The following is a 144,179-nucleotide window of genomic DNA, read 5'->3' on the forward strand; positions in this document are numbered from 1 at the left end:
AAAAGGCATGAGACGATGCTTTTCGGTCTTAGAATTTCGTTCTCCAGAGAAACAAAGGTTTCCCTATTCGTTTTGTTCCATTTTCCTCCACGAAACAAAGAGTTTATATTTTTCTTTTTAAGTAAGGCACTTTATCTCTCCTTTATTTCTTTTGTCTTTCTGTCCCTTCTTTTCCGATCACGTCTTTGTCAAAGAATATGCAATGAGGACTTTCGAGAGGCTAATATCATCCGCTAAGAAGCGTCGATAATACTATGCGTATGTCTCATGAATTATGGTAACAAAATAATGGCGAGTGAGTATATATGCTGAGCCTCTAAATCCTTCTTTCTCGAATAGCGGACAATATAATATGAATTTTTTTTCTTGTCATACAGCATCATGTGGTACGTACCAACAAATTGGAAAATTATGACACAAAAAGACGTATATTACCCATTAAATGTATGGTATAGTGACGTATTGGTGACATAATAACAACAGTCAAACAATATTTTACTCTCTTGCTACGATTTTTTCGAGGTATACAGTTTTTTTTGCAATAATATTTCTAATATATTTCTCTTCACCGTTAGGAAAGCGCTAATCAAGACCGAATATTTCAGTCCACTTCTTAGATGAACCTATTCTAGGTATTATACTAGATCAGAGGAAGCCACGTACAATTCAAAACAGATATCACTATGGACAATAGAACATCAAGTAATTTTAAATTAACATAAATAAAAATTATGAAAAATTCGATATTTTTTCTGGTGCTGTTTGCTAATAGGAAAACAGCTTGTCTTATTTTTGTCTGGCACAAAACGGTCAAACGGCTTTAAAATGATCTTATCAGCTGTCGTTCTTAAACCCAGTAAGGTCTAGATCAATTTTTTTTTGCCTTCCAATGTGGCCTAAAACAATTTTCTTTCCCCTACTGAAGCGTAGAAAACGCAACAGGTTGGCTAATCCTGTATTAGATGAATGGTTTAGTTAAGTCTCGGTTAATCAATCTCAGTTTAAGAGCTGTGTAGACACATGCTTAAATTCGTGTAAAATTTTTACTGCTAAAGCTTTTCCCATTTTTATGTAAATTCAACAACAGATGGAATGCAGCTTTTTGTTCCACACAGCAATGTCCTCGCAGAATAATAATAATACGTTTTTTGAAAAGTATAATAAATGCTGATGCCACATATTTATCAATGAAGTAATTAATATATTCTTCACGTGCTTTTATATGCCATTTATCATACCAGCCTCGAGATTTTAACGTTATTTTCGTGAATTTATTGTGAATAAATTAATCATGCTAGATTTGCAGAACAAGCAGTGGAAAACCGTTTCCATCTATCATGCTCTTACGCTAAAAAAATTTGAATGATTAATGGGATATGAAAGTAAGGCAACATAAAAAATGTTCAACGTTTCTTAAAAACGGTGTTCACCGTTTAGATTCCATAAGATAAGAACTAACGTGTTTTATCTTAGAAAATATACATGACATAAGTGAATAATTTTCATGCGTGGAAAAAAAAGGTCTTTCTATTAAGTAGAAAAAGAAGAAAAATATAAACAATAACGCGAAAAAAATATTTTCATTTTCGTTATGAAAACATTTCTTACGTATGAAGTTTCCGAATTCAAAGTGTAAACTGAGTTGCTGAAGAAAAGCATCAAGACATAAATATTTTACACGCATGAGTACTTATACGTGATGGTATATAAGAAAAAATAAAATAAAATGAGACTGGTGTTTTTTTTTTTTTTCCCTTACTATCATAAGACGTCAAATGGCGAAAATTATATATATATGAGAAACAAAAATATATAGTAAATAGGAAAAGTGGATGTTAATGTAATATTTCAAAAAAGAAACATTCGCTTACTACTCACGTAATCCCATAAACCGGAAATGCATCTCCAGGGGAGTATAAGAAAGAGAATTTCTAGCTTTTAGCAAAAAATATATATGAGTATACGTTTGTGTATTTACTTATAAATATTATATTTTCTTAGTTACCAATGAGAGGAAAGTTATCTGTTCCTCAGTGTGACCAGACATTGAACACTTCATTTCAATTATTTTTAATCTATGGCATATAAAATTTTGTGATTACCATGTATATTGTTTTTACACATTTCCCTTGCTCAAATTACAACGAACGCGAATACACATCGTTATTCATCATATTCACCGAAATTGTTTTTACAGAAATTAATACATGGGTGGGGGAAGTATGGGGATTATGGAACACCATTTTTATTATTTTTTTAATATTTCAATTTAAAAGATGAGAGAAACTTGAGACCTGCATCTGTATTAAAAAAATATTGAATTTTTTCCGTTGCACTGACAAATGTTTAAAAACAAAAACTAAAAAATGTAAAAAGAAGAAATATATTTATAAAAAATTATATTTTTGGAGATGGTGTGGAATAGTTGGTTATTGTGTGTGCGGCCTCTCTCTCTCTCTCTCTCTCTCTCTCTCTCTCTCTCTATATATATATATATATATATATATATATATATATATATATACACATACACACATATAAAGTGTGGGTACAAAATGAAGGGAGCTAAGTTGAAAAACACGATTTAATGATCATATGGCAATAAAAATATATAAGAAATTTCACAGGTTGTTTTTATAGTTGATATGATTGTGGCGCGTCATGTTTACAAAAGTCACAGATGCAACATTCCTTTCTTAGCACTGGAACGGTCAAGACGAACACACAAAGAACGGACAGACATTATTCCTAGTTTCATTGACAAATGCGTGATGTTTAAAAATAAATATTAGGCACAATTTGTCTCAATTTCTTTCTGGATTTGATATAAACCTATTTTTATAACTAATTACAATGCTTTCATCGTAATCGTTTCGTAATCAATAATGTTACGAAGGGTAGAATTTGAAGAGGCTTGGTTAACGCATGCAAGGTTCGCGTGGCATGCGATTGTGATAATAGAAGAACGAGATTCTAAATGGACTCGGAAAGTAGAACGCGAAGGGAGAAGACGTTCGGAAGGCTGCTCTAGTTTAGCAGTAGTTTTAGCAGCTCATGTAAATAAAAGCGAGTATTTGTTCTCGAATCCTCGTTCGTGAGATTGTCTACCCATGTTCAAGTCCTCGGCGAAGAACCCTGGAGAGATCCGCGCGACGGGACGGGTCTGGTGAGAAGAGGTTCGACGAGTGACCCGGCGGCGCGACGTAACAAAACTGGTGTCAGAAGTGGGACGCTGCAAGGACTTGAATGGTCAAGACAAGAAGTATGGAGAAGAACGAGACGGGAGAACAGTTCAAGCAGCTGATGGATATGATGGCCCAGATGAAAGTTAGCATGGAGTCCAATATCGCCGCCGTCAACACATCCATCGCTGCTGTCAAGGAGGATATCGTCAATGGTGTGAGGCAAGCCATCGCCGCTGCTTGTGAAGGAAGCGCCTTAAGTCGTGTGTATCATGGCTCACAGCGGCATGGTGGGGAGCGTAGACTGTGCAAGGAAATTGAGTTTCCATGCCAGATGGACATCGACCCTGGAGTCAACGTCAGAATCGTTTGGAGAGACCTGGATCGAAGATTCCAGCAGCGAATTCTGTACGTGGCACCGTCGTTGACCCTACAGACAGTCACGGGAGAGAAGGTGACTGTGCGTGGAAAGTTGGAAGTCTCAGCGAGGTTGGTCTCGGTCACCTATCGTCATGCCGTCTTCGCAGCCGACATCCAGGACACGGGCATCCTCGGACTGGACTTCCTGAAGAAGCATGGACTCTCTTTGGACATTCGGAGTGACCAGTTGTCTACAATGAAAGAGCAAAACGTCGTCCTACTTGGAGGTTGTGACGACGAAGTCCTTCAGCGGAAAGTGATGGCTGTTCCAGAAGCAGGAATCCCCGACGGGAGCATGGACGATGGTGGAATCGGAGCCGTTCTCTTGAGAAGGCCGGGTAGCCGGAAGAGAAGGATCCAGCATCGTGAGGGAGCATCGCGGAGAGATGCTGTTGCCATATCGAGGAAACCATGCCCACGGAACTGCCGTCATTGTCTCAAGGTAGAAAGGAAATACAGGTCTGCAGAACCTATTGTGAGGCAGCTACAGTCTCAGGACTTAAGTGACGCTCCTTGGAGTGACGAGCACACTCGAAAGGCACAACTGGAAGATCCGGACGTACGAGTGGTCATACACTGGAAGGAATCCACTGGGAACAGACCAGGGTGGCAAGACGTCGTTTCTTCCAGTCCGACCACAAAGAGATATTGGGCCCTCTGGGACTCCTTGGAGATAAGGAACGGCATGCTGTACCGCCGTTGGGAGTCAGAGGCTGGAAAGACTTTCAGATGGCAACTCATCATACCCGAAGGCCGTGTGAAAGAAGTTTTGAAAGGGTCGCACGGAAGCGTGACTGATGGACATTTCGACATCACCAGAATGGTACGGAGGATTCGTGTGCGATACTATTGGAACAAGTTCAGGACCGATGTGGAGAAGTGGTGTGAGAACTGTGACACATGTGCCGCCCGAAAAAGACATCCGAAGTGGACTTGTGGCCGACTTCAACGCTACAACGTTGGTGTGCCATTCAAGAGAGTTGCCTTAGACATCTTAGGACCGTTACCTGAAACCCACGATGGTAACAAGTCTATACTTGTGGTGATGGACTGTTTCACCAATTGGACGGAAGCATTTCCTGTTCCCGATGAGAAGGCCGAGACTCTAGCACAAGTGTTGGTGCGGAATTGGGTGTCTCGATTCGGAGTACCTATGATGATCTATTCCGATCAGGGACGAAACTTTACGTCAGCGGTGTTCCTTGAGATGTGCAAACTTCTGGGAATGGAAAAGACGCGTTCTACTCCGCTTCATCCGGAATCCGATGAGATGGTGGAGAGATTCAACAGGACCCTTCTGAATCACCTCTCGTTGTTCGTGTCGAAATACGAAAAAGATTGGGACTCGAAGTTACTGCTGCATTTGCTGACCTATAGGAGTGCCGTCAACGAGGGCAGTGGATTCTCACCGTCACAGATGCTCATGGGAAGGGATCTTCGGCTGCCGAGGGACCTGCTGTTTGGGCGACCGCCTGATGCTCCTCTTCATATAGAAGATTACTTTGGAAAACTCCAAGAGCACCTTGAACATGTGCATCGAATCGCCAGAGACAGGATTAACATCGGCTCCGAGAAGATGAAGGAGCGCTACGATGCGAAGGCCACTTCTCGTGACTTTAAGGAAGGAGACTTTGTCTGGCTTTGGAATCCGAAACGCAGGAAAGAAGGACGTCCGAAACGACGGATAGAAAGGCGTCCGAAACGACAGGAAGGGTGGTGCCCGAAGCTCCGGAAAGGAGGGTGTCCAAAACGATGGAAAGGAGGATGTCCAAAACGATGGAAAGGAGGATGTCCAAAACGATGGAAAGGAGGATGTCCAAAACGATGGAAAGGAGGATGTCCAAAACGATGGAAAGGAGGGTGTCCAAAACGATGGAAAGGAGGATGTCTGAGACGTCGGAAAAGAGGATGTCAGAAACTCCACACTTCATGGAAAAGACGTCACCGTGTCAGGAAGAAACGGTGTCCGAAACTTCAGACCTCATGGGAAGGACGCCGTCGTCTTAGGAAGAGACTAGACATCATCGTGATGTGGATTCAAAGGACTCTGAAGTTCAAGGTTGTCTATGTCATCAGACTTACTTATTACCATAAGGACTATGGAGGACTCACCAATTTGAGGACTGAATTGCCCGGGACGTGCAACTTTCGAGGAGGGGGGCAATGTTACGAAGGGTAGAATTTGAAGAGGCTTGGTTAACGCATGCAAGGTTCGCGTGGCATGCGATTGTGATAATAGAAGAACGAGATTCTAAATGGACTCGGAAAGTAGAACGCGAAGGGAGAAGACGTTCGGAAGGCTGCTCTAGTTTAGCAGTAGTTTTAGCAGCTCATGTAAATAAAAGCGAGTATTTGTTCTCGAATCCTCGTTCGTGAGATTGTCTACCCATGTTCAAGTCCTCGGCGAAGAACCCTGGAGAGATCCGCGCGACGGGACGGGTCTGGTGAGAAGAGGTTCGACGAGTGACCCGGCGGCGCGACGTAACAATATTTTTAACGAAGTCAGAAACTATATAATTGATGTATTTGCTGCCCTGTCTCGCCTGATGCCAAAAAAAAAATCCGTTTCTAAGTGCAATATTCATTGCGACGAATTCGAAAAACAGAGGAAATTCGGAAAAAAAACAGTATTAAATGCGAGTAAAATGGTTTTTCCACATTTAAAGCAATTTTTCCCAACTTTCCTCCGTTTTTCGAATCCGAATGAATATTGAACTTAGAAACATGGAATTTAGAAACATGGAATTTTTTTTCTTGGCACTAGGCAAGACAGGGTGGCAACTTTTTTACTAGGTTTTTTCGGAGTACACGGGGGCTGTATAGAAAGTTGTACTTTGGTATTCATGAAATAATCTCACGCAATGTTGGTTTTCCCCCATTTAAATGATTGAAGAATTCCAAGCATTCTTACTTCATTGTAATAACATACCTTTGTGATGAAAAGACAGTACATTAGGTGGTACTTTGAAAAGAAGACGAAGATATGTTATCGAAGGATCTTCAAAGACTGTCTGGGAAACGCAATTTAGATAATTGTTTTAGCGTTGGGTACAGCGCAAACTCAGTTTGATGGATATTCGTGCGTTTCACCATTGAAAGATCTTCAGAAATTTACCGGATCACCGAACTTTGTGAACGAAATGAAAAATTTTAAATTGCAAATTTTCTCGTTCATGCATCATTCATTACTAAGATGATTACTTGTTTTCGGAGATAATCAGCCTAACAGTTACGTTGAACTTGTTAGTCCTCCCATTAAATTACTGGATTTTCGAACAAACACAAGTATTTCGTGAGCTTATTTCAAGGTGATCTTATCTCGAAACACGTACGAAGTATTGAATCAGCAACCACGTTTCAAGTGGCCTCAATTTCGTTAAGGTGAAATGACTCTAAATTACGATATGCATAATGAAAAAAATCAAGTCATTACTTCATAATCACGTGGTACTATACAGTAAAACGAACGTGTCTATTACCGATTTATCCAACCCGAATTTAGAAATATACAAAGTGTTTCTAAAAGAATCACCCGATTTGAAATGCGTATATTATACGAAAAATATTGAACACATAGACACTTACGATGGATTTTATATTACATGGCAAATCATGAAGTTTTTACGAACCAAATTAAAAATGCCCAATATGGCCACCTTGGGATACACAGCATATGTCTGTACCATAGTTTTCCAAATTTTTTTGTTCCATTGCCCCCTTCTTCAGAAATTTTTCTCTCTCATCGCCCCCCAACTCAAACAAGCCCATAGAATCCAATGGTATAACCGTAGCTTCCATCGCCCAGCAGGGAGCGATATTGCCCACTTTGGGAAACACTGGTCTATACGGTAGCCAAATTTGCCCCAAACTTTTGTGAGCATGTTTGCAGCCACAGCGAGTGGATTTATTTGGACTACGTGCGAAACTCTGTCGGATGCGCTCCACATTTTCGTCTGACATGAGGGGACGGCCAGGGGGACTTCCCTTTACACAGACAACCAGTGTCTCGGAATTGTTTATACCATCGTCTGATACTCTGACCGGTAGGAATTTCAACATCAGGGGTATTGTCGACGAAAAGCACGATGGACAGTTGTTAGGGACTCACACTTCGCGAAGATTAGAACACGAAACGATTTCTGTTGTACAGTCGTCATCTTGGCCAACACTGAAGTGGCGGCCGAAGAAACAGCGTTAGTGGTACCTGTCGGCAACTGCGCGAAACTCGAGATTTCCCTCTTTCTACCTATAGATTATTCGATCAAAACGGATTGAGAGCTTAACACAAGATATTCAAGATATTCATTGAAAGCTTAACAGTTATGATTTTTTAAATCGGACGATTCTCTTCTTGAAACTCTCTGAACATTTTAGTGCGTTTGGAGATCATCGATACACGTAATTTAGATTTTTCTCTATGTGGATTGTTTCAAGGAGAATGTCTCAAATGGAATTTCTACAATTAATTCTAAAATTAAAATGAAATAAGATAATTTGATGAGATCAGAAAAAAGGCAGGATTTAGCAGCGGTAGCGGAATATTCAGGAAAATATAATTGGATTTGGTTGAAATCAAATTATAAAGTTAAAATCTTCACACCGCATCTGATGAAACAAGAAATATCCATAACATAAACTTGTGCCTCATCGGACTGAAAGAAGTCGTAACATCAGTTAAAATAATATTCACAGAGGTATCGATATGATTATCAATTTTAATTTTTCGACCTTTACATTTCGTGTATTTTCGGGGTCTCGAAAACTCGAGACTTCATTTTGAAAAGTGAGAAAAATCGAAAATTTTAGTCAACGGTATCTCTACAAATTGCTATCGAAAATGTAATTGATTTTTTAACGCAATTTAATTATTCTTAATACAATTGAGTAGCAAATTTTAATTACTGACTTTTTTATGTTATCTGTAGGTACTACTGGTAGCAACTCAAGTAAGCTGACAAAAACTTTAAAAAAATTCACAAATTTTCCACATGACCTCCTTCACACACGATGACACTTTGCATGCGGCACATGGTGGATAGCACTGCAGCACGTACCATGGTAATAGGAATCTCTTGAATCGCAGTTCTGATGGCATCTTTCAAATCAGATGCAGTTTGCGGACGAAACTGATACACTTTGGATTTCAGATATCCCCACAGCCAGAAATCCATTGGTGTGAGATCAGGAGACCTTGGTGGCCACGGAAACGCGAAATGACGGGAGATAACTCTGTCACCAAACTGTTGACTTAAGACACGTTTGACTGAAGACCCTACATGTGGAGGAGCGCCATCTTGCATCCACACAACTTCAGATAGAGCATTTTGCCGTTGCAATGCGGGAATCGCGTAACGAGTTAACATGTCCAGATAGCGAGCACTCGTTACTGTGCATGTTTGCAGATCACCGGCAGTAACCTCTTCAAAAAAGTAAGGGCCGAGGATGAACGTACTCGTTATACCACACCACACAGTCACTTTTTCCTCGTGTAATGGACGTGCAAGCACATCATGTGGATTATTGCCCAGTGCACACAATTTTTCGAATTCACGTTACCAGTTAACGAGAAACGCGCCTCACCTGTCCACAGAATGCGTAAAGGCCAACTGCTATCTTCATCGTACCGGATAAGGAATTGATTCGCAAAATCCAGCCGTAATCTCCCGCTTCCAACATCTGGACACGCTGGAATCGATACGGAAACATGTTTAGAACAGAGCGCAGAATTTTGCGGACAGTTGAATTCGGCAGATTCAGAACACGTGAAACACCGCGTGCACTTGCGGGACGAACTGTGCTTATCGTCTGATGAACTTCTGCAACAGCTTCCACGGGAACGAAAGGTCGTCCAGACCGAGGTCGATCGTATGTGCAACCAGTTTCTTCAAATTTATGAATCAAGTCCCGTACAGCTTTGACAGTGCACGGGCCTCGCCCGTAATCCATGATTTCTTCACGCATTTTGTCCATTCAGGTAATAAATCTTTACGATTTCCCCACGCTCTTTCCCTGAAAGCGGCATCTTGTTCGGAATGGCAGAAAGCAACATACGTGGCTCGCATTTCGCAGTGCCTTTTCTTTCACCTAGCGTGACGACGTCAGTCATGACTGTGTCTTACGTGGAACCCGAAATTTGAATTTTTTGGTTTCTTCTTCTCGTTTTGTGGAGGACTAATCAGGCTGGGATCTCAGCCGAAGAAACGGTGTGACGAATGAAACGAACATTAATGCTCTGGTGCATTTTGCTAAGTCCTTTTTAATTTTTCCTTGCCTAGCTCCGGAGATTTTCGTGCTACAGGTGCCATTCCAACGCTATTTAGTGTTTTTCAGTATGGAGATCGCATTCCAATACAAAAAACTTAGTGTTGCCATTTGATATTTTCGAAATTTTCTCACTGTAACCGTAACTGTTAGAGTGACACTGTTGTTTTCCATATCATTCTTGAGCGCATACCTCAAAATACCTTATGCCAAAATTTCATTCAGTTTCTGTGAATGGTATGATAGTTAGGGGCCCATATGTCGGGATAGTTTTTTTATAATCACCCCGTATATATATATATGTAAAAAATGATCCGTTTATTTCCTTAACCCTTTCAGTTCAACCATTCACTTTTCAGAATTTCCGAAATATTTTAGCATTTTTGTTATTCAAAAAATGCATTAAAAACATAAATAGCAGCAGATCTTTATTTTTGCAAATTTTCTTCTCACACTTTCGGGTTTTCTTTGTTTTTTTTGGTGTGTGTGAAGAAATTATTGATATTGTTTCTGCCAATATGATGCAAAATAAATTCATCTTCGCATACAATTTTTTCCGCAATTTTCTTTTGCTAAATTTTAAGTAATAAATCACACTTTCTCGGGGGAAAACCCCTTAAAAACTCCCTGAAAAACCACCAACTTTGAGTGCTGCCCTCTCACGAAAGCCCCAAATTTATTTACGATATTTCCAACTCCAAATTCACTCCTTCAAAAGTCAGGGCTTAATTTTCTGAGGTCGAAAGAAAAAATTCTACTGTGAGAAAAATACCCAAGCATTTGTGGCGCCAATGTCTGAAAACGTTAAGAGACATTCCATTCTATAAAATAAATTTGAATAAATGTTTCATAAAACTGACTGAATGACTGAAATAGATACGTTTTCTCTGTGCGCACCGTGTCTATTGACTCCCATGAGCACCGTACGAGTTGGATGAAGAAGTTTAAAAATTGTTAGTTTGTGATATATAGTTGGGTGTGTGTGAGTGTACGTGTAGAAAAAGGTATATCAATAAAAGGTAATAAAATATACAGCCCCAGAGAGCTGTGCTCAGAGTCAGTATAAATTGAATCAATTGGAATCAGTTAAGAAAATATGAATTCGATAAGTTGTGACTAACTTATGACAGAAAATTTGGATGTTGAAGAGCTAAGCTAACCCCATGAAAAAGGTCGAGAAATCTTGATGTTATTGCCCGCGTAAAAGCGTGAAAACCCAAGTTTTGGGGTATTTTCGGGATTAAAACCCCATAGACTGATGGTATAGGAAAAAACTCGGCACTTTTTTCCCGGTATATTATTTATATAAAACAATTTTGTCAGAGAACTTTTATAGTGTAATACCGGCATAATAAAAATTCAACAGTTGACCATGGGGGAAAAATGTATGCTAGTGGGAAAACTTTTTTTTGGAAAAGGAAACACCTACGCAGAGTCTGAATAAATGTAGGAAGGTTCTAAAGATCACCTTCACGCGATATCTCGCCAGCGTAGGTAAACTGACTGTGAACCACCGGAAATTTACGAAAAGGGTGGCTATTACTAAAACAATTAACGAGGAATGATTACCACCTTATGATAGTGTCAGCTATTTCCCTCGTATTCTCGGTCGACGACAACGACCTCGTCGCGCTCGCATCGTATGTATCTGAGCAAGACTTTTACAATCTCTTCTCTCTCTCTCTCACTCTACCAACGCCAATTTTCAGCTACCGTTTATTATTCTCACACAAAACAGCGCGTTTTCACAAAACAAAAAACTTTTTGCCCCGACCCCTCTTACCCGCCTGTGATGATAACGGGTGTTCCTTCGATCAATATGAACTCACACACACACACACACTGTTGGAGTTTTACCCCCAGCCGTGAATGGGAACGAAGCGCATGCGTGTTAGTTAGATGATTTTCCTGAAAAGAGAGATAGGAAACAGGATCAGGAGAGGAGGGATCCAATCCCGAAACTCCCTCACGCAAAAGTCCTGTTTCGTTTCTGTCTGTCTAGACATTCCTGAAAGAGTGTAGCTGACGTGTGATTCCGCGTGTCCAGCAGCGCGTTAACATACTCAAGAAATACACGAAGAAATTTCGGTAAAAGTTTATGGTAAGTCCACGTACTTATAACAAAAATAAGTATAAAACTTTGATCTTTCGTAAAAATATTTTTAGCGAAAATGATTGACTTTAATCAGAAAATTCTTAAGACATAAATTCACCCTCTATAGTTCCATGTATATTTGAATGTACATGGCAAATACATGGTCAAAAAATCCATTATACCAATTTCTCCTCTCAATTTTTTTGTTATTTTAGAAAATACATTTTTTCGTGTAATTTCAATACAAAATATGGCTACATAAATACTATAGTTTTTTAATTTAGAAAGAGTTGAATCCTTTTGTCTGTGTCATTTCTTAAGAGCTGATGAAATTTCACGTGCTCAGAAATTAGTAAAACTGCACCAAATTGAGAGGATTGGAAATATAATTCAAATTACAAATTTTTAAAAACTTTACCAGCAAGATTTTATCTGTTTATTGGTAAAAATAAAACCCAAGCAAAGTGCGTCTTTTACCCTTAATTAACCAATTTAGTTAATTAAAAACCCTCCGTAATTAATTAAATTTCTTTGTTAACGTAATATTTTAAAAATACGCTAACAGCGCCAATTTCCACCCATTTCGTATAGAAAAAATTTAAATTCGTTTTGATGGTGTGGGGGGGGGTGAATCATAGAGGTTACGAAACATTCCAAACAACAAAAAAATATCCAAATAATTCATACCTTTCATAATCATTCGAATGTTTATATGTTCAGCAGTAGAAAATTTTATTACTTGTTTTTATTTTAAAATATTTTAATGAAATTATGTAAAAATTATCCACTGAAAAATTTGGCATAGGATTTAATTGTTGTTTTGCTTATAAAATAGATTCCAGTTGAAAAGAAAAATATAATTTTTAATGGACTTGATCGTCGTTCGCCATCGTGAAGAAAAAATATCAACCTGTAGATTGGTTTATTTTTTGTATAAAAATATTAATTTTTCATTATTGTGTTCTCGAAAACTAAAAAAAGTCAATAATTACATTTTATATCATACATTTTAGACAGTTTTTTTTTTGTAACAATTTTTTTCATTACTGAAAAAAAAATTCAACAAGATAATAATAATGATTGTTATAATTTATTGGGACAAAAATATATACAATACGGGAGGGGAAAGACAAACACGAATGAAAAAAAAAAAACAATTGGAATGAGGGGGAGTAAATAAATGCAGATATCTATGAGAGTGACTCAAAAGATCTAAATGATCTGTCCAGGGCGAGTCTGATGTAAATGTAATTGTTTTTGTCAATTTCCCGATCACGATTTTTATGTTTTAATTTTTACCCAGGGGACAGAGATTCATAATTCATTGTTAAATAAGTAAAAACTACTTCATACACATAATGCATTTAATAATACTTTTTCTTTGAAATCGTCTGTCACAATAATTAATCCGTTTATGAAATTATAAAGTATTGAATTTTTGAAATGTGTGAGTAACTACATAAGAATAAGCAGGAAAAAGGAAATGCACTCTGCTTCTTTTACCGAAAAGTCACAGATAATAAGGAATTAATTTGGTATATAATTCTATAAATTTAAATACATATATATAGTTAAAGACTAGACTGCAGAAACTGACTAAGCTTTATCTATAATTTGATGAATTGGCTTTTACATATGTTGATTATTCTTTTATAGTTCGAAAAAACTAATTGTGAGAAGCGTATCAATGAAAACGCTGATCTAACATTGTTTTTCAATTATCATGGGTACATGAATAATCTTTCCTGACTTGGGAAACTTTTTTTGTTTGAGAATTCTGGACCCCTTTCAATAAGTGGTACGGCGCAAAACAACAACACATACACTAAAAAGAAAAGCTTGAAGTATAAATTGAATTTTCAAATAAATCCACACAGACGAAAAAAAAATTCTGTTAAGTATCGAAAATTTCGTTGAAATCTTTACTAATATTTTTCGTGCGATTGTAACCAACTTCAAGTCATAAAAAAATGCAATTCACAGCCACGCTCTTTTTAGTTTCACATTCAAAGTTTTGACTCAATTATGATCGGTTTCAATCAGTTTCTACTCAATATGCCTGGTTCATATTTTTTATATGGTTTTATGTATAAAATAAAAATAAAAACCATTTCCCCTGTATATCTTTCGCACTTTCAAACGAATTACGTGTCATAGTTTTCTCTGTAGCTTTTCTTTGGGTAACGTCGGTAAGAAAAGAATGGTTCCTTGTTTTCGGAGAACCAACTTTGACCTTTGAGAGAAAGGATAGCGGTAATTTTCAAAGACCGGTGGGATTAAGTCGTGGTGGTAAGTCAATAAGAAGAATTCAGTACGAAGCTGCCTTCTGTTTTGCACGACGTCATACCCTTTGGTCGTAAAAAGCGCGTTTGTTTGTCGCACCCTTTTTGGTTCACGAGAAAAAAGCGTAATCTTTATCGGGAAAGAGAAGGATATTTACAGAGTATAAAAGCGGAACGGGGTGAAGTGGCATCATTTAATAAAAAAAGGGCCATTCAAGAAGGTGATTAGAGAAAGTGTAAAAAGGAAGCTGAATCAAGGTTGGCACACAACATTGGAGCTGACCCAAAATTATTTTTTCAAGTATCTAAACAATAGTTGAAAGGGGAAGGTTCCCCGCCCCCCTCAATAGAAGGCCCTAGGGTAGAGAGCAAGGTAGACAATCGTGGTGCTCTCATTGACTTCTTCCGCATCGGTTTTTAATAGGGAAGATGGTATCCAAAGCACGGGTGTGTCGTGGGAGTGATAGAGTCCTCAACGATATTCCAGTGGAAAATTCATAAATGTCTTGTGACCCGTCCCTAGAGGCATACACGTAATTCAAGTGGAAAATGTGGAAGTCCTGAAACTTCTAAAAAATGTATGTGCAAGCAAAGCACCAGGACCAGATGATATTTTTCCTAGGGTCCTTAAGGAATGGGCTGATGATTTTTTTTGGGCCGGTTGCACAGATTTATAGAACTAATGTTGTTGATGAGGATATTGTCCGGGAGTATTGGAAGCTTGCTAATGTGGTTCCGATACTTAAAAAACGATAGTAGAGAAACGATGTCGAATTATCGTCGAAGAAATTTTAGAAACCGAAGGGCATTATCGAAAGGTAACTGGTGAAATGGATAGACGAGAATGAAAAATATTGTCGGAAACCCTCAAGTATGTTCAGAAAGGGGAAGTCATGTGTAGCCAACCTCCTTTGCTTCTATGATTCTATGATCACGTTGTTAAGGTTTTGGGAAACGACAAAAACATCGATTATGTTTGTTTTCATTTCCAGAAGGCATTTGATGGTCCACCGTGGTAAATTCTTGAAGCGTTCGCATGAGATTGGGATTGGGGGCAACTTGCTGAATTAGATAGAATCCTGGTTGGGGAATAGGTCACTAGGGGTTGTGATGAACGTAAATTTTCCGATTTGACAGGTGTGAAGAGTGGAGTCCCTGAAGGAAGTATCTTTGAGCGTAACTTTTTTCACATTTTTTATCGATAAATTCGATCAAAGTATCGATGAAATTGCTAACGAATTCGCGGATGACGTTAAGCTAATGAGGATGGTCTGTAACCAAAGATAGGCCGATAAGGATTTGCTCCAGACCAACGTAAACAGGATTGCAGCGTAGACAAATGAGCATGACCTTTAGTGCTGATAAGTGCATTATCTCTTTTTTTGGTTCGAACAACTTGCGTTTCACTTACAAGTTAAATAATATTACTATACAGGATGCACTGGATTCTCGTCCTGAGGATCCAGGTTTGAACCTCGTTGACGGCATAGTGGTGGTCGGCAGAGAGCAGGTAGACCTACAACACGAAACTGACAGAACATGGAAATTCAAGACTTTCCAATTTTTACTTCAGAAAATGGAAGACAGATGGCAGCATGAACACGAAACACGCGCAATTCAATAACATAAGTACGTAAGGGCTATACATACACTCCACAAGCACATATTCCGCGGCATATCCCGATTCGATAGATATTTCGTAGAGGAATGTGTACGAGGTGCATGTACGGTTTAGTAGTAGTAGTAGTATACTGGATGCAGCTAGGGTCACATATTTGGAAATTCTCACTGGCGAGTGGCTTAGGGGGTTCTGAACAATGTTCAGCGGTGGTGAAAAAATCGAATATAATTCTGTGTTTCATCCTTCAAAAGGCCTCTTCGTGTTCCTCCTAGTCATCCTTCTGCTTTTCCAAGGCTCTGTTCGTCCTGCACTGCCGTAAGTTTTGGAGACCATACCTATAGAGAGGTATATAATTGATCTGGGGGGGGGGAGATAAGCCAACTGTGCGGGCTCTTGTGGGCACACAAGTCTTGAGGTATAAAGAAATACTTATAAACTATCCGCTATAGTAGTAGTTGATCTGCTTTACCAATCATAGGCATTTATGTCTGGTAGACGATGCACCTCGTTCATATTCCTTTGTGGAACTTCGAATTGGTACATGTTCGAATGTGCGTGTACATGTTGTGATCCTAACGTGAAGCAATCATGGTAGTGAAGTGTGATGGTTGAATAACTGTATCGTTGTAGAGAGGCCTGTTGCTCTCTGTGGCGAGACTTTTAACGGGGAGATAGTCCCGAATCTCTCACCCACAAACAAATAAAAGCAGAAAATTAGAGGGGGAATACAATTATTAAAGCTACAAAAATTATTAAAAATGGCAACATTTGACTACTCATAATCCGTAGCGCTTCTTTTGGCTATAGCTATACAAAACTACTTTCCCTCTCTTCTCCAACTTTTTTTGCCCCTAGAGAGAGAGAGAGAGAGAGAGAGAAACTGTAGATGTGTTTCTTCCCCCCCCCCTTCTCTGGTTGTCCTATATAACCATGTTGTCTGAATGACGTCGCTCTAAGACTTCAGTGTGGAATTTTTAATTTCAAAATTGTCCTTCAAAATATTAATATTTGAATTTTTTTGAGTGACCCATGATAATTCCGCCGGATATCTTTATATTTTTGTGCATATTTAAATGAGTAGAATAAGTGGTAATTTTTTCGAAGCTTTAATGAACATGACATCGTTGGACTCTTTCTTTATAAGTCTCCAGCAGCTTTCTATTCCCACAATGACATTAAATCGGTGTTTACTGGTTCAAACTTTGTGTTGTCACCGCATGAAATCCTAGCCCATGTTTGATCAATACACAGTTGAACGCGGAAATTCATTCTCTTTATTTGCCTTAAAATTTATTAGTCTAATGTGCATAGTAACAATAGAATAGTGGGCCTTTCATACCGAGCATAATTATACGCACAGCTTGAAAAGACAGTTTTTTTTAACTTTTGTTAAACGAAATCGTTGGCATTAAACCCTTTTATTGATGGGCCGATTCTGTTCGTTTACGGAACATATAAGTCTTCTCGAACCTTAACAGAACTGAACAATCCTTGCAGTGATCGTCTAACTGAATCAGCAGTAGTGTCTGGTTTTATTAATCCTAATCAATGAGTGACTATACTTCAGAGCCCATGTATCAGTTGCTGGCTCGATTCGATTGCACCATCAGCCGAACAGAAATGAGTGAACAGCATCACCTAGTCGTTTGCTATTCACATTCCCACTGCAATCCAGTATTTAAAATAATAGTTTAAATTGTAAGATAGTCGCGAATATTATGAATCGTCTATTTTCCATTCATAGCCCTGTGCACTCGGGCAACATACAAATAAATCAGAGTGATAGTGAAGACAGCTAATACTCGACAAACACACCGAGACACGTATATAAACACGTATAGACATTCAGTTACGATGTTGACAGCAGAGATTCTATAGATCACCTCATCATATCAAATGTATTATTAGCTCAGTACGTTATATATTATCATTAAGCTTATTTATTAAACTAAGCGTGATTCAGCATTTCTGCGGAGAGCTGAACCAAATTTGACATTCATCCTTCTCCCAGTGTGCTCTTCGAATTACTCAAGTCTAACGAGATGAAAGCCATACCTAAAATTCGAACGAGAGACGGATTTCGTTTCATGCTGCGCTTTTAAGGATTCGCATGTGGGTTCGTTAGGAGGTGTGCCTTTACCGTATAATTAATTTATGGATCTACGATCTATCATCTCAACACTTTTGCGTCCAGAAAATAAACGCCGAAACCTCATGACCAGATCGGTGAGTTGAAGATTAATCTCACAGGATGTTCTGTAATATCCGTTTTCTCAAAGCGAGGGGAATTAGCAGTTGGAATGCGCTTATTTAATGGCAGTGTAGTTTCGTGCCATTTATATCAATAAAGCTTATTCAAAGAGCGAAGCTATATCTCTCATCAGTTTTCTGATCTACTAAATCGGAAGAAATATCTGTGGCAATACTTTCCGTGTTATCAATTCCCAGTTTGAATGTATGTTTACGTGTATTAACGTGGGAAAAAATCCGAATTGAAAATTTGATATTTCATGGTAAATTGGCTTTGAAGAGGATAAGGGAACGGGGAAAGTGAGAGACGTACACAGCAGAGTTGAAATGATAAATGGGTGCGATAAATTTGCCAGAGCAACGAGTCAGGGGTGTGATGGCCACCAGAACCACATACGTTAGTGCATTTTCAGAGATTTATACGTCGAAAAGAAGAATATGATGAGTTGATTCTGAATAATTTATAGATTTCTTTTTTGATAAATGCATATCATCAAATATTTTATCTGCCATGAAAAATATGATCTTTCAGGCAGAGCCATAAATTTATGCGGAGTTTTCTATTTTAGTAGTACTATATTGTAAGAGATTTATCACTTCTGAACCACACGCATTTTTGAGCAATTGCGGTCATCTTTTCTTCTTCAAAAATTTTCTACCCGAATATATGTACGTATGGAATGAGTATATTACATTTTTCATGCGCGTGTTTGCCATCTCTCCTATTTATTATCAATTGGTAGCTATTGATAATAAATAGGAAGCATCTCGTGCTCGAGTGAATTCTCAGCTATTGAGAAGTTTATTTCCATCCAATGTGCATTGTGACGGATGAATTTGCTGCAGTCGCCTCTTTTCCACAGCAGCTTAATATACAGGGAGTCCATAATTAAAAGACCCTATCTTAAGGTAGCCTAGAGGCGAAACCAGTCATCAGAAAATTGTGAAATTTTGTGGAGGACTTCATGAAGTGATGGGAATTTGTTTCAGGGTAAAAAAAAGAAATAGTTGCGCATGTCACCATCACAGGGCGTTTTATTAAGAAATGACACATTTAAGTAAACGTTTAAAAATTTAACAATTGTTAAACACTTTTACAATTGTTACTGCAACAAAACATGTTCCATATGATGACCATCATTTTCAGATACCATGAGAAATCGCAAGATGGCATGTTACACAACTGACCGAAGGGTATGCAGAGAAATGTTCAGCACGTGGAGTGAAACGCTGCCTTTAAGGTTAGGTAAAGTTCTTGGATTGTCACGATTTGCCAGACGTTTCAAATTCCCCCCGAAGTCACAAATCGCATGAATTAAGGTCAGGGGATCGCGGAGGCTATAGATTAGTGAAGTGCTGGCTGATGACACGTTCTTCTGTAAAATGGGTTTTAAGAACATTCTCTACACACACTGCAATGTGTGGATGAGCTCCGTCTTGCAAAATCGTTCAAATGTTTTCAGCCACGATGAAGCAGAGAATATTTATGTTTTTTCCGGAATTTTATTGCTAAATTTTATGTAATAAATTACAATTCCTCCCCCTGGGGGACATCTTTGACCCCCCCCCCCCCTTCCTGAAAGTCCAACTCTTTAACTGCTGTCCTCTGATGAAAACCCCCAAAATTCATAATCGCCATGCCATATTTCTAACTCAAAACGTACTCAATCCTTTAAGCCAAAGCTTAACTCCCAGAGGTCGAAAGAAAAAATAATGCAGTGAGATAAAGGCCATAAACTGGCCGCTGTGGTGGTCGAGTGGTCATAGTGACGGACTCGCATCGCGAGGATCCGGTTGCATACCTCACCGTCGCCGCAGTGGTGATCGGCTGAAGTTGGTTTTCTGCGGTCTCCAACTTCAAGGGACGAATGCGAGCCGATCTCCCCGTTAAATAGTCTCGCCGCAGAGGGTAACAGGCCTACAACGTTACGAGTATTCACTCTCATTACACTTCACTCACTATAAGTTGAGGAAAAACTGATATTAAAAAAGTGATTGCAGATACAGCACTCCACACATAACAAACATTACACAGAAACAAACTTCACGGGAGGTTCACTATACCTACACACACATTCCAATACGTACCAATTCGTTAGAAGTTTCGCAGAGGAATATGGACAAGGTGCATGTCTGGTTTACTAGTGAGTTAAAACTACCCACACATTGTGGCATCAGGGTCTGAAAGGGTAAACCTACAACAATAATTGTGGTTCACTATTTGCAAGTTGACACGAGCATTCGAATATGTGATACTTTGCTCATATATATGATGTATATAGTTGTACGCATTTCAAAGTTGTTCCTGTTTTGTAACTGACTTTCTCTCGAAAATAATCTTTTCACGTATTCACTTACGCGCTACTGTACAGAGATAAGGCCACGCGTGTATTCACATATTAGATATTTACAAAGTGAATTTTGTGATTCGTAAGTTACTTGGATTGGGTCGGTTCGTACACAGTCTCGAATATACATTCTCCATCACTCGGAAATATTTTAAATCCGTGAAATTTATGCGAAACACGTTTCATTCGAGAGCGTGTGATAAATTTCATTCTATTTTGAAATTTCGTTTCTAGCCGCATACAAATGGCAGCACGCACAGAGGTTTTTCGGTGCATAGGTTATTTGCTCCTAAACATTTATTAAGTCAAATATAAGGAGCGTATCAAATTCTTGAATATGAGCACTCGGTACGTGTTCGTATACCTTTCACGTTGAAAGGTACGTCTCTGCGAGAGTGGCTATTTTCAATATTCAGTGCACGGATTTCAGCCAAAATCAATATATTCGAAAATTATCCAATTCTTTATCGTGAACTCAATATTTTTTGGGCTAAGAACTTGGAAAAAAAAGCTTCAGTGGAATTTATACTCGTATATACTTGTGCATTATTTAAAATAGGCATTTGTGAAAATTGCGAATCAGGACATGAAATATTATAATAGAAATATGAAAGACACATATCAAGAACATCAGATATTCATGTAAAATATTCAGTTATGCAAACAACTTATCGAGCTCAAACAGCTATGTTTTTCAATATTCGTACTATTTTCCAATACCGATATTCAAAGTCTGATCTGCTTCTTGGAAAATAATTAGTACTGTATGAGAATAACGCAAATGCTATAAAAAAGGGGTGAATGTGTAGGTTCAATTCGGATATCCGTATAACTTAATACAGTACAACCACCCTTTTAACGTCACCACTCATTTACGGTCAAATAATAATTTCCCTTCAATAATAAAAGTATGCATCTCCAAACCCCTGATTAACGCCCCCCCCCACCCTCATTTTAAGGAGGAACTTTTTATCCCTCCAATGTCCGCAAAAGAAGGGGATTCACTTTAATATATTCTTCCTGAGATCTCAAGGTTATACATATTTTATATCAGGCATCAAGTTTTAGGTTACAAACGGCCTTAATGTCTGTAGTAAAGTTGTCAATGTCCGAAGATGTTTTTTTTTGTTTTCCACAATCTTAGGAAATGATTCTAGTTCTTAGCTTTGCTCTTTTTTTAAGCACTTTCTAATAGATTAAGATCGAAGACAACGAAGAAAGATAGGTTCTAGTGTTTCACCTTTGTTCGACTGGTATCATAAATTGTAATGGTGAAGATAATGATTATTAATATGTACAGTTCTTGTCCAGGCAGGAAAAGTAGTCCCGTGATCCGGGTCATTCATAAAGGGGCGTTTGATACTTTTAGTTTCAGTTTTTCCTATATTCAACCCTTCCAATTTCCTTTAAAAGCTAAGCTTTCAATATGTTTTTCCAGTTTGCTGATAAAGTAATGGGGGGATTTACGGAACCCATGAAGGCAACTTTTCATTGAATTCCATTAGCACGTTGAAACGTAGAAGTCAACGCAACAAGACAGGGTTCCATTAGCATTATGTGTGTATTCAAGAAATGAAGCTGTCGTAGTAGAAGAATCAGTTTGGCGAAATCGAAATGGTCTTTTTCTAAGTACTTTCTGCGTTTGTATAGAACGAGTTAGAATTTAGATGAAATCTCTCACCCGCATTGATAACTATGTTCGCTCTGTATACCTTACAACACAAGCCTTGTAGTATAAATTTACATGTTCAGTGCTCCTTTCTGTAAGAACATGAGAATATCAATTCTCTACGTCAGTGTCTCCCAATTGGATCCCGAAGGGACGGCCTTTTTATTGGGGGTCTACGGCCTGATTGTAGAATTATGAAAAAAACAATTCGCACTAAGTTGGAAAAAAATATTTGTAAAGAAAACTAATAAACTACATTTACGCGCAAAAGCACCGCTGGAGTGTTGGTAGACTGCAGTAGTAATATTGTTATGAATTGACAAAAGTAATTGTCAGTTACTTATGGTAACGTCTTTCTATAGGAGTCTGAAACATTGTTTAAGTTCTTTTGCAATTCAGTAGATGACATTGCTATCACTTCACGTTTGCTAGTACTGAATAGAATACCTTCCATTGTTCAAGGATATTCGTATAGATCGCTTTGGATTCTGCTGCTATAAATGGAAGTTCATGGCAGACACTAAGATTTCTGAGGTACACGGAAAACATAAATATTTCCAAGGGGTCCGTGACTTAAAGTATTTAGGAACCACTGCGCGCGCACTCTGTGGAATTAATGAGTTTATCCACACTTTTTGAAAAGAATCTAGAATGACTGAGCTGCTAAGCGATTAAAGTGTTCGATTTTTCTAAAATAAAATTGTTCAGCAGTGACTTTTTTGTATGCACAGAGGCTATGAGTGTATTTCAGAAGTTCCACCGTAAAGTACAAAAACCGAAATTTTCCCTAGCTTTGGAATATTTTTGATATTCCTCGTCGAAAATTATTTCTAAAAGGGAATGATTAAAAGTGTAACAATATATGTTCAGTAGAGTCTAATGATACTCCGTGAAATCTGGATTTATTCCAAACCTTTTGCTTCCATTGAAACTGTCATGACTACTCACCAGAAAAGTAGCGCTAAAAATTTTTACTGATATGCAAATCCGAATGAAAATTCTGAAAATGTATTTGTGTGAGAGGAATAGATATATATATTTAATATTTCCTACCATAAAAATTCTCTAGATGTATTTTGATACTGATGGTGAAATATAAATATATGGAGTGCAGCATATATATGTATATATATATTTATTTATATATTTTGGAAGATTATCTAAAGTAAAGAATATTTAGAAATATTTTATCAGTAAAAGGATGTTTCCATATGTTAATTAGATTAAGTTTTCTCTGCAGCAAAAACATTTTTTTTCATTTAACCGAGTCTGCTTCTGAATGAAAGTAAGGGGAAAAGATATACATGTATATTTCTGCCTTATATTTTGACAAGATCATTTATCACACAGGCCTATATTCCAGATTTGCATCAAAACAAATTGCAAAATTTGCATTTCTTTATTTTTAGAGATTCTGCTTCAAATATTCAGGTTCCGATTCAGATATTCTGTGGTGAAGTAGAAATCTTTTCTCCGGTATATAAAACCATTCTCTATGTTAGAAAAGCACATTAATTTAAATTGATGATGACGAATGCGGTTAAACTAATATTGAACTTAGATGCATCATTTGTACTAAATATGTGTTCAGATATTTCAATATATATATATATATATATATATTGAAGTCCGGGTATGTGTTCCGCAGTATTAAAATTTTGATATAAACTTCAATAAAAATAAGTTCTTGATTTTTATAGAGCGTTTTATATGAACGGGAAATAAACTTTTAAAACTCATCAAAAACTTAACCGAAGATTTTTCCATCTTCAAGTAAAATGTTCCATCAACTAGTTTTGGCGGCTGCAAAGTTCAGATCTTCTTACAGGATAACGAGCTCCTAACTCCGTTAAATGACATCGCATGACAGAATGATAGATAACTTTTCCTGATGTCTATATCCCGGTGAACGATTTCTTTTTTTTCTTTTTTAAATTTATCGCTGACAGTTAAATTTGAGGCAAAATAAAATATGCGAAAGAAAAGTTCAGCTCAAAATTACCATTTTTTCTGTTTTTTCTTAAACAGAAAAGAAAAACATTCTTCAAAATTTAATCAGTTTCTTTAAAAAAATATAAGCCACGAATTATTTTCTGCTGCCTGGAAGGACGAAGCTCAGAATTTCACTTGACAATTCACTAATTATGATTACTAATAGATTGAGAAAATAACAATAAAAAAAACATTTTTTTCGAGGCCTCCGCCGCCTCGTTGGCCATTTTTCCTGTTGTGTCCTTGTATTTGTATTTTGATAGCTGCAACTTAGATATCTCATTTGTCACTTTTGACAACAATGCAAAGTCAGCCCACCAGAAAAGTCTCACTCGTTCATCCCTCTGGCGTATAAACCTCAATAAATTTAATAAGTAATTCAAATTCGATCAAGAACCTGCGTTCACCGTTAAAATTGCACCAAAAAACTCGCAGCTGTGTACTTAGCTCGATGGAATGTAACAAAATTACACATTGCCCTGTGAACCATTCCATCAATTCATCCATGATTTGGATTTCACAGGCAATGAATTTTATGCATTTCTCCGCAATTATTTTTTTTACTCCTGAGTTGATGACCCGTGTGACTGCTCGGGTCGCACCGCTCTTATATGAGACTGCTCGTATACCTTAGCTCATACATACAGATCCTAAACAAGCCAGTCGTCCACTAGAACAGTCCGAATGGTGCAGTGGTAAGAGATACTTGCCTTCAACCATGAAGGTTGCCTTCAGTTTCGACAGGGTTAGATCCAAAGAAGAAGAACATCAAAAATAAGTTATTTATCTACCGAGTCGGGGGGATACCGATACATCGTGTGCATTCATTTCCCATCCAACTCCATTGATTGGAAATTGCGTTACGTACCGGTATGAACGGAGTAAGTGTGCGGTAAAGTAGTAGCACACCCATTGGAAGATGCAACGGGCGAAAACAAGTCTCGCGTATGCGCAAGACTTGTTACGTGAGTTATTTTCATTCGTAGTAGTTCAGAGTAGACGATTGGTCTTAAAGCTGATTCTGAACGACTTTTCATGGATATTTCATTTTCTCATAGATAGATTATCACACAACACTAACAGTTAGATGTGGAGTCCGAGTAGCTATATGCTTCTAGACCATCTCCGCTCCATCTCTGCTTTATCAGTGGCAGTAGCATCTCCAGTCAAGAAAGTTTCTTAAAGGTTTGAGTCCGTTTCAACGTCACAAAACCTCAGACCGTCTGTTTATTGTTTAGTTAGATGTCTTTTTGACTTCACCTCATCTTTTGAAGATTCACCTCGTAAACATTTCTCTGGGAAATTTCTAACAAATTAATTCCATGCAAGAACGTGTTGTGTGTGTGTGTGTGTGTGTACAGTTTTTATGCGTGTCACTTACGTATTTATTCTTGTTTCGTATTGCACTACTGTCTTCCCTATTCTGATGGGACAAATACGTAAATTGTCATTTGTATTGTTGACATTGGGATGTAAGTATCGTATTGGATGTCGGCCTGCTCTCGGCGGAGGAGACCGACAAACCGTTCTCAAACAGGATACGGACTCGCGTTCGCTCCACGAATTTGGGAAAACTACATACAAGCAGGTGGGGACAACCAGTATTAAACCGCATATGCACCTCGTATTCATATATAATGCCCTGGTTATAAACCACAGGAAATAACCGTCATTTTTAGCGTCTAAAGCGTATAATCCGCGGATGGAAATGATGCTACTTTTGAGGGCGGGGAAGGGTGCTATTGTTTAAGTCCTCATCGGCATGTGATGCGCAAATGTACATTTCATCAATAAATCATGGAATCTAGGAGAATAGAAGGGTTTGTTTGACACTTTTTTGAAAAAAAAAAAAGTTTTTTTTATAACTCACATCTATCTTCACGGTAATCTTTGGAAAAATTATTATTATTTTTGACTTAGTTTTTCGACCATTTATTTCTATTGCAAATTCTCAGAAAAGTAAAATTCTGAAGATGATACGCAGTAGTATACAATCAACAGATTACAAGCAAAAAATATGGTTTAATGGCTCATTGTTTCAATTCGTAGTTCCCTCTAGACATTCGAAATGTCTATTGACTATTACAAGAGAAGATAAAATCTAAAAATGCTGGAATGAAGAGCTGGTTTTTTCGCGTATCCTGTACTCTCAGATTAACCAAAGCAAAATGTTAGCAGAAAAAAATTAAGTCAGTTAAAGTATTCAAACCTCTATTTTAGTTCTTTGTGTTTATAAGTAAAGCTGTAGGATTTCCAAAAAGTTATTCTGTGTCAATATAATTACTTATGTATAAGAGCGATTGTTTGAAAGGGAAATGTTAACTATATATAATTTTCAACTTAAAGTTAGTTTGATTTAAAACCACTATAAGAAAACATCGCGTCTCACACGTACCGATTTACATGAAATATTGATCTGTTTAAACTACGAATTTTTTTTTAAAAACATTGAAGTTTGCAAAAACGGATAGAATTTCTTGAAACCCGCGTAACAATTTCCTGACTAGTAAATTGAACTTCTTTGTAGGTAGGAGTAAAACTCACTGGGTAAAACAAAAATAATTTTCTTTTAACTCTTTTCACTTTCCATCAAAATGTCTCACAAAATTTTTACGGTGTATTGCACCGTAAAATGCGTTGTTCCCTGAAGTATTTCTAGACTCATTCCGCGTAAGACTACATACACCGTAAAATTGTAAGTTACATTTTATATTTGATTTTTCGGGAATGAAATAGCATCTCTTTTATTGTTTCCAGTTTGATAAAGTTGTAGTCGAGTTTCAAGTATGTACTATGTTCTTTATTTGAAATTTTTGAATTCACTATAATGTATTTCTTTTTGATTGCATGTTTTATGAAAACTTTTTTCACGATCTTTATGGCAATTATTTTGAATAGCATTTTTTTTCTGAAGTTTATTACGGGGAAGCAGAATGCAATTCCTTTTTCCTTTTGAGGGATAATAAGCCGTGTATATGATGAGATTAGATAAAATTATAGGGAAATGAGATGAGAAGAACTTTATTTTCTTTCTTCTTTTTTTAAACTTGAGATTGGTTTGAGAATGAAGGCTTACACACACACAACTCACCCAAAAAAGTTCATTACTTAATGTAAATATTCCGTTCGCATGCAAAATATTCAAAGTTTATGGTTTTTTTCTACGATTTTTTGTCGGTAATAAAAAGGAAATTAATTTTAAAAATAGAATATATCTATCTATCTATTAAATCATAAGTACTTCTGTTCTGAATTGAGAAATCCAAATAGTCACTAAAGAACATTCTTCGAAGATATAGCTGTAAAATTTGAAGAATCCCTTATCGTATGGCTTTTTTTAGAGCTGAGTTTTTGATTACTGAATTTTGGATTTAAGGAGTCGACTTAGATAAATGGGGGTACCCTCAGCTCACACACATTGTGTTGTATAACTCTGAACAAAATACCATAATTAAAATATTCATCCCATATTGTTAATGAGCTTGAAGTATAATATAAAAAATGAAAGGTCCTTTTGTAACCTCTATGCTTAACCACTAACAAATTCTTTCTCCTAGCGTAATTAACCTCTTTACAGTGTAATTTATTTCAGAAAAAGTGCACAAGAAATGGAAATATTTTTTCCTTTGTTCGTTGTTGTGCATTATATGAATAAGAAAATATAAACGAACTCAATTCAGATTTTATTGAAAAAACGTTTTTTATCATAAATACAAAGTTTTTCTGTTGCCGAATTGGACTCGGGCGTCACAGTCAAGAGATTAAAGACTAAAACACACTTCGACGTACAGAATGGAATTTACAATAAAATTCACAAGAAGAAATGTATTAAACATCATAAATACACTTCACCATTCTCTCTACCGTATTTTTGATAAGTATGAACTTATCAATTAAATCGATCTCTAGGGAAAAATGTAATAAGGGGTAGTTATTACATTTGTGCTATTATCATTCGCATTGGTCAGTACTTTCACACGTTGAGAATTTCAGATTTTTGTACGTGTGTATAAATGCTTTTTCACATTGAAAAACATTATTGATATAATTACGGAGATAGATTATACGAGATATTTTCAATATCATATGCAGAATCGAATCTTTTAATTGAATATCTGAAATTGGTTTTGGTGTTATTCATTTCAATTTGAAAAAAAAAAAAAATGTCGTTTCGGAAAAATGTACATATTTTTTTCTCAGTGCATTTATTTGATGGCCTGAGAAAACAATGAGATAGAACATAAAATGGATGCTTCTACCACATCGATCGGGATATTTTAGCTGACTCGACGACAAACGACCAAGATCGTTAATTAACGACAGGTGCCAATGTGTCTAGCAGGATATCTACCATTATCTTACCAGATCAAGTCTATTATCATATTGATCCCTGAAACTATCTTCATTTCTTCATGTTTTCCTTTGTGTGTTATGGATTTTTTGCACTCGGTATCAATTTTTCTTTTGTGACTAATATCTATTGTTTGTTATCTATTATATAGGTTGGTCATAAAATAACTGCTGATCTCCGATATACGAGGCCATTGTGGCCGCAAATATTTACGAATTTGGATGAAATTCGAGATATACTTGTTTCAGAGTATCTGCTCGAGGATGTTGAAAATACTAAACCCTAGCTCTAGCGGTTACGGCCACAACGGAACAAATTCGAAAAATTCGAACAGCAACACCCCGTTTTATGCATTGCAAAATGATCAACATGTCAATAAAACGTAAATGGTGTTGGAACGCTACCTGTAGCACCATAAATGCGGGCGCAGAACGCAGATGAAGAAAGCAGACCTCAGCAAGGAGATTGGTGCGCTAGAGGCTCGGTCAGGGCCTAAAGGTGCCACGTGTACCGTTCCAACGCCATTTATGGTTTTCCACTACACCAATCACTCTGCAATGCATAAAAGTGAGTATTGTCATTTGAATATTTTTCGAAATTTTGTTACTGTAACCGTACACGCGGATACAACTCATTCTTGAGCGCATACTTTTAAACACATATCTCGATATTCATCAGTATTCGTTGATTTTTGAAACTGCTAGGGACTCGTACATTGGCAAAGTAATTTTATCACCACCCTGTATATTTGCCACGTTTGAAATCGTTCTAGGAGAAAAAATACAGGTAATATTCAAATAATTTAAGAAAAGCCCCTTTTCTCGTCAATTCTGAACAAAGCATCACCATTTTATTTCCGTAAAAAGACAAAAAATACAAACAAATTCCAAAATTATTAGCGAAATAAATAAAAAAAAAGTACGAATATCTTTCATAAACACACATAGAAATTTTTGAACGCCAAAAAGATTCAGAATATGTTTACATTTATGAACTCTAAAAAAATTAAAGTTCCAGAGTCATATTGCCATGTAAATAACAATGATTTCAGTTTTTTTTTTTCATTTACATTTTTGTCCGGAAAATTGCGCAAACTTGAAGGCTTCTTTGAAACATATTAGATTCAATTTTTTTGTTGAAGATAGCACAACAAAAACATTTATCAAATCCAAAAAAAATTTGTTATTGGTATTCCTTATCAAAATTTATTCAGTAATTCATAAATAAGTAATAAAGTATTTATATCTGGAAAAACCCCAACTTCTTTGTTATTGAAACGGTTAAGAGGGCAAAAGCTTTGAGTTGAATACGTTTCATGCACTTATATCAAAGAGAAATGTTTTTCTTTGTAGTTTTATCGCAGCATGCCAGCTGAGAATGGGTCATTGTTCCGGTCATCTAGTATCCTTTCGGGCAAAAAATATAGTAAACGTAGAAGTCTAGCTATTGTAACTCTACCATACTCGTGTATTTACTGTAAAGAAACCGATTTTTTAAACATGAGTTGGAATTTCGACATGAGATAATTCAAAACGTTCAAAGCAGTTTTCGGTCTTCTCATGAGATTTCCTATCATAATATTATTCGGCAATTCTCGTTATTGCTTTTTGAAGGTATACCTATAAACCTTTCAACATGAAACTGCTCCCAATAATAAATGTGTGAAGTAAGAACATTAACGTAAACTACTGGAACTGATATGTTTGAAAGCTATTTGGCTTTACGGGTCTTCAAGAACTCGAATGCACTCTTTCGTTTAATCATGGAATGCTGATGTGTTTTAAGGAATTCCGTGATTTTCACATTTTTCTTGAAAACTCACCCTCAGTCTGGTACCTTCGAAATAATAATGAATGCCGTAGTGTTTGGGGTAAGGGCTCCGGAAAAAAATTATCTCACATGCATGCGAATGAGCATGATAAATATAATTTAATCATGGGATGGGTTTCTCTCTCTCTCTCTCTCTCTTTTTAATATCTGGGTTATTTAACAAAACTATATATTTCTAAGTGTTTTCCAGGAAAACTCTCCATTAATTCCAGAAGATGGCAAATGGGACGCTATAAGGAAGCACCAATAAAGTTACCTAACTTGAATAAACGCTCGCGTTGGGTACCATAATCTCACATTATGCTATAATTGCGTTAAATGCTGCAGAAATGTGATGATGAAAATGCCATTGTTAAAATAGAGACAGTGAGTTTTAAATATAATTTTAAAAAATTCTTAATTTATGTAGTTATAGAGAGAGCAATTCTCCGTCCTCGGAAAATTGAAGCGAATGGCTAATCGTTGTGTGAGAAACTTGTGAAGTTATGGTACCAGAGCTTTTTTTTGTCCTCATTCTACTAGTTTTTAATGTTTTATTTATAGACTGGGGTTGGTAGGTATTGGGTTGTTGTTGAGTTTGTTATCCTACTTTTGCATACACTTCTGAAGCTTTTTTCTTAGATTCTTGATGTTTACATTGATAGGTAGTTGCTCGTGCCCCCATACCATTTATTTTGCTGCACTGCCCACAATAGAAGAATTTACACACTTCCAAGTGAAAGGTATGCATAGAGATACTTGTTTGATAAGTTTGCATGTTCATGATAAATATGCGTAGTTTCGAAAACTGAGTGAAACGCTTATAAAAATTGGTAAATTCTTACAACAAATTTGGTCAACATCTCATAATAAATTAGGTAAGCTTTCACTATTATTAGGTTACAGCCAACAAAAACTAAATCAAAACTCGCAAATACTAGGCAAAAATTCACAAAAACTAGTTAAAACCCACTAAAAAACTATTCTAAAAAAATGCATTAAAACATTTTTCATTACTATAAACATGATGTTCAATCCAAGTCTTGAGAAACTATGACAAGTTTTATGATTCTAGACATGATTAGACATTCATTATGGATATTTATTTGTCATTAATATCTAAATAAAGACATACATACTACCTTATGCTTTTAATGATATCTGTTTCAGTTTTACAGTTACCAGTTTCTGAATATTTGATCCAAGATATTATAACGAGATCTTTTATAATAACGATGCACACGAGTAAGAAGAAAGTTTATCACTTGGATTCGAAGCCCAATCTCAGTATATAAATTCATGTACTGTAAAACTCAAAGCATTGAAAAAAATTATATTTGAAATAAATTCGATAAAATTATACCAATACTTTAATAAAAATAGAAAAGGAGAAACACATAAATATCTATAAAATGATAAATAATATGATTTTACGTACAGAATTTTTACATAAAATGGTGGTTCTTTTTTAACGCATTTATGGTCTATGCAATTGGTTATTATGATATTCATAAAAGATGAAATACGACTAATTATTTGACGACGAATATCACTTATAAAGACTTTCGGCTAAAGTTATGATATGCATTGAATATTTTTAGACCGAACACACGCATAATAGACTCGCAATAAACGGGATCCCTCTAATCTGAAAATACTAAAACTTCACTCTGATATTATCTCAGTCCTCACTTTGAAGTGTATATATTCATCTAATATTCACTACTATCTCATAAATATTCATTTGACTTCTTCCAAAGGAAGTGTCTCGTCATAAACGTGTCTCGAAGAGATTTTGTACCGTCATCGGTATAAAACAACACACCACGCAACCGAGAAAATCTTCATTACAGAAAATCTCTCTTCATTAGCATATATATACGATTCAGATAGACGAATAACAAGGATAGATTTGGAATTACAATTGATGACAACATTTAGAAAAGATTTGAAATGAAAACTCTGAATTGTTCAAAAACTGTAATCAGTTTTCAGCGTGTAATGATGAAAAGTACATTAAAATATAAAATGTACAATTTATTATAAATTACTGGGTATTCATTAAGTCTATTGGAAAAGTTTTAACGGTATGTACTAGTATAAAATCTTCGGTTGCCGATATTTCCATCAATCAGATTTATTGTAGATGAAATTAAACTTTATATTACTGTTCTTTCGATTCTTTCTATGAGACCACCCCCACTGTAGATTTTCTTGCATTTGGTATGGACGAATATTGCAAGAAACTTCTGGATATACTTTATGTGCTACGGTAAATATGATAAATCGATGCTTATCCATAACCGCCAGTTGTTATGCGTAATCACCAATCGTCTCGGCAAATTTATTGCATAATTCCCGAATGAAGTTGATAATTATGATAAATATGGGAGCATTTAGGCGTAAATATCACTCAAATTCACCATTTATCCGATGCTCCCTTACGCGATGGGGTGCTTTACACATATTTTGCCACAAAAATTAAATTAAAATAAGTGTTATAAAGATAAGAACTTAAAAATTATTATGTCTCGTAATGTTAGCTTTATTCCCAATTTTATTAACATTTTTAAACATGATCAACATCACCGATCAAATTCATCATCCTAGACTGAAGTTAGAGCAAAATAACCGGTAAATTTAAGTTATGCATCGATGATATATTATAATTACTAACAAGAGCTGGTTATATATGATTACGTTAACACCAAACCTGGCCCCCTAAATGGCGCGTATTATTACCGGTAAATGCTATTATTACGCAAAAATGATCAAACACACCAAAATGGCGGTGTTTATACATAGTAACCGATGATTATGAATAATGACCGGATCTATTACATTTACCGTAACATATATAATCTATAGTAGTTAGAACGAACAACAGGCCTACATCAGTAAAACCTTCAATCATTACACTTCACACATAGTTCGAAAAATAGGAGGCAGATAGCAGCACTATAGCAAGCATTACACAGAAACAAGCTTCACATTAGTTTCACTACACGGACACGCACATTCCAACATGAACGAATAGTCGCCAATAGTGGAAAACGTTTATCTCTGCACCTGTTATTTTTTTCCAACATGGTTTACGACTCAATATTCTAGTGGGGAAAGTGGTCCAATCTGTGCCCATCACTAACAAGGAAAGGGGTCCGAAGGTGTCGTCCTCAAAACATTATGAAAAAAAAATATTTATTATATTTATCTCACCCAGAAACACTTAAAAACGGTGGAACACAATATTAATAAATCCAAAAAAATTATAAAAAAAGATAACACTGGGCAGATACATCGCCTGACATCATTCTAACACTCTAGAGGGTTGAGAGATTTCTAAATTCATTATTGGCCTCTCTATTGGCATTGAAAATGTTAATAAATTTAATTTTTTTTTGTGTGGCGCATTCATTGAATAATTTATTGAATTTTTTCAGATTTTTCTACATATTTCAATGAGTAGAATCAGTTGTAACTTTTTGAAAACTTTCTGAAGATGTCAGCTTGGGACCCTTTTAGACAGTTTCAACACAGTTACTATCTTTGTCACATATTCTCTTTGTTTTAGCGCTTACACTACACTGGGTGGTAGGGTTAACAGATATGAAAGAACAAATACCTTTTTTTTCTCCAAATTTTAAGAAGAAAAACTTTATTAGGCGACACACGAGATCACAAGTTTGCTGGAAGAAATAAAGTTAAATAAGAGTTATTCATTCTCATTTGAAATTACGTAACACCCCTTAAGCGACTTATACAATGACGACATAATGTATTAGAAATTCCATTAGCCGAGGTTGTCTGGAGTCATGTCGGATGGCGAGAATCTAGGTCAGTACGGTTCCTGCAAACGTAAAAAATAAAAAATTGTTGATCGCAGGTAAATTTATATTGAGACTAATGGTTCCTTTTCTCAGTATATATCCATCTCTATAATCCCATATTACTTTATGATATGTCGAGATAACCTTAGCGTTTCAAGAACTAAAACTAATCGTTTATTGAAGACCATTGTTTTCTTCCGCAAAATGACATTTGAGATAAAAATATTAAGGTACGCTGCTGTCCAAATCAAGCAAACTTCTTCAAGTGAGTAAAATCTCGCCTTCTTCAACGTACAGCTTTGGTTTCCGAAGTCTTTTTGATTGTATATTATCACAGAACTCTTGAATTTCTACTTGGTATTGTTTGCCGACTCCAATCGCTGTACCAAAGCACCATACTTCCACAACTGGTTTTATTTATTACTTTTTCCTAAGGCGACTCATTTGTATCGGTCTTTTTACTGTAACTTGCCAGGGTGCAACAGTTGAAGAGAACAAGAACGACCAAATTTTGTCTTTGTCTTAGTTGATAGATACGAGGTTAGCACTTTCTTCAACTTCATTGATACCTACACTGAGTGATCACTTTATTATGACCTTCTGCCATTAATGCAGCGTTGATTCTTATTGGCGTGGACTCTACTACATGTTGATAGGTCGTTTGTGCTGAAATTTACTGCACTGTTTTATCGTTACCGTTATTTAGTCTCTTACGTCTTGCGAATCCTAACGTCGAGGAGCAAATGCGGGCCGATCTCCCCCCAGTTTAAAAAGTCTCTCCTCAGAGAGCAACAGGCCAATAACGGTACAATTATTAAATCATTGCATTTATCTAGTACATAGTGCTTTGGTACAGCGATTGGAGTCGGCAAACAATACCAAGTAGAAATTCGAAAGTTTTGTGATAATATCTAATCAAGAAGACTTCGGAAACCAAAGCTGTAAGTTGAAGAAAACCAGATTTTACTCATTTGAAGAAATTTGCTTGATATGGACAGCAAAGTACCTTAACATTTTTACCTCAAATGTCATTTTGTGGAAGAAAACGATGAACTTCAATAAACGATTAGTTTTGGTTCTTGAAACGCTAAGGTTATATCTTGACGTATCATAAAGTAATATGGGATCATAGAGATGGATATATTCTGAGAAAAGGAACCAATCGTCAATATAAATTTACCTGCGATCAACATAACAATCATTTCACGGAAACAAACTTCATAGTAGGTTCACTACATGTACGTGCACATTCCGACTTATACCAATTCGTTAGAAGTTCCGTAGAGGAATATGGACGAGCTGCATGAGGGGTTTAATAATAGTCTTTCACGCATAGAGACTAAGTCCTCCACAGCGTTCCCTAAGTGTAACGAACACAAGTTGCATTGAGTTTCGGTTCTTTCCATGAGTTCAGTATTTGAACATTTCAACTGCAGCATCTCTTGACCATTTCACAAATGCGAGGGTTTCACTGATACTAGCTCTATGGGTCCCCACTAAGTTTTTACTTTTTATACTTGTCTGGCACTGTAGCGGTAACAGTGTGACACTATAGCTCATGATAAAGTTACCACTCAGCGTACAGTACGAGAAATATTTAGTATAAACCTTTCCTTGTGGATTAATATAATATAACGTGTTGAATAAGTTTCTTACACGTGAATAAAAACGAATAACAAGGAACATTATTTTATTTCATTTCGGTACATATAAAAAGATCCCGAAAAAAAAAGTATTAATGATACATAAGCCAGCTTATCCTTTGGACTTGTCTGTACTTTTTTTTGAAGGTTTTCTCGGTTACTGGCCATAAAGAAAGGAATAAGCAAGAACATGAACTGGAAGAGAAGAAACATACAGGAAAACAGAATACAGTGAATCACACCAGATGGCCTTAGAAAGGACTTTTCCTTGTGATGCTTTTCTTCCTACATTTTTTTCGCTTGACCTCTCAGTGACCGGAACATCTAAGTGAGGATGAAGATTATTTATAAGAAGGAAAATTCATAGACGTTGCATTGTACGCCCTCTGATCGTTTCTTAGTTGGCTGTCATCCTCAAGTACAATTTCTCTGTTTTCTTTTCATGAGGGTAGTGCACACTGGATTTTATGGTGACCGTTAATGTTATTTCACGTATTTTCCCATTGTCTTTATTTCTTTTAACTGAAGAAGGATGAAGAAAACAGTAAGAGGAATCTTGTAGTCCTATATATGTTACGGTAAATGTGATAAATTGATTATTATGCATACTTACCAATCGTCTCGGTAAGTTTGATAAATTTATCACTTTTTACCTCCTTGGCGCGGTAGCCCAGGTCGATAAGATACTCGCCTAAAGTATCAAAGGAGGTTTATTAGAGGTGTCGCGTGTTCGATACCCGGTTTGCCCTTGTCAGAAAACTTTCCTGACACAGGGGTATTTGTATAGAGAAAACACACGCACACACAGAAAATCAATTTTATATATATATATAGATCATAGCCCTTAGATCCTGGTTCATAATCACAATAAATAACAAATTATCACATTAAAGTTATTAAAGATGCAATGAATAGATTTTTAGAAATCGCGTTTCAAACTCAAGTTCAAAATGTCAAAAATATCACTGTTAATTCTAAGCATCATATAAACAAAACAAGGCTTGTTTTGAGATCACGATAAACAGTGCTTTGATAAATTGATCAATATTCTCTTCCAAATTAACGTGTTCATTACAGTCGGGTACCTTAAACAATGACCAAAGAATAGAGAAGTACTTAGATGTCTAATAGTTTTTCTATGTAGCCCATCTAATTTGCGAGAGAATGAGTGTTCTTAGTATTCTACATTTACAATAAACCAAGATTTATAATAGCTAAAGCAAACATGTCGTACTTACTCTCTCCAGCGTAGTTCACAAAACACAACGGAAGATAGAATTTAAAAGACAAATCAGTTCAAATCATGCAATTCAATAGATTTTTCGGAAGAATTTTCCGGAAACCATGTGACTCGAATTTCTTGGCATGCCCTAGACTATCGTATTCCGGGCATGCTGGTCTTCCTCGCTGTTTCCTCCGTCATGCCGGCTAATGATAGGGAATGGGGTATTTTATTTAAATTTGCCAATTTTCATGGTATTTAAAAAAACAAAGCCACTGAGGAATCGATAAAAAATATCGATACATTAGTAGCTTTGTCTTTCAAATACCATAAAAAATTTTCAAAGAAAAAATACTATTGCCGTAATCTTTTGCATTAGGTAATGTGATGAAAAATTCGAATCACAGATGTAGGAGCATTTTTGAGTACCTGGATTCTAAGAATCAATGGAATTGGCTGATTTCAATCGTCTTTGTTGACTGGTTCTAAGGGTCCTTTCTGTTTAACTGAATACATACATTTAAATAGTTCGAGTTTTAAGGCTTTCTTTTGTTACCGCAAATCTTGTTACATCAAAAGTATCAGGTAATAAGCATGTTTGTTCACATAGAGTAGTTGAGTGTGTAGTGACGCGGGTGCTGGTGTATGTCTCGTGATTTTGGAAACATAATAAGCCATGACTCCTTTTCTTTCAAGTTATTTAATAGAAGAAATAGAAGAGAGAGAGATTTTTAGAACATGTTCGGTCGATAGTTGGAGCCAGACTTAACTCCAATACAAGAAGACACTAGATAATGCCTAGCTAGTGTGTGGCATAAAGAACATGATAAAAATATAAAAATTGCACAAGACAAGCAGCGCCACAAGGGAAAACATAAATAGAGTGCGAATTATTTTTGCAATCCTTGACAACATTTCTTATTAAGTTGGACCTAATCAAATTAATTAAAGCAATAAAGAAATACTCAATTTTCATTATCGTTATGAAATTCATGGACAAAACAAGTTTGCTACAGGGAAAACTATCAACTTATTTATTTCATTGATAATATTTTATTCTTCGTTTATACATTCAGTTCCTTATACAAATTTTTATCAGTCATTTGAATGGATATTTGATGCTTGTTGAACATCTCTTTTCCCATCATGCAGGAATAGACCAGACTCCATGCAAAACCCTATGTTCCCCGATTTTTACGAAATGCCGGTGAATGCGAGAGAATATGGTACTTACTAGTTTAAATATGGTATAAAAATATTTTTGACAGCTCCACGTATAAGCGTTTAGCAAGAAATTTGGATTATCTCTATCTAACAAATCAGGGATAAATCTGGTAACCTCGTCTTAACATAATCAGCATGTTAGGAAAAGGAAGGGGAAAAGACAAAAAATATAAATGTAAAAAGTGTAACATAAATAACAGGTAGAGAATATATATTTTTTTAGTGTCCTCTTTTCACCCTCGCCCTACCTGCTCTCTTTCGCTCTTACATGTATATAATACACAGATACATTATGTGTGTTGAAAAAAACCATTAATAGGAGTATATGGAAAGAAAGGAGAAAAAGAAAAATATTCCGTGGATAATAGGGTTACGGTAGTGAAGAGAGAAGAGAGAAAACACAAATAACTTGTTTGAATTTATTCCACTGCATTTTGGACGTTTTGTTACATCCAGGATGGTGAAGAAGTTAATTTTGATACAAAAAAATTCACGTAATTCGGATTCGAAGAATGAAACTAACACACCGATTTCTCTTCAGTCCAATTGATGCTAAACCAAGATCATGTTGTTTTTTATGCCTAATGATTGAGACTGAGTGAAATCGTATAATTTTTTGACTTGCACAATGTAAGTACTATTACCAAATGTCCTTGGTTTCCCATTTTTAACCCAAAAAATGCATGTACAAGATGTAAGCATGATAAGAATAGTGTGAGGAGTATTGATAGAGGTGAAGTCGAAGGCTTGACACGAAATTCCCTCAAGGGATGAAACGAAATCGAGTTAATCCGTAGCTATTAAGTTGGGTACTTTTATCACTAAACTGTTGCTAGGTTGATCAAAAGTGTAAACATCGATTCTGACCTTCTTGGAAACTCGTTATCTGAATTGGAGGAATTTCGCCGTCAGTTGCCTTTTCAGCGATAACTACTTAACACTTTTCTGACTTCCATGAAACTAGCTTCGATTAATTAAATGGTGTTTCTCTCTCTCTCTTTCTTTCTTTTGGAACTACACGTGTATGTACTGATTATTTTCCTAGATTATTCCTGGGAATAAATGAATAGTTAGTAAGAATAGCTAACGACTAATATATCTTTAAACTATTTTTGACTGACACTGCGTTTGCGCAACGCTTTGTTTAATTTTTTTTTTCAAGTAATTTTCATGGAAATTTTTGTATCTAATGAACATTTATAGGAATTTATAGACCATGAACAGAGATAATTTCTTTTAAATAAAGAAAAAAGTACTTTTCCCAATTATATTTTTTGGACACAAGTTACATAATATTTCCTAAAATCATAATTACTAACTATTTTTAAAAATTAAGTTGATCAATTTATATTAATTGCAAAGTAAATAAACTAGAAAGTTGCAATAATTACAAATAAAAACATGCCGAATTAATGCTCACTTTTTTTAAACTTCTCAAATATGTCATTTCAGTAACCGGCGTTATCATATATATATATGAAACTTGGTCAAGAATTTGAAAAGTGGTGAAAAAAAGGGTTGAATCTCTATTTATTTCGTTAAAAACTGATTGGCTACTGATAATTAAAGAAATTATTAGAATTTCTGTGAGAGAAATTCCCATATAAACATTTTATGGATAAGGTAATGATTAAAATCATAATTATATATAAAATATTTGTGGATGAAAAGGAGGGAGTTATACTGTGATTAGTATTAAATATTTATTGCTTTTCTCAGCCCAATGTACGAAGGAAGGACTTTTTTTGTGGATATTATGCCGAGGTGTTATCTCAGAAAGAAAAGTCCACTGGTCTCCGCCGGGAATCGAACCCAGTCCTCTTGCAAATTGGGCAAGCGTGCTATCAGTATACACCACTGGAGACACGCCACAAGAGAAGAAAGTCTTTCCTTCATAAGTTATTTATGCGGGATTTAAAGATTTTAAATGAAATCTTAATGGATTAAATTGACCGGTACTGTATTTAATAATTAAATTATTTATGTGAGTCGAACGCATAATCAAGGGTACATAAGTTACCAAATTGATGCACAAATACTGATAGTAGACAGGAAAAATTTGGTTACAACGAAATCGGTTGTAACAACATCCCTGCGAAGAATCAACGATTTGTGGTCCAGGCTGATGCTCTTGGAGAATAATGTTAATGACCTTGCTTATAACGTTGATGAAAACGCAACGACTTCGGATATAACGACATATTTTTCGTCGTTTCATGCTTCCATTTTTATGGCGTTTTTTCCGAAAAATACTTAAAACTAGAGCTGATCAGATTGAGGGAATGTTTGTCTGTTTATTCTATCGATACATAATTTTCATTTTAACGACTCTTTTTTTTTCAGTAGAAAAATCCGCTTTCCATTGTTTTTCAATAAAGCTTACTCTGATAATGGGCAAAAAGTCTGTAAAAACTTGAAAAATAAATAAAAACTGGAAAAAATAACCGAAATAAGAACGGTTTGCAGGGTTAGCATCGCTAAGTCACGGGAATATTTTTAAGAAGGGGAAAAAAACTCAAAGAACAGCTGATACGTGGCGCTGGTACGAGCGACTCTGGTGGAAATATTCAAATGAGACGGTTATAAGAACTTGAGCTCCTAATCCACAAAGAGTTGACCGTTGTAAACCGTGTATGTGGCCTTGCTGCACTCTGCTATTGTTGGATTTGTGACTCGGCTGCAATGTGTTATCTCCTGTGGTGGTGATCATGTGGAACAAACGCATGCTGCCGTAATAAACGATTTGGAGGCATTCTGTACGTTATTTGCATATCTTTTCTTTGAATTGTGTACGTCAGCGCCACCTATCGGCAGTTTTTTAGTTATTTTCCTGTGAAAAAATACCTGTGACCTAGCGATGCTAACCCTGAAAACCGTTTTTTTTTTTTCGGTTATTATTCATTGTTGAAATTTTTACGGACTTAGAATCTTGGATGAAGGTAATTAGTATATTTTATAAATTGTGTTGTAATGAGTATAACTATAAATATTCAGCTTATATCTTTGACATGCTAATTTTTTTCCCCTGCTAATACCATTTCAAATCGCTGCCAATATGCTGAAGTGCAGCATTTCTTGCCAAGGGCTATTTTTCAGCAATATTCAGCGATTTCACTGACAATGGGAATTTTTTTTTTTGGTGAGAATCAGCGATATCCCGTATTATCCTATGATTCTAGTGTCTCAGTTTCCTCATAAAAAACGACTTCCTGCACATTACATGATTGTAAAAAAAAATGTGTTGAAATTGTAAACCTCGGTTGTAACGGCACCTCGGTCATAACGACAAAATTTCGCAGAATCTTCGATAGATATAACCTACCGTTAACCATAACCTAGATATAACCTACATAGTTTGACTGTATTGAAAATCAAGAAAGGATTGATTCAAAACTCCAAAACTTTAAATTTGTAAAGTTTTTAATCGCTTTCTTGATTTTCATTACATTTAACCAATTTTTTTTAACATGGAATCATAGACCGAATGTGACTATCAAGTTTTTTGTTAAACTTTGCTAGAATTGACAGTACAGGTCTTTGTCCGTATGGCGTGGTGGTAAAATATTCGTACACCACGAACATTTTAAGGTTGGTCACGGTCCCAGGTTCAAACCCGATATAGATATTTCCCTTAACGAGCTTGAAGTGACCACCGATAGACAGTGCCTTCATCTCCAACCCATCTTATTAATGACAGTAAATTGCAATATTGCGGAAAGGTCAGAGTTGGTGAAGTCGTATGGCTCGAACCCAAGTCGTGGTCGGCTGAAGTTGGTTTTCTGTTGTTCCCAACTTCGTGGCGTCAATGCGAGCCGATCTTCCCAGCTGAAAATTCTAGCCACAGAGTGAAAAAGACCCCACAACGCTGAAAATATTTAATCATAAAATTTTACTCACGATTTGAAATATAGATGGCAGCACAAAGTACTCTCACACAACACTATATACGCACTAGGACTGTTAGGTGCACACGCGCCACATCTCAATCGGTAGTAAAAGCGATGATAGACTAAAGTTTGCTTCGTTTGAATGAAAGATGAAAGCACGTGACACAGTTTCAGATCATTTGAGCAGTCTGTGATACAGTTCCCCACCACTGAAATGACTCGCGGCATATTTACACATCATTGAGTGACTCACGAAGCAGTTCCAGAGTACGTAAGTGGCCTGCGACTCAGTTCCGCTAAGCAGTTGCGGAGTGCTTAATTGACCCGGGCGAAATTTCGTGGAATCTTCGATGTCGTTATAACCTACACAGTTTGATTGTATTGATAATCAAGAAAATTCGATTGAAAAGTCCCAAACTTTGAATTTTAAAGTTTGAGAGTTTTCAATCGATCTTTCTCGATTTTCAATACACTCAACCCATTTTTTTTAACGTGAAATCGTAACCCGAATGTGACAATCAAATTTTCTTCTGAAATATTGGGAAAATTGACATCATAGCTGAATTCATCATTATAAGTGCAGTGAAATTCATCGACATATTTCACTTGAATAAGAATTTAGTTCTCGATAGAGATGTGTCTGAAGTAGCGTCAAGATATCTGAGTTGTATTATGTCAGAAATTTGTAACTTAGCATTCTATCGGGGCAACCTTTATAATCCCTTGCTGATTTTCTATTCCTTTTAAAGTATAGAGTTTCCTCTTTCGTGTATTTCCAGACAAAGCATTATGTAATGCGGGCACAACAAGATAGAAATACGATGCACAAAAAATCGATAAATAAGGTAAGTAATGAGAAAAAGAAAAAGTTTCGATGGAGGAAAAACAAAGCAATGCACTTGCTTTCTCCCGATTTAGTATCTAAACTTTTTCCCTTGGAGAACATCGGTTCCGTTTTATTGGAAAATGTAGTAAACAGGAAATCGAGTGGAAGAGAAAAAAAAAGTATAAAAAAAAGGAACGGTGATGCCATCTGACATATTTCAAAATAATCGATCGCACTGCATCAATATTCCACTATATGCATCGAAGAAAATTTTCCTACGTAAAATTTTATATTGGTAAAAGAGACTGAATAGTAAGTATTCGCAAGAGAGAATTTTCAAAACAATTAGAATGTAATTCCAACAATCGGACTGTTTTTTAATTGAAAACTTAAACAACAACAATACACAAAATTTTCACAATTTTGGGTTATCGTTTCGAATAATCCAAATCAATGAACAATGTGTCCTGTGAATTATTTCTATTTCAGAAAGCATGAATGTTTAAAATTGCATGACATCTCAAACTCATTAGTTTATATTAGGCAGCTTATTTAAGTATATTATAGACAAGTTGTTTATATTTTATAGGTAGGTCATTTATGTTATATATAGGAAGGCTTTTACTTTTCATATTATAAGCAGGTTATTTATGTTACAGGGTAGTTGTTTACATTATGCGGAGGTTAGTTTATTATACAGTAAAACCCCCTCTTAACGAACAGCCCTCTCAGATGCGGTCAGCCCTCTTTTAAGGCCGAATAATAATTTCTCCTTATATAATGTCGCATTTCACATCTCTGATAAACAGTCACCCCTCTTTTACGGACAAAGTTTTTTGTAGCACCGGTGTCCGCAAAAGAGAGATTTTACTGTACTCAGTTTACCTCGGCAATCATACGTGGGTAATGCCGTCTATAAACGATCGTTTATGCCGATGGAAATAGCTTGTCGAATGTAGCAAAATACTTTTCTACTTTGGCTTTCGTTTTTATGTTATTTTTCTGAAACATTCTCAGTATATTTGACCTCAACAAATTAATTATACAAGGTGCGTAGGAAAGTCTCTTGATCCTGAACTAACTCGCGAATCGTTGATCTTAGAGGCATACTTCTATTTTGAAAAAGTGTCAAAATAAAACTTGTAGACCTCAGATATGCCATTCACAGCGGAAGGAGTGATATAGTTACTAAAAATGAAAGCAAACTTTTTTTATATGGCCACTCTGTTATAAAAAAACCCAATTAGAAAGTTTTTCTCTCGGTTTCTCTTAAGCCCACGTAAAATAGTTCTATATTTTTAAGTGAAATATTCACTTAGATATTTGAATTCGAAAATCGCTGAAAATGAAGGAAAGAACCATATAAACTAATGAACAAGCTCATTCTACACTCCATCTCACCTCACTCATTTTCAGCAGTTCATGAATTCAAATGTCTAAGCAAATACTGCGCATAAAAACTTGTTTTTTGGGCTTAGAATAGACAGGGCAAGAACTTTCTTATTGGGTTGTTTTGGACAAATTGACCAGATAAAATTTTTTATTTTTTTATTTTAATAACTATGCAATCCCTTGCAGTATAAATGACGTATTTGAGGTCAACACGTTGTCTGCATGTTTTTTCAAATTTAAAGTATCCTTCTAGAATCAACGATTATTAGTTATTCCAGCGTAAAGGGACTTTCCTATGCACCCTATATATTATCATGTTTTTGCCTATTCATAACTATGAAAATAAAAAATCTTGATTTCTTTCATGATTTTCGATTATTGTTCAAATGATATTATTCTATATTCGAAAGTTTTTCTTTTGTTTTAGGAATTCACAAATGATACAATTATCGTTACGGAGATGAGATCGGGATACTTAATTTTTTAGGCCGTAAATTCTTTGCCACCATTTTCGATTTGTCTTTTATTCGAAGAAAATTCGTAAATTTTATCTAGAGGCCTCATTCACTTTAAAAACGCACTTCGACACATTTGAAATATATATTTCTGAATACTCTTGATTGTAGTATTCATCACCAATTCTGATTTCAAAGATGTACTTTGCATCTGTGTATACAAAGACTATCTCAAAGAAGAAGTGTAAAAGCTTTTATGATTTCGGAATTATTTTATTTAAGCTTAACCTTGTACCGTTTTTAAAAATTCCCGATTCAGCGTCATGGCTGGAACAGTTGAACTCGCTGGCACCCTAGTGGCGCAGTATTAAAATGCTCGTCTTCCACTATGAAGAGTACCGTCAAGGTCCACTGGTTCGAATCCGGCGAAAGAACATCAGAATCACATTCTTTGCCTACCGAGCCAGGGGCGGCTGCCGGTAGATGGTGCCTTCATTCCCACCCAACTCCATTGGTTGGAAATCGCCGTATGACGTAGGGAAAATATTTTTTATATGATTCTATATAGGTGTGTGTGTGTGTGTGATGGTGCTATCCACTCCTCTTTCTGAGAAAAAAAAAACTGAAAAATAAAAATGGAAGCACTCCATCTTTTCTATTATTTATACTGTACGCATAATACTATACTTTCCCAAAGAGAAAGGGAAAAAATATATTTCAAACAACGTCTCTCTCTCGATCTGTTATTATTATTCTTTTACAAAAGTTGACTCCACACACCGGCAGTTGAACTGATAGGTAGGGGAAAACGATGGAAACATGTTCTTAGGAGAAACAGAATACATAAAGCTCTTTGGGGGCTCGTCGTTGACGAAATTATATGGTTTTAAGGAGGCTATTTGTGCTTCATAATTGCCGAAACACAAATCATAAAGTTAGATGAGATATTTCGCAAATGGTAATAAGAATGGTGAATAAACACATGATAGCGTCTGATCATATATTTATACGAAAAATATCTTTCAAATTAGGTTCAAAGACACAATTCCGTAGTACCTTTTTATACATTGTTATAACCGAGTTCATCCCTGAATTCAAGTTTAACGTGGAAAGCATAACATTTTATTTCCTATCCATAGTGGTCTTTCTTCTCCCTTAATTCCGTGATGTATCAACTTTAAAGTTTCCTCTCGCATGTCTCTTTCGAGAACGAGCTAATTTCCGCTTTCTCTGTAAGAGTAGACAGGAATAACTAACATCAGGTATTTTTTTTTTATACCGTAAATCAAAAATCTAATTTACCCTCTGGAAGTTCAGCTAATTCAGTTCAGTTTGAAATAATCAATTGCAGCAATACATGAAGCGAATAAATATCCGAAATTAAAATTCACTTTAGCATGTACCTAAAACTCGTAGTTTTCTTTCATGTTGTCGTCCTTTGTTTGAATTATCACAGCTTTGTCTCTCGAATTATTTCCCTCATGTAAACTTTGGGGGAAACTTTTTTTTCTGTTTCATTTAAGCATTTGAATAGATGGATTCTTTTTTCCTTCTGCATTCAAAGTATTAAGGGAAATATTCGGTCACGGCATTTCCGTAATAAAACACTTCCACGAACAAACTAATCCGAAAATATTTCCAAGAATATTTTCCTTTTTTATTTAGAAACATTGAAAAGACGTTCTTTCAAATGAAACTCGGCATCGAAAACATTTTCATTTTGTGAATTGCTATTGTTTATGATTCTGTGTGAAATTTCATCTAAATATCCCAGTCGGAACATATCGAAAGATATATGTTTTTCCACATTTCTCATGTAAATCTTTGTGACATTTTTATTTACAAAAGAACTCTCGAGAAAATATTTTATTCAGGATTCAAACACGAATTCTATTCAGGGTGAATGTCGAACAGTTTTCAGCAGCCCAGACATAAACATACGGATGTTTCTTTAGTTTTGAATTCTTATCTATGGCACCTGAAAAAAAAATTAAAATCATGAATATTTACCAATACGTACAAAAATCGAGGAATATGAAGTAATGGAGTGTTTCAGACTCAACTTTTTTATTTATTTTTCTTTCTTGAGAAAGAAAACCTTATCTTTTCAACGTAAACCTGTGTGTCGTATCAATTGAAGCCTATATATAATTCATACGTGTGTGCAAAAGTATCTTTCATTTGGTCGCACTTACCGTAGAAAACGTGGTTTCAAATCTTAAGACAAACAGTTTGCTTTTACTATCAGTATAGCTCTCAGGCTGAACTTTTTATCCCGAGACCTCTTATCTGCTCGTACAACGCAGAGATGTTTGCTCATTCAGCCGCAGTCACCAAAAAAATCTGAAAGATAAGGATATTCTCGTCCGTTAGCTTTCATACTGTGCCGTAAAGCAGTTTCGTCGTTGTATTATTATACTTTAATTTTATATATCTCTCTCCGATAAGACCTGTTTCGCTTCAAACACCGAGTCCCAGATTCGATTTCTTATTACGTGCTCGTAACTTTCGGATTTTCAACAGAATTAAGATTCATGCATCATGGATTGTTCTCATAAAAACGTAGATTTGAAATACCGTAAATGTTTGGAATACTGTAACACGTAAGTTTGTATAGTATAAAGTTGAGTTAGTATAAAGTATTGAGTAGTTGTAAGTTTGTATAGATAGTATGTCTTTCTTGAGTAATTATTAGTTAACATAGATGAATGCTCAAACGTTGAGGACGTAGAAGATATCGTGAGATGGGTGATCGCGAGAAATACGTACTTCTATTTAGAAGAACACAGGCAAGAAAATTTTGTTTTCATACATGATCTGGTTTTCACGGTCGACATTTGACAAATCGCCAATAGAAAAAGGGTAAATAGTCGTCGTTGGTACAAATTCGTTCTATTTTCAATGCCTTCATCAATCCAGGATTGTGAACGGTTTTATTTGTCTATCTCAAAGCTTCCTCAGTAGTTGCCTCTTTCAAGATGTGTCTAATTTTGTGTTACTGAATGTTAGAATGTTTTACTAGCTACAAAATTATCAACAGCTCACATCATGTATTAACTTTTTGCCTTGTCAGGCCTTCAACCTGGTTAGTGGCGTATTGCCCAGATGTTTCCTGGATTTGGCTGCATATAACAACTTTCCTTGAATTTGACAATTTTTTGGCTGTATTTTGACACTTACATCTCGAAAATATTTTTGGCTGTGACTGTCAACTTAAACTGCCTTTAACAAGTTGGCAGCATGGATCCCGATTTCTCGCATATCAATATGCTCTGCCTTCCCACCTTACAGGCATACGGCAAGTTCGCCGCAGCGATCGTAATTTCACAGCGATACAAGCAAAAACACTCTCGGTAATATACGGAGCTAAAAAGATATATATATATATATATATATATATGTATATGTTAACAACTAAAACATACAAAACTTCAAAGTAAACATATGAAAATAAAGTAATATGACAAATATAAACACAACACATTAAGACTAGGATTAAAAGTAAAAGCGCTTAAATTATAAGATTGAAAAGCAAAATGAAGGACATAAAATATACAAATTAAAAACCAAAACGTCAAAACCTTCTGAATAGAATGGGACAGAAATATAAATTGACAGATTAAAACACAAAAACATATACGACGACTTAGAATAGAATTTAAAAGATTTAATATTCATTACCTATAGATTTTTACGATTTCCCATAATTTTATGAAGGAAATATGGACAGCCTAGGTAGGCATTTACAATGCTGTATGCATTGATAATTGTTTACCGGAAGACATCTTGCGGGCGGCATTTGTCTCGCGGGCCTGAAGTTGCGCCCCCCCCCCCCTACTAAGCAGTCAAACAAGGCAAAATATTGATGTGCTTGGTTTTTTTTTCATTTTTCAAAAAAAAAAAAAACGCATCCGTATTGGAAATATCAAACAGTTTATTAAACATAGATTTGGTATCAACAATATCTAGATTATATTAACTAATCTGTACGTCAATTATAAGTTCAATACGAATTGCTAAGCGCGGAAGAAAACTGAAATTTCTTTTATGTATGTTTATTTGGCTGAGATTCTTAATGATTAAAATATTCAATATTATTTAATTGATATTCTTTATTAAAGATTCTCAAATGATTATTCAGTCTCGAAACAATCACAATTCAATTGTCAATACAATTCACACACACACACACACACACACACACACACACACACACACACACACAACGTTATAGATGTAAAAATGCAAAATACCGATTTCACCAGACGAATCATTTTCGAAGCAAAATTTGTATACATTTGATCCTTTTCAATAATTTCACGTAATATTGTGATTCAAAAGGATACTCATTTATTTGTTATTGTAACTTACAAATGCCAGACAACCTATTTAAATAGTATGTATCATAGCTGAATATATAACTATGATAAATTCTATTTAAATACGTTGACTTATTTATATATATATATTTTTTTTCTTCGATAGAGATATTAGACTTCTTTAAATTCGTAAGGGAATATATAAACATATAATACTTAATACGATAACTATGTATAATTCTTTGAGAAATTTATACATCGTTTCTTCTATCATTTACGACAGTTTGCTGCTTAAAAACTTTTAAAAAAAGAATACTTTTTTTTCTGCATTCTGTGAAGTTTCGAGTGAAGCAACAAGATTAAAGTATGATTCTAAAATAGAAAACAAAAATATCATTCTAATGTAGGAATAGAAAAATATAAAATAATTCAATGTCGTGAAAGAAATTTATCTCATCGAACATTGTAATAAATTTTATTGTTATTCCCAGAATTTATGCTGTTTTGGAAAGAACAAAAAATTTTTTTGCGTGAAACCTCTTTGCATAATTGGATTTCGTGACACTTCGTTTGAAGCATTTTCCTGTTCAAATTTTTTTCAGGTTTTTTTTATCACATATAATATGACGGAAACTAAAAATATTTCTTTTGCTATGTGATATGCTTATAACCTTCTATCAGAATTTTTTAATAATAATGTCATATTTTCTATTTGAGTGAAATTGGATCGAACAAGACATTATCTTCATCATTTTTCAGATATAATGCAGATAGATAATATAAATTCTTTTTACCTTTTTTCACCTAAATCTTGTTATTCTGAAAGCAACTCTATCTCTTGCATCGCATGTTCAATAATATACGTTCTATCAATAATATCTGTTATAATCGATAATTTTGTAACATGCACAACGCATGTTACAGAACGTCTATTTCAGTTGGCTTTAAATTAGTCAATATACAGGAAAATCTTGTTATAACGACAATTCACAATCACGATTAAAATTGTCGTTATAACGAGTTCCTTTTTATAAGCACGAATAACGATTTTTTTCTTTGTAAGGTTATGAAGTTGTGGGAAATTGCTATTTTTTATATGCATTTTACGACGTTCTTCAAATGGTTATATTCTGATGTAAATGAATGTGTGTGTGAACAAAACTCCCTTTAGTCATCCAATTAATGTTTGGTCTTACAACAGTTTTCAAAGATATTTTTGCATAGAATTTCGCATAATCTAAGTGATTTAATGTCGAACACACAGTAGACTAAATAAAAAAGAAAAAATCTCAATTATTATATCACAGCTAACTTCCAAAGTTGTATGGGCTCGCTACATTTCCCTGTCATTCGGAAATTTTTTTCAGTCATTCGTAAATGGTGTTGCATTGCAAGTTCTGGTCCCTTGGTCTCTGTGCATTTTCTGTGCCCATTCTTTCTTACACTTAACTCTGAGTAATTTTTACGAGGTCCGTGTGACGTGATAAGTGTCATTAGGTTCAGTCCTTGATGATCTTTGAAGAGCGAGAAGGAAAATCTAATGTGTTTGAGAATTATCCTGGCGTTACAGCGAATGCTTCCTAAATTTCAACCCTCCCATAACCGAATATTTTTACATAGTGTGAAGCACCTCTTAATGGCCACCCCCTCAGATGCGGTCACCCCCTCTTACGGACAAATAATAATTTCCTCTATGCATAATAAAAGCACATCAAACCCCCTCATTAACGGTTTACAGGCTTTACGGACGAGTTTTTTCGACCCACAGGTGACCGCAAAAGACATTTTCTACTGTATTTAACATTAGCTATTTTACAGTCACTTGCAAATCACTCGTTCAGCGAGATTCTCGTTATAAGCCGTACTCTTTATAACGGACTTTCGCTGCATTCATTTTGTGAATTTTTGTGTTCACAATTTAGTATTTAAAACCAAACTTTAACTCAGATAAATGTGGAAAATAGTATATTCGGTTTGGAGTAATATTTCCTCAGATGATGTTAGACTAGAAGAATGAATCCGAGGATGTGATGTCACTCTCCGCTATCCATAAAAAGGTTTTTTAACAGCTGACTGATGCGAAGATATATTTTGGAAAGAGAAAAAAAAATTCAACGGCCCCTGCGGGGAATCAAACCCACGTCCTTTCACTTTCCGGGTGAACGGTCTAGACAGTAGACTAGACAGGAAACGAATATCGGAATCTTTCCTTGGAGCTCGCGTGCACTGAACTCAATCCTCGGAAAAGTCGCCATCTGGTGACATTGGCAGCAATTGTGAGCTTTGGCCTGAGTTAGATCCGACCGTCCATATACGTTCCCGTTCAGTGCACGCGAGCTCCAAGGAAATGTTGAGATATTCGTTACCTCTGTAGTCTAGTGGTCTAGGGCGTGGGTTCGATTCCCCGCAAGGGCAGTTGAATTTTCTCTCTTTCCAAAATATATCTTCGCATAAGCTAGCTGTTAAAAAAACCTTTGTATAGAAGTATGAACTGACGATAACTCAACATTTATATTTCCCGTGAACCTTAGAAAATGTCAGAGCAGACATTTTTCTCTGTATTGAAATACATGCGGTACATAGCCATCACTATTTTATTCAAATTTGCATAACAGTCTGGGCCATGGAAAATTCAGGAGTACGTCGCAAATGTTGTTTTATACACAAGAAGTTTCAAAGTTGAAAATATTTTCTTCTTCCTTTCGAGAAATAGTAAAGAGATCCAAAGTTTGCGTTTTTTCGAGATTGGTTTGATGTAATCTCTGTGTGTGTGTATATATGAACTTCAGTCCTGTATTCATATTGTCAGAAGAAAAAATAAATGCCACATAGAAAGATTGTGTTGCGGCGTTTCATCTCTTTTTCGCACAAAAATATTTTGGACTGAGAAAAATAGAGATTCTAGTAAGAAAATATACTTTTGTGTGAAAGTTTTGTGAATTTTTCAAAAACAACTGAAATATGTCACAAGTTGCTTTATTTTTTTTTCTTTATGATTTTTACGAAACTTCTTACTCAATGTACGACCGAATTTTTAATGAATTGTTTTCATGTACTTTTCTTTAAAATTTTCATAATAAATGAAATATTGAAAAAAACTCTAACAAAGTTGTTTTCCCGAAATGCATTCGCACAGAAGATATTTCTGCAACCGTTGACTTTAGAAATACACTTTCAATCACAAAAAAGTTTTTTAATATGACGTGCAGCTAATTGAAATCTCAAAATTTGCTTGAGGGGTTGTACATATACGGGGTGATTATAAAAAAAACTATCCCGACATATGGGCCCCTAACTATCATACCATTCATAGAAACTGAATGAAATTTTGGCATAAGGTATTTTGAGGTATGCGCTCAAGAATGATATGGAAAACAACAGTGTCACTCTAACAGTTACGGTTACAGTGAGAAAATTTCGAAAATATCAAATGGCAACACCAAGTTTTTTGTATTGGAATGCGATCTCCATACTGAAAAACACTGAATAGCGTTGAAATGGCACCTGTAGCACGAAAATCCCCGGAGCTAGGCAAGGAAAAAGTAAAAAGGACTTTGCCGTGCACCAGAGCATTAATGTTCGTTTCATTCGTCACAGCGTTTCTTCGGCTGAGATCCCAGCCTGATTAGTCCTCCACAAGGTCACGTGGAAAATTTGTGAAACACAATAAAATGCTTTATTTTATGCTGCTTCTCTGTCCTTATTGGTTGTCCTCACTTTTAGCCTATCTACCGCCGGTGATTTTCATGCTACAGTTGCCGTTCGAACGCTATTTAGGGTTTTTCACAATGGAGATCACATTCCAATACAAAAAACTTGGTGTTGCCATTTGATATTTTCGAAATTTTCTCACTGTAACCGTAACTGTTGGAGTGACACTGTTGTTTTCCATATCATTCTTGAGCGCATACATCAAAATACCTTATACCAAAATTTCATTCAGTTTCTGTGAATGGTATGATAGTTAGGGGCCCATATGTCGGGATAGTTTTTTTATAATCACCCTGAATATAAAAATAGATAAATTATCTTTTTATACAGTCCCTGTGTGCTAGAACTTCCTGTTGTTGATCCAATGTTGATCCTTCTTTGAAAAGTCAATTGCAAATTTTTTTTTATATTTTAAATGCAATATTGGTCGAGAGAGAGATAATCTTATCACTGCGTTGGCAAGTTTTCATTAGCATGGAAGATATCATTTTTAAGGATAGAACGAACTCATTTATTGTATTTTATACCCAATAAATAACACAAAGCTCCCTACATTTTTTCACTATTATTTCGAGAATTATAAATTATCTTCAGTTTTGGATTTTAAGTTTCATAGTTGAACCATACCATCAATAATTTTCAATGAATGCTGAAAAGTTCAACGTCAAATATATCCGTTAATATTGCATTTAAAAATCTGAATTTTTTTTTCGAATGACTTTTCACAGCCGCATTTGTAGTTGGAAGTTTTAGCACGCAGGGTTCTACATAAAAAGAAATATTTCGTTTTTTTTTATGTACATATACGACTTCTCTGAAAATTTCAGATATTTTGAGTAATCCCACACCGTTTTAAAACTTCTTTCTAATTGAAAGTTTGTTTCTTAATTCAATGGTGGAAGGGATAACCACTTTGTTCACAATTTGGGACAGCGCTGTATACGTATATCATTATGTAATTTCCATTGCTATTTGTATTTTGGAAGGGAAAAGATAGTAATTTATGATGTGAACCTTTTCAAATCGGATTTCAATGTGGAACATTTTTTTTTCAGCCAAAGACAGGAACAAGATGGGTGACTGTCCACCTTTCGATCAACAGCTTGTGAACGTTTCTTTCAACTACAGTATGAATCCGAATTCCAGCCTATACGATTCTTCATCGCCATCAGTTTCTGAAGACTCCACTGACCCGTCAGTTGTCAAAGTCGAGAATCTGAAGTTTGTGGCTTACGGTATCGTCAGTTCCATCATCATCGCTTTAGGAATACTCGGAAATCTGACGAATTTGGTGGTATTGACCAGACCCAACCTCAAAGGTGTAACTTTTGTATACCTTACGTGGTTGGCAATTTCGGACCTGTCAACACTTCTAGTGAGCTTCACTTCCATGCTACGTCTGCATGGAATGCAACCACGGTCATACGCCGCTGCAGTTTACTACGCACATATGGAAATGCCTCTTGTCAATGGCCTAATGGCAAGTAGTGTATTCCTCGTAGTCGCTCTTACGATAGACAGATATTTTTCCGTCTGTTTACCGACCCGATTCAAAGAGGTCCACAACGAACAACGAGCCAAAAGATCCATCACTGCCGCGTATGTGTTTGCGTTGCTACTTTACATCCCGGTGTGTTTCCAAAAGAAGCCAGTGCAAGTGGACATTCAGCGCAGCGATAGAACTGGTTACATCGCATGCCATAACTTAGAAGTGGTTCAACATCCAATTTTTAAAATTTACCTGATGGTCAAAGAGATTATAGTGAGAATCGGACCTGTGATCATACTGGCCATATTGAACACCGCTATAATCGTCACATTCCGCAAGACCCTAAAAAAACGGCGGGACTTGTTAAGTGCCCCCAGTATCTCGGGCTCATCACAAACTGCGCAACCAAGAGAATGCAGCAAGAAGTTCAGAGAAGAGCAGAGGTTGATTATACTCCTGGCGGGTATAGTAGTGCTGTTCTTCATTAGTATGACCCCCGCGGCAGTGCTTACGATTCTGAATAGCGACGACAAGGAACTGAACTTCGGTTTTCAAGTGTTTCGTGCTGCAGCGAATATTTTAGAGCTATCAAATTATGCAATGAACTTCTACGTATACTGCATGTGCAGTTCCGAGATAAGAAGGACATTCATTTCTCTAGTTACTTGCAGGCAAGACTCCCCACAAGGGAGTTCGGCTTGCAGTAGGCCATCGGTTGAAAGCAATAATAAATATTAGCAGAATGATGTTTGCTATTCATCATCGATCCGAATTCACATATGGTGACAGGGCCATGGTAAATGAACATTATAGGCTGGATCATGTGTTGATCAAAATACGTAACTCAGGTTTCATTTTGGAGTTTGAATACAAAGCCTTGCGTGCAAATATTTCACTAAGAATCATATTCATCATGCTTATGTATTTTCGTCATCTGAGAACTTTTCAGACGATTCTGTAAAATAATCGTATCGATATAAGTTTTTCTTCTGAACATTAGAAACGTTGAACATTTGTAAGATATTCTCAATTAAATTGCAATATATGAAAATATTTTTTTATCCATTTCTTTTTAGAATATATATCAACCAAAATTCATTGCCGTAAATCATATGGATATTTTGTTCTTTAACATGGGTGAAAGATAAATTCACAAAATAGAACTATATAGATTAGTAGATTATTTTCAAAAGAGGACATTTCCACAATTACTAAATTTACAGCAAAAAGAAAAAACAACAAGTTTTTCGAAGAAAATAAATTTACTCCAGCTGCGTTATAAAAATGGGGAAAATAGCCCAACAGATAACATGCGAGGATGGTTTAAGAATATTTAAAACACTAAAAGAAAGTTGGCGGAAATGTTACCTTTTGATCAAAATTACTCAGTTGGCTGAGTCTGAAAATTTCGAAATTTCTACGCCATCTGTTCACTTGTGAAGTTTCACCTAGCTAAGGAAGGTACCCTTGCAATTTCGTGAGTAACATAAGAAAGCCAATCATTCTGCAGTGGAAACTCCCATAACGGACAATCCCGTTGCGGGTACTTCCTTTAACTAACACTTTTTGCACGAATTACATCGACGAGATTCAATATTTTTTACTATACATTAACGTACACGTCTAGTGTGTGAACAAAATTGTATATGCTATAGGTGTCTGTTATCGAAAGAGACCTATTCTATCGGCCTATAGAACAATCCCTTCGTTATGTTTCCTTTTGAATGCAAAATACCGAAGTAAATGAGCAAGGTGGATATGTTCTCTTTTAGTAGGAACGATTAACTTATTATTCTATCTCTATATGTAATTCCTACCAAAAATATCCTCATTTGCATAAACCCTATTGGATAATCCAACAGATATCACCCCAAAGATTCAGAAACCGTTGAAAAGGGCATTTCGAAAAAAAAGTGGAAATGTTCCCTTATCAAAATAAGCTCCTCAAACGATTCAGTAACGTCAAGAATTAGAAGAAAATGTGACACAAACTAATTTGGTATACTCTTGAAATATAGAAATATACGTGCCCACTTTACTCTTTTTGAGGACAGTTAATGGATTAATTAGAAGATTCTGATGTAGTAAATTGCTTTTCATTGAACGTTATGTGACAAATTCGTACGTGGAATGAAATCACGTATGTTCATAAATATTCATTTACTCTGGGGAATTACGTTAATTTAATTTTATTCTCTTGGGTATAAAGAGGTGTCAGAATTTCCTTCAACGTCAAATAAATTGAATGAAACATCTAGAAAATACAAGTGGGAAAATCCAGAACTTTCATTCCAAAACTTCGTATTTGAGCTTAAATGAGCAATAAATTGGATAATATGAGAATATACAGTTCACGAGAAAAAAACAAAACACACACGCACACACAAACACACACAAGAGACAGATTAGCCAAGGAGGTGGTTGTACAGATTAACCAAATACGGATGACAAAGCGAAAATACAGCAACACAGAAAAGTGTAATTATTACGAAAAAAAACTATGATAATGAATTAATCATAATAATAAAGTAATAAATTATCATAATGGAATAAAACTAAAAAAAAAACACCTAATGATTATAATAAAATAAAAACACTGCCCGTGAAAAATTCTGGTCGTCTTATCTAAGTATGGATATCTTCCCGATGCATCCCATTCTAAATATTATATTTATTTTTAGACGTTCCAATATTGTGGTAGAATTTACGACAACCGGTAGTAAGCTATTCCATTTATTCAACACTGTTAGATAAAATTTCCCCGCGGCATATCAACTTGCGCCTCACAAATCGATACTAGTGCCTTCTTGTCGAAATATCGAGTGACAGTGTACTAAAGACTCATGGTCAATCTTGGTCATATCTGTTGGAAATTTTAAATAATTCAATCACCCCCTCTCGGACACCTACATCGGACAGAAAATCGAGTGTATCTAGCTCAAGCCTAGTGCACCAACAACAACACGCGTAGTAGATCTTCTCTGCACCCCCTCTCAACCAAGTCTACATCCCCCAAAACTTTACGACATCCAGTCCAAGACGGATGAAGCCCATGAAAGTGGAAGGATCATTTTAGGAGACAGCAAAGAGACCTTTTTAGGAATCAAACTCAGCACTCTGTTTTTTTTTACCACCATGGAACAGCGTTCAGAAAACCCTAATCGCTCGTCAATGAGAATTCCCAAATCTGTGATCCCATTAGCATCCGGAATACTTTTACCATATTTAACTCGTAAGTTGAACGTGGATTGTTCAATCTAAAATGATGGACCGTGCATTTGTCAACTCTAGACCTCATCCTTAATTCATTAACCCATGCAGCAAATATATTCAAGTTCATCTTGAGCATCTCCCTACCGCTTGGATTCCCGACATCCCCCATTACCTTCACATCATCTTCGAATTTGCTAACAATACCATTTATACTCTAATCGAGCTCTCGATAAAAAGTGAAAAACGTATGGGACCGAAGACACTTTCTTGAGGAAATCCACTTGTGTCATGTTCATTCAGAAAACTCCCGTTGATCATAGCCCTGTATCACCTATTTCGCAACCACGATTATATCTAGCTCAACAAGTTGCTCCCCAATGCCAATCTTATGTAAACCCTTCAAAAATTAGCCATGTTGGACCCGATCGAATGCCTTCTGGGAATCAAGATACACAGCGTGGGCGTTTCTGTCTTTGCCCCAAGACTTAGTCACATGATCAGAGAATGAACGAATATTAAGAAGAATAATTGCTTCCGGGTTTCTATTGAATTACTCATTCATCGTGCTGGACTCTCGTCCTGGGTATCCAGGTTTAAACCCTTCTCGACGGAATAGTGGTGGTCAGCTAAAGTTGGTGTTTTGCGGTTTTGCACCATCGAGGCATGAATGCAAGCCGGTCTTGCATTTGAAAAAAGTCTCTCCGCTGATCGCAGGCAGACCTACAACACAATACTGACATAGCAGAAACAAAATCAAGCATTTCCGACTTTACTTAAGGAAATGAAAGACCAATTTCAACACGAACACGAAACAAGCGCAACTCAACAACATAAATACGTCAGCGTGTCACACATACACGCAGAACACACATTTCGCATTTGCCGATTGGTTAGAAATTCTGTGGAGGAATGTATAGGAGGTGCATCTACGGTTAAGCAGTAGAAGTAGTTGTATATATATAGTCATGTAATCTAAAACACAAATTAAATACTTTCTTCATTTTATGTAAGAATGGAAGATCAAATGTCCCCCTTAAGGTACTGCATTTTTTATTACCAAAATAATATAACAAAACTCACGGATAACGATGGCATAACCAATTTTCTTTACCCGCATAATCACTATCCAAAGTGAATATATGAGTAATATATTGAAGTTTTTCTTCCCTTGCAGCTATTCTAATAATATATTTTCCAAAAAAAATATATCTAGACAAAATATTTGGCAAAAAATAGGTAAAAATCGGCGAATTCCATGGGAATAATGCTCCAGCATAAATATTATCTCGTAGCAGAAAATGACGGGAAGAGAGGTAACGGCATTGGGAAATGAGATGAAAAAGAACATCGCATCTACAATGTGATCGTCAATAACATGTGGTGACATTTGCTGTTCAAAAGAATAAACATGGGATATAATACGAATCTAAATATTTTATCGAAGAAATAGACATGAATACTCTTAAACGTCTTCGAGATAAATATATTAGTTCATAAGAAAAGAAAACTTGGCAAACCAAATAAAAATAACGTAATAATGGTATGTGATTGTAAATATTTTTTTTTTCATTGAATAAATGAGCACCGGATAACAACACCTCGAACTTCCTAAGTGAAACATTTATATAAAATTACTCATTTATAAACGTATATCTTTTTAGGTCGGGCAAATTTAAAATCTACGAAACTTTTACGTATTTCTTGAATTTTTGAAATGAATCAATCTGTAATCACACATTTAATCGTTCAGATCCATTTCGAATAACCAGATAATGCTGCTGTTCGGATTAGAACAAAGAACTGCACTGTTGAAATATTTTGAATATTTTGAAATATATTAAACCGCTCGAAAGCCATCTGGTTAACCCATGCATGAAAAAACGCGATACTGAAGTCAAATTTTATCGTTCGTTCATAACCGAAAACATCCAACTAGGATTCGTAATAATGGATGTAAAAAAAAGGGAAAATAAAAAAAAATGTGTAGAATTACAGGAACCAGATCTGAACAAAATATTTTTTTGTGAGAAGAAAGTGCGAAAAACTCAGGCTGAGAGAATTTTGTCAAACTTGCGAAGAACACAGAAAAACATTGTTTAGCTCAGAGATGCACAAACTTCTCAGGCCGCGAACCTGACATGCAGTGTTTCTCTCACTCGCGGGCAGAAACTTTTATGTATAGTGTGACCATAAGACCTGGATTTTAAGGGGCATTTCCGTAATTTTGGACATGCCATTTATTTTATAAAATTTTTCGTTTTTTCTCTGTTATTTTCAATAAAGCTTACTTGAACTTTTGATATCAAGAGAACTGAGATTTTTATTTTATGACATAGTCATAATTTTATGTCATATACACATATTCATTTCACATAGTTGCCAAATATATACGTTTTTTCTGGTGAACTATAAATTTTGACTCGTTGGGTGCTGTAGAAGCTCAATTCTTTTAGCAATTTTAGCGATAGTTGGAAACTTTCCTCGCCTTCGACAATTTGTATGGCTGTAATTGACACCTTTAATTGCCACTGACAATTTTGTAGCCATAATTAGCAACTTGACTTGCATTTGATAATTTTTTCAGCGATAATTTGTGATATCCACATGAATTATGATTTTTCGGTTCCTCTATTTTTAGGAAGGAAATATGGTCAGCTTAGATATTTATTGTGTTGTGTCTATTGGTACGTTTCCACTCAAACACGTTTGGCGGACCGGGTGGAACCCCTTGCCGGTCCGTAGTTTGTCCAGGGTATTTGATCAGCATACATGTAAATTACTGAAGAAATTAAAGAAAAAATTCACTATATAATAATTTTTAACACATTTAGTATTTTTGTATCACTAAAATAATATTTTTAAAAAATGTGGTTCCCATGGGATAGAAATAAAAAAGATGATGAAAAATAAATTATCGGTTTAAAAATTGTAAATACCAACAGCGTAACTCATTTCCCAGCAATAACATCACAAATGCATTCATGCTGAAATTCTGGTTACATAAAAAACAAAAAAACAATAAAAGTAAAACATCAATGCCATTCAAGACCCAATTCTTCAATACTGATTTTCATTCAAAAATGCTCAGATGATCACAATTAATCAACGTGTTGCGGTTTTCTCGTGTAAGTTATGAATGTTTCATTGTCTTTAAATTAAAAATGCAACATAAAACTCACATGAGAATAGGCGTTCCTTTGTATTACGTATCATTCCGGGATAAAAGAGCTAGTGTTTGTATAACATGAAAAGAAGACAATGTCGTACGCATTTTTTCACTTCTAAACCATTAATGCTTGTAAAAAAACGATGTATAGAGTTTTCTCTAATAGTCAACGGAAGTATCTCGATCATATATTATGTCTCATCAATAATATGCAATTATTATTGTATGTGTATCTCAGATAGCTCAAATATTTGTACCGCGAGTACAGGGGATAAAAAAGTTTGGCGAACAATCGTTTATATTAAAACTATAAATTACTCGTAATCTCCTCTCGCAGCCATTTGTATCATATATTTTCAGACATTTTTGATCATCTATCTAGTTTCAAGCAGTTATTTTTAGAGGAGAGAATATTTGGTTTATTAAAAAAAAATCAAATTATGCAGAAAACCATTAAGTTAAAAATATTTTTTTTTTACACTGGAGCCTTCAAATTATATAGACATGAAAAGAACATACACTAATAGTGTGTATGTCTAAAGTATGTTAAGACGAAATAAAGAAGCTGGAGTATTCTGGTGATTTGTTGGATTGACTCCAGCATGGTCTAAGTAATTTTGTCCTGCCATGGGAGAAATCTCAATATTCATTTTCACTTAAATTGATTTTGTACCAGAAGATTTGGTTGCTGAAAGATGAATCGAGTTACTTCTAGGATTGCTTTTTCTGAAATGCTCCATAGGCTCTCGATCAAATATGGGTATGAATCGAGCTTTTTCTCAACAATGTTTTTAAAGGTTTTCATCAAAAAAAAAAACAAAAAAACTCGAGCTACATCTAAATGGATGAAAGGATGTTCATGTTGAAATACGGTAGTTTTCTGGAACGCAAAAATTTGTCATAAACAATTATTATATATACTGTTGGTGTTATGTGTTAGTTTTTATTTTTACTTTAAAGGGGTCACCCCCACCCCAATCAGTTAATTGGTCTTTTTTTAATTTAACAGAAAAGAAACCCGCTTGGCTATGATAAGTACAAGGTGTTTCAAAAAGAATCACCCGATTTGAAATGCGTATATTACAAAAAAATATTGAATATAGACATTTAAGATTGATTTTATATTGCATGGCTAATCATGAAGTTTTCTTACAAGCCAATTAAAAGTGCTCAACATGTCCATCTTATATAGTAGCCAAATTCGTCCTAAACTTTTGCGAGCATGTTTGCATCCACTGCGAGGAGATTTCTGTGGACGTTCGAATCTCTGTCGGATCCGCTCCACATTTTCGTCTGACTTGCGGGGACGGCCAGGGGATTTCCTTTTACACAGACAACCCATGCCTCGGAATTGTTTGTACCATCGCCTAATGCTCTCAGCGGTAGGAAATTCAACATCAGGGTATTATCGGCGAAAAGCACAATGGACGGTTGTTACAGACTCACATTTCGCGAAGCTTACAACACAAAACGATTTCTGTTGTGCAGTCGCCATCTTGAAGAACGTTAGCGCTACCTGTCGGCAACTGCGTGAAACTCGAGATTTTCCTCTTTCTATCTATACATTATTCGATAGAAACGGATTAAAATCTGAATAGTTACGATTTTTTTTAAATCAGATGATTCTTTTTGAAACACCCTGTATTTTAGTGCAAATCGCACTGCAACACTTTCTAATTGGTTTTTGTATAACAGGATGACGATATAAAAAGTTTTCTTTTTTTTTCTAACAACAAACTACAAGAACAAATCTACAACCTCTTGCAATACGAATGACGTATATGAGATCTACACGTTATCTGTATAATTTTCGAACTGAAAGTGTGCCTCTAGGAACAACAGTTCGCCATAAATTTGTGGCAAAGGGACTTACGTAAACACCCTGTATATAATAAGTCTATTTTTAACAGTAAAATTAAAAATAATGATCATCACATAAAATAAGAACATGGGTGTCCAAGTGTTGAAATGATAGATGACGGACAAATACAAATATACAAATACAAATACACAAATACAAATACACAAATACAAATACACAAATACAAATACACAAATACAAATACAAATACACAAATACAAATACAAATGCAACGCCACAACAGGCAAATTGCCCAACGAGGTGGCCGACCTAAGAACATCATGGATTCCCGAGCCATTTTTTGGAGGCCCTACCTACTACTACTACACCACACATGCACCCCGCCCACATCCCCCCCCCCCCGCGGAACCCCCCAAAGAATCAGTACACGCGAGAATGTGCGTGTACGTGTAGTGAAACCTGACGTGAAATTTTGTTGTTTCTCTGTAATGCTGCCATCTGCCACCAGATTTTCTAACTATGAGTGAAGTGTTATGATTGAATGATTTATCGTTGTAGGACTGTTGCTCTCTGTGGCGAGACTTTTTAACGGGGAGATCGGCTCGCATTTGCGTCTTGAAGTTGGGAACCACAGAAAACCAACTTCCGCCGAACCCGGATCCTCGCATCTCGAGTCCGTCACTATAAAAGATGCATTAATGAAAGATACATAATAGAAAGATTCCATTAATGACATTGGGATGAAAAAACGATGAATTTTAGTGTTATTAATTTTAGTGTATTATACGTACTAAATACAAAACAACAAATAACGTTTGTTTTACATTTTCCAAAGCATTGGAGAAATTATTTTGTTTGAACATCACGTATAAAAGTGTCCGCTCAACATTAAGAAAGATATACTATCCACACGGATAGGATATGACAAGAAATATTCCATTTCTCTTAGCTGTCTACGGTTTCTTCCTTGAACAAGGCACATTCCGCGCTTGGAGATTACTGGTGAGAGAAGAGAAAAAGAAAAGAAATTGGCCTAAAACGTGATCGAAATAACAAATCGAACATCATTCCCGAATCTAGCGAAGTCAATTACCCTCAGAGCAAACGGAGGCACAAGCCCGTCCCTGAAGTATTATGTGTGAAATGAGGTGAAGGTGTTTCTTTCCTTTGATTCCCATTTCAGATTTTAGTATTCTGATCTTCGTTAGGTTATTTTTTCTTCTCCTTTCATTTTTCATCTTGAAAATTCAATTTTACATTTCGTGATCGTGTAAAATTACTTTTTCCGTCCGACAGAAAGCGGGCAAACACAAAAAAGAAATAGAAATTCCCAGTGAATTTTGTAAACACTTAAGCATCCCACTCAGTATCAGTTATGTTATGAAGTTGGAAAGTAAATATATTCAATTTTAAAGTCGGTGAAAGATGAACATTTGAATAAAAGCATTTAATCGTAAACAGATACAATTACGTGTGACAAGTACAGCATTCATCAATTCCATTCTTCACCTAATCAGAATGCGAGTTTGCATGAGTAGTGCACCTATCTCTCGTGAAAACTTTTACCCGGGAAAAATGTTAAATTATTTTAAATGAATTAATAGAAAAAATCAACCGCTTCTTTTCTTTCTCTTTTTTTCGGTCTTTATTTTTGGCAAAATTTTTTTGAAATATCACCAACAACACTGATTTTGTTTTGGGGACTGTCGTCAAATCATAAATGGAATAATAATTTTACGTCCCGTTCTCAAGCTTCTGATGACGTCTCTGATGAAAAAAGTTACTTTTTAAATTAAAAGTACACAATATAAAAGCAGCATCTTATAGAGATCGAAATCTAAGTGTGTCGCCTCATATCGTCATTGGATATCAGTCCAATTAGCCGGAACGAAATGAAATATTTTGTGAGAAATTTAGTTTATGGAAATGAAATTTAGAAAAAATAAGTTTGATTTTCACAAGGTGTTCCACAGGGTCAGGAGCTTGTGCTATTCGGCTACGTGTTTGGTTTTTTTTTCTGTGGTTTTAGATGCGTTCTTTTTTGTCGGCTTACATAAATTGATTATGAGTTTATATTTTTATTAATGGGAAGATGTGTTTTCCATTTTTAGGTTTTATACTCTCTTTATTACACCTCGCACATTTATCCACCTCGTACGGAGTCGCATCTATAAGGGAAGCATGGTTAGATAATGAGCTCGGCAAGCTCTGAGGTAATGCATGTCGTATGTCAGTCTTGATTACGCCCTAATTTATGGCCTATTATTATTCAGTTTTGACTTTGATTAATGGTTTTGAATGATACCTAACTGAAGTTAAATTCGGAACACAGTGAATGTCTGAGGCGTGTTTTCAATGAGTATGTGTAGTGCATAGGCGTACGCAGGGTTTTCTGAATGGGAGGGGTTTTCAATTTGTTTTCTTCTGAAGGGGGTTACATTTTTTCCTGAAAAATAACACTAATCTCGACTCGGGGGGGGGGGGTTATAACACCAGACACCCCCTTTGCGTACGCCGATGGTGTATGTGTATTGTTTATTGGTCCATGTCTGGATGACATGACATACCTATGACTTTTGCATTCGTCCACGTCACATCAATTTACGAATTAGTACACTGTGGACCATCAACTGTAAGCAGGTACAGCTGTCTGCTTGAGAATCGTATTGTAGAGGGTGGTACTTATTGCAGGTGTGAATTTCTAATCACAAAGGCAATGGACAGTTATTAAGTTCATATACCTATAAAATAAGATTCCACGCACATGCCAGTAGTAAAAAATAATGTCGAACGCTGTCTTTCGGATCCAGCTAAAAACTGTAGGTCACATTCTTATTAATCCCTGTGTGCAGAAAATAACTGTTATGCGACAAAATCATCATTTAAAGTAATAAATGATACAAACATTAACTCATATTAGAAATAAAGTCTACAATATCACATATACTTTGCCTCATTATAGAACTTACATATAAAATCGAAAATATTCAAGCATTTTGGTTCTGCGATGGCCAAATTATACAAAGAACACAATTGATAAATTTTCATCTCAACGAATGCAACTACACCCTCCATATGTTCATTAGGAAAGAACTGTCAACACAAATAGGAAGACGCAATATGCAGCAATTATGATTATAAAAAAAGAAAGTTGAAAACCGAACAAGTGCGTAGATAGCAGTTGTGTTTATGACTTCTATTTAAAATTACACAATACAATGCTTAAGATTTATAGTCACCTTATTCATAGAGTGTTCATTTAAGTATTAAAAAGAGTATATTAAGTAATTAGGTAGAGTATTTAATAAAATTATTTCCAGCTTGCCAATGGTGGATGCTTATTTAGGTGGAGCCACATTTCAACGTTTTGTTTGAACATTTATACGAGTTTATCAAAGTATTAAAAACTTTTTCCTATATCAACTGAGATGTGCAACCAGAGTTTCCCGTTGATGAAGAAAACAGATATCTCGCGAAGTACTTTTATCTTAACTATCAGGTGCAACATTGAATTAGACGTAATTCCCAAGGACAGCAAAAATCATCGACTGTATATTCTCATACAGAATCGATAACATTGGATACGGCATAAATCTATTTTCTTAGACATTGCTTTCATTTCCTGGCTGATACCGCATTCGAAAGAATCGATACGATACAATCAAGTGGTCGGCTACGCTATTCGGTATCGATTTATCGCTGCGTGTAATTGCCATGTTAGTGTAGACGTTAGAACGAATCCAATATCGCAACGATAAATAGCGAGAATTCCTTTTCCTTCGGTTCGTATCCCGGGGATTTTGAACATGTCTATGCTCTACTATTTTATTTTTTCCCAGACGTAACCTCCAATTCATTTGGTATAGGTTTTTATCTTTCGTTTATCTGACTCTGATATCTTCTCCGTGGCATGATACGACACGAGACCAGAGAATCTTGTACTCTGACAACATGAATCCATTCTTCAATAAATGTCGAATCTGGCTTCCAGACTAGACAAGGAGAAGACATCTTAAGACACCACACTACAAGTTGAAAACTTATCTCATCGATCTGACGTAAGACATTAAATCGCAAAAGCTGTAGGAGTTCTAAACGCCATGTTCAACATAGGTTAACAGCGGATATATCTTATATTAATTCGTAATTATCATTTATGGCATAAAAAAGACAAAAACAAGTGAAAGTTTGAGAAATTATGGAAATATACATATATATAGGTTGATTCTTTTTAGTTATGCAACTATTTATTTTCCACATATATAGTATGCATACAAGGTTCAAAGTTTTACAGGTCTTCGATTTAACCACTAGTGTTGCGTAAAACATGTTCCCCGTGATGCAGAAGCCTTGGAGATGGTTAAAATTCCCTAGAGATTCTAGATGGTGTGAAGAGATATATTGGCTCCCATATTTTTGTTTCTCTCTGAAAGCTCTTACTAAACTCGCAGGGTAAGGTCATCTGCATTACCTTACCAGTACGGTAAGGTATGCAAAAATCTACTCATGTACATAGTTTGCTTGCTTGTTATGTGAAGGTGGAGTCAGATGCTGTTCTTTGAATCCTTGGGTTTATTTTTCTTACTTAGCCCTCATGCCATGTGCAAGGGTACTCAAATATCCTTTCTTTTTTTCACGATTGTATCTATTATTACTGAGAAAAAAATATAGGTACTTTTAATCTCTGCCACCTAATATCTGTAAGCTTGCTACTTACGAGTTATCACTAAACTTCTTATGTTCGGATCTCGCACCCTTCAGTTTCCTGATTTCCATTCCCTATGTAATTAAGTAATGTACAGAGAGTCGGATAAAAAATAACGTACGCAGGATTGTCCTTTCGTTTGGGAAGTGGGGGCACAAAAGGTTTGTGAGAGCACAAGTATGTCTTTTACATAGATTTCGAGTTTACAAACTTCAAAAGTATCAATAGAAATCGATTAAGATAAAACCATACAAAGCAAGGGATGGATAAATCTATTGCTTGATATGCTCGGGCATGTACATGTACTCGACACATGCCCTACGCGAGCAGATAAAAAATAGAAAAATAATAAACAATAAAACTTTCATTGTTTCAATTTGGAAAATTGACGAAAATGCACGTGTCGCCTCTTACATGCGTGAAATTCCACAGAAATGGTTTCTTTGGCAATTGTGCTGTCAACATATTTCACAATCTGCAGTATTTTTACAGTCGTAATGTTTAGCAGTCCGGTGCAGTCATCAGTATTCCTACACTGGAACTAGGCTCATCGGATCTTTGAACATCTTTAGTCCTTTGGCGTGCTTTTCTTTCTAGACAACTTCAGCGCAGCGTTGTGCGAACGAAAGGCGTTTGTTAAAGATTACAACCATGTACATATGCGCGTGTGTCAGAAAGAGCGATTATATTTGTCTTGAACATTGATGAATGAGTTCGATATCTATTAGCTTTCCCTTAAAGATAATTTTTGTAAAATGCGCATAAATATAGCTTTGAAAGCAGAACTACCTGTTTCCAAATGATTGTTGATTTTAAACCGATTGTAAATGAACAACATGTATTATGAAAATATGAATTTTCTATTGTTACCGCAGCATACCGGTATAAATTTCCTGCACCAAAATACCGGTTACAATGTTTAAATGTTTTCCAGAAAGACACTTTTCAGAACCCCGTACAACGACTCAGGTTTTTTTTTTATATTTTTAATTTTTGATTGGCTTACAGGCGTCTGTACCTCTTCCTGCTTACGCCTCTGATCTCGCACAATATACAGTACAAAGTTTGAATAAACAAATTATGTACTGTATATGTTACGGTAATTGTGATAAATGTTATAATAAAAATTATTATATATTATAGAAAAAATATATATAAATGATGATATTTAATTTATAACATGGTAATATGATAAATCGGTTGTTATATATAATTACTGGTTAGTATGTTTATTCACCAATTGTCTAGGTAAGCGAATATGCATAATATACAACCATCGTTGGTGTGGTAAATACTAGAAAAATTTCACTCTTACCGCAGATAATGCATAATAAACAAATGTCGTTGGCAAATTTGATAAATACTTGAAATTCCTCGCGTTTATCTGCGATTATGCATAATACCCAAGTTTAATTTATGAATTTGATAAATATGAAAAAGATCCTAAATAAATCTAGAATCTGTGATGAATATAGTTTGACACCGATATAATGATATAAAATTTATGACAATGCCCGATATAATTATACAATACATGTATGAAATATCGTGCACAGTATATCATATGCAGTCGAATCACGTTTTAACAAATACCGTTATAGCGAAAATCTCGTTTTAACTGACACTTTTTTGATCCCAGAGATAAGTTTACATAAGAATAATACAACCAACTGGGATCTTTATAACGAAATTTTGTTATAACAAAGTGATTTCTTCGGTCTTTTGAATTTCGTTATAACGGTATTCGACAGTGGTATGATTATGATTTATCATGTTTAAAAACGACGCGCCTCTTGGGAATGATGCATAATCGTCGTTAAAAGGAGGTACTTTTTTAGTATTTATTAAATTTACCAACGACGAAAAAAAATTTCAAGCTCGTACCAGCGCTGGATATAAGAAACGCACTTTCAGTTGATGTCAGCAATAATTTTTTTCCTGAAACAAACTTAAGGTATGCGGCTGCGTTTGAGAGTACTTTTCTATAAAATGGTACTGGAGTGGACTTGCAATTTTTTGATAAAAAGTGCCACCAAATGGTCAAAACAGCAATAAATTACTATCTATGACTCGAAATATGTATGAATGGAGTGTTTTGTTACTTTTTTCCAGTACATTTATGTAGCAATGGTACAAGTTATGAACCAAAATTTAAAGTATTGTATGGTATGCTCATAAGTTACATTTGAATCTGTCTATGTGCGTATAAAACACTGTGATTAGACAAATATATGAGACAGATTTTATATTTTGTGTTACATTTTTATGTTTCTTGTTCAAATCACCAACAATGTATTTGAAAATATCATATTAAAATTTCGCAATGTTACAATGAATAGATTTTCAGAAATCTTGTTTCAAACTCAAGTGAAATGTCAAAAACATTATTCTTCTTGAAACACGTTTAAATTTTTTATTCACGAATTACTTGTATGTAAAAATCTATATTGGACACAATTTCGATTCTTAGTGTCATAAAAAAAACAAAACAAAACAGGGTCTGTTATGGGATCACAGCCTATAGGGATTTAATTAGAAATAAAATAAAATAAAAATCGATATTTTTTCTTACAGAATAACGTTTTAAACGTAGTCGAATACCTTAATATTTAACGTTTCCTTATTCCAATTAAAAACCAATTCGATAAACCATAATCATACTGAGTCTTTGTTAAAACTTTTGAAAAAAAATCTGATTTTTTTTAAAAAATTGAGCTGACGCAACAAATAAGCTTCGGGAATACTTTTAAAATGCTGACAACAATATGTAGTAATGCTCCTTCTTGGATATGATGAAAAAAAGAAGAAAGGGTATAAAAGCTTAATTTAGATTCTCATCATCTCGAGTTTTATGCTTTTGTCATTAAGTGTTTAGTGGATAATAGTTTTCAAAATGGTAATTAAGCATATTATCTTTGTACTGCCTTTATTGCTTAGTGAATTGAATTAATTCATTCATGAATAAATTATTTTCACGATCTCTTTCTCATTCAAAGTTCGTTGGGCCATGTAATAGAATTACTATTGATGGCGTCGATCTTCTTGCTCTTCTTTCAATATCATAACTTCCGATGAAAAAAATGTTATTCGACTGTGATGGAACACTTAGATGCTTTCTATGTATGTATAAAAAAAAGGTTTTGCGAGAAAATTTTTTTTAACAGAACTTAAATGAAGTTCATTGTTTTCGCAGTTTCTTGCGCGTCATGCATGTAAAAGAAGCAATTTTTATTCAAGTATCATGTGACTCAAGATACGCAAACAATTTAAAAAATCAGACACTGGTGAAGATGATATTTTTGGTATAATGAGTTCTCAACATTTCTATAAATTCCAAGGATAGTGGATTAAGTTATCGGGGTATATTATCGGATTTGCGATGATATATTTCTTATATGTATTGGTTTTAATAGTTATCATATACAGTGGTAACATGTTACGATTGATTGATGGTTTTATAGATGACTTTATGAGAAGGATGAATATGCAAAATCACACAGGTTCAATATGAAATAATTTTGTCTGCTTAGACCATTCTGCAACTGCAATAAATAGTCAGATGCATAGTCGAATTTGTATACACATTTTTTAAAAGATGCGTCCAATGGAACTGGAAGTGAAGGTATTTACGAAATCGCGCTAGTTAGAGGGCGCTTTATAGCGGTCTGTTACTGACCGATATCCGCATATGGTGAACGTTGAAGGTGTAGTGCGCATTTCATTGTTCTAAGCCACGTCTATCTCATCTTTTATTTACATTGTCTTTTAATGAGATCACAAATAATGTTGAAAATATCATTAAAATTTATGCGTTTGTAAATGTATTCTTGAGATTCTCACGGAAATAACTAATGAGGACAAGCGGTTCCACGTTGGTTGCCTACCCTTTTGCTAAAGTGCGTATTACTGGAATATTAACTTAGGGTATTTTTTCAGCATTCGGTGACAACTTTCTTTGCCCTCTATCGATAAACTTTAATTTTTTTATTAGAAAATTATCGAACGTATCTTTTGAATAGCGTACTTATACGATTTGGTACATATATTCGATTATTGGTTGGAGAATACTCTATCTTGATTCTATGTCACGCTCAACTTTTACATGGAAACACCTATCTGAATAAAAGGAATTCATCAGCATTCTTTATTCAACTTTCTTGAAGATAATTAGTTATGAAGCATAAGAAGACATGACTGGAAAACTCAAAATACAGGGTGATTCAAAACTCAAAGTAAAAACTTTTAGGGGAAGTGGAAAACATAAAAACAACAAAATAGAATCACATAGGAATGTATGGCCGGAAACCTCAACCGGAGGATAAACGAAGATGCCGAAATGACGAGCCAATAAGGGGTGGAGAAACTCTTCATTTAGAGATACTTTACACGAGGACAGCACGTGTAGAAGTTTCACAACAAGTGCGCAAAGTTCTTACCATCCACAGTTATGCATAAAAACGAAAGAAAAATATCATACATTCTCATTTAATGCTGTTTTGTTCTTGTGTTTTGGTTCCTATCTCCCCTAAAAGTTTGTACGTTTAGTTTTGAATCACCCTGAATAATAGAAATTTTATTATGAGTAGAGTTCAAACAACAAAATTATTTGTCCCTGGAAGTATTTCAGACGTGAAATTTTTAACAAAATATCTAACGAAATTTTATTCTGAAAATATACAGCCATGGGAAAAAGCAGACCAGGTTTTCCCTTATACAATCTTATTTCCAGTGCTTCTACAACCTTCCTGGAATCGATACCCGTTATAAATATAATCAGACGGGACTGATGATACAGGCCATGCTGACTATCACACAGATTCCCCCCCCCCCCCTCCAGTCAACGAAAGAGACGAGGGCATTAAGAGCACAAGCCTGGTTTTCTGAGATATTGTTGATGATTAGAGATAATTTTGTTGACTGCTGCCATTCTGGTATCCTTTTGTCGATCGATACTCAACGAGTAAAAAATATTATTGCGTAGAAAGCAATGGAAAAACAAAACAAAACAAAAACCGAGTTATCGTCTATGTGACGTTGTCGCAGCAGCCATAAGAGCTACTAACTTATTTTCGAAGTTCTCCACGCGTCGCGGTTTATATCTTCTGTAACATATAGTACATAGCTCATGATTCGTGGGTCAGATTTCTAACGATTGCGCATGTGTATGTAGTCAATGGCAAAAGATGGAGTTATATAGAAAATATTGTCATATAATTGGAAGTTTCTGCAAATCCACGTCTGTTTGGCAGCGCATTAAAACATTAATTGTGTCACCACTGTGCAAAAAAGGATTAGAACATTTATTGGTGCTATATGTATGTGTACTTATATAACTAATCAATCTTAAGATTTTCCTCTCACGTGTAATTCTAGCAAGTTTATGCCGTGAGGTGTTCGAGTGGTATAGCGTCAAACTTGCATTGCGAGGACCTGGGTTCGAACCCCACCAGCGCAACAGTGGTGGTCGTCAGATATGGTGAGCGAATCCACGAATGCATTCAGCGATCAACTCACATCCATTTTTCGTCTCCTCTGGACTCAAAGTCTGCATGCGTTTTCGCGATTTTTACCCTCTCAACGTGGTTTGCGACACCATGTTCCATCGCAATCTTTGTTCCTCTTGATGCCTACTAACAACCCTCTGAGTTTGTCGGTCGATTAACAGAACACCTTGTACACCAAACGGAACCCAACTTGAACGATAGGCTACTTTAAATTTTCGTCAGAGCTGGGAAAATTCCGAGAAAGTGAAAGAAACTGTCGGGAAACAATGTTTCTCGGGACTCAAAAATGATTTTTGGAATGTTTACTTCCGTAACCGTTGTACCAAAGCGATGTGTTATATGTTTACTCTTTTACAAGAGTTTGTCTCTACTTCGATGATCCCGGTATATAGCCCGGGTATAATAGCTAGTAATCCATGAAATATGAATTATAACAACATATCATTTGTAGTATAAGAAAGATTATATAAGAGAGAGAGAGAATATTCACAGAAAACTTCATCTGTGTGTGTGTGATTTAAATCAAATCATTAAATATAAATTAGAATAGTTTATATAATTGTATGCGAAGTTATAAAGTTAATCACTATGCATGTTAAGCATTTTCTATTGTTTGTGAAATATAAGCATTCTGTGTGATAATAGGTAAGGTTTAGCGATTCTCGGCTACACAAATCTATGTAGGATATCTATTTTAATGAGCCGCAAAATTCCACGATGCAAAATTTTACATTTCGTATTAATATCACATGAAATAGTAGAATATTCAGATACTTAGAGGTCACAAAAGGGTTCGGTCTTTAATTAAAATTTATGTCGGCATCCAAGCAACGGTATCGCATTTTGTATTGCGAAGGAATCAAACGGATTGAAGTAGATTACAAAAGATTTTAATTATTTGGTTTCCATTTTCATAATCCCTGTTATCAGCATTGCCATGAAAAGTCGGCAGAGAAAATTCTATAATTAGTTTCATCGTTTGGCAATCCGAATGTTCCATATCAGGTGCCTTACAAAATAAAGTGCGTTGCTAATAGAAGTTTATGTATTCAACCATGATAACTAAAATTTTAGGTATTAGGGGACAGTACCATTGCTTTGAGATCCATCTACTCGACAACTAGTAGGATAGGATTTTAATAGTTTTACCTAGGCAAATTTAGTCTGAATTTGCGGTGGTTTTTTGCCAAATTTGGAAAAATGCCATAAAATGAATTCATAAAAATATCATAGTGCGCTCGTCAGTAAACTCTACACTTAGATAACGCTGTACCATCTGCACTCCAGTAATATTGAATAGCCAATTGAAGGCATAAATCACGACCACTGTACTACTGCTATTACTATTCAACTGAACATGCACCTCGTAAACGTTCTTGTGGGAACTTTCTAAGGAATTTATACATCCCAGAATGTGTGTTTTGAGAGTGTGTAAGGAACTCGTGTATTTAACTTGTCAGCATTATGCATATTTCAAATTATTCTGCCAACTCTCTCCCATACATTGAAGTGAAAATGGCAGATGCCTGAATTTTTCATGTTTACAGGGATCGTGTTGAAGGTCTTACTATTACTAATCCGCATATGCGCATCGTTCATATTTCTATATAGAATTTATAACGAATGATTGCATGTAGAAATGTGCGTGTTAGTGTTGTGAAATAGACGTCCAGTTTATTTCTTTAGAATGATTGCTGTGTGTTCAAGTGGTGCTGCCATCTGTCTTTTTCATTCGGAAGCATGCAACTCGGCACAGCTTGAGTTTCGTTTGCTTCCTTTTAAATAGGGGATCGTCTCGCATTCGCGCCTTGAAGTATGGAAACTGGTGTTGAAGTTCAGCCTGCTCTCTGCGAAGAAAATTTCTCAAATGGGAGACTGAATCGCTTTATCACCTTGAAGTTGAAAACCAGAGAAAACCAATTGCAACTAGAGTGTTCGAATCTGGGTTCTCGCCATGCGATGCCCACATGACCACAGAGTCAGAAGTAATCCAGTCCGTAATGTAATTCCTGTTGTTATTTCTTGAGCTCCCATTAAGTACCGTTTATATGCAACTCGAAGTACAAAGAGCGCACTCTTTCATGATAATTTATTTTATTTACTTGTTTTTTGCTTGCTGAGTTCTTGCATTTTTCATCTGCATTCATTATTTCTCTACGGGTATTTTTCTGTTTTTTTTTTACCTACTTCGTTGGGCAATTTGCCTGCTGTGGCCTTTGTATTTCAGTGTTGTAAGAATAGGAGAAGAAAATTTAAACTGAACGGCAAAACACATTCCTATCCGTCTGTTGTGCCAATTTTTTGTTGTCGATGTTTAGAGTTCCATCATATTGCTGAGAATTTTGCATTTACAAAACATCCTTAACCACGACAAACGTCATGGAAATTTGAAACTTATGTTACCTCAAGCGACTACTAGGATGCTTTGACGATTTTTATCAGAAAAGAATAACTAATATGTCATGATTCTTATATGTATTATACAGGGTGTCTACTCTTACTGTTGTCCAATGGCTATTTCCTGAAACGTTGGTTTCAGAGAAAACTTTCAATTAGAAAAAATAAATCAAAAAGGTGTCTTCCACCATCTTAAATTCCGTTCAAATAAAAAAAATGATAAAAAAGTAAGAAAATTTAACTTTTATACGTTTTCCTTGTGCTCAAACTTGCCCCGTCTCTCCTGAACCAACACACAAAAAAATCTATACTTTTCTTTGCAATATTCACTGAGATATTTAAATTCTAAAACAGGAAAAAACCGGAGAGAACAGCATAAATGAGGGAAAGGAGCGTTTTACGTTTGAGTCAATGCTTTTCTTTCCCCTTTTTTTCCCTGATTTTTTCAAATATATTGCGCTTAAACACATTGCGCCTCAGGAGAGATAGGACATCAGCATTCTAATTGGCAGTAAGGACGGGGGACTGTATAAAAATTAAATTTTGTAACTTTTTTTCTAACTGATATATATTTTTTAATTTGGACGGAATTTCAGGTGATGAACGGCATCATTTGAAACTTTTTTTTTTTCAATTGAAATGTGCCTCTAAAACCAACGGTTCAGAAAATAGCTATTGGAAACGATAAGAGTAGACACCCTGTATAAAATGCACAAATAGAAATTCCCAACCATATAAATGGATAGGAAGAAATCCGTATATGATGGAATCTATGAATATAATTGTGGAAATGTATGTGAGAATATGATCATATAAATATATAACCATGAAAGAAAAATTACAATTTAAAAAAAAAATTAAACTAGTCGCCTACCCCAAATGATATTATCTAGCTGTAAGTCAATATTTTTTCTGACACGCGTGTTCGTTTATCACCAGAGGAACACGAAGAAAATCATCTTTTCCATAGACAAAACTGTCAGCCGCCATGTGGATAGATGGTTTTCCAATTTGCGCGAATTATCAGCGCATATTCGCAAGATATGGTTACACTGAAATCAACATACATAAAATAATCCGAGAGGAAACTTACAGAATAATCAAAGAACGATACGCTAGTTTAAAATAAAAAAGTCTCAATTCCATTACATTAAAACTCAACAGAACTACATAAAACATCAAATGCCATGGTTTGATATGAAAGATACGCATTGCATTGCGATTCATTCGTACTTGGTATATATAATATCTTTTCCCGGTAAAAATAAAGAACGGGGTATTTGCATAAGAACAATCATTGCTATCACTCTTCCAGTACAATAAGTTGCGAATCTGATTGATTTTTTTTTTGTGGAATCGAAAAACAGAAAATAGAAACGATATCGAATTCCCTGATGGAAATTTTTTATTTGAACCATGATATCAATTTAAATACGATTTTTACTCACTCTTCGCTTCTTTCCAAGTAAATATTGGTTTTATTCAAATTTTTAACTGCTTCCTGGATCTTTTTTTTTCCTTATTCTCCGATTCCAATCTTTGGTGAAATTTTGAATTTTCGTAGCGAATCGATTATTTAGATGTGTATTGTGAGTCTTGGAAGTCGAGGATGATAAAAATACTCGATATCTCTCAAGTTTTTCTTTAACTTCATCCGTGACATGTCAAAATAAAGAAGTGGCAATGGTTTTTGAATCACGCTTATCCAATTTCTCTGTCGGAGTCGATTCGTTAGATTAACTTGAGAAAAGGACTGAGAAAAGAAATTCGAAGGAAACGATCCGCTTAATCGACAGGAAATTGGATTTCTCTGCATCAAAGTTGGAGTATGGGTGCCATTTTATTTTTATTCATATACATTACGATTTGATTTTAAAAAAAAGTATGTGGATTTAAAAAAAACAGAAAACATTCCTCAGTTTCATGACATACGCTAAACGTTGGAGATTTCAAATGAGAACAATATAGCTTTAATAAATCGGCACTTTTTGAAAACCAGTAGATTCTCGATTATCAGCTCTCCCTGCTATCTGTGGCCTTTTTTAGTTAAAAAATAATCAATTAATCAATTACAGTATACATTTTACATTTGTATGATCATTTGTCAACGAGTAAAATATAATAAATAATTTTAAATATATTTCGTACGAATTAAGCCTACATTTTTTACGTTAGTGTTTTCCATATTTTAAAGTTGTATGCATTTTCACACCGTAGAGTGTGCATGATTTATTTTTGTAATCAAGTCGGACATAATAGAATTCATCCTAGAATATGTCCAATATTTTTATTATTGGGATTTTTTTCTGTGATAAATTTTCGAAACGCACAGTACATTTAATAAACATTTGCCAAGTACTCCCCTGTAATCCTAGGGGTCAGAAAATATGAAATTGAATGGCGTTTGGTATAAAAAGGGAGTTTTTCAGTTGTTATGGCAAACTGTGGACATTTATACACTCCAGCCAAGGTCATCTTAAGAGCATGCTGAGCCCCCGGGGAATATATTTTGAGGTCCTGTAACTGCGTAGAAGTACCTGATTACCATTTTGCACAAGCTTAATCACGGAAATCTTTACCAGATCTCATTATCATGAGGCCCCTCTGTGAAACTGAGCCCCACGTTCGGGGTCTATGGATAATACGTCACTGACTCCAGCCTATCCGGCTTGTCCTCCCCCCCCCCCCCCCCAATGCGCCGGATAGTCCAGAGTCTAGTGTGATGACTTGTTTTCTGGATTTTTTGTTGTTTTTCTTTCCAACTTCGACTACCCTTTTAAAAAAGTTTTCACAGCCCCACAACACATATACAGGTATTGCAGGCATAGAAAATATATACTCAATTCAACAACTAACACTTCCGATTCATAAGATAGATGGCAGAACTAAACACGTATTAAGAGCTTCAAGCACACGCATAAAATGTCAGAATCTCAAACATACGTGATGTCCGAAAGATTCGTTGAAACCTCCGAAGAAATGTGTGTCGAAACACAAATAATAAAACAAAGTGGATTGGACCTTTAGGTGTCGCATTTTAGTGCGTATAATAATTCATTATGTCCCATCCTGGTTTTTTTTTTCTGATAGGTTTTAACAAAGATGAATATTTAGAAATTTATTTTGTAATGTACGGTCTTTTTAAAGATTTATAGATGCCATTTAGAGATTTGAGTAGAAAAATCTGCACTTTTTCTGTAAAATCATGACAACTGCATTTTTATTAACGTTCCTTATGATTTCATTATTGATGAATGAAATTTTCTCACACATGTGGGTTATGAATGATTTTCTCATGTGGGACTATATGATGATATTTTTCCCCAAAGATCGGCGGATTATACGCAGTAAAATACGATATATTCGACTACAACAGTGTTCTCAAATTTTTATCACCTGCGATTACTTTGAGCTAATCAACGCTATACTTGGCTCCACAGGATAGTTCAACAAAATCCGCTTCAAAGCGCATGCACCAAACCGACACAAATAAATATCCCTAGTTCGCCGCGACATACAAATAGGAAACTCAACTCACACTTTGAGAACCACAGACCTCCTTTATGATAAGATACACACTAGTTCACAATAAATGAAAATATACCAAACATAGCAGACATTGCGAATTTAAATTTTGTAGCAAATGAAAAATTATCAAACACATATATTCAGCACGAATTTGCTGCTTAATGCACGCTTGAGGTTGCAATTGTATATTACTCCCGTAACATACTTTGTTTCGAAATTACTCATGTGAATATCGGATTTCTCCATGGAAGAATTCAAACATTTATTAACATTCAGAAAATATTCTTTTAGTAGCGTTAATAATGCATTCTGCTACATTATTAGAACTCATTTCAAGCTTATCATTCGAATCCATTCATTAGAAACATCTCATACGCCATGTAGAGTTCATAAACGTGACTCAAATATCACGCTTGGCTGAGATAAATGCCAAACTTCGGGAAATATTGAGAACGAAATTCGAATCAACCTATTTCCGAGGAAGAGTTTCTGCTGATAGTAATGTTTCTTCTCTGAAGTAGACGAGGTTTGCTTTTTCTGAACAAATATCGAGTTAAAGGGGACGCTTTAATGTCAGCCATTTGGGTTAATGAGAATCTTTACCGAGTCCCGATTTGTAAATTTCCAGATGTCGGCGTTTTCCCAGACGGAAGTCGCTGATTAATGTCGTGGTAATTCCTAATTACGAATAATGTCGAAACATTTCTGAAGATCTCTAATGGGCTTTCAATGGATAAGTTCTCAACTCTTTGATAAGTTTCATCACTGAAATTTATAGAGAAAATGTATATGTGAATAGAAAATATGGTATTTTATCACACAAAAACCTCTAGATTATTTCAGATAGTTATTTTCCTTGTAGTCAATAATGAAAAAAACTTGCCAAAATTAAATAATTATATCAGTTCAGTACTTTTAGAATTTCAAGAAAATGTTTCCTTTAAATTCTGTTAGCTGAATGCAATATGTACTTTATGAATCATATGCGCAGAGAAAGTGGAATTTTCATTTTGTATTCCTTTACCAAATAGTGTTATGCAACATTAATGTAACAACCTGTCGAATTAGATATTAAAAGTTATTTGCAAATAAAAAATACAGAACAAATATTTTTGCAACTACGATCCTATTTATCAATAGTGCAAATTATGTAATTGAAAAGAAGAAAACCTTCATACTAACTTTTCAACAGCTGGCTGATGTGAAGATGAATTCAGGAAAGAAAATCCATCTGCTAATGCTGGAAATCGAACGGAGGGCTACATAGTAAGGGCTGTCTCATCTCTTTGAAGTTGCTCTAGCCGCTTTGACTCAGTGGATGTGGTCTCGGATAAAATGAGTGACGTCACTGCTCTGAATAATTTTTGACTAAAACCCGACCTTGAAATACCAGATTAGCCGATGGCATTTAGGCGGTTCTGTCAGAGCGATGACGTCAGCTGGTACCGACTTCCTCGCGTCAAGAGACAGCACTTACGATATGACCCTGAATTGATGACCCCTCTCACTTGTCAGGCGAGCGTACTAGACCACTACGCTGCGATGTCAACGAAGCTCTCTCCTTGGAGCATGTCTGCGCTGAGGAGAATTGCACCTGAATTAATCTTCGTATCAGCCAGGTGTTGAAACCTTCGTTTTAATACCGGAAAAGACATCATTTGTGGATAAGAAAAAACAAACTTTGTGGATAAGAAAAAACAAACTTTGTCTTTTGATACATTATAATTTAAAAATCATTTTTTTAATCCGTAAGATTTCAAACGTTTTTATTTTTCTTTTACAATTTATTCGTTCTTTTGTTTTACATTTTATCGTTTCTTGTTCCTTACTCTATGAGTTTTTAGCATTTTTCATATTCATGCGAAGTATTGTCAATGATTATTTGTTTATTTTTAATATTTTTACTTGTCTGATTTTTTTTCCATCTTATTTTTTCCCCATCTGTAAAAGGATAATTTCTGTAGTTGGAATGATGGTAAATAAATAAATATCTAGATATAATTTGCGTGATTTCAAGCTATAATTTTTCTTAAATCATATATGTTTTTTAGCAAGTGCTATTGCTCAATATGTTTTGTTTCTACTGTGACGGTTGGTTGTAGTGCTTTTGAGACTCTGCTGAGTTGAATGAAAACCCGTGTTAGAGCAAGACGAATTTGAATTCCATTTGCAATAAAGGAAGCAAACGTATCGTAAAACAGACCATAAAATCTAACGTAATTACCTTGCACGTCCCATCGTAAAAGTCTGTAGATACTGGATGTCTTCGACTCCGAAAGAGCTTCGGCAGATTTCGTTGTACGAACTTGACCCAGAATTCGCAGGTTACTTTTCCCAAGATAGTCATCAAAGTCATGGTATGACCGTTGTTCCCCGTCTTCGCTGTGAGCACTTTGTATCGGGTCTAGCTGGGGAATTACCGGGAAGCAAAAGCTAATGCATTTGTTAAGATAGAAAACGTTGTTCTCTTCTTTGAATCAAGAATCAATGAAGTACCTGGCGTCTAATAAAGATATTGCTTGCATTCGTGTCAAGCAACTGTGAGGAGGAAAATTTTGTTTCACCGAAATACATTTGAAGGGGAAATGTACACACACACACACACACTCTCTCATACACACACACTCTCTCTCACACACACACTCTCTCACACACACACACACTAGCAAAGTGTTGTATATTTGCTAAAATAAAAAATGGACACCTGACCCAAAAAAAACCCGATGAGAAAACTGTTGTCATGTCTGTCCTGAGACAACAAAAATTCAACGCTTCACTGAGATATTTTCATTTAAAAATATAAGGAAAGTTTTGACAAAATAACGTAAATCAGAGAAAGAAGTTGTTAGTTTATGCTGTTTTCTGCCCTAACGTTTCTCCGATTTTTGAACTCAAATATCTCTACGAATATTGCACTTAGAGGCGTCGATTTATTCACTTTTTTTTGCCCTCAAGGGGGACACAGCAACAAATTTGTAATTAAGTTTTTGAGAATAGGGTTCCAATATAAAAAATTATCATTTCTTATTTCGATAACTATGCAACCCATTGCAGCATAAATGAGTTCTACACGTTATCTGGATATTTTTTTCAAGTGTAAGCATGTCTCTAGGATCAACGGTTCGCAAGTAAAATTCGGCAAGGGAAATTAGTTAATCACTATATACTGCAATCGCGTCCAAATTACTGAAAATCATCAAATGGTAACTTTTTGATGCGTTTCTTATTTACTCAACATATATTAATTTATGCATACTATATAATTCTAACTCGAACTACTCTAAAAGATTTAATATGATTTAAATGCTCTATATTGTGAAACGAAATAGGTTTTAGTTTAATGTAGTTTTTATAGGATTATTGAGAGGAGAAGAAAGTGATTTAGAAGTCCCTTGGATTATAGAAAACCTGATGTGCACTTGAAAGTTTCGTAGTCACACACACATGGTTTTTATTACTATTTTATTTTTTGTTCCTATCCCCCCTACGCGACGCACTTAAGAAAATAAGCGTTCGACTAGTACGTAATTGCTTCTTCAATCGATATTCAGCTCCTTTGATGATTCGTTTTAAGGAGTTTTAAAGAGACCGTAAACATTGTACGCTTCATAACTACTTCGAATGCGTCAATTTTGCCGTCCTTACGATGTAAAAAAAGGGAGTTTAATCATCGGAATAAGCTTAAAACGATGGGACTCGATGGCGAAACGTTCTGCTTTGTGACACGTTTAAACATTTTTCATCTGTTTTAAAGCTGATTAAAATGAATAAGGATCAATATTTTAAGGTGGGGAGTAGTATAAATGAGTTCAGGAAAGAAAACGTATTTTTTATGAGTTTTCTTTTTATCTAGATTATAACTATCTCATTAGCTTAATACCTTCATCATAAAAGAAAGAGGCATAAGGCATGTTAAAAATGAGTTTTTTGAAGAAATATCTTTCAAATGAGAATGAACGATTTCACGTGCTGTATACATGTATGTATTCCAAGCATAAGTTTAGGAAAATAATTATATGCAACTACTAGCTATAATACCCGACGCTGCCCGTGTTTTCTCCATGTATGGGGGAGTCCTTCATCTGATCAACCGTTCGTCGTAGAGGTATGGTTCTAATTTTAAAAACAAATGCTCAAAATGTTTTCACGAATCACTTTGTACCAGTTTCGAAAGTCAAAATACAGTATGTATGCCATAAAATAAAAACAATCTGGATTTTTATAGGATAACCCGTCCTTTAACTTACAATTAGGAAGAAAGTTGTTGCCCTATCTATCCTAAAGACAACAAAAAATCAAATTTTCTAAGTGCAATATTTGTTGAGATATTTAAATTCAAAATCTCACCAAATATTAATCGTTCGGGATCGGCAATAAATAAAAGGTCCCGGTCTAATTAGTCCTCGTGAGCAGAAAATGACCCTGGTGCGACAAAAAGATCAATGACCTGTTCTTGTTGAAAAAGTATATTCAACACAGTATTCACGAAATAGAAACGATGCGCTTTCGTATGGGCGTTCTATGGGCGACTCCCATCGTAAGTATCCACAAGCGAAACTCGTTGACGGCATAGTGTTTACGGCTGAAATTGGTTTTCTGCTAGTTTCCTTCTAGCCGAGAATGAGAGCCGATCTACTATTTGAAAAAGTTTCCTCGCAGAGATCAGGCAGGCCTTCAACATGATACTCACTCAGCATGGAAATGCAGGCATTGTCATCTTCACTTCAAAATATCTAAGACAGATAGTAGCAGAAGCAAAAGTTTAAAAAAGAAGCATTACTCTGACTTTATAAATATTTTAGAACCCTCTCCTCCTACACATATACTCAGAACACACCTTCCGGCATGTACGGTTGTGTAATAGTAGTAGTGTTCACGTAATAATAACATTCGAAACGTAAATAGTAATTATTCATTCTTCCAAACAGTTACGCTAATATCTACTGAGATACTTTTTGAAGCTGAAAGCGATCTGTTTCTTTACAATTAATTACTTTTCCGCATTCAAGAGTTAAAAACTGGTTAATAAAACCAAACAAACTCAGATGGAAACACAAAGTGGAAATGCCTCTACTGAAAGGAAACGTACATGCCTCCATGTATGAATATTCAAATTAAATTCACATTATATAATAATAAAAGTACCCTCCACGTTCTTCAGCGATTCTGATTTGTTTGAATTTGTTGTTTTATTTAGAATTCCTTTATATCTGAAATTCTTTCGAAACGTATACTATGCGTGTAACGAGTAAATAATTTTCTAGCAATTCTAAATTATGCATACGTACCTATAGCGATGCGTTTCGAAAGTATTTGACAGAGATAAAATTGAAAACAAGCATAAGAGTGGAAAATTTCAATCTGATAAACAAATTATAAATGTATAAGTTTGAATACTGGCATCATTTTACCAGGATCGATGGAAATATTTTACACAAACTCAATGGTTCCTATAGTTAGAAATGAGAAAATAAACAGTATAAAATTGAAAAAAAAATGCAATTATCATTGATGGCTGGATTATGCGATTTTTACGAAATGTCATACGATGTTTTCAGAAAATCCTATAAGTTGATTTTTCTAGTTCTCTTGCTCACTTGTTAAAAATTTATAAAAACGTGGAGCAATAGAATTCGTTCTGCCTTATTAATTTGAAAATATTCGTCATTTTGGAGCAAATTCTCTTCCCCAATATGAAGAAACAAAATGTAATAACGTAGACGAGAAAAGTTTATGCGATATTGAGAAAACTAAAGAAGCGAGGAAAAAAACCCCCTTTTTTTTCATCTCAAGGAATCGAGTTGCTTTCATCTCGTATGGCTCATTGAGTAAACATAACTCACCGAAGACCGTTTGCGAGAGGAGAATCTCTTATTATTATTCACAATAAGGGAATAATATTACGATAGAAACGGAAATTGCTTCATCTTACAAATGGCCGGAAAAAGAACATTGCCTAACCAAATCGGAAGCATATTACGTGTCAACATATTATGGTTATAGAGTAGGATGGAAAGAAATATACGAAAGTAATGACATGGAATGGAAACGTTTTCTTAAGAAAAATACAATAAACTGGGGGTTACAAAAATTTGCATCGAGAAAGGTGCTATTCTAACACCTTTTTTTTATCTCATGTATACGAGGTTTGTTCAAAAAGTACCCGACAATAATTTTTGCTGAGAACCATTAAAGCTAAGGAGGCGTGGTTTGATGCCCGTATGTAGGCAATTCTGGTGCGTATGACAGAACTTCCTGCTTGCAGAAGATGACAGTCGCCGGCAGAACCTCGATAATTGAAGAAGGATAAGAGAGCACCGTTGCATTTTCGGTTTTTGGAAAAATGACAGAAAAAGTGAACAACGCTATTGCATTAATCATGCTAGTCGTGATGTCCATTGCGACGGAGAACCTCTTAATGGTACTCCTTGATGATGACAGTGGATGTGTGATGCGTATATTAGCATGTGTCCTTTGCGATCTACAAACGTGGAATTGATCCTGCTCGATTGTTAGCAACAGCGAATCACAGAGAAGTTCGTGGCTGAACGAACTTCGCTGAGATTCTCCTGAAGCCTAAATCATCAGTCAAAATAGAATAAACGGATGCAATGCTGATGCTCTACTCGGTTACTAGTTATTAGATCATGATTCGACGATCCTCTCTGCATCACCAGAGTTCTCACTTGGTCAATGACGATCTCATACTTGAATATTTTTGAATCTCAATTCTGACCTACCCGAAACATGCTTCACTCTCTACTGATGTGTGGCCATCTTTGAAGTGGTTGCACACTCGTTCATCTGTGTGGTACCCGTTGTTTCGTCTCCGGAGGCCTGTTGGATCTTGCGGATAGTTTTCGCTTGGGATTCACCAAGCTCCACGTAAAATTTAATGGAACAGTTCATTTTTTTCCAGACATTTTTTTTGAAAACCGAAAATACGACAGCGCTCACTTTTACTCACTCATCGATGAGCTGATCTATTAGCGACTACGGCTTCTGCAGGCAAGAAAAAATTCAATCATGCGCAGTAGGATTATCAACATACGAGCACTAAATCACCCCTCCTTAGCTTCATTGGTCACCAGATCGAAGAATTCTTTGGGCCACATTTTTGGCCCGTAGGTCATGGGTTGAACATTTATATATATGTCGCAACATATATATTTACTGTAGTACAATTTTATCGTTATCCTGACTCCCAAATCGTTAGTAGTAGAAGTAACTTCAAACCAGAGAAAAAAACCTGAAATGCCGAAGTCCTTACTAACACGATAAATCATCTTAGATTACGTTCATGCGTAGAAAGAAAAGAAAATACAGTTAAAAGTTACAAACATTAAAACAGTTACAGTTCAGAAGAGTTACATTTTTTTTTAGCTTTAAATTCAAAGTTTGGCTTTCATATGTATAAGTTATCCTAGAAAACTGAATTCACACATTGAGACGGAAGAAAAGAATGAAAGACGAGAAATATGTATTTTTTTGTTGAATGAATTAGAAAAATATTGAGAGACATGGATTGCATATGCAAAAACAATTCAAATTAGCAAGAAAATTTTGAGATGTGAGTTTCTGTTTCTCCATCTCAAGAACAATCTAATTGAAAGAACTTCAATTTGCATAATACACATCTATTCACAATGAGTAAAGCTCTCGATGGATACAAAAGATAAAAAATGCAATGCGTGTGAACTTGAAAAAAAAATTGACATAGCGATCAATCTGCAAATGAAAAAATATATATAATTCAAAAACTCATTACGAACGAAAAAAATTTCATAATTCCATAGAAGTCATGAGCATAGTTTCTTATAATGCTAACTATACACATTGAAAATGAAATTTCTTTAATACCATGAACGAATTGATATTATTTACACTTAAAACATCCATTCATTCTTTCCTTCCATTTCGCGTATTCATAATAGAATGAGGGATGTTTTTTGTAAAAACTTTCTTTCGAATAATTTTAATTTATTCCGCAATTATTTCCATTATTCCCTTGAGCAATAATTGAACATTTTCAATCACCCTGAAATGCTTCTTTTGTAATTAGTTTTGAAATTCAAATACTTTATTAAGGGGAAACATTGAGAAATTGTCCAGTCTTCAATTAGCTCAGCTACGATTTTTATAACAAGTTAGTCTCATTAAATTTCATACAATTAATTGTGAAAAAATTATTTGTCTGGTGTCTCATTTTGCAATAAAGTTTAAATAATGCTACTTTATTTAATTATCACAAACACATCCAACAATTAATTATCTTTAGCAACACTTGCAAGAAAACTACGCTATTTTAGAAAATTTCAGATAGAATGTAAAACATGTCCATTAAAAAAAAAATTGAAATATATATTTACCTAATTTGTATGCACATAATAAATAAATAAATACGGTAAATAAATAAAGTAAAACAGTGAACTCAGGACTCTACGGCCTAATGTGACGGAAGTGCGGACCGGATTAAATCCTGATAAGAGAGGCCGGAGTTCTATAAATTCTCACTTCATCTCACCAATCATACCATAAAGAAAAAAAACCAATTTTTTATATTAAAATGCTGTATTTGTACATAGGGGTAAGCAAATATGTGAATCGTCTTCATTGCATTTCAGGAAACACAATGTATTCATATAATTTACATAGTTTAATATAGTTTAAAAATATCATTTATATTCTTTGCCAACTTACTTTTCTATCATTGTTGAAGAAAACACAGCAATGTGTCTCTCTGAATATGGTATTTCACTTCAAAATGCCAAAATATATTAAACCATAGTTTCCCAATCTTTTTATCCCATCGTCCCCTCCTTCAGAATTCTTTTTCTCCCATCGCCCCAACGCAATCTAACTCATAGGATCCTATGTTATAGCAGTAGCTTCTACTGCCCCCTGGAACTTTCCATCGCCCCCAAGGGGACGTTAACGCCCACTTTGGGAATCACTGCATTAAACAAATAAAACTAATTTCGTGAAGTTGAATTTTATCATGGAAAGGTCAACACTTATATGGAAGAAGTATTTTTCGATCTCTTTTTTTTTCCGACAGTGGCACGTAGCGGTTTTAACCCTTGCATTTTGAAGTGAAATACCATATTCACAGAGACATATTGCTGTGTTTTCTTCAACAATGATAGAAAAGTAAGTTGGCAAACAATATAAATGATATTTTTAAACTATTAAACTATGTAAATCATATGAATACAGTGTGTTCCCTGAAATGCAATGAAGACGATTCATATATTTGCTTACCTCTATGTACAAGCGAGTACTTTATAAATGTTTGTAACTATTTCTTAACTAGGCCGTATAAACTAGACTCTACTGAAATCTCGTACTAATGGATTTATTTGTAAATTGTTATTTGTTTGTATTGGGGGAAGTTCACGTGCGTCAAAAGCATATAAAAAATTTGACGTCATTGAATTCTGCACACTAACAAAATTTCCCTATATTTGTACTATAATACAAAGTGCACTATATACATACAAAGGCTACAGACAACACAAAGGAGCATGGAAAGATGTATGCTAGGCATCACAAGGAGAGACAGAAAACGAATCACTTGGATAAGGAATCACACAAAGATGTATGATATCATGGAAAGAATTAAACGTTTGAAATGGAAATGGGCTGGACATATTGCAAGAAGACAGGGCAACAGATGGACCACAAGTATTCTACAGTGGTACCCCCGTGGTGTTAAGCGTCCAAGAAGGCGTCCCCACGGAAGATGGATTGACGAGATCAGGAAAATGGTGGGAGTCAACTGGATGGCTAAAGCATCAGCCAGAGCAGAATGTAAAAATTTAGAGGAGACCTTCATCTCTCTAACAGTGGATTGTAAATGGTTGTTGCTCATGACTATAATAACAAGCACTATTAAACACCTATAATGAGTTTTTCAGAAAAGTTGCACTGCATTTTATTTTTTTTGAAATTTTCTCGTACACGCTGCACTTATATGCATCATTGCTCATCGTCTCGCCAGAATATTTTCACCCTCCCGTTAGCAATAGTATCTATTACCTCGCAATGAACTTGGAAAACAATTACAAATTACTTGCAGGAACTTTGCAAAATATCTAGACATTATTTATAATTAGGAAATAGTTTAGCATATCACTCAAAATATCAGAATAGTATTTGTAAAACCTTTACATCTGGGATTCATATATCCGGCCATTAACAAAAATTGGTGTTTAACAAAATCAGTCATATGTGAATGAGTGCTTTAAAGGAACGAGTAGTTTGTGGGTAGTAACACTAATTTTTCAACAAATAAACAACTGTCAGAGAGTATTTCCAGATGGACTTCAATTGTTTAACTGTCAACGTTTCATGTTGAATTTGTTTTCTCAAAATAAAACTAGCTTTGAATGATATATTTGAATACTTTTCAGACAAAAGAAAAAAAGATAACACACACAAACTATCAAAATATAGAAGACCTTTTTTTCACATAATCCCAACTGCACTTACTTTATAGAAACGTATTCGTTGCTTATGTTAATAGCTGTTCCAAAAAATTCCAAAAAATTGACTATAAACATTACCGAATTTGAAAATTCAAATGTCAACTACATGAAAATTTCATTTTCTCTACCCAGAACTCGTTCCGCATAAGTATTTGTTTGTGTCAAACGAATAATACCAATTACGTGAAGTTAAATTTTACCATGAAAATGTCAAATGTCAAGGGAAAATTATATTCCCATATATGGGAAATATTATAATTCTTACATGGGAAACATATTTTTCGATGTCTTTTTTTTTTCCCGATAGTGTCACGTAACCCTTTATTTTGCAATTTTGCTCTGGAAAGCAACACATGGTTTTCTTATATTATTCAAGTAAACACATTTTTTTATTTTGAGCTCGTTTTGACACTACTACGTTTTATTACTTCTAAGCACCGCAATCTATTTTTACTTACTTGTTCATAAAGTTTTAGAATCGTTCAAAGGTTTTGCCGCTGTGGTGGTCGAGTGGTTATAGTGACGGACTCTGCGAGGATCCGGGTTCGAACCCAACAGTGGTGGTCGGCTGAAGTTGGTTTTCTGTGGTTCCCAACTTCAAGGTGCAAATGCGAGCCGATCTCCCCGTTAAAAAGTCTCGCCACAGAGAGCAACAGTCCTACAACGATAAATCATTCAATCATAACACTTCACTCATAGTTAGAAAAACTGGTGGCAGATGGCAGCACTACACATAACAAACATTACACAGAAACAAACTTTACGTCAGGTTGCACTACACGTACACGCACATTCCCGCATGTACTGATTCGTTGGGGGGGTTCCGCGGGGGGGGGGGGTGCATTTGTGGTGTAGCAGTAGTAGGTAGGGCCTCAGTTCAATTTCAGTTCAATTCAGAAAATTATTTATGAATAGTAATTATTTATAAATACTATATAAATAATTTATAACTGGTGTAGCAGTAGTAGGTAGGGCCTCCAAAAAATGGCTCGGGGATCCATGATGTTCTTAAGTCAGCCACCTCATTGGGCAATTTGCCTGTTGTGGCGTTGTATTTGTATTTGTACACATAGGAATCCTATTTCTTGAGAAGTCAAGCCAGAGCGGTTTTTGATCCTCGCATTTTGAAGGGAAATACGAAGTTCAGAGAGACATATTGCTGTGTTTTCTTCGACAATGATAGAAAAGTAAGTTGGAAAAAATTAAGTAAAATTTTTAAACTATTAAAATCAATGTAAATCATATACATACAGTGTGTTCCCTGAAGTGTAACATTTCATATGTTTTCATATACAGACAACCTATTTTTTTTGTCATGTAATATCATTTACAGTCTATCTTATTTTCTCACTAAGAAAATGAGATACTCTCAAAAATTTTCCCTCTGGATATTTAAATGCTAACAAATTGATGGTTTAAAATAGAAAAAAAAATGAAAATCTTATGTTTATTAAAAAGAATGGCCAAACATTCGCGAAGAAGTTCATTTGTGACCACATTAGTTTTGATACAACATGCATATTTAAGAAAAATTAAGGGTGCAAAGTGACCTTTGGGAGAAACAAAAAAAAAAACGAGCGAATGGTAAATAAAAAAAAATCAAAAGTTTGCTATTAAAAAAGAAAGTTAAATTGATACATTATTTTCTTATTTGGAGACAGCACTAAAATATAGAAAAAGTGAAATTCGCAAACTTTACACCCAATAATTTCTCTACTCGCAAGTTGAGAACTGCAATGGGGGAAACGAATGAACGTGATTCAAAACGATCGCTTCTTATTCATCTTGACATTTCAAGAGCAAAATAAAGAGTTGAGATATCGAAGGCTCTTATCATCCTCAAAATTTCGTACTTGACACGCTAAGGTTCTACTGTAAAATCGAATTAAGGAAATGAAAAATGGGCATCAAGGAAGGCGATTCGGATGTTTCTTTACTTATATTAACGATATATTTTCCTATGAAAAAAATTCAGATACGTGAGAACGTGTACCAATAATAAGGCGGAAAACGAATTACACAAGAAACAGTGTTAAGAACAAGTTGAAAATGAATTGATTACATCGCAAGAAAATAATCAAATACGAAATCCAACATCTTTCGGGGGGAATATAAGGATGGCAAACATTTTTTTCAAGTTCTCCTAAAGAGATGAATGAAATTTATTATGAACAGGGAAACAACTCTTTTGTGTTTCCTAAATTATTGAAAATTTATGAGAAATACCATCGAATGAGAATTCATTCAAACAAACATTCGAATATTTCCGCATAGATGCACGGCAATCGAGCTGAATATATATAATATATGTTGTGGAAAATATGATAAATCCAGTCATTATACATAATAACCGGTTATTATGAATAATCACTGAGCATTATGGTAAGTTTTTGATAAATTTCCCAAAATTAATCACTTTTACCGGTGATTATGCGATGTTCCCAAGCGTCGTTGGGGAATTTAATAAATATGAAAAAATAATCACTTTTTTACACCGGTGATTATGCATGATACCCAAGCGTCGCGTCGTTGATAAACATGATAAATCGTAATATATGTTACGCTATACATGATAATTGATACATTTATTGTATCATTATATCAGTGGAGGATCGTGAAATTTGTTATCGGGGTACGACTGTATTCAACGAATTGAAATTAAGAAAATCTCTTATGCTCTTTTGAAAGGCGGTTATTTTCTTATGGCCGTGAATGACTTCAAAACGAATTATAATTCTGTTTTTATGACACACAAGATTAATTATATTAATATATATTCATAATGAAGACATGAATGAATATGTTAATTTATTGATCATAAAATATTATCGTGGAAAATATTAACTTTCATGTTTTCATAGAAAATCAAAAATATATATTTTTTAATTATAGTGCTTTTATTATACGATATTGGAAATAAATATTTCATGTGATTAATCTTGTTTTAGAGATAATTTTGAAAAGGAAAATAATTGATGGAAGTTGATTTGGCTCGAGAATATGCAACTGGATGGGCCAGAATAATATTGAATTAATATGCGCGCATATATGAGATAGAGGACAATTATAGAGAGAGACTCAATTCGAAATTGCATTCGTGAAAGAGACAGCTCAGTTAATATTGAAAATCCCCGTCACAAACAACCTGATGGAAATTTGAATCTAGCTATTGTCAATATGATAATGGGTTTTGTTTGATTGTCTATGATAACTATTAAAGGAAGAAATTAACTAATCAAAACTGATATCTCGAATATTTATTGCATTATATGGATTCTCATTATACAGGGTGTCATGCGAGAACTAAGTCCTAATGCGGTTTTAATCTCAACTACCGTTTGTCGTAGAGTTATGATTCTTATATGAAAGAAAATACTCAAAATGTGTTCAGAAATCACTCTGGAACCAGTTTTGAGAAGGAAAATACAGTGTGTCATGAAAAGTAAAAAAAAATCTAAACTTTTAATACGGTCGCCCCTTCTCCTTTTACATTCAATCAGAAAGCTGTTGCCCTATCTTTTCTCAGGCCAACAAAAGAAATTCCATATTTCTAAGTGCAATGTTTGTTGAGATATTTTAATTCGAAGATCGGAGAGAAGTTGGGAAAGCAGCGTTGCCCTTTAGTTTATATATGCTGTAGTTTTACCTTTTTTCTCTGTTCTTTGAATTCAAATATCTCAGCGAAAATTGCACTTGGGAATAAGGAGTTTTTTGCTGGCTTCACGGGAGACGGGGAGACTAATTGCATGCTAACGAAGGAATGGCGTATCAAAAATTGAGAATTCTATATTTTATGAGGTATTGTATTTTCACTCTCGAAACTGTTGCAGAGTCGCCACAACACACCACAGTAAATGTCGGCCGTAGTTGGTTCTCAATAGTTCCCGATTTCAAGGCGCGAATGCGTGCCGATCTTCCTCCTTTAGAAAGTCTCTCCACACAGAGGCACAGGCCTACAACGGTACAATCATTCACTCATAGCTTGAAAAATGCATGGCAGATGGCAGCTCTATAACAAATATCCCACAGAAACGAAGTTCACAACACATACATGCATTCCAGCATGTCCCAGGTCTTTTTCGACCACCTGCTTCCATCTCTTCATTGAGAGAGTGAGAAAGCGGCGAGCCATGTAATCTGCAGGTATGGAGGAGGTAAGGAGGAGGTACGGAGTGATTCCACAATACATTTTGAGAAATTTTTAATTTAAATTTTACCTCTACGATGAACGGTTGATGATATAAAGGTCGCATTAGGACACGCTGTGAATGACGTGAAAAACAAGAAAGTTTTACAATAACATAATTTCAAACTATGTTAAGTGTTATGGATTGAAAGCAAATTATGGTTTTTCCTTCCCAAGTGTGTTGTAAAAGTAACTAAATTTACTATTGTATGAATTTTTTACATGATGAGTATTTATGATGAGTATTTGCTATTATACAAAACTGATAAAATAAATAAAAATACAAAAATACGTGAATTCACTTGGCAAGAAAATATCCGAGAGCATTTTAACTATCAATTGAAAAAAAAAAGATGTTATGAATCGAAATTTATGAGGACCATTTTGTTATTCTTCTACGACTGATGCTCAATTTTGCTTGGTTCATTTTTCAGACAAAGAATCTTGGGAGCTTAAAATCAATCACGAATTGCCAAATTGAATTTTGAAGTCGAAAAAAAAAAAGAACGTAATCTGGACAGAATACAAATTCCCGAGATTAGTACCGCGGAAATAACTTCAAATCATTTTCACCCATCTTCGGGGACATTTTTCGCGGTGCTTGAAGTAATCGCTATAACTGCAAGTTCGGAAGATGTTCAGTTTGTGAGTTGGATCACGTTCTCTGTCTTCGAGAAATAAATTACCTTTGTAAAATTCGGTAAAACATTATTCGTATATAATAACAAAAAAGAATCAGATTTATCTTTAAAGTATAAATTTTCTCTCTAATGTATCTGCTTAGACAAAACTCATGTTGACCGTCAATCAAAAAAGATACACATATCACATCAGAAAGGATACTCAGATTACATCACAAAGAATAGCCAGATTACATCACAAAGAATAGCCAGATTACATCACAAAGAATACCCAGATTACATCAGAAAGGATACTCAGATTACACCGGAAACAACACATCGGAAAGAATAATCAGATTACATTGGAAAGAATACTCAGATTACATCGGAAAGAATACTGACATCACATCAGAAAGAATACAGAAATTGCATCAGAAATGATACTCGGTTTACATCAGAAAAGATACTCGGTTTACATCAGAAAAGATACTCGGTTTACATCAGAAAAGATACTCGGTTTACATCAGAAAAGATATTCAGATTACATCAAGAAGAATCGAGAAAAGTTTTAGGAAAACCACATTCTGATTTCCAGTATTCACTCTGAAGCAGAATTCATTGTACATTCTGAAGATTTCTCTCGAGTATACTCTGAGGTTCAGAATGTAGTCAGAAGAAACAACTTCAGAAGGTGGTTGTGTATAAACCCTGTTATAACCAATTGACGATTCGTAATAATCGGCTGTAAGTAGGAGATCAATAGCATCTGTCAGTAACCAAGTGAAGTAATAAAAACTCTAATCACGATTATCATCGCTACTACTACGAAACTGCATATGGATCTCGTAAACATTCATCTTAGTCCCCTTTGACGAATTGGTGCATTTCGGAAATTGTACGTGTATGTGGGTGTTACTCCATAAAGTGTTTATGATAGGTTCATGTGCTATTATTTTTGAAGTGCTGTCATCTGGCTCCCGAGTTGTGAATGAGATTGACAGAAAAAATGAAAAACAGCGTTTGAAATATTTGTTGTCGGTAAATTCTGCGTACACCTCGATGTCACGAAAACAGCAGCAGCTCGAAAACACGCCAGGGCATAAAATTGATATTAAAAAGAAAGTTGTATTTCGAGTGTGGAGCCGAGGACGATATAGTTTGGGATGACAATGAAAATCAAGAGAGAAGAATAGCGCATTTTCAAACAACAGTTTCAGTATTCGAAACTAGACATGACGCTTATTAAATTTAATAGACACGCACGGATCCAAGGTTCTCAGAGTCCTTGGGTTCCCCCCCCCCCCTCCTCCCAATAATTCGTGAAAGTAACCTACGCCTTTCTCCTTGGATGCCGTATTTACAGGAAGTCTTACAACCCCCCCCCCCCCCCAATATTTTCGTTTCAGTGGCTTTGAATTTAAAAACTCCAGCAGTATATAAATACTTAAGTGTATAAATGTAAATTTAGCTGTATTTATCATAGTCGCTGTGCGGTTGCAACCAGGTTCGGTATGCGAGGGTCCTGGTTCGAGTGCCGTTGACTGCACAGCGATGGTCAGCTGAGGTTGGTTTTCTGTGGGCTCTCAACTTCGAGGAGCGAATGCGAGGCCGTCTACCATATGAAGAAGTGGGAGCAGGCAGACGTGCAACATGATACTACTACTACTACTACTAAACCAGGCATGCACCTCGTCTATATTCCTCTGTGGAACTTCTAACGAATTGGTACGCGTTGGAATCTGTGTATGTGTAGTGAACCTTCCTTGAAGTTTGTTTTCCTTGAAGTGTTTGTTATTTCTCGTGCTGCCAGCTGTCATCAATTTTTCTAACTATGCACGAAATGTAATGATTGAATAGTATACCGTTGTAAGCCTGTTGCTGATATGACTTACATGTTGCTGAAATATGGCAACATGATACTCCAATATATTTCTTAATTAATTCAATATGCAGGCTGCAAATCAAACGGGGAGTATGGCATTTAACTGGTGAACCGTTGATCTTAGAGGTATACTTCAATTTGAAAACGTTTCCAAATAACTGTAGTACTGAGACATGGCATGCCGGTTTCAAGGGGTTGTATAGTTTTTGAGAATAATTAATTTTTTATACAGGCTCCGTGTGCCAGAAACCTAATTACAAAGTTGTTACCCTGACTCTCCTGATATAAAGAAAATACCATGTTTCTAAGTGTGATATTTACTGAGATACTCGGATTTTCGAAAAACGGAGGAAATTTGTTGAAGAAAGAGTGTGAAACGATTTTTCCGCATTTTTAGAGCTGTTTTTCCCCAACTCTAATGCGAATATTGCACTTGAAAACGTGGATTTTTTTCTTGGAATCAGGGAAGACAGGGAAGAATCTTCTAACTGGGTTTCGGGGTACGCGGGGATTGTATAAAACGTGTTTTTTTTTCAATTTTAATAATTATAAAACCCCTTGAAACATGAATGGCCTATATCAATACTACACGTTATTGAAAACTTTTTCTAGTTGGAAGTATATCTTTAGGATCAACGGTTCGCAATTATAATGTCAGACTCCTTGTTTGCTATGCTCCCTATATAATTATTATATTATGGAACTTTTGAAGCATTTAAATCAAGCATTCCACCTAGAATTTACCATTATAATCAAAATATGTAAGACAGTTTTATAAGACAGCTTCAAAATATATGACAGGTAGAAGCACGAGCAAGAACACGAAACAAGCACATGACTGACAACACGTATACGTTGAGGCCACAGATACACTTAAAGCACATATTCTGACATATATTGATTCGTTAGAAATTCCACAGAGGAATGTGTACATGGCGCATGTACGATTAAGTAGAAATAATTGTGTCTACCCCATAGGGTGTTTCTCTTCTCATTAATATTGACTTCTTAATTGTTAAGAATGAATTTATCTCATAAAAATTTGATCTTATACGTAAAGTCGAGACATCATATATTTATGTAAAACATGGTGCGATAAATCAAAAAAAATCAACTAACTTTTTTTTGCTGGATAGATTTTTGAATCACACCGCTACATGAAAGTATGCATAGCAGCTTAATAAAAATTTGAAGTATTTCATTTAAATTCAACATTAAATATGAAACACTCCAAACAACAACTTCAACATTATCAATGAAAAAAGTGAGAGCGAAGTCAAATTTCGTCGAATTTTTAACTCTCATCTCATGTGAATTATTTGATTGAAAATTTTCGAAAATATCGTGCTTTCTTTTTTTTTTGTTACTTTTCCCTGTTATTACTGAGAGTTCATTACTAATTCATTTTCGACTCTTGAAATCATTCAAAAACACGATACTTCTTTAGACCTCTTTAGTTAAAGCATAATATAAATTCAACCAATTCCGTCAGAATGTAATCCAGTGATTAAAAATGTATTGAATCAGTTGGGTTTTGCTATCTCACCACTTGGCTATGATCAGTGAAAAAACAACTTCGAATAAAACGAAACATGCATATTCATGAAAGCATGTTTTATCAAGAGTTGTTTAGATGGTGAAAACTAAGATAAATAACATATTAAATGAAAAAAAAAATGAGAGGAAACGAAATCTTTTGACAAACATTTCCCTTGGTTATTTTCGTAACCAATGTTCCTACACACACAATATCAGAATATTTTCCCTCTATGCTCATATATGTATATACGAATTCCCGAAAATTGTTGATCTATCATTATCATATTTTTTTTTCTCTACATAGATAATATTCATGTGTTTACAGGAAACTCGTGATTTTATTTTGCACTATCAATGGTATTTATAGAAACGACAGAAAGAGAAACAAATATAAAGCGTATGTTTGCGGTAAATACGTTCTGAAATGAGGTAATATTTGAGAAGATTGTCAATCATTTAGATGGTATTGAGTACTATGAATGCGACAGATAGAAAATTTATTTTTATTTTAATTTCATAATAACATTTGACGCATCCATAGCACCGTAATTTCCTGCATCTTATCCAGGGATTATTCTTATGGGGGGGGGGGGGCATATAAGCTGATTTAACTATACGCCACTTTTTTATTACGAATTTGTAATAGAAATAAACATTTTGAAAAACTAATTCACAAAAGTTATTTTTTTGTTGGTGAATATACACGAGTAGAGGGAAGAATTATTGCGAGACTAAAATAAATACGGTATTTGTTATGCATGTGCATACGTGTAATTACGTTTGACTTGAGCTAAGTAGTTAATATCGGTAAGTTTAGAGATGAAGTTAAAAAAATTAACATTTTCTTAAAAAATACATTTAATCTTATATAAGTAATAGATACAATGTTCTATCAAAATTACGTTAAATCGAATACTTACGACGGATCACGATAATTTACATTAGGAACTAGAATACCGGATATACAATGTAGACTAAACAGGAATTTGTGAATACTTTCGGAAGAGGTTTTTTTTTCGAATTACGTATATTTTCCCCTAAAAATGACGTTTCAGGTACATTTTCAAACAAAAAAACTGCAATTAAAAAGTTTCCAGGTATTACTTCAATATGATTTTTCTTGTTTTTAATTAGAGTATAGTAAAACCTCCATATAACTATATTCTTCGGACCAAGAAAAAATATCCTTGTTGAGGGATTATTGTTATATGGAAGTAAATGGATTACTGTTGCATAGAAGTAGAGGGATTATCGTTACAAAGAAGTAGAGGGGTTATCGTTATTCAGAAAGAGAAAGGCACGAATTCGAGTGGGAAAATTATCATCACGTGCCATCGAATTTATGCTGCTGGTAGCATCCTTTCCAAATCGGCGTTGTTACTACCACCAAAAAACTGCGCTTTTGAGTATTTATTTTACGAGAAAAAGAAAGATTATCTGATAAACAAAATTCTCAAAGAGGTTTATCGCAATGCACTTTGATATATTATGAAAAAGTAATGATCAAGTGGTGCCAAATACTAATAATATTAGACATCCTTCGTAGAAGCTAAAATGTGTGACGAGTTTAAATATATGTTGAAGATATTTTTTTCGAGGGAAATGTAAAAGAATATCGTTGTATAGTGGTTCCAAAATCTTCTCAAACAATATTGTCATTGGGCGGGTTATCACAGTAAAGAATATCGTTGTATTGAGATGAAATAAACACTAGCCTATAACAATCCGAACAAGATTTAAAAAGAAATAACGTTGTATAAAGGGGACTAATCGTTACATTCACCAATTTTATCAAAGATATGGTATACATCCTCCAGCTTATTGGCGGTTTCCGATCATACATTTCTATGTAATTCTTTTTTTCTTTTGTGTTTTCTACGTCCCTAAAACTTGTACGTTGAGTTTTGAATATCCTACATGTATACGTTTCTTACATATCATAAAACTTATTCAGTTTCATTTTGTGAAACGCAGTGGTATATTGCCATTGAACAGTAAAAGAATCATTAATAAAAACATAAATATAATAGTTTGAAAGAAGAAAATTGCTTTAAAAATCTGAATAGTAAATGATAATTAGTTTCATTTGGATAATGAATAAAGATTCCATAATTTGGATTTTTTAAAAAGGAAATAACGAACCTTGTAGAAATGAAGTGTAATTAAAATCTAATTACGTTTTCTGATTATAAATTATGGCAACTAGAGCGAACTTTCCCTTTCAAAAAGCTCGATTAGGCATAAAACATTTGCAGTTTTAGATAAGAATAAGAAAAAGTTCTTTAAGCTTTCGGCACATACGATAAAATTTATAACTGAATATTTATCAGCTTAAGAAAAAAAATTCCTCCAGAATAATGTCGATATTTTTTTGTTCTTACTAAATTAATTTATTTTCTAATCACATAGTTCATTAAATGTGCTCATTCTCATGAGGGAGCTTACAGATATTATCCTTGAGTAAAAGACGAGCTTATTAGCCAATTGGTTTTTTCGCCGCCTTGGATTATCAAAAAAAGATTGAATAATCGGTGTTTCGCTAACTGGAAAAATGTCAGACAGCCGTTGTAATAGAAAATAATACCTAGTTTGTGGAAGAGGCGATGAAATAGCAGCACTTGACAACACATAAAAAATAATTCCACAGGAACAAACTTTACGTTAAGCAAACAAATATTTTCTGGATATTATGCTGAGATGAACTCGGAAAGAATAGTCTTGTCTCCACTGGAAATCGAACCCTTGCCAGGTATGCAAGACGGCTTGGGTTCGAATCTCAACGGAGTCAAGATGACTTTTCTTTCCTAGTTCACTTCAGCATAATGCATTCGTATGCTGTTATAACGAACTCCAATAGACCGGAGGAATCACTTCGTTACAACGAAATTTCGTTAAAGATGGGTAAGTAATCTCTAGCTGAAACAAACCAATCGTACAAAACAGCGTCTACGACAAGTTCGTCTGCCTTCGGATATTTATTTTTCTTAACTCGATTTCCGTTTTTTAGTCATTCAAGTGATCGTCTTGCTCACAAAATGGATCATGTTTGTTTCCTCTCGACACTGAACTAACTCATTTACAAGAGCACTAACTCCAATTTTTGGCTTTTCAGTGAATTCGGTGGCTAAATATTTTTCTCTTCGCATTCTCCTCTTAGTGATCGAGGGCGACGATTATTAGAGCTGACCATATTAAACTGTGTGAAATCATGTGAAATATACGAGCGCAAGCTGCAAACTGTCATCAGGGTTGCCAAACATTAATACACTGTTAATACATTACAAGACAAGTAGTCAAAAAGAGGATCAAATATCAAAAATTTTGCTGTCATTTAGTCAGCATAATTTGAACCGAAATTGCAAATACTGATGTCCTACAGGGGTATTAGTCCCCTGTATGGTGTCCATGACCGTATCTGAGGGGACCGTTAAGCAGAAGTTCAAAATAAATTATTCAAATAGGCTTTCTTCTGGGATATTTTTATTTGGCCGTAAAACACAGGGGTGACCGCAAGAGAGCGGTGACTGTTAAGAGGGGTTTCGCTGTACTATAATTTATCAAGTATTAATCGTTTCTTAGCATGCCCCGCAGCAAAGGAACTTGAAAGGAACATCCATATTTTCTGTGTGATTAGGTTGATTAATGCACCATAAACGATTGATGTATGCTACGAAAGAACAATAAAAGATGTAATTGTTTTTATGTAAAAATTAATTATACTTTTTACACACACACACACACACGCACGCACATCAGTTTTAACATGAGCAAATACTTAACAGAAAAATACCTGATTAAGTACCAGTATTCATTAATTAAATAGAACATCAAAATTATTTATTATTGAATAATACCTTATCCAACTAGAAAAAAAATCCTCATAAATCTGTCGAAAAGGCTTTATGCAATGAAGCGTAGTGAAAAACAATCATTACCTCGATCAAAAATATTATAGGGATTAAGAGACATTATAGACGCGGATTCGTTAATTTCTATGCATAAAAACTATTAGAAATATGTTTTGTTATACTTTAAAATTAAAACACGGAATTCTTTTCAGTTTCTTCTATTTATGAGACGAGATAAAGATTTTAATAAATACTCGAGAGTAATTTTTAATTTGGGTTTTCCCACTTTTGAAGTTTTTCAAAATAAAATGCCGGGAAGAGAAATCTTGAAAGAATCTTTTATTCCTAATTGCTCACATGCGTAACATGTGGTAAAATGATCTTGAACTTACGAGCAAATGCAAATTTATTTAGATTCGTTTGTACAATAATGTTTTTAAACAGAGATGAGAGGCATTTTGGGAAATGAAAAATGATCAAAAAATTTAAAGTGGCATTTCTTCAGTTTTTTTTTTTAAATTCTCGTTTCTTTTTTTTTTGAAGATATATTCAAAACCATGAGCGAGAAGGTCCTTGTTTGCTTTTTCAGTTGCATCTAAGCGAAGACAAATCGCACATAGCTGGGGTATCACGAGGGATTTCTTCCTCTGACGCAATGATAAATTTCGTTCCAGACAAAATCATCAGTCAACAGCTCACGATCACACGAGAAATTTGAAATGCAGATCAATATCATTCTTTTTCTCGCTTCCTCATCACTGACATTGACATATTACGCATCATCTTCTTCTTTTTTTACATGCGACAAATGTTGGCTAGAATTCTGAACTCTTGATATTCTATACACAGCTCATTTAATTTCTCTTCATTTCATACGTGATCATGTCACAAAAGATGAATATTTTAGCATGCAAAACAAGTACTATGACTGTGTTTTAACGTTTGGGTTAAAACAACGCAATTTATAGCAGACTACAGATGGTGTTGGTTAATATTATAACTAGACAGAACGAATTTGATTATTAAACTTTTCCGAGAAAGAGGTATGCAATTTGTAAAGCCCAGAAGTACAGACAAAATGTCATAAATGCCGTTTTTTGGATATGTTCAAGCTTTTTTTTAAAAAAAATCCTTTTTTGAACATTTCCTGCCATAAATGATTAGCATTTTAGCATAGTTTCAAGTTTACTAGTGAATTTCAGATATTGTATATTCTGCAAAACTTCTATATTTTGCACATCGAAAACGAAAAAATTGTTCTTTTCGAAATTTTCCAACTGTCAGTATTGTTTATCATCAGAAGCCCCTCCTTCCAGCCCCCCATTGAAACTCGAACAAGTGATCTGAGGTATAGGGAACCTCGGGTTTGCTTTGACTGGATAATATTAGACGGGGATGATTTTGTTTCAGATAAACGTCGCCCATGTTAAAAAAGAAGAGAAAAATTAGAAATTTGCTTCTCCACAAGCTTAACATAACATGTCTCTCTGAGGCATCAAACTACATTGTATATGTATAGCTGACTGATGGCTGTCCCAAGAGGTCATCAGTTGACGTCATGGCTCGAACCAAGCGTGAGATGAGCAGACGGGACTCTGAGGCCCCATGTTATTTTGATTTTACTATTTACACCACAAACGCACTGTAAACAACCATAGCTCTTTATTTTATATACACATTTTGTATTCGATTAAATTGACCAGAGTCGCCCCCTGGGGTGTGCGACAGATGCGGCCACAAAGGGCCCCGCGCTTGAAGGAGTTCTGCATATGTAGTAATAAGAAAAAAAAACTATTTTTAAAAACAAAAGAATAAAGTACCAATATGTATCCAAATATAGAAATTATAATGATTATTTCAAATTATACAACAAATAAGCAAGGTATTCGAAACTCGAAGAAACTCTCACAGGTAATTTTATCTACGGGTTCTGCTCTGATAATGGTGGCCCTGGAATCCATACAATCCTGAGGGCCAAAGGACAAATAATCTGAAACGCTAAAGGACGTTGGAAATGACATCAAAATTATAACATGTTAACATGTCCTTTTGAAGGAGGACGTCTGCAATACTTAGCCAATACTATATTAACTTTGCCATCATTTAGCGAAGGAAATTGCGAAATTTCAGTATGCGAATTATATAGTTGAATCCTGTCGAATTCCAGCCTTGGGACTGCTTGAGCCCAAATTTTCATCGGTGCGAGACATCGTTTCGACATCACTTTGGCGTATAAGCCGCATCAGTCAAATGGCTTAGATTCGCTGCTAAGTGAAATTCCCCAAAAAATAACGGGTTTTTTTTCTAATCATTTCAAATGCATATTAATAGTTTCAATTTTCAGGACAAAATTTTTTTCTACTTTTCTGCAATTATCTTTTACTCTGGTCCCTGATTTGGCGCTTCATCCACATCGGTAACCTACAACGCAGTCCCGGAGGCACCCCTGCTCCCAAGTATTTCCCGTCAAATTCCAGAAACTTTAGCAGATTGTCACTCGTTTGGCGCAAAACTATTGATACAACGCTGACGTATCATTGATAAAACACTGGGTATCAGTAAAATTAATCACACTTTACATCGAATAAATAAATAAATACCAGGTTCGAATTCTTGTAACCGCTGACTCTGTTTATTTCGACATGCCTCTTGAAATGAACAATATTCACATTTACATTTTAATCGAATTCATCGTGAGGTGGCAAGAGGGGGAGAGAGAAAAGGAATGTGGTGGTCACTCACACACCGCTAGGAGGAGTGCCCGTGTTAATCGCTATTTTAGTCTCTTTGCTGATCACGTTTCTTTTCCTTGAATGAGTTGTCTTGCTGAAACTGTCACCAATTAATTCACTGGCCTATCGCCAAACGTCGCGCTCTTGTGCGCCAACTGGCGTAAAAGTTATATGTTACTATAATGAACTTCTGTTAATTTCAAGGCTATTCGAAGACTGAGAACTCAAAATTTCCTTCTAAGAAATCCATTGTGACTCACCCCTCTAAGCCATAAAATGATTAATCCTTGGTCCGGGGGTTATCTGGTATGGCCTTCTCCCCTCAAACCTAATTTTGTAAAAATGAACTAAGTGGTATATTTTTACAGATCGCTTAGACAACCTATGCACGATTCCAGAGGATTTTGACGGCACGTGGCACATTTTCCAGATCACACAACTAGGACTGTGGCTCAATCACAGATCACTTGTGACCAGCGACACAGTTCCAGAACACTTGGACGATCCGTGGCACAGTTTAGAGCACTTAAGTGACCCCCAGTGCGGCTCTACGTCACTCAAGTTACTCCCGGCACATTTCCAGATTACTTAAGTGATCCGCGGCATAATTACGGATCACTTGAATGATGCGTGGCACAGTTCGAAAGTAAGTATTTACGTGGCCTAAATACATTTCTAGATCACTTGAAGAATCCACGAAACATTAAAGATCACTAAAGTGACTATTTAGGAGACTTATCAATAGGGAGATTGTTAGTTCAGGTGCCCACAAACCACAGTTCAGGATGCCATTAAGAATACTTCATATTTTTTAAAAGGATGGTTGATGACGTAAGCATAATTCAACCCCCCCCCCCTTGTCGTCAAAAGTCAGCAAATCAGGAACACCCATCTATGTTGGCGTAATACTTGAATGACCCCTTACAAATTTCACAAACTTTCCTTATATCACTATCATTGGCGTGAGCGGACTGTTTTGTTTCTCAGGAACATTTTTTTTTCAATATTTAGCGGACTGTTCTGCGCCTGATGATAGCAGGAAGTAAAAATTCATACAATATTCAAATTGTGGATGCAAATGAGCTAATTCGATCCATTCCTTGCAGTTCAATATCTTCAACAATTTGGATTCAGTACAAATATTCCTATATTTTAATGATACGCATTGTCAAAAAATATAATAATCTTTATTGTTTAGGGCCAATTGCCCTTACAAGCAAACAAGGTGAACAGTTAAATTTTTGTTTTATATAAAATACATGCATGGAAAAAAAAAAATAATAAAAAAATAAATAAATAAATAAATAAATAAATAAATAAATATATATATATATATATATATATATATACAGGGTGATCAGCGAATAAGCCCTTATTTCAAAATTAAATATCTCTACAACAAAGATCAATAGAATTATGCGGTAAACGGTACGTTTATTAGCAAAACTGTAAGAATGTTGTACAGAAATTTCGAAAATTTAGTTTTTTTTTTAATTTTTTAAAATTAAAAAAAAAAAAAAAAACTGGATATTTCGGGGTTCCGAAAATTCTCATTTTTGTGAAGAAACCACTGCATTCGCCTAAAGTTGCTGCATTACTGCATGGGCTGCGGTATGCGCCATGTGTGCTGACAAATTGTTCCAAATTTGTAACGTAACTTTCAGTAGTAATCGTTTCTCGCATACCGCAGCCCATGCAGTAACTTTAGGCGAATGCAGTGGTTTCTCTTCACACAAATGAGGATTTTCGGAACCCCAAAATCTCCAGTTTTGTTTTCTTTTTTTTTAATTTTAAAAAATTTTAAAAAAACAACTAAATTTTTGAAATTTCTGTACAACATTCTTATAGTTTTGCTAATAAACGTACCGTTTACCGCATAATTCTATTGATCTTTGTTGTAGGGATATTTAATTTTGAAATAAGGGCTTATTCGCTGATCACTCTGTATATCCAAACAAGAAGAGGGAGTAAAAACGAAAAAAATAATAATAAATAAAAAAAATAATAATAAACACAGGTGAGAAGCATGCATGGTTACGCATTCGACTAAATTAAAAGAAATATATACATATATATTACAGATTAAAAAAGGAAAAAAAAATACACAAAGCAGAATTGGAAAGTTATGCATATAAATGAATACACACACACACACATAAATATATATACACACAGGGCCGCAGCCAGGGGGAAATTATCAAAAACTATCCTATTAGTTTTTAGTTGTATTTGAAGAGATGGTATTTTTTGGCCTGAAATATATTGAGAAATTGAATTTTCCGAATGTTATGCCAAAACTGATATTTGGAAAGACCCGTGATTTGTCTCCTCCGGCAATCGGAAACCCGGGTTCGAATCGCTTTTCTTTCTACGGGGGGAAGAGTCCATGAATTTTTCCGAATGTTATTTTCGCCACTTAATAGTATCGGAAAGACAAATAACACGGCACAAGATATCTCTTAGAGGGAGTGCCGTGGTACCCAAAGTGCGGTGATATTGGTGAGGGGGCACCGTTTGAGATATTAGAGGTAATGAACGTCTTAGTAGGACCATGATTCCTTTACCAGTGTGCCACAACAGTTTAGGTATGTGCCCCGATGTAAGATGCTCGTCTTCCACTGTGAAGGTTACCGACAAGATCTATGGGTTCGAATCGTGACCTACGTGAGTGACACTTTAGTATTACTATCGAAGGTCACGTTCGAATCCGGGCATAGAACGTCAGAAACAAGTTCTTTACCTGGCGACCACCGGTAGATGGCAGCTCCAATGGTTGGCGATATGTGACTGTAGTTGGTGTGCGGTTAAGATCTGGTTTACATGTGTCACTAAAGTGGTCAGAGAGGGCGCACGAGTACTATTGAATTCCGAAGGGTGAAAGGAAAGTAGATAGAGAATCTCTGGATTTTTTTAGAGATTCCGGTCTTCGCAAAACTTTTTCTTCCGTATTATCTCAACGTCTTCTCAAACCTGTGCCAAAACCAACCAGTGGTATTTTTTTTCCCTCTCGATTAATTTGTATATTGTCAAAATGCCCGTGAAAATATAACAATAAAATAAATAAATTAATTAATTTGGGTCAATATTTTTACTAGGGTCATTTAAGTTAGATAACCTTACACATATCTCATGTCTTAACTTGAAGAAAGAGTTGATTAAAACCATTACCAAAACCGTTAAAAATAAAAGTACACGCTTGTGTACATCTGGAGCGAAGAGGGTTATACACAAAATTTAGCAAATTGTGCTTGTTTGCGAAAACAATGTCAAGTGTAACTTGTGCGCACGTGAAGGAATTGCAAATTGACGACGGCCAGAAATTGCTCAAGCTGCCGGTCTGTTCCTATTATGTACGTCTTAATTTCCCTCAGAACCAACTTAAATTTCTTTCCATCAAAAGAAACAGTTCCGTTAATGACATCATTTGCGACTATATTGTAGAGTATTTATAGTAAATGACGACCATTTTAGTTAGAACAGAAAGATATAATGAACGTTGAAAGCCATAATGATTCACTCAAAATTTCATTATGGAGTCACGAGAATCTAATCAGCTTATACTTTTACCATCTAATTGGTAGCATATTTTTTCCTCATTACAGTAGAAGTACTCTGATTTTACTAACGAGTGAGAAAGAATATAAACTCCAAAAAACAAAACAGAAAAAAAGCCGGCTTATTTTTATTTTATATATATTAACGACTTATGTTTGTTCATTTCTTTCCCGAAATAAGAATGATTTTTTATAATTTTTTCTTGTTTGCTGAGTCTCTTGCTTTTAATTCATGATAATGAAAACAAGAATAAATTAAAAATTACTGTGAGGAGAAAAAAAAGGAAAAAATGCATCTCTCTAGATTAAAGAAAAACGCAATTTATCTGCATGCTAAGAAGTTTATAATATCTATATATTACCCAGGCAGAACATAAAACATTTCAGTCATAATTGCATTTCTCGTGCCTTTTTCCTCTCAAAACATTATCTAGTAAATATGTGATTTACATAATAACGCATCGTTCATAAATTCTGAAAATGATTAATTTTTTAATGCCGCATAGGAATTGATTATTTGTTACAAGAAAGTATAAATTTCTAAAAGAAATGAATGAATTCCTCTTAGGTTGTGAATTCAGAAATACGCTTGATAAATTTCCAAAATATTGGAAAAAATATATTTTTTGTCGTATCTTGCTGCAGCCCTCTCTCTCTCTCTGGTGAATTCGATAATTTTAATTCCGTTGTTGGAATATTTTATGTATAATGCATTCTAATGCATTCCTATAGGCCGTTAATTCTTTTTTTGGTCAAAGGACCAATTAGGTGTAACGTCGTCAAAAAATTCCCTAGTCTTATTTTTGACACGTTAATACCTTTTAACACATGCAGGAATATAATAGAAAAATATCCCCTAATAGAAATATCATTGGAAATATTATGTAACCATTGATTTATCTCAAATATGGTAAGCACATCTTCGATTCTATATGCTATGTCAACACAGTATTCTATTATATCACATATCTATTTTTTTGAAATTTTTTAGACATTGAGGGGGAAAAAATGTATTGTAAATCCTTGCGCATAAATAATATTAAAATTTTTAAATTATTAAAAATTATTTTTATCATGAGCATAGCTGGCATCAGCGAAATGAAATCAAAATAAATTAAGGATAAAGAAAACTGTATAGTCAATGTCATTAAATGAAGCAAAACAATTCAAATTTCATTCAGTTATCTAAAAGTGAAAATTTAATAACGTTAAATCAAGTGCTGAATGAATGGCAAATATTCAGCCTCGTTTAATGAACTAGAGAAAAACTAGATGAACTTTACTTCGAATTAGTCTCTTTTTAGTTACATTGGTGCTATGTTATTTTATCATACGCGCAAGGTCTTTCACGTTATACTGTATATGCAAAAACAACACACCTTTTCTTAACGTTTAAAAATTTGCAAAAAAAGGATTTGATATTTCTGAACTCATTTTGAGATTAAAAAACAATGCAAATCATACCTCTACGACGAACGGTTGGGGAGATAAAAGCCGCATTAGAATTTAAGGACACACTATGTAAAATGATAACGAACATTATTTGATATAAATGAAGGCAATAATACTTATTGATGGATGTATATGCATAGCCTTAACGGATCTGTGTTGGCAAAGTTTACCTTGTTTCGGATTCTTGCTGGTACTGCTATCTGTCTTCTATATTTTGAAGTAAAGATGGTAATGGCTTGAATTTTCATGTTATTTTCATTAACCATCATGTTCAACGTCTGCCTACTCTTTCTGCGAGAGACTTTTCGCAATGACGCTCCGACTAGCGTTCTCATCTCGTAGTTGGAAAACGACAGAAAACTAAAAGGAATGTCCACTTGAATGTTTCTGCTATGGAAAGTATTTCGTACCATGTCCAGAAATGTATTCTTGTAAAAAGACAACAGCGTCGATGGAAAGTATGCTGGGCCTTCCTTGTGTTTTATATTGATTAAATACAATGTTGGGAATAATGGGTACATATTTTTCCCCGTGTCTTAATCTACAAGGGAATGGATTATGAAGTATTGTAATAGGATTGCATTTGTATTTACGTTACTTTGCATAGAGTCGAGCAAGAACTATCAGCGCTGTTGTTTAACAATGGGCCATGATGTGTATTGCATTCTGTGCTCTTGTTTCAATGTGAATCTACTATTGCTTTTCATTTACAGAACTGTTGAAAAAAAGATAATACAACACTGATCCAATCAAGTCAACCATCACTTTTGTGTTTTATACTAAAAACATTTCGATACATGACGGAAAGTGAAACTTCTCACATTAGAAGAAAACTGGAACCGAAAACTGTCCAAAATGGTAAGTACAGGGATTGAGGCACCGTTTTAAGAAACTGTTCGTAACACTTTCCCAGGTCTGAGATGAAAAACATTCTTAAAAGTAATAATATGCGTTTCTTATAGCTTTTAGGACACTAATTACAAGGAAATTAATAAAAAAATACATCAGGTCTTGAGAGAGAATGTATGTTTTTAGATAAAGTGGAAATTAGATATTTCAGTAGTAATAATATAAGCATCATACCAATCACATTGAAACTGTCCGCTATAAACAAATATAGTAAACCATTGCCAAATATAATTCAGTTATTTCAGGGTGACATTGGGATGCTGATTCCGAATCTGTGATTGGTTTCGTGATATTGGCTCGACTTTTTGAGAAAAATAGCTATAACTATTGTTGGATGCTTGGGTAAGGAATTGAAGACGCAAATCAATGAAAGCGTAGTAGAAGAATCATTAAAAATAATTTTAAAAAGTTCTGCAGCCAAAACAGCAATGAATATAGATCGGCTGTTCAACACTGCAAACGAATAGAAATATTAAATCTGTTTTACATTTCCATTGCCTATCCCAATGAAAAAAAGTATCCTTTCTTCGACTTTCTTTTATTAGTGTATGTTTTAATAAAAAGCCAACCTCAGTTTGCCAGAAATCTGTACGTGATGGAGAAAAACTAATGTTATTTACGGTTTTTCAGCAACCCAAAAACATTCAAATCATCAAAAATATCCCATGCACAGGATTTTTTTTTTGCAGACCTGTGTTATCTGATGGCATATGAATTTCAAAATCTTCATTCATGTACTACCTGTATCCATACATACGTGCATAAAATACAAGTGGATCCAATTGCAATGGAAATAAATTATTGATTCAGAAAATTTTGAGATATTGATTTATCCCACTTATCATTGGATATTATATTACCGGAAGCGTCAAAGATTTTATATTTCAATTTCTTATTCACAAAAACTATTCCAGGGAGACGTTTCCTGCATTCAAGATGATAAACAGATCAATGATGAGAAAACAGCAGAGGCAAGAAATTTATAATTCCTAATTTTTCAATAGATGCTTGTAGTCATTTTGCTTTATATTGGGATGGCCAACCCGCGGCATGTGTGTCACAAGTAGAACGCCATTGTATCAGGGGTGCCACCCGAACGCTTTTCAAAAATATTACATTAAAATTAAAAGAAATTTTATTCCCTTTTTCTATCAAAGAAATTCCCTCTAACTTTTATGATGATCTTATAGACCAGTGTTTCTCGGCCACCGCGCTGCGGCCACTAGTCTTGCGTATGACCGGTTCTTCCAATCTAGAAAGAAAATCAACCGAACCCGGGCTTCTAAAAGGTTGAGAACCGCCGTTATAGACAGCCAAACCTATATTTAGTACGGTAGCCATTCTTAAACTAATAGTTATGTGATGACTTTTTCTATTCGGTGCGTTTCTGTCACTTTCATCCTTGGGCATAGTTGCTGGACGTCCCACGTATTCGAGATTCAGTATCATCCGCATGAGGGACATGCATTGTATATCCGTAAATTCTTAGGAAAAGAGACAAGCACCCTTGAGTCTTCAGGTTGCGATGTCTTTGCCTAACATGGTGCACGTACTTTGATGAACTTTTCCACCAATATACGTACAAGCACAATCAGTGTATGTACTCAATACAACTGAAAGCAGTGGCAAAATGAATAGTTTGAAAAAATATAAGAGAGGGCAGCCAAACAATATTTCACAGGAGTGCTCGTATCCTATAAAACGGGACGTATGATATGCGTGTTCAATCTCGTAGAGTGAGTGACACGAGCATCAAAAATAATCATGATTGTGACATGGCTTGGAAAATGGTTGGCCACCCGTGCTTTATATTACATTAAATTTATGTATTTTGATTCATTTGATAGACTAAAGGTCGACATGCTAGATCAGGGGCTCTCAACCGGGGACATATGCGTTGACCCCCCCCCCCCCATTCTTCTGGGATGTTTTAATGGGAGCAATACAGGCGCACAGAGAGCCGAGGAAACAACATGGGAATACCTTCAACACACACTGAAGAGATAAAGTTTTTAAGTGATATTTAGTGGGGGGGGGGGGGGAAGGGAATGTGTATATTCGTTTTCAGAGCTTATAGAACGTGGACTTGCATGTCCAATGCATGTGCCCATCCGGGATCCTCATCCCATTGGAGGCCTGCTCTGCAGTTATGTTCATGAGAATGCATGAAAATATGTAAGTTGTTACATCCAGCTATATATGGGACTCATGATGTTGAGATGTTACTGCAGAGGTAAACGCCCCCCCCCCCCCCAATAAGGAAGCTCACTGAATCCTCCCTCACGGCAAGCACTGATCCAGCGGGATATGTAGGGAGGGGAAGATTTATTATATAGGTTCACTGGATCGTCATGACAAACAAATTTTTGTGGTTCTTGGGAGAGAGAGAGTGATTGGTCCCATAACAACCCCCCCCCCCTTTCGGATCCTCGCCAGCATCAGGGATTAAGATAACGATCTTATTTTAAAAAATTTGTGGTCATTATAAATTTCATTTTAACTAAATTCAACTTGGTAAGTTAGAAGGACTTGCCTTTCTCGATGAGGATGGGTCCCTGGATAAGAAAGTGGGTGGATACAAGAGAAAATATGGTCCAATGGGTACCATGGGTTGAAAAAGGATTGCAACAGTGCGCTAATTCATGAGCTTCGGAACCATATGCAGAATGATTATTTAATTCCCCTTGCCACATCTTACTGGTGGACCATGATCCTAGAGACATGCTTACAGTTAGAAAAGCATCCGAATAATGTGTGGGCCAAAGATAAATCATTAATATTGCAAGAGGTTGTATAGCTATTAATGTTAAATAAAAAAATAAATTTTTATATGGGACACCCTCTTAAAACCCAATTAGAAAGCTTTTGACATGTCTCTCTGAGGCCAACAAAAGGAACTCCACGCTTCCATGTGCAATAATCGCTGAGATATTTTAATTGACAAAACCGTCAAAGAAACAGCATAAACGGGGGGGGGGGAGTACTTTCCGTTAGTTTATACATTTTCATGGTTATTGCTTATGTTTTATTTTCCAATTTTTCTCCATTTTTTTTATTAAAATATCTCAGTAAATATGACATTATAAAAACGTGGAATTTTCTTTCTTGGCCTCAGGAGAGACAGAACAACAACTTTCTTATTGGGTTTTTGAGCACATCCGTATAAGATTGTTATTTTAACAACTATGCAACCCCTTGCAATATGAATGACGTATGTGAAAAGTCGTTATTTGGATACTTTTTCTATACGGAAGTATGTCCCCCCCTAGGATTAACGGTTCGCCAGTAAATAGCGATTCGAGGAGTTAGCTAGGCACCTCGTAAAATGCGGTAATGTTTGCAAATGAGATATTATGTGGCACAAAGTGTTCATTTTTTCTTGTACGGTTTCAATACATCTTTTTATTGCGAATAAGGATGCGAATAAGGACTGAATGTTTTAAATTTTATTTTGTTTAATTGTAATTCCTTTTTATACGAAGAATTTGAAATGAATTTTAAAAAGGGGGTAAACGTTTTTTTAATTGAATTTTCTAGACAGTTTTTTCCGCATTCTTATGGGCATAGGTAATACTTGTTTGAAAAAAAAATTGGAACCTTTAATTGTTTTGTCTTTTTTGTGTCAATTTTCCTTCTTCAAACAGAACTTCATTAAGGTGTTCGTTAATTAAACTTTTTTTTTAATTTCAGAGAAAATTTGATTTTTCTTCGTTACTTCCTATTCAGGAGGAGAAAGAAATTACTCGGAGGGTGCGCTTTAACGAGTTCCTGGTATTCGTTGACATCGTGAGTAAAACTTTCCGACATTGCCATTATCATCAGTTACATTATGAAATTAATTGTTGGAATTTCTAATAAGTAAGGCTGTTAGGAGACAGGATGTAATAACGTGGAACGTACAACAATCCGATTCTAATTGAATTTATGAAGTGAGACTATCGGTGAGACAGCCGGGAACAAGAAGGGAATGAAGCTCAAAAAAGCAATTAAGTCCAAAAATGACAAAATTACTTTTTGTATTCTAAAGTATCTCCAAGCTTCGCTCTACACGTGAATGGTAAGAAAACAAGCCAGTCCCTAGAGGCAGATAATTAGGCGTAAGGTTTAAGAAGTTAAAGTACTCATACAGTTTTTTCGATTTCTCAGAAACTTGATCTTTGGACATAATCCCTTCTTAAAACTGACGATTCAGGTAAACTTATTCGTTTCGAAAAAAGTGTAGAACGGACACCTCCTGTTAACGGATACAATTTGGAATCAAGTCAACGACCTTCAATGCATTTTACTACTCATTGACGGACATTATCCGTTAGCGGACAGTGTTCGGTCTCAAGGGTGTCCGTTATCGAGAAGTTCTACTGTACTTGATGAGATCTATAATATTATATCGATAGTAATTCAGCATGTTTGACTGATTTAGAAGATTGAGTGAGCAGAAAATATATAAAATGCTCGATTGACTCTTCTTTCTTCGTCAATATTTGGTTCCATTCAATATTTTTACTACTTACGAACAGATCACCTAGGTGGCGTTCTTTAACAGAAATGAACTACAGTACATGAAAACTGCTTTTTCGTATTTATGAGTTGGATTTCATATAATACTTGGGAAATGGTCGCATTTTTCAATCTTTCATTCATCTGCAAAAATATTGTATTTTTGTGAAATACCAAAAAATGAGACACATCATTTTTTGGTACTTCTTATCAGACTCTTTTCTGTATTTCAGGATTATACGGCACCCATCAGCAGATGCATCATGGGCGTTGAGAGTAAGAACTTTCATATTACTTTAGATTTTGCACATTACGAATATAATTATACTTTAATAAGGTAATATAATTCATTTTATACTGGTTTTGTAGAAAATTCACAGAAATAGGTTTATTGACCCTTTCATTGACCATATGTTCCACGATTAAGTAGAAATGAAGTATAAGTTCCAATTCCCCATATAGCTTAAATTAACCGCAGGCTCTGACATGCACGAACCAATGTATTCATGTTTGAGAAAACAACTTGAATACTCCTAGTCAGAAATCACACAGTATAGCATACAGTCGGATCCCGTTATAACGAATACCGTTATAGCGAAAATTTCGTTGTAACGAAATCGTTTCCAATCCTTCAAATCAATTTACACAGTAACAATGTATTGCGCCATTCTGGTATAACGAAATGAAAACCCGTTATATCGAACTCGAAAACAAGTGTCCGAAAAACAACAGTCAATCTACATCAACTCTTTCAACGTTTTTGAAAAAATCGGATGAAATCGAAATTGCAAATTCAAACAGTAGTTACAGGAACCCCTAGGGAAAATATCTAACTTTCGAATTTACAAGATGTGGATGCAGATGTGGATGCAGCTGTCTTTACCTGATTTCAGGACATTAGTTCCCGAAATGTGTGCGCCAGTTACCGGTACACTCATAGGTTTTAGAATTTACACGTGCTGTTGGATGCGAAAACTTTCAAGCAAGTTTCGGCTGATTAGATCGTTTCAAAGAACGGTATGGCGTGGTAACAAAACAGATTTGCGGGGAAGAAAATTCTGTTGATATGAAAAATGTGAATGAATGGAATGAAGCTGGTGAAATAGCAAAAGAGAAATGAAAATAGGCCTACAAGGCTCCACCATAGAAATTATGCACCAGAAAGCTCCGTGAGACGAAAAAAGGTTGAGAACCGCTGCACAAGCCTCCGAAGGCACCAAGTTTGGAAGGCATCCGAAGCCTTCCAATGCAATGCTAATGCACTCCGAAGTTTCAATTGCATCAGCTGGCCTGAAGACGTACAAGTTTGGCCAAAAACCATCAAGCTAGTTTGAAACTCTAAAGCGATATTTATCAGATCAAAAGAACCTTCAAGACCATTTGTTTGAGCATGCGTATACTTTAGAGAAATTTGTTGCTTCCTTGGCTTCCATAATACTTGTGCAAAAAAATAATAATAATTGCGGATTATTTGCCTCTAAAATGTTAATTAAGTCAATGCTTAATTGGTTTGAGTTGCTTTGTGTTATTTTTAAAACTCAACTTCATCTTTTTTATTATCTAGCACGTAAATAAGTATTTTTTTCCCCAGAACCAAATTCTGCTACAACGATTTTTTTTGCGCATATTACCTTGGAAATTCCCTTGTAACGAAATTTCGTGTTAACGTAGTGATTTCTTCGGTCTCTTTGAATTCGTTATAACGGGATTCGACTGTATATACTTTGATCACCATCTTTTGAGCAGTATAGCATATATACGGGTCAAAAGAAGAAATATCATCTGATTCTATAGCTAATGGTAGTGTACTCGTTCGTAATGCGAGAGGGTCTGGGTTCGTGCAGGTTAGTATATGTACAGACCTGGTCAGTATATGTCCTGTTGTAGGCCTGTTGCTCTCTTTGGCGAGACATTTTAACAGGGACATTGGCTCGCATTCGTGCCTCAACGTTGAGGAAACACAGAAAGTCAACTTTGACCGAGCACCACTGTGAAGCCGGTGGGGTTCGAACCCGTATGATCACTACCACAGCGGCTGTCGGAGTAGCGTTTTCCTGGGTGAAATAAATAAATAAATATATATAGTAAGAGAAATGAAGATAAAAAATGAAGAGGTAATGCTCAAGATAAAAATTCTGAATACAGTAGCAACGAAAATTCGGGAATACTTGAATAACTTACCAATTACCGTAATAATTTACCATAAATGTCGTTGCATATCTATGATGCATGTCCAGGTAATGAAATATTAGAAATAGTTTAAATTGTACTTTCTTCATTGCGATTGATAAAGTTTCTCTCAAGGAAACTATACATCTCGTATATTTCAGTCCTGTTATCGACAGTAAGTTGAAATATTTTTTCAAGGCTTTCAGCGGAATTCTGGATGCAGACCGGTATTTGGCCGACACCTGAATGCAGTTAGAGGCCGTAGGAAGTTCTGGTCCAGGATCAAGTCAGCTTTCTTCATGAAATTCGCGTGTTGCTACGGCAAAGAATTGAAAGCTGCTCCCAAAGACAGCAAGATGCTCATCTGAAGAAAACTTCATAATATACGGTCACCGTGGTGTCTTATTGGACCAACAATTATTTGTTTATTGAAAAGTATATATTTCTCCACGAATGGACCGAATCAGTGTCATATAAATTTTCTTTCAACTCTTTTCTAAAATTTCTCATTTAACAGTAAACAAACATAATAAATTATAACATTGCAGTTATATGCTAGTGTTTTTCATCATATACACAGTATGACTTTTCATCAAATTTCATTTTTGACTTTTGTGGTTGTTAATACAGCATGAATCTGTTTTCCTTACGTCAATGGCTATCTGTTGTTGAGTCCGAATGAATCTTTGTGAGAATCTTGATAAAGAAGAAAAGAAAGGAATAATTCTAGGATGACCTACTCTATTATAAAATTTAAAACATCTGGAAATTCAAATGGGTGAATATCAACTAATTGATTTCTTTCTTACGCAAATATGCACACCTATGTTGACGTTAAAAAACTAATAAATTAAGAAATAACATCAAAAAGCTTTACATGAAAAGGTTTTCATGTAGAGCTTTTTATTGTCATGTCATTTTGTTGTTCTTCCAATTCTTCCTACTCTGATTGAGAACATAGAAATCACGTAAAAAATTATTGTATGGAGTGAGTATTTGGATTGGTTTTGAAGATGTGTAATAAATCGGTGATTATGCATAATCGTCGATAATTATACATAATCAACAATCATCTCTGTGATTTTGATAAATTTTACAACATTTATCATTTTTATTGGTGATTTATGAATAATTCGCAATTGAAGTTGGTAAGTTTTTAAATATAGAAGAAATCATGCATAAAAAATTCCACTTAAATTCAACCATTTATCAGTTTGTCCCAACGTGATAGTTGCGTCGGTAAATATGATAAATTCGCAAAATTTATCAAAGTTACCAAAATGGTCGGTGAATAAGCATAATCAGTTTAAAGACTCGTAAATGACGACATCAATGCCACCAGGTAGCGATGTGGAGGGTGAATAGGAATGTCGTTTTATCCTGGACTAAGTTGCAAATCGTTGATCCTAGAGGCATATTTCCAACTGGAAAAATCATCGAACTAACGTGTTTACCTCAGATAACGTCATTCATATTTCAAGGGGTTGTTTAGTTATTAAAGTAAAAAAAAGGCAATTTATTTGCTTTTTATTACATTTATTTTATTTCACAGGATACGTCGTGAAAAACCTCAAGTGAAAATTATTGTCCTGTCTTCTTTCCTGCAATATTCACTTAGATAATTGAATTTTAAAATTACTGAAAATAAAAGATATATGCATATGAAGCGTAGAATGAGCTTGTCTTTTTTGATGGTTTAATTCGTATATTTATTTTCGGCTATTTTCGAACTCAAATATCTCCGCGAATATTGCACTTGAAAATATGAATTTATTTCTCTTGGGATCGGGAGAGATAGGCCAACAACTTTTTTTCTAATTATATTTATTTTTGAGGACAGGGTGAAACAAAAGTTATTTTTTTATTTTAATGTTTCGATAAACCCTTGCGGTATAAAAGCCGTATCTGAGGTCACGTAATTTAAATGGTTTTTTTTTTGTAATTCGAAGTATGCTTCTAGGATTAGGGGCGCGGTAGCCCACGTCGATAAGATGCTCGCCTAAAGTACCAAAGGATGTTTAGAGGTGTCGCGAGTTCGATACCCAGTTCGTGCTTGTGACAAAAACTTTCCTGACACAGGGGTACAACAAAAAACGGCGACTTGACCGCAGCAAAAAAATGCTACCGCAGGGAGTCCCCCATCGAGGGGTTAGCGCACCAACCTCTCGATGAGTATGAAAAAAAACAAGCCTGCCGTGCAGAATCGGCAATAAATTGTAGGTCCCGGTCTAATTAGCCCTCCTGTGCAGAAAATGACCGTGGTGGTGCGACAAAAATGATCAAATGATCTAGGATTAACTGTTTGCAAATTATTCCAGGATAAGGGACATTCTGAACTAAGAATTTTATGAATTAATGAAAAACAAATGTTTTTCAATAAATAGGAACTGATCAATATGATAACGTATTAAATAAAATCAAGTCTACAAAAGCACGAATTTCTTCAAGAACGTGTATTATTTCCACAATAACATTCTGAGTTTCATTCTAATTTATTTCTTTTGTGTCTCATTTCGGGAAAATTTTGGTATGTATACAAACGCGACTTTAGTATTATGTAATATATACGGTACATGCGATAGATAGTCTCTACCGAAATTGACCAAAAACAGATACTCATTTATATACAATATAGGCAGACAGACAAATGATCGGAAAAATAAGTAGATTGCGTTCAGCATAGTAAGCAGAAACGTTATTGCTCAAGAATGATTGTGAAAACGATCCTGAAATAATCCGATTTAGAAACAGAATCGGTGCAAACATTTATCCAATGAGGCAAAGAATAGAAAAATATAACATTTAATGAAGAAAATCTGTTATTTCGGTTCAGAAATCATTATGAACATTATTTCTTTATTTTTTCACGATCGAAAAGGGATTCACGTTTTCAGAGAGATAAAATAAAAGATTAAAATAACTGGAGCAAATACAGAGAGGAGAAAATAAAGTTAACTAATTCTCTTTCGATGTTCCTTCCAGAATTTTCAGTTCAGGAAGAAATCGTGTCTTGAAATATTTAAAATATGCCCTGAGTTATTTAACCATGCGTAGAAAAAATACGTCCTCTGTGCTTCCACTGAATTAATATTCTTTTTGTATCTGAATCAATAAATACAAGGAGACACGAAAAGAATTTCAACGGGTAGAAGGGTAAACAAAATTATCAAATAGAGAAAAATCAGTAAAACTTTGAAAAAAAAAAGTTATTTACAGGAAAATGGTTGGAATAAGAAAAATAAAAACTAAAAGACTAGTTACTAAGGAATCTGTTTATTCGAAAACAATTTTTTTTTTATCGGAAAGAAATTTTTTTGTACATGTTATGTTTCCTTATTTGGGGGCGATCTTTTTAAGTGCTTTATTCGTCGGAATCTTCTGCAAAAAACCAAACATACAAAATACTTCAGGGGATGATTGATGACCAATGCCACAGAGAGAAAGGAAAACAAAGATGCATTTCCTATTTGCAGAACATTCACTTTTGCTCCACACATTCTTGTTTCCTAATTGTATATTTCTATTTCGTCGTGTATAAATACTTTGAGACTATAACTATTTGATTGATATCTTTGTTATACTTGTGATTATAAATATACAATGTAATAACATTTCTAGGAATTTTTTAATAATCCACTTTTATTAAAAAAAAAATGTAATCTGCTGACGCGATGTACTAAAATCACGACTCAATGTCATCAAAATAAAAATATCGGTATTCTTTTTCATGAAAACATTTAGTGAAAATAAAATCCAATTACAAAATTCTTACAAAATAAAAGATTTTATGCCAATTAATTTAGGTGTGACATAAAGAATTTGCATTATTATACCTGGTCGTATAATTTAATCAGCTAAGCATTTATATAATTGAAGCATGGAATAAGCCAAAAATTCATTCCATTTAGGAGTTTTTGGAATGGAAGAAAAATTCCTGCATATTTGTATATATATCCGAGCAGAAACTTGTTGCATAAGACTTAGAACTTAGACACAATATACAAAATACTCATAATAGTATTTATTTTTTACGATTTTATTAAAACATTATATTGACAAAGGTTATAAATACGCTATATCTGGTGATTTTTCAATTGTTGACCACATTAATTTGAGAAATATTTTGAATCTTGGTGCTAAATTGTGCTCATCGCTATTGAATTTCATAAAAATCCTGTAAACTTTAGGTACGTTACATGTAAATACAATCAGTTATAACCATATGAAACTGGTTTAATTTTTTTTAACATTCTCAAAAAAATTAGAATTAAAAAAAATTCGGTAATGAAAATATACAGGTTTCTTTATTAATAAAAATAAAGTTTTGGAATTCCTAAGGAAAGGAAGTATACAATCTATAGAAACCTCTGACTCAGAGAATTTATTTACAAACTTTCCTCATGATGATATACTAAAAATACATTGCAAGGGAATCTGTAATGTGGTGAAGTCTGGCCGATTTAAGGAGAGTAAAATAATGCCAGAGCAAAAAAAGTACAGTTTCTCCAAAACGGGACGTATGGTCACGGGTAGTTTGTTTGGTAAGCAATGTTGTGTGACGTGGTGTTAATAAAAAACTTTATCCTAGGATTCCATTTATTTACAAACTTTCGTCATGATGATATACTAAAAATATGTTAATGATGACAAATGTGAAATTTGACAAATATGAGAACCTTATTAACATGACAACATTTGATTGGTTAAAAATCTATCCGAGTTCTGCATTTTCGAACCTACCTATTTAATGGCATGGCACAAAATCGTAGGCAACCTCTCCAAAGAAATAAATATCTTCATCCTGAAAATTTCTAAGCTGGTATAGCTAATATAGCTGGTCCATTGAAGGTTTCAGACAACGGAAAATCAAGTTCTTTGAAGGATGTAAAAACCTCTCTTTGAAGCACAGAAACACACACCAACAGAAATTTTTCATGAATGCGTCTCTGCGTTCAAACATAAGAAACATCAAACACTAATTCATTGAATTCTTCCAAAAAATTCAATTTCTCACTAATTCATGTTATACAAAAATTGACAAAACTAATAATAACTTCTCCATCATGTGTAAACTCTTCTATAAAAATTTCTCCATGAAAATATGCAGATACCAACACTTATTCTCTCATAAACAACTCTAACATAATCAAATAGAATGCTTGAATTTGACAACTTGGAACAAAACATGACTCGCTCGTATTTCCATATCTATTTCGCACGGTTAAATTCCATAAGCAACCAATGACATTTGGATTTGTAACATGTGGGTCTGGGAGCTACAATAATACTGCAGGAAAAATATTTTTCAACGCACTGAACCATATACACTCACTCATCGAAGAAGACAACTTTGTCATTAACAACAACCATAAGGTCCTTGACTTTATCAACAACAATAGCACATCTCACATTCACACATACGACTTCGAAAAACTCTTCACTAGTATACGGCACAATAAGCTCATTGACATCTGATTTCATCTCTTGAAATTACGAAGAATTTCCCTCAAATTTAATTTCACACACTGGAAAAACCTTGTTTACTTCTGCATTCTTGAAAATGTTCTGTTCAATGGCATACATATCCACAAACAGATTAAAGAAATACCAATGGGAACCTGCTTCTCAAGCGTCCTGCCAACCTTTTTCTCCAATTCTTCGAACAAAAATCCAAAAGGCAATGCAGTTTTATTCACTTTCTTCACAGTCATGATCTAATTATCTTCAACAACAGCAATTTAAACAGCAATTTAAACAGCATCTTGCCCAACATCTACCCTAAAGAGCTTTCTTTGAAGTAAACAACAACGGAAGACTAAATCAATTTACTGGATTGAAAAATATATAAAATAACAATAAATGGGAAACAGGCGTATACGACAAAAGAAAAGATTTCAAGTTTTATGTTAACTGTTTAAGCCACTGGCACTCAAATATCACCATTACAATATTCAGAAATACTCTCATTTCACAAATATGTAGATTCTACCAAATATGTAATAATAAGACGCAATTCAGTACAACACTCCTAAATCTTTCCAAAGCTGCATCTGGCAACATCTCTCTCTCATATATACCCACCGCCTTCTTCAACCACATCTCTACATTAAAAAAAAACCCAACTATATATCCCCCTTTCTTGCCGGTGATTTTTGACTAAATTTTGGATTTTTATAGTTATTTTTTGTAATTTTTGGCAAAAATTCCCTGCAATTTTTGCACGTTTTGCAATTTTGTATATATTTTTCCCATCCTTCATTTTGCTTATAATCTGAAGCTCTGTATGTTTTCAAATATTGTATTTCTTTAATATATTTTTTACTCACTTTTCATTCCATTTTTTTTCGTCCTACATGTTTTTGAGAAGGCAGGCACCGGGGGTCAAAGGTTGGCACTTTTAGTGCAATCAGGCATAGCCATCCTCCTCCAGAAAGGCCTAACTTATTTCAAACCATGCATGGCTTTTTCCCCCCGATGTCGACCCAATGTATAGGTTTTATTTCACTCTTGAATGAAAAAAATTCCATCTTGTATTCTTCATTTCTTCAAATAATTACACTATTTTTTGAATGAACAAGTGAGCAGCACTAGCGCTTGTCATTTAAAAAGCTATTTTTTTAAGCTATTTCTCCTTTCTCTATCTTCATATCTCTAAATTTTTCACACCACAATTTTTGTTATTTCTGTATACATATTAAAATATATAAAACACAGATTTGACTAAAAAGTGGTTTATTATTATCATTATTATTTATTTAATTCATAATTTTCCCCCTTCAAAATCAAAGTATATCGATGTGAGCTATATTAATGAACTCTTAATGCGAAAAATCTATTGATTATTGGTTCAGGTCATCGAAGGAAACGTAATGGAGCAATAATTTATTTAATTTTATTACATTTTTCAATAGTAATCTACATACATCTTTCATCTCTTTTTGGTAGTACTTATGCAGTAGATCGGGGTCGCACAACTTCCTGCCCGCGACAGATGTCCCGTTAGAGAAAACTACCTAGCTACACAATAAATACCTAGTATAACCATATTTCTTTCATCAAAATAAGGGAAATTTGAACTTATACGGACCAATGCCAATTATTTGCAAAAAAATTGTCAAATTGTTCACAAGTCAAGTTGCCTATGGCAGCCAATCTCTCTCTTTCTCTCTCTCTCTCTCTCTCTCAATTGCAGTCAAAAAAGTTTCAAAGTGAACAAAAATATCAATTACAGGAAAAAAAATTATCAAATACAAATAAAGCTGACAATTACAGCAAAAAATTTCCAAACCAAGTGAAGTTGGAAAATACATCCCAAACTAAAAAAAAAATGACAAAGGCAAAAGAAGTTTCTTACTGTCGCTGAAGTTACTGAAAAATCACCAATGACGGGAAATAAAGGACTTCTTCAAGTAGATATTTAGTGAAAATGTAACTGACCGAAAAAGGTAAATTTTTGACAAATACGCATGTGAGGTGAATTTATTTATATGACTATATAATTAGGGTCATAATTATCATAAATTAAATAGTGACAGTTATGACCTCCAAGTCATGAAAATTATCCTAATTCTTAATTTCAAAAAATTGAATCAGTGTTGTTGAAAATAAAGTAAAAACTGAGCATTTTTCGTAAAAAAATGTTGGCCAGCTAAAATCACGAAAATGTCCCATAAGAGACAAGATACAGGTCATATGGTCACCATTTGAGCAGCAGAAATACTGCATATCTGGCCCCCACGGGACGAAAAACTTTAGTACATAAAAATGCCTATTCTATTCTACCATTCATATTTCAAAGAATTTTTTTGGTTTTCATATTACATAAGGATACGTTCAGAATCAATAATACTAATAATGGCCATGACTGAATTCTTTATGTACGCAGATCGAAGATTAATTTTACAAATTAATTTTCTTTTACGAGTTCACGTACATTACTACATTCGTAGTTTCGACATATCAGGTAGTGCCATCTACCAGAATTTTAGTGAAACAGGAAATTTCAAAACGGAACGAAGTAGAAAGGCCTACACACTCTTCATAATATGTTGTTTTTTTCTTTTTTCATATGAATATTGGAGAAATGTTGCATTAAAATGGATATAAAAAATAAAAACTCCTTGTTTAAGCTGCATTGAGTTTGCTTAGGAATTGCATTAGAATAAGATTTAGTGCTACTATTTGTTTTGATACAGGTATACATTCAAAATTAATTTGACTTTTTGAAATTTTATATGCATGAAATAGATCTGGTTTTTAAAAATTCTCTACAATTTTCTGCATTAACTGCAACCAAAATAGCATTTAACTTTTTTTTAGATAATTTTATTGATAACTTGTGGTGCTATATAATATTTTTTTATTCACTATATTTCAATTTAATATAAGGTTAACTTTCGAGGAAGAGAGTTTTTAACGGAATATCGTGCCAACAGAGATATTGAAATTACATATATTATACCCTATTATTGTTAAAGTTTATTGCTTAGCTTTTTCACTCTAATGTTTTTCAAATCAGCATAGATTTTTTAAAAGACAGCAGTTGAGCCCACACTCAGAGAAGAGTACCACCATTAAGGGATTCGAGGTTTTTTTTTAGCAGAATACAGCCGACGTTCGTTATAATGACCACGTCGTTCTTTGAAAAACGGACGTTATATATAGAGGGTGTTATATCGAAAGCGTTAAAAAAAATAATAGATACAAAAGAGAATTCCATAATAGGTCGGAATAAAAAAATTCATTGTGTTGCCGTCGTTAAGCAGTTGCAGTGAAAATCTCCTGTTTATCGAATTCCCCAGTGTCAATGCCAAACACAATTTCGGCAAACGAAAAATATTGATTTTGTACATTTCCTTGCAAAAAATAGAGGGCGGCAGAAGAAGTTCCGACGTTGTATTGGATTAGGGTTACTATTCACCCTACTTTAAGAGGACACCTATTCTTCTTTTGGTGTCATTTTAAGCGCCCTCCTACGTTTTAGAAAATTCGGCCTTTCGTCCTGCTCTTTTTACGTTTCTCGAACAATTATATTTTTTTCGACTGAAAGATATCTATTCGTATTATATGAAATGTTAATATAACGTCCAATTTGCCTCTCTCTGAAACGTTTAAATAACTTCAAAATTTATTTCTCTTCAATACTTCCCCCCCCCCCCTTCCCACGTATACTTACGGTCAACTTTAGATATTTCGCAAAAATTTGGAAACTTTTTATTTCATTTTTTCGGATAACACACCAAAGCAGCACTTCGTGCTTTGCTCGATGTTAGCATGATGGAGGTTGATCAAATGCTGCTGCTGCCATCTGTTGCCTTATAGTGACAGATTCCAGAAAAGTCAAGAGAATCCAACTAATGTAATCTTTGCTGCCATCTGTCGAGAAGGAAACGAACTCTTATGTGAAACTGATAGAATGCACACACAAACAAGAACGTTAATATATATACAAGGTGATTATAAAAAAACTATCCCGACATATGGGCCCCTTACTATCATACCATTCACAGAAACTGAATGAAATTTCGGCATAAGGTATTTTGAGGTATGCGCTCAAGAATGATATGGAAAACAACAGTGTCACTTTAACAGTTACGGTTACAGTGAGAAAATTTCGAAAATATCAAATGGCAACACCAAGTTTTTTGTATTGGAATGTGATCTCCATTGTCAAAAACCCTAAATAGTGTTCGAACGGCAACTGTAGCATGAAAACCACCGGCGGTACATAGGCTAAAAGTGAGGACAACCAATAAGGACAGAGAAGCAGCATAAAATAAAGCATTTTATTGCGTTTCACAAATTTTCCACATGACCTTGTGGAGGACTAATCAGGCTGGGATCTCAGCCGAAGAAACGGTGTGGTGACGAATGAAACGAACATTAATGCTCTGGTGCACGGCAAAGTCCTTTTTTACTTTTTCCTTGCCTAGCTCCGGGGATTTTCGTGCTACAGGTGCCATTCCAACGCTATTTAGTGTTTTTCAGTATGGAGATCGCATTCCAATACAAAAACTTGGTGTTGCCATTTGATATTTTCGAAATTTTCTCACTGTAACCGTAACTGTTAGAATGACACTGTTGTTTTCCATATCGTTCTTGATCGCATACATCAAAATACCTTATGCCAAAATTTCATTCAGTTTCTGTGATTGGTATGATAGTTAGGGCCCATATGTCGGGAAAATTTTTTTTTATAATCACCCCGTATATATCTTTGATTTTACAATAAAATTATTTTCTCAAAATTATTGTCTCAATTTTCACAAACTACATTGAAAAATAGAAACACAATACGCTATTTCAAGTTGACGAATTAATCGTTTTTTTACATTAAAAATACTGAAATACTATTAAATTTTTAAATAGTTCTCTGTGATATGAGGTCGAGATGAATTTTAATCTATATTTTTTCCCCTATTTGCAGGACTTCTAGAATTTTATTTATAATTTTAGAGCCACACACATACACAAATTTTGTCTAATGGAATTAGGAAAATGTTTCTGAGCTCACAGCTGCTCGTTTTCTTCCTTCAGCAACTCACTTTAAAACAGCTTCTCGCTCTGCGTGCATGAACCCACTCTGGTAGGGTGGACTCGGTTCAAATAATGAGAAATTGTTCTACGATTTTCGAAAGTGATTATGTAAATTGGCAATTGACATTTCAAGCTCAGAACATTACTTTACAACGGAGCTTTGTCATATTGTCGAGACGGCTCAGCTAATTGTTGTCAGGTCTTCATCTGTTAATAGTAGCTTAGTAGTCTGTAGCGGAAACTACTACTACTTAATCATACATGCAACTTCATGAACATTCCTCTGCGTGTTCTGAGTGTGTGTATGTCCTTCACGATACTTACATAAACAGCTACTTTTTGTTGTCGGCGTTGTGTATGTTTCGGATTCTAGTGAGACGCTGCCAACTTCAATCCATATTTTGAAGTAAAATAGCCGGTTTTTGAATTTTCGTCTTATGTAAGTATTGTGTTGGAAATTTGACTGTTCTCTTGAGGAGAAAGTTTTAAAATAGGACTCGCATTAGCGTCGGTCATGGTAAAATGGAAGCTGAAGGGTGGTACCATTGATTACGGAATGCAACGGATATGTTGGTGGATCGGAGTGAGCACTGCTGCTAAAAACTCTAAACGTATTAGTAAGTACACACATGACTGAAATTTTATGACATTTAAAATACCAGTAATAAAATATTCAACTGCACTAATCCTAAAGTCTCAGTGCTCATTTATTAGGAAGGTCATGAAATTTTGCATATTGTATTTCCGAAGATACATTATATACTGTAAAATATGTAAATTTTATTTTCAAAAATCAATTTTGTTTGTGTTTGTCAGAGACCTGCGGCTATGAATAGGTCTATAAATACCTGCAATTGGAACGATAATGGTCAATAGATGAGCCAATAAAATTATTTTCACAAAGAGATTGCACTGCAATAAAAGAACATGACCAAATTTTAATTTTTACGCCGTTGATTCACCTTCAGAAAAATAATATAATAACATAATTTCAAATGTTTCTCAGCACGACGGCATTAACACAATGTTGATTAAAATATATCTACTCTTTGAAGGAATCGGTTAATGCGCATTTTCAGTATGACTCAAAGTTTTTCGCATCTTGATATAACGACAATGAACAAATAAATAGAAAATCCGAAATACTAAACAACTTCACAAACATTCAAATAAGTTTTATTTTCTTTTTCACCGCGAAATATCGGAGCTTACTAGAGTGCATTTTGAAAGCTTCTCGCTGCTACAATAAAACTGTACGTGAAACTTATGTTGGGTGCCAATTCTAAGTTTTCTGTGAAAGAAGAGGAAATGGAATAGAACTTGGAGAGCGGAAGGAAATAAAATTGGAAATGTAAAGGAACACAGAAAGAAAGGAAAGGAAAGGAAATTCATGCAAAACAGAGCTACAAATAGTAAAAAAAAAGAAAAAGCCCTCCAGACCGAAAAAAAAAATCCGGTAAATTTTCTTCACTCACGAAATATTCCTTTGAATACGCATTTTTACATTCCAAGAAATTTAATTTCACATTTTTCCCCTAGTTTCGTGTTCCTGTCAAAAAGTTTCGGTCTGATCAAAACTACTTCCCTGATAGGGATTTATTTATTTTTTGACAACATTTATCACAGGCTCCCTTTATACACATTTCATTCAGGCGACATGGGGGAACCGTTTGCGGAATTAATTCCAGAAAGTTAGTGAATTTTATGGAAGTCTATTGCCAAAAAAATTCTTTTTTAACACGAGCGTAAAAAATATTGAAACAATCTTTTTAACGCTCATGTTAAAAAGATTAACTCAATAAAGTGTTCAACTTTTACATTTAAAATACCAAAGTTTACGGATAGAAATTTTTTCTTCCTACATTATTTTTATTCGATTCATGAGAACAAACAGGGCGTGGAGGCCCAGGTCGATAAGATACTCGCCTAGATTACCAAATGATGTTTAGAGGTGTCGCGAGTTCGATACCCGACTCGTCCTTGTAAGAAACTTTCCTGATGCGGATGTACAACAGAAATGATGACATGGCCACAGAAAAAGATTGCCACCGCAGAGAGTCTTACATTACCTCTCAGTAATTATAACAAAAAGTCTGCCTTTCAGAATCGGCAATAGATTGTAAGTCCCGGTCCAATTGGCCCTCGTGTGCAGAAAATGACCGTGGTGCGACAAAAATTATCAACAAATTCATGTAACTGCCACACATTTTCACTTGCAACATGGAAGAAAATGCAAGCACTCTAACATCGTTACAGGCAACACATAATACACTATCAAACATTCCGGCATAAACCGATTCGTAAGAAAATTTTAAAATGAATTTCTTGATGAATGAATGATGAGAATAAACGCCCGGAGGAAAGTTTATTTGATGAGTATAAAAATGTAAATCAGTAACGTAGAATAATGAATCGTTACACGTATTCGTAAGTAGAAATATGTTCTGTGATTTATCATAAACTCTAATTATGTTATTATAGTAGCGATACGTAAATATACTAGAGATACTTAAATTTTGCAAATAATGGTGTTGATGTTGGGAATTTCACATTCATTCGAGAAAAAAAAAAATAATAAATACAAAAATTCCAAATCTAAAATTTTCTATTCGTTCGTGAAACGGCACATGTTTTCAAGTGTAATTATGTCTGTTTTTGAATTATTGTAGGATTTGAATTTAAATTAATAGCTTGTTGAAGCTAAGTTGAAGGACCAACATTTTTTGCTCACATTTCGGAAATCTACTCCCTACTACTTAACCGTACATTCAAATAGTAAACATTCCTCTGCGGAAATTTCTAAGAAATTGGTTAAACGCATTTCCAATCAATTAATTAAATTAATTAAATAACACATTTCGTGTTATACTCGTGAAATTTGAAGTCTGCATGACATAACCTGGTAATGGGCAAACTACGGCCCACGTAGAGGTTCCATCGTGCCCGCCGGAGATTTAAAAATAATACTATAGAAATTTTCATTTCAGTGTATGTATATGGTGGTAGGCTTCATTCGTTGCCTATTTCAAGTCAATTTCCATATCAATTTCTTCTCAAAAGAACAATATTATCTTTTGGGTAAAAAAAAATTGTTGTTTTTCATGATCCACCATTTTTTTCTTTTTTTTCCTTACTTAAACTTCAATTTTCAAAAATAAATGTAAAAATGCATGCAAATTTTTATTCTTATTCATGGTTTTCAGTAAGAAAAAATGAATTACACAAAAAGAGTTAATTAATCGTGATCATGCGGAAATCAGAAAAAGAATATAAGTGAACGAAACGTTAGCATTTACTAATAAATTACTAAGACATAAACACACAACTTTCTGAAGATTTTTTCTTCCATGAGAATGTTTTTATAAGCGTGTATATTTGGCAGGTACTACGTGTTATTAACATGATTTTGTTTATTCGGTAGAAAATAAATGTATCGGTTTCAGCCTTGTCGTTTTTTTAAAATGTTTGGTTTTGCGGAATGAAAAGCACGGGGCTTCAACCTCTTTTTTTCAGTTTCTGAGAAATAATTTCATATATTTCAATTTTTCATCAAGAGGTTTTCTCGAAAAAATATTCATTTAATTTACATTAATTAATTTCTGTACATTTATTTTGCAAAATTTACAGGACCAACAAATTTATACTTATATAGTTTCTCGTTATGATGTAATATTTGTCATTCAGAATTTTCTATGAAGGCATTAATACATAAACGGTGACAGTAATGCTCCCAAAGAAGTTTTATTTCTTGTACAAGGATCGATACGAGTTTTAAGCAAAAAAAAAAAGAATATTTTGAATAACGATGAATTTATATTAATGTAGAAACCCTGAGGGTATTCCGCTCTTCTAACAAAACTTATTCACATTGATCATTAACTTTACATACGAAAGTTTTCATAAAAACTACAGTAATTTTTGGGCAAATATTTGTCTTTGAGAAAGTTGATTGAAGACTGGAAGAAATTATTATAGATTTTGTTTCTTTGATCTGAATTCGATGAGAGCGATTTTTTCTTCAAATGTTTTAACAGTTCGTGGTAGAGAGACTATAATTCTTTTCTACTTTTCAAAGTATACGAATTCAACGTAAAAGACGGGAAGACGGTATTATCATATTAAAGCATCAAATATTTATACCCTGAATTTTCCAACACTTTTTTACCTACATGAAACATTTTTGACTTTGGATCTTGATCCAATGTGTTCCCAATGTCTTTCTTTTTTTAAATATTTTTCTAATCATATTGATTCTTTCACATAGTTGAATACTGAATGTACTTATCTAATTTATACAACTTGCATATAATTTTTACTTCAAAATGAAAGTAGGTCAGAGTTCGGATGAAAATAGGCGTGATTGAATGAAATGAATTTCATTCACATTCATAGGCCTTGTATAGACGACCAAAGCAGAGATGAGGAATTAATTCAAGTGTTTGTTTAAATCACCTCAAAAAATGGTTGTGCAGCAAAGTCATGCATAGTAATGACTATTTTACGGTCTTCATAAAACCTGCTTATCTCCCGTGTTTTAGGACACAATAGAATAGGCCTCAGCATAGGATGATTCAATGACTTTGCAAACTCCGGAGAGTTTGTTTCCCAAAATTTAATTAGGGTTATCTACTGGGCAGGCGTTCGTGTCTTTTCATATCCAGTTCATTATTCATAGGTCTCACATATCTCATGAAAAAATTAATAAGGACTTTTCTTTATTTTCAATCAGAAAGGGGGGTCTCCAAGTAATTTCCAAGTAATTTAACGGTTAAAAAAACAAATATGTAAATTAAGTGAGGTAAACTATAAATTACGTATGCATGAATTGTATATACCCATGAACATAACATCCATATAAAAAATACTGAGACGACTGAAATATGCATGTAAACCTTGTAAGTTCCGCAGCGCTTTCATTTCCAGAACAAGTATTCAGAAGTATTGCAGAAAATTATTTTACTATTTATTATGAAGCGTACAAATTCATGATGCTATACACCCTCTACCTTTTAAACCTATGGTGATCGAAAAATTATTTAATTGAAAAAGAAATCATTCAAATATCACACTTCTTTTACTAGGAGCCGTACAGTTCTTGAACGGCTACTAAACCACACATGCACCTTCGTCCATATTTCTCTGCGGAACTTCAAACGAACTAGTACATGCTGGAATATGCGTGTCCGTGCTGTGAACATACCGTGGATTTTGTTTCTGTGTAATGCTTGTTGTGTGTAGTACTGCCATCTGCCATCAATTTCTCAAACTATGAGTAAAGTAAAAGATGCATTGAAAGACTGGTTATGTGTGAAGATGATGATTTACAAGGAAGAAAATTCATCACTCGATTTCATTTCTCGAAGCCCGGTTTCTCGCTTGTCGGAGGAGCGCTCTACAATCTAAGCTATGGAAACAGATAGAATATTTCAACCTTGGTTGAAGCATATATATGTTGAAAGGCTCCGTACATGGACGGCGACAGCAATCAACTAATAGCTCGTGAATCACAGGCCAAGGGATGGTCACATGCATATAGAAATGTCCTCCCAACTTTCAGATTCATTGAAAGACTGGTTATTTGTGAAGAGTATAAAACATCATACGCTCGACCCATCCATTAGGATATACGGTCACTGTAGATCAGACGTCGAGAGAGCAATCCTTAGCGGATTAATTGAGCGAATGGAATCAATAAAATTCCTATAAACAACATATCTCAATAGGCAATAAATAAACATCGTCCCAGAGAACCAACTCATCAGTGGGACTATGTTGAAACAGTGATACAATCATTTTAACTATCAAAAATTATGATTGGTTCCAAGTTGATAAAATGAAGATGAAGATTACTATTAGTAAAGTGCAATGATTAAATAATTACACCCTTTTAGGCCTATTGCTCTCTGCGGCGAGACGTTTTAACTCGGAGATCGACTCGCATCTGCACCTCGAAGTTGGGAACCAGAGAAAACTAATTTCAGCTGACCACCACTGGGGTGAAGGTGGGGTTCAAACCCGGATACTAGCGATGGGCGTCACTCACCCAACCCCCACATTGGCAGCATGTGTACTAAAAAACAGAACTCGATTTCCATACAGGTCCTCCTCCACTGTTCTCCTACTACCAATCAGAAAATTGTTCTCTCTTTTCTGAGCCAGAAAGAAAATCATGATTTAAGTGCAAAATGAGCCGAGAAATTTCAATTCAAAATCTCGCAGAAAATGAGAAAAAAAAACCAGCAAATATGAAGAAACAAACCCGTAACAAAAATTAAAAATATGTTTTTGCAGTTGCACTTTAATGAAACTTTTCAGTATGTTTCGGCCTGGCAGTGGATGGAGCTCTTAAAACGGTCGTGCACCCACGGCTCCCACACAAGTGGAGCTGACAGGGCTCTAACCCTCTGCCCGGGAAAATTATCTTCTTTTTTTTTCCCATGTTAAAATTCACTATAGAACGAACGGCCCGTTAAACTTTTGGCTTGGTGGCCCGCCAATTATACCAGTCTAGGGTGCTTTGCCCAGATGTGAGCGTCGCGGTTGCGCCACGGCTTTTGATTGTAGTTCTGAAACTTGATTAACAGAATAAGATTCTTAAATGAAATCGATCACAGTAAAAAAATCATCACGTGGAATTCCAACAAATACAGTTCAAAATTTTTACGGTCACTCATTTATGTTATGGGTGTGTATGAAACAATAATCAAAATCATATTTGGAGAGCAAATAGTAGAGATATGGCTATCATTTTGAAAATTGAGAGCAAAGGTTAGAGGACATACTTTTTTTGGGGGAAAAAAAATTAAGAAACGGCATATAAATGTAAGAGCATCTCAAAGGATCCGCAGAATTTGTAATGCCCAATCCGGCGAGAGCCTGAAGTCCGTATTTGCTAAGCGGGGGCCAGGACAAACGCCCTCTTATAAATACGCCTCCGAGTGAAATTTAATCTGAAAAAATGACCAACTTCTGAGAGAATCGAGCAAGTTGGAATGATTTATAACATACATAATATTATAATGTATAGAACGATTATAGATTTATTAACATTTCAGTACCATAAAAATCAATCCATCGCATCAGAAGGAAATGAAAAAAATCTTCATTGCAGCATCGGTAGAAATCCCTATTTAAATGTGACTCGATGAATAGGAAATATCTGAAACCACTAATTATTTTGAATATGACGATTCATAAAATTACTAATTTGATTAACATTTTCTGATTGAATCGTTGTTATTATTCTTCTGTTCCATTCAGTCGCAATCGTCAAGGTGCTATTTTTACATCTTCCATTAAAATCATCAAAACTTTTATTCATTATAGTTTCGATGAAATTTCGAAATTATTCAAAAAATATTGCCCTGTTATATTGATCAACATGTAATCTGATTGAAACGACAGAGTAACAAAAGGATTGTGCAGTAAACACATTCCTTCAAAAAAAAAAAAATTGACGTGATAGTGAAGGAGAACAAATTATCACATTTTGATAAGAAAAAGTGTTTATTTTGGGAAAATAGCACGTCACAAAAATTCAAAACGTTACAACTCATTAAATATTCGTCTGATCCGAAAACTGAAAACACTTTTCTGCATAAGTTTTTTCCCCAAGTAATCACTTGTGTAATTATTGGGTGGTCGATAGTTACCACCCTGTATGGCTATTAATATATAATTCTTGGATCCGTTTATAAATCTTCAACCAGCAGCCTTCAATCTTTTAATCTTTCTAGGATTGCATGACTAGGCGTCATAGTTTCTCTCATATCAAGTATTATGCCTTTTCAATGTCCAATAAATATGTTGTCCTTGCATCTTCGAAATTTCAGATAACACTCCGATACCACGGTGCATGACTGATCAACAACGGTCTTTCTTTCAACAAATTTCAATCCCCAACGTCAGAAAATACGTGTTTTCATACTTTTTTCAGGTTTTGACCTTTACTATAATTAAAAAACTATGGAGCAGTGCAGCACCCATGAAAATTATTTTCACTGAAAAATGTTCTCTCTCTAAAATTCGCATATACTTACAACTACAAGTTTTCGAGACGACGATTTTTTGGTTGTTATTACCTAATCCACCACCTTATATTAAAAATACTTTTACACAAATAATCTTCTCCGTGTGAATAAGATGCGTTTATGAAGCATAGTTTTCGGAATTCTATACTGAAGAGTGTGTCCAAAATTATTTAACTTTCCCATTACTTAAAGCAAAATTTCAAGGAGGATTACAATCTGATTAAAAAATCTTCAATTTAAAATAATAAATTTCCCTTAACTCACGATGTGGCCAAAACATTCAAGCATCGCAATTTTGTTTTAATCTTCTAATTAAAAAATAAGGTGGATTTTCTTGTAATTACCGATTATAGTATAGCTAAAACTTAAGGTCTATTTGTTTATCCTCTTTTTTGAATTGATTACTTATCGGCGAAAGTAAAAGAAGTCTTGAAGTAGAGGATTAAAGAGTATCATTATGAGCTTGTGCAGAGGTTTTGGTAATTAGGACGCATTTTGTAGTTTCTTGAAACTTGTCGTCCCGAGTAAAAATGGTTAGCATCAATAAAGAAAATAAGATAAAACTGAGAAGTAAGAAAAAAAAATGAAATTTTAACAAAATGATGAATTTTTTTAATATATACACACAGCACACTCTCTCTCTCTTTAAGGACTCCCATTTTGTTACATCGTGATTAATACAAACAATTTCCATTAAAATTTTCATTTTTAAAATTAAAACTTTCAACTAATTGTTTTTTAAGATAAAGTAACACTTTTCACTTTTGAATTTAATTTATAAGAATGATAATTTTTTGGCGAAGGTAAAGGGTAATTTATTTATTTATTTACCTAATTACAACATCTATGAAAATTTATTTTCACGAAAGTTTACAAACTTCCAATAAATATATTCTACGCTACTTAATGTCATCACAACGGCACTCGTGTGGTTTCTAATAATAATAACCGATTGATAACTACATCCGAAAGAGTCACGGTTGCAAGTAAGATGACCATATGCCCTGTTTGGTTCAACCGAACAACTCCGTTTATCTTCCCCACATAAATGATTTAAAAATGCTAAATTTTCCTAAATCCCATTTCCATTATTTTCCTAAATTGTTCTAAAACAGGATTTTTCCCTTTTATAAGCTAAAATCCCCTGTTTTCTTCAAAAATTGTGAGGAATCGAAATAGTACTGTCTAATATGTAGGTACATATTACGAATTCCAATTAACTTCTTTCAATGTACAGCACGTCACGTAGATTCCCTTGTGAAATTTTTTCTACTGAGGAACTGTTCACAGTTGAAAGAAACTGACCATGAACTGATGAAAATAACTTTTTTTTACGTTACACATTCCTTAACTATAGGAAAAATCATCCCAAAAGCAGCGCTACACGTAAATTGACCATAACGGCTATTACAGGCCGATCAGGACATGTGAGCCGAGATTCCACAATTTTGGTGAATGAGGGAGGGAATTTTATTGGTATTTTCTTTTTACGTGTGCGCGTAAACTAAAATAAAGGATCACTGTACCGTTGCTAGAATATAAGCATAGCAGATATAAAGTGTATTTTCTCATATAAAAAGACGAAGTATAAAACGCCCGCTATAGACTTAGTGCCACTTGAGTTTCTTGACAAATAGAAAATTCAATCTGTCGACCTGAATACGTATATTTTTTGAGAAATATTCTCCATAAATATTTGATAAAATTATATTCAATAGTTCGGTAAACTTATATTTGATTCAATCTTTGACAGAGATCTGTGAAAAACTGACAAACGGATCAGAAATATGTGTGTGGAAAAAAAAAATTACATGAAGGAGTGTAGAGTGCTATTTTTCCCGCGTATTTTCCCCCCAATTTCTATAAATTCCTAAAGGTTTTGCTAAGTTTTGAATTTTTCACAAATATTCTACGTGACAGTATTTATTGGACGTGGAGTGATTTCTTGATATCGGTGATAGGTTTATATAGAAAATAGGAATCCTTTGTAAAATTTTTCATGTAAAAAATATTACAAAAGTGAATATAGTACATTTCATGATACATAAACTCTTTCAAAGGATTTTTTTTGTTTGCTTTGTTATTTCACTTTAGCTTTGCTATTCATTGAATACATTCTTGAAATAGGCGTTTCCCACTGCTTTGAACATAAATTTTTCTTTTATACTGTTTGACTGAAATGCACTGTGAAACATATATATTCTAACATACTTATCTTACTGAAAGCAGTGAAATCAACAACCCGTGGGTTTTTCTATTTTATTGCCTGCAGGAATAGCTTCATACTTTTCAAATGCCTCGAAATAAGTTCCACCAAGTATACGCATGCTATTGAGCTGACAAGCGGGTATTTCAACCTGGAATAGTTTTTACTACTATGGTAGCAATGGTCCAAATACTTTGAAGATTTCCGAAATTTCGTTCTACGGCTCTATTTCAAGGCGAGTATTCCAAAAGATGCCCGTATTTCAAGTTTATATTTTCAAACTGATATGAAGATAGAGTGATATTTCTTTTCCTAGGGTAGCTACTTCCTTTTTTGTAAATATAGCCAACTAACTATTGTAACTGTTATTCTGGAATGAGGAATATTGGTCCTTTCATTGCAATCTTTACTTGACATTACAATGGCAATGCAATGCAATGTATTGCATTTGATTATTCTAGTTTGTCACCATACACACTGCTTTCCATACGTTCAGCATGAAGGAAAAGTTGCGATCCATTGATTCCAATTTTCACACGTGCATCCAACTTTTCAACATATTCATTCTTAAATGTGAGGTAAAATAAAGTATAGGTATTTCGGTAAGTTTTTACTTATCGAATGATTACCTTTACTATAATATTTTTTTAAATAAGTGTTAGGAAAAAATGGTTTGCAAGCTATACAAATAAGCAAAATAATGTTCAACATGTGACGTCCTCTGACCTCAACAAGACATGCACAGTGAAGTTTCATCTTTCCAATCACAAAATTGAGCACAGCACAAAGCGGTGGCCCCAAATTTTACAAAAAAAAAAGAACTTTTATCTTGTTGGGAGCAGTTCACGAAGGACTGACGCAAAGAAAAAAAACCTGTTTTAAACAATGTCTAAATAGTTTCAATGAATTTTTACGTTTTCAAGGCAGTCACAGCTGGGAATAATAGCTATAACTTAAGCTTAAACCATTTGTCAGCTATAAACACTAACAGCTATATACACTTGAACAAATATTATCATAAAGCAAAATTAAATTTGAACCTATTGCTGTGTGACAAAGGCGCAGGTAAATTTAGCGTCAATAAGATATAATAGTAAGTTACACTATATAATAGTAAGTTGGTACCTATATACTCAGTACCAACTTACCAACAAGACCAAAGATATACTCTTCACTGATAATATAAACATGGTTGTATTCTATTCTTCTCCTACAGATAGTGAATCTATCTGTTATGTGTTATAATTGTAAGTTTGTTATAATAATAAGGAGATTTTGAGACTCTGGGTTGACAAGGAAGAGGCCATCTGACAGAATTTTCTGCCCATTATACCCGAGAGAGTATCAGATGTTTCTACATAATGTCTTATTTGTAAGACTTTACGTAGTGAATCAAAATTGAACTCATCAAATAATTCCACATTATACAAAACATTTTCTCTATCTCTCTCTCTCTCTCTCATCCAAGTCTCACTCAATAAAAATCACGAATACTCCTCCCCAATTAGAAATTTGTATCGTAGCTATTTTTGAAAAAAAAGGTGTATACTACATATATGTTTCATCAATCTACATATATGTTTAATCACGTAACGAAGATATTACATCTACCAAAACCTCTGCTTGCATTTATGTCAAAGAAGTAATAAAATAATTTATGAAACAAAAAAAAAAATATTTTATATTAAATAGTAGTTATTAAGTATTAATACATCATAATGATTTGCTTAGAGATTTTGAACGATGACCTGACAATGTACAATAGTATTTCATGCGAACAAATAATTGTAAATGCATGGAATCAAACTATCACTGTTGTAGTCACTCTCGTGTTCAGCACAAATTATATGTTTAGAATATTTGTTCCGTGTGATGGAGTTCTTCGAAATTGTGAACAAAGACTGAAGACCCAAGCTAATTCTGAACGCCTACGCGATTCGTGGATTGGGGACGAGTGAGATCAAGCGAACCAGTGCCCAACAGCACTTTACTCTCTCGCTTTGAATGGGGTAGATTTAGTTGCATTTACTCGGGGGCTTGAAATTTCTCAATACTAAATTCCTCGGACTGGAAGTTTGGGAAATTTGGGTTATTGTACATGTGGTGAGAATGAGCTTCATCGTCGTGTTGGATACGTGAGAGGATCACTTCTCAAGAGCATAATAAACGAACGTGTGCGAATCGATTTATTTCGAGAAGAATGCGGAGCAGGACTGATCTAATCTAGAAAATCCTCGAATTCCCCCCCCCCCCGATGTAAAATATGAGATTTTTGATAAATAAATGTTTCAGACGTAATGTATGTTTCAGTCTTTTAATGTAGTTTGGTAACAGAACATCCCGAACTAGACATAATGTTTATACATATATATATATATGTATATACATTTATATGGATCACATTTCGATGATATTTGGTATCATACAGGTATTCATTCAATTGTTAACATTGTACTTACATTGAAGTTAAAAAAAAACGATTAATAAAGTGGATCCCGCTTATAATGTTTTTCAGAAAACCGTCATGAGAAAACGTTGTTAGCGGGAAAACATTGTAAATAGGAAAGTTATAAGCGGGACCGAGTGTAATTCAAAATACTGTATCTTCAATATGATTCCATGGACTTGAAAATTAATTTTACAGCATAACCATACATTTATGGTTTAGCATAATTTTCAACTATAAATTTTCTTAGAGCAGGCATCTTCAATCCGTTGCTCGCCAGCACCACATCACGGTGCTCCCTGAAATGCTCAGAGGGCAAGATGCTCGTATCCGATTTTGTGATCGCGAGCACTTGATCAACGTTCCAATTAAACACTGTACAAATTGCATTCAAGGGTTGAAATCATCCTAACTGTATGAGTTCGTATGTCAAACCTACCATATGGGTGCTCTTCTTTCTATCATGGGTATAGGTGGTGCTCACGATTGGAAAAAAGCTGAAGACCTCTATCTTAAAGTAATAATCGGAATTTCAACATTTGAGGGAATTCGTTTCTTATTCCTGTACACAAAGATTTTCTAGGCCTAAAAATCTTCTTGCCTGGCATAAAAATTGTGTATATAACTTATTTATTCATTTTTTTATTGTTCATAATTTCACAATATCAGCATAATACCAGTGTTTCACTTGTAAATATTCATCATGATGATATTTTAGGAAGTTGGACCAATACAAACATTTCTTATCGATCATATTTCATTTTCACAATATTTTCGACATTATTTTTTTATTTTAAATAACTTATAAAATACTATACCTGGTATTGGGCATGGTCCTCCCCTACCGTCTAACTTCATTTTAATGGATCCATTGTATTTTTTTTTTCTAGACCAAAAGGGGACATAATATTTCAAGTGTTTTCTATTATACCTTATTAAAGTCATTTGATTAGCATACTAATGTTTTCGGACTGTTCGGCATAGATACGGTATCAGCTGAGCCTAGCTCATCAACGACTCTCGTTTCACCATTCAAGGTTTACATTTTTTTTAAACCGTGCATGATATAGGAGAAATATGTCTCAATTTCATTATCGGTTTGGTTTTCAGTTATTTAATTGGAAGCGTACCATTTTTCACATGCAAAAACATATAAAGTTTTCTTTAGCAGTGCTTGTAACATCACGGCAATTTTTATGAAAATCAGAGTGAAAAGCTAGATTTATTTTAGAACAATTACAGGGAAAACACTTTTACATAGTGAAAGAATAATTTACTTTTTTATTTTTACAATTAATATTAAAAGTAAGCTTTTTAAAATTTATATCCATTATCAAAATGTTTGAGTAAAATCTGTTAATAGTATTATGCAGAAGGATATCGATGATGATAAATTATAGTGAAATGAGTACATTAAAAACACTTTTTTCCTGAATTTTATGGGGGGGGGGGCTATCTAGTTTAATAAGGAATTGTAATAATTTGTTTCTAGTTATTGGTTTTTAGCAAATTATAAATTTATAAAGTTTAACTCAACTTTAGGGAAACACAATTGATAGAAAAAGGAATAACTTCGTTCGTGTTCAGTACTACGGAAATGAATATTAAATTATACATGAAAAATTACTAATAAATATGCATGCATGATATATACCGCTATGAGCAAATACTGTTGATGTTATGGAATGCAATTTCAGTATTGAGTACAGCGCCCTCATACGGTAATGTGGACTATTTGTCAGTTGCTATTTGTCCGTCGTACCGTACGCACGTTTGTATCTTTGTTAATCCCGCTTTACTTTATTATGTGTAGTAAATGTTTATATTATACATAATGTGTGTCTATGGATTCTTTCACCTACGTCCACAGGTTATGGGCCCAGGCACACACCCATAGACCTTGGTGAAAGCGAGGATTCGTTTTTGAGATAAGAAACAACGTGGTGACGAAAGAGATGGCGGCAGTTACATTCGGGAAGATCGAAGCACTCGGAAAAACAAATTACGAAACATGGCGTATACAGATGAAAGCTTTACTAGTGAAAAACAACGAATGGACATACGTCACGGGTGAACGACCTACTGAGGGAACAGAACTCTCAAGATGGGAAAATGGTGATGACAAGGCGAAAGCGGACATTATTCTTTCAATTCAGCCGTCGGAGTTGAAACAAGTAAAGAAATGCGAAACCGCAAAGGAAATATGGCAGAAGCTCGAGGACATTTATCAGTCGAAAGGTCCTGCTCGTAAAGCAACTCTTCTGAAGTCGTTACTACATCTAAAAATGAAACCAGAATCAGATGTTCAAGACCATCTGCGGAACTTTTTTGATGTTGTTGATCGACTCGAGGAACTGGAAATACATATCGACGATGATTTGCTGACTATCATGCTGTTGTATAGTCTCCCGGAGAGCTTCGAGAACTTTCGGTGTGCAATCGAATCACGAGACGACCTTCCGAAACCAGACGCGTTACGGATAAAAATTTCCGAAGAGTTCGTTGCACGTGGTGTTAGCAATCAACGTCAAAGTGATGGTGCTTTTTCGGTACATGCCAAGAAGAAATCGTTCGCGAAAAGAAAGCAGTTTCGGTGCTTCCGGTGTAACAAGGTAGGCCATAAGATTTCGGAATGTTATTTGAATAATGATAAAAAGAAAGAGCTATCGAAACCGGCAGTGGGTCTGCTGACAGATAAATTGGAAACTAATACGGTAGGCTCAATTGAAACTGATCTATGGTGTTTGGATAGTGGCTGTACGAGTCATATGTGCAAGGATCAGAAGAAATTTAGCAATTTGGAAACTTCGACGATAAGCAACGTGAAGCTGGCGGATAGTGGACATACTCAAGTGCTTGGAAAAGGCAAGGTGGATATCAAGACAAAAATAAACGGTCGAGATGGCGAGGCATATATGGAAAGCGCATTTTATGTTCCCGACTTGCGTACGAATTTGATGTCTGTGGCTAAAGTTTGTGACAAGAACTTTACTGTGACTTTCAGCAAGGAGAAAGCCGTCTTATGGAACGCTAGTTCTAAAACGCGTATCATCGCTGACAGAATTGGGAACTTGTATTTCCTACAGAGTAGTGAAATGGCAACTACAGCAAGTGAATCTTTCGACACGCGAACCAAACGGAAAGTGGATCCCGCGAGATGGCATGAAAGAATGGGTCATCTAAATGTTCGTGATATAGAGAGGGCTGTGAATCAGCGGTCAGTCAGTGGTATGGTCAACGTGAATTTTCCGGACGATTTTGTGTGTGAAACCTGCATTGAAGGAAAACTGAGCCGTGCATCGTTTCCGAATCGTGCCGTGAGATGTTCAGAGAAGCTTGGGATCGTTCATTCGGATATTTGTGGTCCTATGCGAACACAATCTAAAGGTAAAGCTTCTTATTTCATAACTTTCATTGACGATCATTCGCGTTGGTGTGAGGTTAGATTTTTGAAACATAAAAGCGAGGCGCTTGCTGCTTTCAAATCGGTTAAAGCATTGATGGAAAAGAAAACTGGTTGTAAAATTAAGGTGCTGCAATCAGATAACGGTGGTGAATATTTAAGTGAGGAATTCAATAACTATTTGAAGAGTGAAGGAATTGCTAGGAGATTAAGTGTTAAAAATACTCCTGAGCAAAATGGAGTTTCTGAGAGGAAAAATCGCACGCTGTTAGACATGGCTCGATGTTCTTTGATTCAATCGAAGTTGCCTACTTCTTTTTGGGCTGAAGCCATATTAACGGCAAATTATATCAGAAACAGATGTCCTTCAAGTACTCTTGATTACAAGACGCCATTTGAAATTTGGAATGGCCGAATTCCTAATGTGAGCTATTTCAAAGTATTCGGCTGCAAAGCATATGTTTGGAATAATAATAAAAGTAGGGGTAAATTTGAAGCTCATGCGAAACCAGGTGTATTCGTTGGATACTCTGAAGAATCAAAGGCTTTTCGTATTTGGCTAACTGATGAAAAAAGAATGGAAATATCTAGAAGTGTCAAGTTTTTGGAGACTTTTAAAGACATCGCTGGTGAGCGATTCGAGGACTTCGAACCCGAAAATCAGTCAAAATCCGAAAATCGTGAAATTGAAGTACCGCTAATCCAGGTCAACCCCGATGATGGTGTTTGCGAGGAATCTGAAGATGCCAATGGAGATACGAGTGCTGACAGGACTGTGACCAGCAGTTCAACGAGGCATGGCAGAGGACGACCGAAGATGATTCATACCGGTTCAAGAGGACGCCCTCGGAAGCAGTATCAAACAGTGGATTGTGATACAGCTCAGACAGCCGAGATACCCGTTGACTCAGCGCTATCTTCTTCGAACGCAAGAGAATGGAAAAATGCATTAGCTGAAGAACTGAAGTGTATTTTAAAAAATGATACATGGGTAATAGTTGATCGACCTGAGAATTGTAATATAATAGGTAGTAGATTTGTGTTGTCAAATAAGTATAATGCTGATGGGTCTT

General features: G+C 34.9%; 2 protein-coding genes across 4 annotated transcripts; one reads left to right on the plus strand and one right to left on the minus strand.

Moving 5' to 3' along the window:
• Window positions 1-8,575: 8,575 nt before the first annotated feature.
• On the minus strand, window positions 8,576-8,965 carry LOC149076271 (uncharacterized). The gene has a single exon (XM_089242206.1). It carries the CDS (start codon window positions 8,963-8,965, stop codon window positions 8,576-8,578), a length of 390 nt encoding a protein of 129 aa, XP_089098332.1.
• Window positions 8,966-11,805: 2,840 nt separating this feature from the next.
• On the plus strand, window positions 11,806-55,322 carry LOC149076272 (putative G protein-coupled receptor AH9.1). 3 transcript variants are annotated; one of them, XM_089245516.1, is made up of 3 exons: window positions 11,806-11,964; window positions 30,946-31,023; window positions 53,842-55,291. In XM_089245516.1, the coding sequence occupies exon 3, from the start codon at window positions 53,859-53,861 to the stop codon at window positions 55,011-55,013; it is 1,155 nt and encodes a 384-aa protein (XP_089101642.1). In that variant the 5' UTR covers window positions 11,806-11,964; window positions 30,946-31,023; window positions 53,842-53,858; the 3' UTR covers window positions 55,014-55,291. The 3 variants fall into 3 exon arrangements, with proteins under 3 accessions (XP_089101642.1, XP_089101640.1, XP_089101639.1); XM_089245514.1 differs by lacking the exon at window positions 30,946-31,023; XM_089245513.1 differs by lacking the exons at window positions 11,806-11,964; window positions 30,946-31,023 and adding an exon at window positions 47,107-47,359 and having other exon boundaries at window positions 53,842-55,322.
• The last annotated feature ends 88,857 nt before the right edge of the window (window positions 55,323-144,179 follow it).

The sequence above is a fragment of the Pholcus phalangioides genome, unplaced genomic scaffold, assembly GCF_987345545.1.
Source record: "Pholcus phalangioides strain wild (caught in Gottingen) unplaced genomic scaffold, Ppha-v1.0 ptg000015l_1, whole genome shotgun sequence".
Classification (NCBI taxonomy): domain Eukaryota; kingdom Metazoa; phylum Arthropoda; class Arachnida; order Araneae; family Pholcidae; genus Pholcus; species Pholcus phalangioides.

Excerpts from the sequence above, each read along its gene's own strand:
- LOC149076272 (XM_089245516.1), top strand. The coding sequence starts at position 53,859 with ATGGGTGACTGTCCACCTTTCGATCAACAGCTTGTGAACGTTTCTTTC.
- LOC149076271 (XM_089242206.1), bottom strand. The coding sequence starts at position 8,965 with ATGTTAACTCGTTACGCGATTCCCGCATTGCAACGGCAAAATGCTCTA.